At 37.8% G+C, this 144,179-nt stretch overlaps 1 protein-coding gene and 2 pseudogenes across 1 annotated transcript; 2 read left to right on the top strand and 1 right to left on the bottom strand.

The window, feature by feature from the left end:
- Nucleotides 1-20,788: 20,788 nt before the first annotated feature.
- LOC138378712 (nucleoplasmin-3 pseudogene) lies at nt 20,789-21,291 on the top strand (annotated as a pseudogene).
- Nucleotides 21,292-41,254: 19,963 nt separating this feature from the next.
- On the bottom strand, nt 41,255-103,401 carry TAB3 (TGF-beta activated kinase 1 (MAP3K7) binding protein 3). Its single transcript, XM_069463591.1, has 11 exons — nt 103,265-103,401; nt 84,467-84,569; nt 80,544-80,628; nt 80,168-80,297; nt 70,824-71,015; nt 65,568-67,017; nt 64,135-64,295; nt 57,664-57,757; nt 54,606-54,689; nt 46,151-46,252; nt 41,255-42,930 (listed from the first exon to the last, which is right to left on the bottom strand). The coding sequence occupies exons 5-11, from the start codon at nt 70,923-70,925 to the stop codon at nt 42,782-42,784; spliced, it is 2,142 nt and encodes a 713-aa protein (XP_069319692.1). The 5' UTR covers nt 70,926-71,015; nt 80,168-80,297; nt 80,544-80,628; nt 84,467-84,569; nt 103,265-103,401; the 3' UTR covers nt 41,255-42,781.
- On the top strand, nt 74,593-75,116 carry LOC138378535 (eukaryotic translation initiation factor 1 pseudogene; annotated as a pseudogene).
- Nucleotides 103,402-144,179: the final 40,778 nt, after the last annotated feature.

Raw genomic sequence — 144,179 nt, 5'->3', positions numbered from 1 at the left:
TTTTTTTCTTTCTTTAAATTTTTGTTTTTGAGTCAAAGTCTCGCTCTGTTGCCCAGGCTAGAGTGCCATGGCGTCAGCCTAGCTCACAGCAACCTCAAACTCCTGGGCTCAAGTGATCCTCCTGCCTCAGCCTCCTGAGGAGCTGGGACTATAGGCATGTGCCACCATGCCCAGCTAACTTTTTCTATTTTTAGTAGAGATGAGGGTCTCGCTCTCACTCAGGCTGGTTTTGAACTCCTGACCTCAAGCAATCCTCCCACCTCAGACTCCCAGAGTGCTAGGATTACAGGCATGAGCCACCATGCCTGGCCCGAAAATGACTCTTTAAAGGAAAATTCTAGCCACCCTATCTTCTAATAATTCAGTTTATGATTATAAATTATTATGTATTTTTAGTAATTTAATTCTATATTTTTATTATATATCAAAATACTATCTTGGACATTCATCTCCAATATCATTTGTATTGTTATATGATGTCTCACTTTCAAATTATATAACCAAAAGTTATATTATGAACTGACATTTTTGTTGACTCTGATATTTGGTCCCTGGATTTACATAAGAGGTTTCTATTTTGAAATCTAGGATATGACTTCTTTTCTTTAAAACCTTTTTCTTTCCACATTATCTACCAAAATGTAAAAGTAACTTTATTATTGGCTTATGTAGTTTAATAGTACTAAATGAATACTGTCCAGCTTAGCTAAATTTTAGTTCAGATAATTTTATGTTATGCAAGTAAGGTTCCATATTTCTGCAAATTTTTTTTCTATTGTGCATACGTGGAAAGTCACAAAAATGGTCACAATACTTTGTAGCTCTCTCAACCAAGAAGTGAAGTCTATTTCCTCACCCCTTGAATCTGGGCGGACCAAGTGACTTGCTTTGATGAATAGAATGTAAGAAATGTTATATAAAATTCTCACTCTAGACCTAAAGACACCTTGCTGCTTTGGCTTTCTTGTGGTTCTTAGAACTCTTTTGCCACTATATCATCAAGGCTGGGCTAGCCTGCTGGATGACAAGAGACCAAATGGAGCAGAGATAAACTATCTTAGCTGAGGCCCCCCCAAAACCAACCAGTTCCCAGCCAATCTGGCAGCTAGCCACAGAAACATGAGTGAAGCCAGCAAAGACCAGCAGGGGAACATCCCTGTCAAGCCCAGCCCAAATTGCTGTGCCATAGAATTCGGAGATAAATGAATAGTGGTTGTTTTTTTTTTTTTTTTTTTTTTTTTTGAGACAGAGTCTCACTCTGTTGCCCGGGCTAGAGTGAGTGCCATGGCGTCAGTCTAGCTCACAGCAACCTCAAGCTCCTGGGCTTAAGCGATCCTACTGCCTCAGCCTCCCGAGTAGCTGGGACTACAGGCATGCGCCACCATGCCCGGCTAATTTTTTGTATATATATATTTTAGTTGTCCATATAATTTCTTTCTATTTTTAGTAGAGACGGGGTCTCACTCTTGCTCAGGCTGGTCTCGAACTCCTGACCTCGAGCGATCCACCCGCCTCGGCCTCCCAGAGTGCTAGGATTACAGGCGTGAGCCACCGCGCCCGGCCAATAGTGGTTGTTTTAAGCCAATAAATTCTGGGTAGTCTGTTACACAGCAATAGATAACTGATAAAATCTGCATCTAAGAGACTTAAGTAAACAACCAAGCATTTTTCTGCTTTTATATTTCCATTTCTGCATGTTTATTCTTTTATAATTTGCTGAGCCTTAAAGATCACATAAATGAATCTGAAAAAAGACATTTAGTTTTTTTAGTTTTTATTTTATTATTATTATTATTTTTTTTTTTGAGACAGAGTCTCACTGTGTTGCCCAGGCTAGAGTGCCGTGGTGTCAACCTAGCTCATAGCAACCTCAAACTCCTGGGCTCAAGCAATCCTCCTGTCTCAGCCTCCCGAGTAGCTGTGACTACAGGCATGCGCCACCATGCCCGGCTAATTTTTTCTGTATATTTTTAGTTGTCCAGATAATTTCTTTCTATTTTTAGTAGAGACGGGTTTGGCTCTTGCTCATGCTGGTCTTGAACTCCTGAGCTCAAACAATCCGCCTGCCTCATCCTCCCAGAGTGCTAGGATTACAGGCGTGAGCCACTGCACCAGGCTGACATTTAGTCTTGAGTTGACAAAATAGATGTGTGTTGGAGTTTGAGGGGATCAATAATAACTTTTTTTTAAAAAATTCATTTTTAATTGACATAATAATTGTATGTGTTTATAGGGTACAATATGATGTTTTGATATATTGTATACATTGTGAATGACTAAATCAAGCTAATTAACATATCTATCACCTCACCTACCTTTTTTGTGGTGAAAACATTTAAGATCCACTCCTTTAGCAATTCTAAAATATACAGTACTCTTCCCCCTCAATCTCACACTCAAGTTTAGAACCAATTAACTGACATGCCCAGAGAATAAACTGTCACTGATATTACTGATTAGTACTGGGCTGACTCCCAGGAATCTAGAAATGGCCTAGATTCTTTTTTCTTGTGGGGTGCATGTGCAGGTTGATTATATGAATATATTCCATAGTGGCGAAGTTTGGGATTTTTTTAATAACCCTTACCTGGTTAGTGTGGATAGTAGAGGTAACTTCTCATCCCACACCCCTGTCCCATTCTCCTGCCCCTCTGAGTCTCCAGTGATTATTATGCCACTGTCTATGTCCATGTATGCACATTATTTAACTCCTACTTGTAAGTGAGAACATGTGGTGTTTGACTTTCTATTTCTGAGTTATTCCATTTAAGATAATGGCCTCCAATTCCATTGTTGCTGCAAAAAACATGACTTCATTCTTTGTTATGGCTGAGTAGTATTTCATGGCATATATATATATCACATTTTCTTTAATAATCAGTTGATGGACACAAGTTGGGTTCCATATCTTTGGTGTTGTGAACTGTGCTGTAATAAACATACAAAGGCAGGTATCTTTTTGACATAATGATTTCTTTTCCTTTGGGTGGATACCCAGTAGTGGATTTTCTAGATTGAATGGCAGATCTATTTTTAGTTCTTAGGGGAATCTCCATACCCAAGAACTTTTTCCATAAAGGTTGTACTAACATCGTCACCAACAGTATACAAGAGTTATTTTTTCTCACATCCTTGCGAACATCTGTTGTTTTTTTTTTTTTACTTTTCAATAATGGCCATTCTCATTAGAATAAGATGGTATCTCATTGTGGTTTTAATTTGCATTTCTGATTAGTGATGTTGATCATTTTTTCACGTTTGGCCATTTGTATGTTATCTTTTGAAAAATGTCTGTTTGAGGCTGAATTTATTTGAAGATAATTCAAATTACCATAATTTTATTAAGAACATAATTAGGTGAAACTTGATACTTAACATATGATCTATCTTTACTTTTAATGTATCATTTAATTCAGATTGAGTATTTTAGCAATTAAATTTTTACTCACAGGAGAAGGTAGTAAAAAGACAAGAAAAGAAAAATGTCTGTTTCTGTCCTTTGTCCACTTTTTTTTTTTTTTTTGAGACAGTCTTGCTCTGACTCTGGCGCCTGGGCTAGAGTGCCGTGGCGTCAGCCTAGCTCACAGCAACCTCAAACTCCTGGGCTTAAGTGATCCTACTGCCTCAGCCTCCCGAGTAGCTGGGACTACAGGCATGTACCACCACAGCCGGCTAATTTTTTTTTCTATTTTTAGGAGAGACAAGGTCTTGCTCTTGCTGAGGCTGGTCTTGAACTCCTGACCTCAAGCAATCCTCCTGCCTTAGCCTCCCTGAGTGCTAGGATTACAGGCGTGAGCCACCATGCCCAGCCCTTTGTCCAATTTTTAATGTCTTTTTTTCCTTGTTTGAGTTCCTTATAGATTCTAGATATTAGTCCTTCATCAGATGCATAGTTTGCAAATATTTTCTCCCATTCTGTAGGTTGTCTGTTTATTTCTTTTGTTGTGCATAAGCTTTTTAGTTTAATTAAGTCCTATTTGTTTATTTTTGTTGCATTTGCTTTTGGGGTCTTAGTCATAAATTATTTGCCTAGTCCAGAAGAATTATCCCTAAGACTTCCAGAATTTTTATGGTGTCAGGTCTTTTTAATCCATCTTGAGTTAATTTTTGTATATGATGAGAGATAGGGATCCAGTTTCACTCTTCTGTATGTGGGTATTCAATTTTTCCAGTACTGTTTATTGAAAAGGGTGTCCTTTCCCCAGTGCATGTTTTTATCTGTTTTGTCAAAGATCAGTTGGTTATCTGTATCTGGCTTTATTTCTGGGCTCTCTATTCTGTTTCATTGGTCTATGTGCCTATTTTTAATGCCAGTACCATGCTGTTTTGATTACCATAGCCTTGTAGTATAATTTGAAGTCAGGTAATGTGATACCTCCAGCTTTATTCTTTTTGCTTAGGATTGCTTTGGCTATTCAGGGTCTTTTTTGGTTCCATATGAATTTTAGGACTGTTTATTCTAATACTGTGAAAAATGATGTTGGTGTTTTGATAGGAATTATACTGAATCTGTAGATTACATCGGGCAGTACAATCATTTTAATGATATTGATTCTTCCAATCCATGACCATGGGATGTTTTTCCATTTGTGTCATCTAGGATTTCTTTCATTGATGTTCTGTAGTTTTCCTTGTGGAGGTCTTTTACTTGTCTTCAAGCTCTGAAATTCATTCTTCTGCTTGGACTTGCCTATAGTTAAAACTTTCCACTGTATTTCATAATTCCCTAAATGGAATTTTCATTTCCAAAAGTTGTTTGGTTTCTTTTTTAAAGTAGCTATCTCTATAGAAATTTTTTCATTGATATCCTGGATTGTTTTTATTTCTCTTTATGGTTTTCAGCTTTCTCTTGGATATGATTGAGCTTCTTTTATAATCAATATTTTTAATTCTTTTTCTGATATTTCAAAGATTTTATTTTGGTTTGGATCCATTGCTGGAGAGTTAATGTGAGTGATCCTTTGGGGGTGTTATAAAAACTGTTTTTTCCTATTACCAGAATTTTTTTTTCTCTGATTCTTTCTCATCTGGATAGGCTATTCTTATTTTTTAGTTTATTTTCAATTGGATGGGGGTCCCCCACACACACACCCCGAGGATGTGATTATAAGGTGTAGTGTTTAATTGCCTGGCTTTCGTTCTATTAATAGATACTTTCAATGGCAAAGACTTTATGTGAGTTCCTTGGTTATAGAAAAACTTCATATGGCGGCTTTCTCAGATGCTGGTTATAGTAGCAATGTACTGGGCGTGTGAACAGGTTCACTACCTCCTACAGGGCTGAAATGGCAGTGGTCTCATGAAGTTTATCCCCTTCCCCAGGGCTGTGTACTTTTTTCAGTACTTTTTCCACTGGGCTGAGCAATTCAGCCTTCAGGCCAGTAGGTGGCACCCATGCGTAAGAATTGACTGCAGCAGATGAGCATATGCGATATTGTGACGACGGCAAGCGTAAGCCCCAGCCCTGACGGGGTGGCAGGGGACGCTCCCAGTGAAATGTACTGAGGTCTTCGCTGTGGCAGGGAGGGAGCTACCCCAGCTCCACTACCAGGCCAGCAGGAATGTGATTTGTCTCCGTGTCATGCTCCTGTCTCAGTGCTCAGAATATTCAGCTCATACAGATACCGCTGACCATCTCCAGGAACTCTGCTGTTCTATGTAGAGAAGGGGCAGGGCCCCACACCTCATGCCAACCTGAGTCCGGAGGGCACACCTCCAATGGGAAAGCATTTGCCCCATAGTGCCCTAGAAAGGCAGTCCACTGGTGTATGTATCTGCACGGAGCTCCTGCAGGAGAAGCCTCCGCTGGGTCCACAACAGTAAGTGAGGGGGAGATAATATCCCTCTCCAGCTGCCCCTCTGGGTCTAGCCGCCCTATGTGGCTGCTGCAATCCAACTGAGTGCTGGGGAATGTCTAAAGTGATCCGGTGACAAGGATCGACAGTCCCTGGGCAGTACGAAGTTCCACGATGGATACGTACCCAGTGCCTGCCACAACAGCTCAGGTCCAGAGGGAAACAAGGACCCTACACGAGCTGGTAGCCCAGCGCAATGCCCTTGAAGTCTTCAAATCGCAGCCCACTCCAGCACTTGGGCTTGTGAGGGCAAAGAAGCTCTCCTTAAGTCTGAATACCAACAGTCTGACCCAAGGGCTAGAAAAGCCAAAAACACTCCGACCTACCTTTTCTACGGAATACTAAGTCCCTCAGGGTTTGGTTCCTGACAGCTTTTTTGTGTGTCGTTGCTTCTTCTCATGAGCTCTCCGATAGGCTCCAGCAATCTCCCCTTAACACTCCACTCAAGCTGTGGTTATTGACCTGTAATTTTGGTTCTTCCTTCTGAGGAGAATTGGTCTCTGAGGTCTCTAGTCAGCCATCTTGAGAGGAAAAAAGAGAAATGGCCTAGATTCTGATCTTGATGCTGGCTGCATTGAATGACTTCAGGAAACTCTCTTAGAGAACCAGACCCTGTGAAACTTAGAGCATGAAGGAGTGGAACAGAGTAGATACCCTCTGTAGGCCGGAAGGACAGGGAGGAGAACTTGTGGCAAAATGGACAAGTGCCTTCTCCTAGATTTACCAACAGATAAGTCACCTACCTCAGTAAAAAAGCAGAGAAAGCCTAGGAATACTGCTTCAATGGACTGTTTTTCAAATGTAAAGCTATTCATACATCAGGAGCAATAAATAAATGTTCCTGCCCAACAATGTCATGAACTGAAAATGATACAGGTAACCTAACCATCACTCAGAAGTTAGATTTAAAATGAGAAATATGGCCAGGCGTGGTGGCTCACGCCTGTAATCCTAGCACTCTGGGGGGGCCGAGGCAGGTGGATGGTTTGAGCTCAGGAGTTTGAGACCAGCCTGAGCAAGAGCCAGACCCCGTATCTACTAAAAATAAAAAGAAATTATCTGGACAACTAAAAATATACAGAAAAAATTAGCTGGGCATGGTGGCGCATGCCTGTAGTCCCAGCTACTCAGGGGGAGGCTGAGGCAGGAGGATCACTTGAGCCCAGGAGTTTGAGGTTGCTGTGAGCTAGGCTGATGCCACAGCACTCTAGCCTGGGAAACAGAGTGAGACTCTGTCTCAAAAAAAAAAAAAAGAAAAAAAGAAAGAAATATGCCATCTTGAGAAAAGGGGGAAAACATTTTTGTACAGATAATGACAATAATAATAATGATAGCTAATGGGTTTTGAGCACTTACTATGTAGCAGGCTGTGTTTTAATGAGAATATTTTATTCAATCCTCACATAACCCTATGATATAGGAATATTTATTGTCCTCTTGTTATAGACATGGGGATAATGAGGCACCAACGGCTGAAGGAACTTGCCCCACAATACACAAGATGGTGTGAAATTTGTATTTTTTCTGGATCATTTCCATCTAAAAGTAATAAGCATATTTTGAAAGATTTATATAATTTACATGGAGTTTTGCTTATTAATTTAGAGATTAGTTCTTCCATCTAAGACTTTTGATCCAATGCCCAGTGCTTAAATTGAGAGAGTTTCTAGACAAAAGCTTTACATTTAATTGTCACTATGGTTCATCCAATCAAGGTTACATCCTGTTTTGCCTATAGCCTCCTCCTCTTTAACCCATTGTGGATAGATAATTAGAAAGAACAAAAGCTTAAAAGTTTGAGGCTACCATTACAGTTTGGAAATTTTGCCAGAAGCAGACTCACCCTAGGATGCAATCTGAAATTCCCTTTCATTCTGTGATGATTTATTCTTATTCCACAAATATTGACCTAGTATGGTATCTATGAATACTATGTATATATACACATAAATATATATACATATATATATATACACACACACATAAATACTGTTTTGCTGGTGATTCATAGATACTATGAATCTACTGTTTATTGTTTCATAACAAATTACCTAATACTTATATCTTAAATCTAAAGTTATGCATTATATCTCATGATTTTGTGGCTCAGGAATTTGGGCAAAGCTCAACTGAGTGATTCTTTTGCTCCATGTGGCATTGACTCACAGCCAGAGAGAATGGGCAGATGGTAAAACTGTTAATGAATCCATAGGTTCAGGAGGGTGAAAAAGGCATGTTTTTTTTTTTCTAAAACTTTGTTTAGAAACCCCTTACCCATTAGCAGACACCCTCTCCAGCCATAGGCAACCACTAATTTAGTTTCTGTTTCTATAGATTTACTTATTCTGGAATTTTCATATAAATGGAATGATACAATATGAGGCCTATGTGTGTGACTTCTTTCACTTAGCATAATGTTTTAAAGGTTCCTCCATGTTATAGTACATGTGAATACTTCATTCTTTTTATGGTTGAATTATATTCCATTGCATAGATTTATCACATTTGTTTAGCTGTTGTTGACAAACATCTGAGTTGCTTCTACTTTGTGACCATTATGAATAATGCTGCTATGAACATTCATATATGAGCTTTTATGGAAACATGTTTTCATTTCTCTTGGATATATAAGTAGGACTAGAATTTCTGAGACATACTGTAACTTTGTTTTACGTTTTGAGGAGGAGCCAAACTGTTCTCTGAAGTACCTTACCATTTATATTCCCACCAAAAATGTATGAGACTTCCAATTTTTCTACATCCTCACCAACTCTTAGCTATCTTTCTGATTATAGCCATCCTAGTGGGTGTGAAATGGTATCTTATTGTGGTTCTGATTTACATTCCCCTAATGGCTAATGATGAGCCTCTTTTAACGTATTTATTAGCCATTTGTATATCTTTATGGAAATGTCTACTCAAATCCTTTTCCCATTTATTTGTCTGTTTATTATTATTATTATTATTTTTTTTTTTTTTGAGACAGAGTCTCACTCTGTTGCCCGGGCTAGAGTGAGTGCTGTGGCTTCAGCCTAGCTCACAGCAACCTCAAACTCCTGGGCTCAAGCGATCCTCCTGCCTCAGCCTCCCAAGTAGCTGGGACTACAGGCATGCACCACCATGCCCGGCTAATTTTTTGTATATATATATTTTAGTTGTCCATATAATTTCTTTCTATTTTTAGTAGAGACGGGGTCTCACTCTTGCTCAGGCTGGTCTCAAACTCCTGACCTCGAGCGATCCACCCGCCTCGGCCTCCCAGAGTGCTAGGATTACAGGCGTGAGCCACCGCGCCCGGCCTGTCTGTTTATTATTGAGTTATAAAAGTTCTCTATATATTCTGGATATCAGTAGCTCACTGATATGACTTACAAATATTTTCCTGATACTGTCTGTGAGTTGTCTCTTTACTTTTTTGATAGTATTGCTTGCAGCACAAAAGCTTAATTTTTATGTAGTCTAATTCATCTATTTTTTGTTACTTATACTTTTGGTGTCATTTCTAGAAGCCATGGTCTAGAAGCCAATGATCTAATCTAAAGTCATGAAGATTTACTCCTATGTTTTCTAAGAGTTTTATAGTTGTAGCTCTTACATTAATTTAGTTGTATTTTTGTGAATGTTGTATGTTTTTTTTAAAAAAAAGAAGAATTCCCACTTCATTTTCATGTGAATGTCCTGTTGTCCCACCACCTTTTGTTAAAAACTATTCCTCCCCCATTGAATCATCTTGGCAACCTTGTTGAAAATCAATTGACCATAAATGTAAGGATTTACTTCTGGGCTCTTAATTCTTTTTCTGATAGACATGTCTATTCTTATGCAAGTTACCACGCTGTTTTGACTACTATAGCTTTGAAGTTATGAAATTGGGAAACATGAGTCTTCCAAATTTGTTCTTCTTCAAGATTGTGTTGACTTCTGATCCCTTGCATTTCCTTATGAAATTGAGAATCTGCTTGTCAATTTCTCCAAATAAATCTGCTGGAATTGGGAGTGACAACATTGAATCTGTAGATCAGTTTTGAAAGTATTGCCATCTTAACAATGTTAAGTCTTTTGATGTATCCACATGGGATGACTTCTATGTATTTAGATCTTCTCCAGTTTCTTTCAACCATTTTTAAAAAATTTTCAGTGTGTAAGTCTCACACTTTTGTTAATTTCATTCCCAAGAGTTTTGGTCTTTTTGCTGCTATTGTAAATTTTCTTAATTTCCAGATTGTACATTTCTAGTGTATAGAAATGTAATTGATTTTGTATGTTAATCCTGTATCCTGCAACCTTGCTGAACTCATTTATTCTAATTTTTTAGTGGATTTCTTCGGATTTTTTTTATATTTTGGATTTCTACAATGACTTGAAGGATTTTTCTATATATAAGATCCCATCTTCTGCAAATGAAGATAGTTTTCCTTTCCAATATGGATATGTTTTATATCTTTATCTTCTTTTCTCATATTTTTAAGAAACAAGGTCTCACCATATTGCCCAGGCTGGAGTGCAGTGGCTATTCACAGGTGTAATTATAGTGCACTTACAGTTTTGAACTCCTGGGCTCAAGTGATCCTCCCACCTCAGCCTCCCAAGTAGCTAGGACTACAGGCATGCACCACTTTACTTCTTTTTGCCTAACTGCCACGACTAGAACCTCCAGTACAATGTTGAATAGAAATGGTGAGAGTAACCATCCTTGTCTTATTCCTGACCTTTTACCATTAAGTACAATTGCTATGGGTTTTTTTTTTTCATAAATGCCCTTTCTCATGTTTAGGAAGTTCCCTTATATTCCTATTTTTTGGGTATTTTTTATCTCAAAAGAGTGTTGGATGCTGTCAAATGCTTTTTCTGCATCTATTGAGAAGATCATGTGGTTCTTGTTCTTTGTTTTATTAATATGATATATGACATTAATTTCCTCCCCCCAGATGTTAAATTAGTCTTGTATCCCTAGAATAAATAATACTTGGTCGTGGTGTCTAGTCATTTTTATATATTGGTGGATTCTTTTTTTTTTTTTTTTTTTTTTTTTAGACAGAGTCTCGCTCTGTTGCCTGGGCTAGAGTGCCGTGGTGTCAGCCTAGCTCACAGCAACCTCAAGCTCCTGGGCTCAAGCAATCCTTCTGCCTCAGCCTCCCCCCGAGTAGCTGGGACTACAGTTATGTGCCACCATGCCCGGCTAATTTTTTTTCTATATATATGTTTAGTTGTCCAGCTAATTTCTTTCTATGTTTTTGGTAGGGATGGGGTCTCGCTCTTGCTCAGGCTGATCTCTGAACTCCTGAGCTCAAACAATCCACCCACCTTGGCCTCCCAGAGTGCTAGGATTATAGGCATGAGCCACCGTGCCTGGCCTATTGGTGGATTCTATTTGCTGGTATTTTGTTGAGGGTTTTTACATCAAAATCCATAAGGAATTATTGTGATTATTAATTTTTTTGTGTCAACTTGTCTGGCTAGGGGATGCTCAAATAGCTGTTAAGATATGTTTGGATGTGTCTATGACAGTGTTTCTGGAGATTAGTATTTGAATTGGTAAACTGAGTAAAGAAGATCCACCCTTGCCAATATGGGTGGGCATAATCAGATCCATCAAGGGCCTGAATAGAACAAAAAAGTGGAGGAAGGTGAATTCACTCTGTGGTAAGTTTTAAAGTTACTTAATTTCTTGTTTCAGGTTGATTAAGATTTTCTATTTCTTTGAGTCAGTTTCAGTAGTTTCTCTAGAAATCTGTCCATTTCATCTAGGCTATCTAATTTGTTGGCATAGTTCATAATATTCCCTTCTAGTCACTTTTCTGTAATGTCAGTAGTGATGTCCTCTCATTTCTGAGTTAAGTAATTTGTTTCTATTCCCTGGTAAGTCTAGCTAAAAGTATTTCAATTTTGCTGATATTTTTACATAACTAACTTTTCATTTTTTCCCTCTTTTTCTATTCTATTTCACTTAATTGTGCTCTAATCTTATTTCCTTCTGCTTGCTTTGGGTTTATTTTTCTCTTTTGGCAGTGTCTTAAGATGGAAGATTAGGTTATCAACTTGAGATCTTTTGTCTTTTATAACTGTGAACTAAAACAAAATATTAAGCCCCGCCCCCACCCCACTGGCTGACTGAATGGACCCCCTCTTGGCCAAGGGGATATCCTAAAACCGATTTGCTGGCCATGAAAAGGGAGGTCAGACACGCCTCATCATGCTCCTGCTTCCTTCTTGTAGATATCATTTGTAACTCATTAACAGGCCTAAAACTATGCAAGACAAACCTGCACATCCTCAATTTACATAACAAATCACTGAGTCTGAGAATATATCCAGTGGCTTGTCTCTGATTAACAGATTTTCTTATCTTAACTTAAAGCATACCAAGCCTTTAGACAAAGCTTCATTTCTTTACTCAATTATAAGTCAAAGAGTGTTTAAACCCATCTATAACCTGTAAGACCCCACTTTGAGGTGCCCCACCTTTTTGAGCCAAACCAATGTATGCCTTCCATGTATTGATTTATGACTTTACCTATAACCCCTGTCTCCCTGAAATGTATAAAACCAAACTGTAACCCAACCACAGTAAGCCCACTTGCTCAAGGCTTCTTGAGCATGGCTCCAGGCCAGGGTCCTCAAATTTGGCTCAGAATAAACCTCTTTAAATTATTTTACAGAGTTTGGCTTCCTTTCCATTGACATAATATAGGTATTTATATTATAAATTTCCCTCTAAGGCCTGCTTTAGCTGCATCCCATAAGTTTTGGTATCTTTTGTTTCTTAACGTGTTGAGTTTAAGGCATCTGTGGAATATTTAGGTGGAGCAGTCTAAGTAAGAAGTTCCAAATGAACCTAAAATTTGAGAGAAAGTTCAAGACTAGAAATAAATGAAGATAGGAGCCGTTAATCATCTAGTGGTAGTATCTAGGAGGAATGGGTAAGTTTGTCCAAGGAGATGACATGTAGTGAAAAGAACTCAGAATCAAGAATGAAATGTTATGTCAACAATATTAATATGGTGGGTAGGAAAAGAGGAATTCAAAAAGGAAGGTGGAAAATCATCAAGGATAGAAAGAAACCTGGAAGGTCCTGAGATCTCAGAGACCAAGTCAAGAGAGAACAGCAAGAAGTAGTTAACATCACAAAGTAAAGTGAGATAAGGCCTAAAACCATGACATTCTCAAATTAAAAACCACTTTCGGCAGGTAGTTTAGCAGAGTGCAGTCTATGGTAGAGGAATCAGCAGTAGTCAAGACAGTAGAAAGCCAGGATAAAGCAGTAAATGTGTCTGTGAAAGTGACTGAGGATATAAAGAAGAGGAATTAGTATCTGGGGGCTTAAAGTACATTTTTTAAATTAAAAAAAATTTTTTTAGGAAGCTAGCTCACAGGTATAGAGATTTTTTTATTAATTTTTAAAAGCTTAGCTCACCTTATATACAATGCAATCACTTTCTGATCTCATTTTTTAGCAATACTTTAGATAATGTACATTTTTTAAAAAATGAAACTCATTTGTGCACATAGTTCAGATAATATGGAAGGACTACTGTTGAAAAGCAACTATCTTCTACACAGAGGTAAACAATGACAGACTCTCTCCCTTGACCAAACTCTAGTCAGGTTCCTCTAAATTCTCAACTAGGCCCTGATTTCTGGGATTCCATGTTCATTTCTGCTTAATCTAGTTTTAGCAAGAATCCTATTGGGTCAATTTAATGTAAATCCCCCACCCTTGATATCTGACAAAATTCCTCATCCCCCACCCCTGGCCTTATCACCTTGGCCTGACTGCAGCAATAATCCTGTCAAGTAGATTTAGCCAGAATGTTCCTTACCCCTGATGTTTCCTCTTAGGAATTTTCCATTCATTGACCCCCCCACCCCCCGACCCTGCTCCTTGGCTATAAATTCCCACTCTTCCTTATTATATTCAGAGTCAAGCCCAATCTTTGTCTCTTTCCCTTACTGCAAAAACTCCATTGCAGTGGCCCCTACATATATTGCAATGGTCTTGAATAAAGTCTGCTTTGCCATCTTTAACAAATGTCATTAATAATTTTTTTAACACTGATAGCTGTTTCTGTGTCCAGTGTTGTCTCCAAAATGTTCATACAAATGCTCAATTTATCAACATTAGATAATACTGTTGGAGCTCAGAAAATGATTCCCCAAAGACTGACGTTTTGACATGCTGAGAGGCCTTAGAAGCTTCCTCAGAATTGAGGTACCTCTAATCTTGTCTTGTTCCCCACCCCCAAGTGCTAGGGGGCATACTCTCTGGAATTCTTATCTGACCAAGAAAACTTTTCAAAAGAAATAATTGCCTTCCATCCATTCCCTGAAATCTCATTATCTATCTCTGAAAAGAAGACTGAGGAATACAGCCACACCTGGGTGGACTTTTCCACAAGTTAATGTCTGCTTCTTGGGCTCATTCAAATTTCAAAGAGAATCATTTACAGGTTAATTTCTATCTCCTAGGTCCATCCATTTTCCCTGGATGGGGAAATTTACTGCCTATTCAAAAGAATTGTCTACATTCCCATTTCTCCACTGTCCTATGAAAAAGGGTATATAAACATCTATACTTCCTTGGTTATTGGGTACTCATTATGTGATTCCCATGTGCTATGCACATTAAAAGAAAATCTTGTATGCCTCTTCTCCTGTTAATCTGCCTTTTGTCAGTTGATTTTCAGCAAACCTTCAGAGGGTGAAGGGGAACTTTCCTTTTACCCTATAATACCTAAAGACTGTCTGCTTTCATAGATAAGGATCTGATTCATTCACACTTATACCCATCTCCTCTTTCCTCCCAATATAGTCATATCACTATTTTAGTTCCCTTCCTGGTTGTCACTGAAACTTCGAATGATATACTTAAAGCCCTATTTCTTATCTCATCAAATGTGGCTGGTGTTCTTTGTCTCCACTTCATAAGGTTGGAATATCAATGCAAATACCATCTATTTATTTCTCTGGTCACCACTCCCAACTGCTTGTTTCCGTCGTGTGTACTTTCACATTGACAAGGTTAATAACATTTATCCTCTAACCACAATTCAGTCATTCTGGCCTTGTCTTCAGGTTGATTTTTAAAAGCTAAAAATCAATAGTGTTCATATTGCTATCACTTGGCTAAGAACCAAGTTGAGTATTAATGTGTTATTTTCTGGAGTTTCTAAGATAGGACACTTACCTTCCGGAGCCTTCTGTCTACCTGTTGCAATCTGAACTGATTGCTTTTACGCAGCTGTTATCCAGGGGCTGCTTCTCACTTCTCTCCTAAAATGCGCCATCTGTTTCCTGGTAACCATTTCTCCTCCTCCTCCCTGTTTACCCCCTTATTTTGCCAGGGTATATCCTCTAGAAATTTCTCCAAAAGAATATGAAAAAATATACTGCTGAGTCCTTGCTTTGTCTAAAAATGTCTTTATTCTGTCTTCACATGACTGAAAGGTCCTTAAAGCATATAATTTTAGTTTGAAAATCACTCTTAATCAAAATTCAGGAAGAAAATACATCAGGTGTTTATATGTATTTATTTATTTTTTTAGAAACAGGGTCTCACTCTGTCACCCAGGCTGAAGTGCAGTGGTGTGATCACAGCTCACTGCAGGCTTGAACTCCTGGGCTGAAGCCATCCTCCAAAGTAGCTGGGACGTAGATGCATGCCACCACATCTGTTAGAGAAAGCCCAGCCACTTGTCCTCGAGGCTGCATCATAAAAATGAGAACAAGTGTTTTGAGGAGGAAGGAAAGAGAAGATTTTATTACTTTTCCAGCAAAGGAGGAGGATGGAGACTCCTATCTGAAATGCCATCATCCTAATAATAAGCAGAAAAACAGCTTTTATAGGATGGGTTCTCAGCTTCAGGCAATTACTGTTCAACTATAGTTGATATTCTGATTGTCCCATCTGTGCTGAAGACACTGTTGTGACCTTTACCGGGACGACCCTTTACCAGTTCTGGGCTGGGCCATCTCTTGTTGCATAAATAACACAAGACTTACCCTGCCCCTCCCAACCACTTGCCTGAGGCAGGGATGCAGGCTTTAGTTCTCAAAAAGGAGTGCAGGATGTGTTAAAGAGACAGAAAATATTTTTGCCATTTTTTTTTTCAGGCCATTCCCTCTGTTACACACTCAACTAACTTTTTAAATTTTTTTGTAGAGATGGTGTTTCACTATGTTACCCAAGCTGGTCTTGAACTCCTGGCCTCAAGTGATCCTCTCACCTTGGCCTCTCAAAGTACTGGGATTATAAGCGTGACCCTACCACACCCAGCTAGCATCAGGTATTAATGTTGACTCCTGATTCCAGGCTGATTGTTATTCCTTTTTAGGTGATGTGTTTGTTTTTCCTGGAAGCTCTTAGATCTTAAGAAAGTTCACTGTAAGGTGTGTGGATCCTTTGCTATTTATCTTGAATACCATTTAGTAAGTAAGGCCTAGTATGTTCCTTGAACTCTAGGAATTTTCTTGTGTCTCTTATTTGATAAGTTCCTCCCTCTGTTTTCTCTCTGGAAATCAATATTTGGAGATTGAACCTTCTGAGTTGAACCTCTATATCTCCATTTTCGTCCTATTTTTTATGTCCTTGTCTTTTGCCATATATTTGGGAGATTTCCTCAATTTCCAACTTTTCTATAGATGTTTATTATTTTAGTAGTTGTATTTTCAAATTCCAAGAGCTTTTTTCTGATGTCAAGGGTGCCCTTTTATTTTAATTTTAAATACCAGATAATTTCTTTCTATTTTTAGTAGAGACAGAGTCTCGCTCTTGCTCAGGCTGGTCTCGAACTCCTGAGCTCCAGCGATCCGCCCGCCTCTGCCTCCCAGAGTGCTAGGATTATAGGTGTGAGCCACCTCGCCCGGCCAAGGGTGCCCTAACAAAGGGAGGAAAGCCCCCTGAACTTGCCAAGTGGGTTCTTGGCTTCACAAGGGAATGAATTCGAGAGTGGGCCAACTAGTGACAGAAAATTTGAGAGAGAGATAATAGATCCTACTGCATGGAGTAGGGGTCCTCTCCCAAGCAGGAGGGGGACACCTTATGGGGCAATGATAATGTTTTTAAATGTTCAAAAGCCCTGTCAGGAAATAGCCATATGTGACCAGCATTGTCTTGTGTTCAGGCCATAAAGGTTAATCATAAACTGCTGTCACAGAAAGATTAAGCACAAACTGTTTATAAGGCATCCGGCTTAGTAGTTCATCCATTCTGGGTTGGTCCCAGGCTGGTGACTTGCTGGCAACTTCCTTATTGAGGGTGGCTAGGGTCTGGTGTCAGCCAAGATGGCTATACTCAGGCTCTTTTGACCTTCCTTTTCTGCCTTATCCCTACTTTATTTCTATATTCCAACTATTTATTACAGTATTCTGTTCTAGCTTAATGAATACAATTTCTCCTCATATTTCTCTTATAGAAATAGACTTCTTAATGTCTGATCCCTGAATTATCTTTATTTTCTGGGGTTTATTTTTGTTTCTCTTGGTCATTCACTTAAGTTGCAAGTTTTACTCAAATGTCTGTCTGATCCTTGATTGTTGGTTATTTTAAAAGACTGACTGAGAAACAGGGCTTATCATCTAGTAGAGTATGTTGGCAGAAAGCTGGCAATATCCTCAATTCATTCCGTTTCTTTAGAGAAATTGCCTCAGTTTTGTTTTGCTGGATGATTAAACACATGATTGCAAGCAGTTTTTTGAGCTGGAATTCAGAAGCAGAGTGCAGGCATTTGATGGTTTTCCATTCTACTTTTTTCTCCTGTCTTCCATAGCACCTACCGACTCTAAACCTAAGACTGCCTCAGTACCTTATAGTAATGGTCGCTTCTTCCTCAGTTGTAAGATAGTCCCACAAATTCTAGGTTCCAGGTTCCTCCCATCTGCTATCATCAGTCCACTCTTACTGCCTACCAAAAATTTGTAATGATCTTTTGTCCTTCAATGGCCCCATTCTGTTCTAGTCAAAGTTGTAGGTTTGTACCTTTTAAATTCCTTTTTCGTTTTACTGGGATCTCCATGGAAAGAAGGAAGATAAACATGCATGTTCATTTTACAACTTTGAACCTAAATTCTAGATTTTTTTGGGGGGGGAGGAGATGGGAGAACTTGTATGTAGATATAATTTCAAACTTCTAAAAATATTTTGCTTCATTTGTTTTATCTTCACATACATACATATGTATACATATTTTTCAGAAAAATTTGAAAGTACATTAAATACATCATACCTGTACCCTTAAATGCTTCAAGTATATATTTCCTAAGAATCAGATATTCTCTTACATAAGACATTATAACTTTCAAGATTAGGAAAATTATTTAGTATGATACTATTACTTAACCCATGGTCCATATTCAAATTTTGTCAACTTTGAAGGCCGGGCGTAGTGGCTCACGCCTGTAATCCTAGCACTCTGGGAGGCCAAGGTGGGAGGATCTCTTGAGGTCAGGAGTTCGAGACCAGCCTGAGCAAGAGCGAGATCCCATCCTTACTAAAAAGTAGAAAAAAAAATTAAAGAAAAAGAAACAAACTTTGTCAGGTTTCACAATGTTTTTATAGCAAATTTTCATGGCCTAGGAGCAAATTCAGAATTTCACGTATTATATTTAGTTGTCATGCCTTTTCAATATAGAACAGTTTGTTTTTCTTCATCTTCCATAACATTTATATTTTGAGGTCATTGTAGAATGCCCATTAATTTGGGGTTTTCCTAATATTGTGACTCAGTTCAGTTGTACATTTTTTGTAGGAATATCACAAGTGATCTTATTTCCTTCTTAGAGCACCCTATCAGTTGCCACAGGATATCAGTTGGTCACATTACTGGGGTTAACTTTGTTCACTTGTTAAAGTTGGTGTTTGCTGGGTTTCTCCATTATGAAGCTACCGTAGAGGAGAACATTTTTTTCTTTCCCTTTTTTTAGGTTCTTAGTTGAGACACTCTCCTGTGTCAGATTAACAAAAGAACAAGCAGAAGTTTATTAACATGTGCTATACCCAGCACACGGGAGAGGCCTCAGTTAAAAAGTGTATCTCTCAAAGCAGTAGATTAGGGGCCTTCTAGTATTTTAATAAAGAGCCATAAATTGTATAGTGATGAGACAAAGAAGAGAGCAGTTCCAGTCTTTTAAAAGGCAGGAAAATGGGTGAAGATAGTAAAATCTGATCCCAGATTCCTCTGGTGCCTGCTGGTGCCTTCTCCGGGCTGATAAGCAAGTGCTATCTCCAGGAGGAAGAATTTATGTCCGGCCATCAAGCAAATAGAGGTTGAGGCAGAGTGTTCCCTTGTGTCTTTAACTTAACAATCCTCAATATTTTGGGGAGAAATATTTTGGTCTCCTTCACTATTTTTTTCCTTTGTTAAGTAATAAGCTATTTGTGAGGAGATCAGGAGATTTAAAGATAGGGAAGCCTTGAGCATTTTGAGGAAAAAATGAACCAGTGGAGAAAGAGTTAGAGAAGATAATGGAAAGTGTGAGATCCTGGGGGTGGAAAAGAAATGGTGCCATTGTGAGAGTGAATCACAATTTATCATCCAAAACAATAGTGAGCCCAAGAATGGGCATGTCATTAACTTAGTCATCAAAGATGGTAGATTTGATTCATAGATTCACATTACTTTCAGTGCCTTTAAAATCTAGTTCTCCTTCCCAAACTGGTCATGAAGATGTCACTGATGTCAATGAAGATGTCACTGAAGTTTTCCTCAGTGAGGGACAAGGGGAAGGGGAGATAACTTTCATTCTATGCTTTTGTATAATTGTCTCTTGGTTATATTACCTATTATAAGCTATAAATTGAAAAAGTATTCCTGATTATTCTGAAAAGTCCTTGATAGTTTCTTTTCTTTACAATTTCAGTTAGGCCAAGGAAAATCAATGTTAATATGATTCATAATTATCAAATCTTATGTCTATAGCATTATCAATCCTTTTGTTACTGAAAGTTCAGTACTTGTCCCCAAGGCCGAATCAGTAAGAACGAAGAATGAGGACAAGTGGTTTGAGGAAAAGGAAAGAGAAGTTTATTAATTTGACAGCAAATGAGGAGGACAGCAGACCAGCATCTTGAAAGGCCATGATCCTGCCTTCAAGCAGAAATACAGGGCTTTTTAAAGGGGCATTTTCAGAGGTTGGGCTCTGGTCTATGTTACCAGTGCCACATGTCGTGGCTTTGGGCTATTGTTTAACTGTAGTTGGTGGTTTTGGTCGACCTTATCTCTTTTTTTTTTTTTTTTTTTTTTTTTTTTTTTTTTTTTTTTTTTTGTTGAGACAGAGTCTCACTTTGTTGCCCAGGCTAGAGTGAGTGCCGTGGCGTCAGCTTAGCTCACAGCAACCTCAGACTCCTCGGCTTAAGCGATCCTACTGCCTCAGCCTCCCAAGTAGCTGGGACTACAGGCATGCGCCACTATGCCCGGCTAATTTTTTTTTTTATATAGATTTTTAGTTGTCCATATAATGTCTTTCTATTTTTTAGTAGAGACGGGGTCTCGCTCAGGCTGGTCTCGAACTCCTGACCTTGAGCAATCCACCCGCCTCAGCCTCCCAGAGTGCTAGGATTACAGGCGTGAGCCACCGCGCCCGGCCAACCTTATCTCTTGGTGAAGATGATCTTGTGACCTTTGGACAATTCTGTTGAGCCATCTCCTGTGGTTTAAGATACTAGAAGACAAAGAACATTTTTTTACCACTTTGATTACTGGACTTGGGCAGGAATGCAGGTTTTTAATTCCTAGAAAAGGTGGAGGGTTTTAAAGAGAAAACACATAATACATTTTGCCCTTTTTCAGACTTTTACTTCTGTTACACTTTGAGTACCATTATTTTTTTGCCTTTTAAACTTCTCATCTTTAATTTTTTTAACTAAACTTTTTATTTTGAGACTATAGATTCACATGCAGTTGTAAGAAATAATACAGACTGGAGGCGGCCCTTGCAGTATGTCCGCTGGCATTGCCACTGCCTTAGCGTTTCTGAGTCAGGAGAGCCGAGTCCGGACCGAGGGTGTCGGGGGTCTGCGGATACCGGCCCCAGTCACTATGGACAGTTTTTTCTTCAGCTGTGAGCTCTCCAGGCACACCCGCTCCTTCACCTTCAAAGTGCAGAGCACATGCTGGCATTGACCATGCTGTGTCTCACCCAGGAGGCCAAAGACGAGTGTAATGTGGTAGAAGTTGTGGCCCGGAACCATGACCAGCAGCAGATTGAAGTTCCTGTGGCTAACCTCAAGTTGTCCCACCAGCCCATGCTTAGTTTGGATGACTTCCAGCTCCTACCACCTGTAACCTTCCACCTGAAGTCAGGCTCTGGCCCTGTGCGGATCACTGGGCACCTCCAGATTGTTACTATATGCATTGATGTTTCTGAGGAAGAGGAGAGTGAGGAAGAGGAAGCTGAGTGGTACCCCATCCTTCCTGCCAAAAAGCAGGGAGACAGGCCCTAGTCCTCCTTGGTCAGCCAGCTGCCTGTGTGCACCATGTTCCTGGACAAGTTTCAAGAATTGTAAATGTTTCCTCTTCATTGAAGGGGAGAGTTTGGGGTGGGGCTTTTGTTCGAGGGCCTTGGGCCTTGGGAAAGGGGCCTATTCTTCATAGGGCCCTGGTGTTCTGGTCTTGCACCATGCCTGGGCTTCCCTTTTCTCTAGGAGTGGGAGGAACTCTGAACTTGTATCCTGAACAACCCTTCCTCTCTACTGCCTATGAGGATGGGAGGTTAGTGTCTGGGGCTCAGAACTACACATTTTTAACACTTTTTACATTTTGGATAAAGGTTGAAATAAAGTGTTGTGGTTTTTTTTTTTTTTTAAAAAAAAAAAGAAAGATAGAAAGAAAGAAAGAATACAGAGATCCTGTATATCCTTTACCTAGTTTCTTTCCAATAAAACCATCTTGCAGAACTAGAGTACAATGTCAGAACTGTATCATATTGATACAGTCAAGATAGAACATTGCTATCACCACAAGGATCCTTCATGTTGCCTTTTGGTAACCATACTCCCCTCCTACCCTTACTTCTCTTTCACATCTGTAAGTACACTTATTTAAAATGTATTAATGTAGGCCGAGCACGGTGGCTCATGCCTGTAATCCTAGCACTCTGGGAGGCTGAGGCGGGAGGATCGCTCGAGCTCAGGAGTTCTAGACCAGCCTGAGCAACAGCGAGACCCTGTCTCTACTAAAAATAGAAAAAAATGAACTGGACAGCTGAAATTATATATATAGAAAAACATTAGCCAGGCATGGAGGCACATGCCTGTAGTCCCAGCTACTCGGGAGGCTGAGGCGGAAGGATTGCTTGAGCCCAGGAGTTTGAGGTTGCTGTGAGCTAGGCTGATGCCACGGCACTCTAGCCCAGGAAACAGAGCGAGACTCTGTCTAAAAAAAGAATGTATTAATGTACATATATTTAATAAAAATCTTTTTAGATGTGTGCTCCTATAATATTTAAAAAGGAACATAAGAGATCCTTTTCATTCCCCCTCCCTTAATATTAGCAAACTGGTTAGTGAGTCTAATTTTGCCTAATAAAGTCACATAAATGGTAAACATCCATTATTTTTTCTAGCAAAGACCAGTGGGGCTTACTGCTTTATTTGTAATAAACTTTTAATTTTGGAATAATTACAGACTTACAGAAAGGCTGTAAAGATAGTATAGAGTTCCCATATACCCTTCACCCAACTTCCCTAACATTAACATCTTACATACCATGATACATCTCTCAAAACTAAGTGACTATTGGCTTGTTACCATTTATGAAACTCTAGATTTTATTTGGATTTCACACTTTTTTCACTAATGTTCTTTTTCTATTCCAGGACCAAATCCAGGATACCACAGTGTATTTAATTATGGCATTATTTTAATTATGGTCATGTGTTACATAATAACATTTCAGTCAATAGAATGCATGTAACAGTGGTCCCATAAAATAATAATACCTTATTTTTTTTATTTGATTATTTTTCTTTTTTTTTTTTTATCTCAGCTCATTATGGGGGTACAAAAGTTCAGGTTATATATATTGCCCATGTCCTGCCCATCCCCCCCAAGTCAGAACATTCAAACGTGACCATTCCCCAGACAATGAGCAATGCACTCATCATGTAGGTATACACCCATCCCCTCTCCCCACCCCCCACCTCAGTCCGATACCCAATTGGTGTTATTCCCAAATGTGCACTTAGATGATGATCAGGGAAACCAATTTGCTGGTGAGTACATGTGGGGCTTGTTTTTCCATTCTTGGGATACTTCACTTAATAGAATGGGTTCCAACTCTCTCCAGGAGAACCAAAGAGATGCCATATCACCGTTATTTCTTATAGCTGAGTAATACTCCATGGTATACATATACCACAGTTTACTAATCCATTCATGAATCGATGGGCATTTGGGTTGTTTCCACATCTTTGCAATTGTGAATTGTGGTGCTATAAACATTCGGGTACATGTGTCTTTGTCATAGAATGACTTTTGTTCCTTTGGATAGATGCCCCATAATGGGATTGCTGGATCAAATGGTAGGTCTACTTGAATCTGTTTAAGGTATCTCCATAATGCTTTCCACAGGGGTTGCACTAGTTTGCAGTCCCACCAGCAGTGTGCGAGTGTTCCTGACTCTCCGCATCCATGCCAACATGTGTTGTTTTGGGACTTTTTGATAAAGGCCATTCTCACTGGAGTTAAGTGATATCTCATTGTGGTTTTGATTTGCATTTCCCTGATTATTAGGGATGTTGAGCATTTTTTCATATGTTTGTTAGCCATTCTTATATCTTCTTTTGAGAAATTTCTATTCATGTCATTTGCCCACTTTTTGATAGGGTTGTTTGATTTTTTTCTTACTGATTTTCCTGAGTTCTAAATAGATTCTTGTTATCAGTCCTTTATCTGATGTGTAGTATGCAAAAATTTTTTTTCCCATTCTGTAGGTTGTCTGTTTATTCTTGTGACTGTTTCTTTGGCTGTGCAGAAGCTTTTTAATTTAATCAGGTCCCATTCATTTATTTTTGTTGTTGCTGTGATTGCCTTAGGGGTCTTCTTCATAAATTTTTTGCCTAGGCCAATGTCTGTAAGAGTCTTTCCTACATTCTCTTCTAGAATTCTAATCGTTTCACACCTAAGGTTTAAGTCTGTTATCTACCGTGATTTGATTTTTGTGAGAAGTGAAAGCTGTGGGTCCTGTTTCAGTCTTCTACATGTGGCTATCCAATTTTCCCAGCACCATTTATTGAATAAGGATTCTTGTCCCCATAGTATATTTTTATCTGCTTTGTCAAACATTGGATGGCTATATGAGGATGGTTTTATATTTGAATATTCTGTTCTGTTCCACTGGTCTGTGTCCCTGCACTCGTGCCAATACCAAGCAGTTTTAAGAACCACAGCCTTGTAGTATAGTTTGAAGTCTGGCAAATTAATACCTCCCATTTTGTTTTTATTGCTTAAAATTGCTTTTGCTACATGGGGTCTCCTCTAATTCCATACAAAGTGTATAATTATTTTTTCTATATCTGTGAAAAATGATGTTGGTAATTTAATAGGGATTGCATTGAATCTGTAGATCACTTTGGGTAGTATAGACATTTTAACAATGTTGATTCTTCCGATCCATGAGCATGGTATGGTTTTCTACCTACTTACATGCTCTGCAATTTCCTTCCTCAGTGTTTCATAGTTCTCCCTGTAGAGGTCCTTTACCTCTTTAGTTAAATATATTCCTAGGTATTTTATTTTCTTTGTTGCTATTTTGAAGGGTATTGAGTCCTTAATTTGGTTGTCCGTTTGACTGTTATTGGCATATATGAATGCCTGATTTGTGTGTATTGATTTTGTAACCTGAGACTTTACTGAATTCATTGATCAATTCCAGGAGTCTCTTGGTTGAATCCTTGGGGTTTTCCAGATATAACTTCATATCATCAGCAAAGAGTGAGAGTTTGATCTCTTCTTTCCCTATTTGGACTCCCTTGATTCTGCTCTCTTGCCTGATAGCTCTTGTAAGGACTTCCAATACTATGTTGAAAAGTAATGGGGACAGTGGGCAGCCTTGTCTGGTTCCAGTTCGAAGTGGGAATGCTTTCAATTTCTCCCCATTCAGTATGATGTTGGCTGTGGGTTTGTCATATATGGCTTGTATCATTTTTAGGTAGGTCCCGTCTATGCCTATTTTGTTAAGTGTTCTTATCATAAAAGGGTGTTGAATTTTGTCAAATGCTTTTTCTGCATCTATTGAGAGGATCATATGGTCTTTATTTTTGCCTTTATTTATGTGGTGAATTACATTTATAGATTTGCGTATATTAAACCATCCCTGCATCTCTGGGATGAAGCCCACTTGGTCGTGATGGATTATTTTTTTGATAAGCACTTGGATTCAATTTGCTAGGATTTTATTGAGAATTTTTGCATTTATATTCATAAGAGATATTGGTCTGTAGTTTTCTTTTTTTGTTGCATCCTTTCCTGGTTTTAGTATCAATGTTATGTTGGCTTGGTAAAACGTGCTGGAGAGAATTCCATCCTTCTCGATATTGGAGAATAGTTTATGTAGGATGGGCACCAGTTCTTCTTTGTAGGTGTGGTAAAATTCGGATGTGAACCCATCTGGTCCAGGGCTTTTCTTTTTGGGAAGGTTTTTTATTGCTGTTTCGATTTCAGTTCTTGATATTGGTCTATTCAAGAATTCTATTTCTTCCTGGTTGAGCCTGGGAAGGCTATGTGTTTCTAAAAATTTGTCCATTTCCTCTACATTTTCCAGTTTGTGTGTATAAAGATTTTTGTAGAATTCATAGATGATATCATGATAATACCTTATTTTTATTGTGCCTTTTCTGTCTTTAGAAATGTTTAGATACACACATACTTACCATTGTAACAATTGCTTAAAATGTTCAATTCAGTAACATCCTGTACAGGTTTGTAGCCTAGGAGCAATATAGCCTCTACTATGTAGCCTAGGTGTGTAGTAGGCTATACCACCTAGGTTTGTGTAAGTACACTATGATGTTTGTACAACCAAGAAATTGCCCAGTGACACATTCCTCAGAACATAGCCCCATTGTTAATCGATGCATGAGTGTATGAGAATTTATCCAGGGCTTCTTGGAGAACAAAAGTATAAAACAATTCTATTTCATATCTAAAATACTTGCATGTTAAGACGCTATCCAAATCTAGCCATCTAATAAATAATATTGGTTTAACTTCTCCATGAAAATCTGCCCTAGTATCAATAGAAAAATTAATCAATAAACTGAAGGGCTGTTAGATATTTCAAAACTGTTTAGGGAATTGTGCACATATTGTTTTATGGCTATTTACTTGAGAGACCATTAAAACTGGGATTTTTTTTTAAAAAGAAAAGTTGAAGGTTTACAAAAACATGTACCATTAATCTTCAGTTCATTTCTGCTTTCTGGGTGGTAGAATATAATCTGGTAAATATTTTAGAAGTTTTCTTTCAAATTTACTCATTATTCAGTTAATTCAACATTCTTTCACCAGATACTTATTGAATGCCTGCAATATGCCAAACATTATTGAAACTCATGGGACTCATCAGTGCAGAGTAGATATCCTGATTATAAGAGGTTCTCAGCGTCTTCTCACAAACTGCAGCAATTGTCTTTTAATCACTCTAGCTTTTATTGTTCCCTTTTGTCTCTGTGTAAAGATTCATATGATACTGAAATATTAGACATTCACTCTTCTCCAGTGAGACTATACTCATGACTAAATCCCTCTTTTCAAAAAAAGTGTTTTCCTTAGCTGCTCTGAGAAAGGTTTTGTAGTTCACCCTGGCATTATTTTTTTCTTTTTCTTTCTTTTTTTTTTTTTCTGTAGGAAAGCACCTCTAGAATTAGTATGACTTGGAAAGTGACTCCTATACTTGGAATTGTTGTTTTGTTGAATCCCACCATCAAATATTCTTAGGGCTACAGCAATGTTATTTAACTTTCCTATTTCCCCCAAAACAATAACACCACCACCACTGTATATAATTCCTTTGTATGAAATTCAGAATGGGCTAAACTGATCTAGGATAACAAATTTAAAACAATGGTTACCCTTTCTAGAGAACGAACCCAGACAGGTCACAAAAGAGCCTTCTGAGGTGCTTAAAATATTCCATATTTTGATCTGATTGGTCAGTACATGGATGTCTACATATATAAATTTTTCAGGCTATTTGTTTAAATTATTGATGATATGTAAAAGTATACAAATCTTAAAACAGGCCAAGCCAGGCATGGTGGCTCACCCCTGTAATCCTAGCACTCTGGGAGGTCAGGAGTTCGAAACCAGCCTGAGTGAGATCGAGACCCATCTCTACTAAAAATAGAAAAAATTAGCCGGGCGTGGTGGTGTGTGCCTGTAGTCCCAGCTACTCAGGAGGCTGAGGCAGGAGGATCGCTTGAGCTCAGGAGATTGAGGTTGCCATGAGAAAGGCTGATGCCACGGCACTCTAGCCTAGGCAGCAGAGCAAGACTCTGTCTCAAAAATAAAAAATAAAATAAAACATGAACCTCTTTTCTTTATAAATTACCCAGTCCCGGTGTTACTTTATAGCAATGCAAAATGGACTAAGATACATCTTAACTACATTTAATTAGTAAAAATCAATTTGAATGGGTCATTGTTGATAGTGTTGTGGGGAAAAAGATATTTTTATATGCTGCTTATAGAATATGGGTAACATTTACCAAGGAAATACTTCAAAAGAAGAGGAAAAGGCCTAGTGCACAAAGACATTTTCAGCTCTGCATTGTATGCCAGTCCAAACTAGAAAGTATCTGAAATACTGCTGTGGAGAAATTACTAGGCAAGTTGTTACATGTTTAGGCAATGGATTAATATTTCCATTAAAAGTGATGAATGTCAGGAACACATAAATATGCAAAAATAAATATATAAAGTAATATTAAGTAAAACAAATAGTGTACATATGTTGATACCAGCCTAATAAAATTTATAATATAAACAGTAGGGTTTGAAGGGATCCTGTTGCTATATAACAAATAATTTTTAAATGAAGTTTTCTCCCTTATTTAAATACTTTGGTTTGACTTTGTTTGATACCATCTAACTAAAAAGTTAAAACATAAAAATGCAAAAATACATAAAAGAGCAGAGAGAACTAAAATTCTCTCCTGGGGCTGTGTGTTATTATTTTAAAATGTTTTCACATTTACACATTGTGGTGGTTTATTTACTAATTGTGATACCCTTTGTTCCTTTTTTCTTTTATCAACTAAACTCATAGACTTGGAGCTGATATATTCTTAGAGATTATCTAGTCCAACCTTCTCATTTTCAGAATGAGGATATTGAGGCCCAGGGAGATTAAAGGACTGCTCAAAGTCACACAACTTGTCAGATACAAATTATTTTTTAGATTATATATAAGCATTACCTCTCTTCTCTTCTCTTCTCTTCTCTTCTCTTCTCTTCTCTTCTCTTTCTTTTCTTTTCTTTTTGAGACAGAGTCTCGCTCTGTTGCCCGGGCTAGAGTGCTGTGGCATCAGCCTGGCTCACAGCAACCTCAAACTCCTGGACTCAAGTGATCCTCCTGCCTCAGCCTCCCAAGTAGCTGGGACTACAGGCACACAACACCACGCCCGGCTAATTTTTTCTGTATTTAGTAGGGACAGGTCTTGATCTCACTCAGGCTGGTCTCGAACTCCTGACCTCAAGCGATCTTCTTGCCTCGATCTCCCAGAGTGATATCATTTTTAAAACTTTTTTATTTTAAAATAACTGTAGATTCATGGAAAGTAACAAAAATGGTACATAGAATCCCATGAACCCTTCACCCAGCTTCTTCCAAAGGTGACATCCTATATGACCTATAATACTGTGATATTGTGTTACATTAATAATGGTTTTAAGTTCATTAAAGGTTTGCAACAGCAAGCAAACTGGCCAAATAATTTTATCTCAGACTTAATTTCATCTGGCTCCATGTAGAAGACTGCATTAAAAAATGCTATTGTGTTCTTTTAGGATAAATAACCTTTAATCATGGAAGAGGCGGTAATTCATGTATGCAAGAGAACTATTGATTAGTTAGAATATGGTTTGTTTAAGGTTCATCTGCTTTAAATTTAATGTACTACATAATGGTTTAATCAACCTTGATTCTCTACAAATTCAAATGTCCTCAAAATTTTGAAAGCCTTCTATATTTGGTTGCCTATAATTAACGTGACAATCCTTAAGTCACTTCATAATATATTCAATTATGTAGAATGAATTGTGCTATTCTAAGAGATGATGTGACAGTTTAAAATGTAATAGTCTCACACGTTAATATTTCAATATAAACATTTTAACTGTTTGATATCTGCTTAATTGAAGTACATGTAAATATTTTGACAAAGCAGCTTATCCATGTGGATAGACTAAAAGAGCTAAGAGTTCCAGTATCTTTATTTTTTAAAACCAATTTATTGAGGTATGATTGTTATATAAAAATCTTGATGAGTTTGAGGATAAGTATACAACTATGAAATCATGAAGGTCATCAAGCAATCTATCACCTCCAAAAGTTTCCTCCTGTCTCCTCTTTTTTTAGTAGTAAGAACACTAATATAAGATCTTCCCTAATTTTAAGTATACAATACAGTATTGTTAGCTATAGGCACTATTCTGTATAGTAGATCCCCAGAACTTATTTATCTTGCATAACTGAAATTTTGTACCCTTTAACCATTACTTCTATATTTCCTTGTTCCTCTTGTCCCTGGAAACCAACATTCTACTCTCTGCTTCTATGAATTTGGCTATTTTAGATTTTACACATAAGTGAGATTGTACAATATTTGTCTTTCTGTGTCTGGCTTATTGTACTTAACATAATGCCTTCCAGGTCCACCTATGTTGTTGCCAAAGGCAGGATTTCCATTTTTTAAGGCTGAATAATATTCTGTTGTATGTACATACCACAATTTCTTTATCCATTCATCCATTGATGGGTATTTAGGTGTTCCCATATCTTGGCTATTGGGAATAATGCTGCAATGCACATGGAAGTGTAGGTATCTCTTTGAGATAGTGATTTCTGTTCATTTAGATACATATCCAGAACTGGAATTGCTAGATCATATGATAGTTTTATTTTTAATATTTTGAGGAAGCTCCATATTGTTTTCCATGATGGCTGTACCAATTTCCATTCCCACTGACCACATACGGAGGTACCCTTTTCTCACATTCTTGCCAACACTTACCTTTTGTTTTATTTATCATAACCATCCTAACAGATGTGAGGTGATATCTCACTGTGGTTTTGACTTGAATTTCCCTGATGATTAGTGATGTTGAGCATTTTTTTCATATATGTTGGCCATTTATTTGCATGTTGTCTTTGGAGAAATGTTTATGCAGGTCCTTTGCCCATTTTTTAATCAGGTGTTTTTTTTATGTTGAGTTGTTTGAGTTCCTTATATATTTTGCATATGAACCCCTTAACAGATGTACGGTTGAAATGCAACTCATTTTTGTATGTTGATTTTGTATCCTGAAACTTTACTGAATTTGTTTATTAATTCTAATAGTTTTTTGGAGGAGTCTGTAGGATTTCCTACAGACAAGATCATATCTGGAAACCAAGACAATTTTACTTCTTCCTTTTCAATTTGGATGCCTATTTCTTTCTTATGCTCAATTGCTCTGACTAAGACTTCCAATACTATTATGTTGAATAGAAGTGGTGAGAGTGGGTGTGCTTGTCTTATTCTTGATCTTAGATGGAAAGTGTTCAGCTTATCACCATTGAGTATAATGTTAGCTGTGGGCTTGCCTCACCTGGCCTTTATTGTGTTGAGGTGCATTACTTCTACACCTAATTTGTTGAGAGTTTTTATCATGAAAGATGTTGAACTTTGTCAAATGCTTTTTCTGCATCTGTTGAAATAATCATATAGTTTTTGTCCTTCATTCTGTCAATGTGGTGTATCACATTTATAGATTTGCATATGTTAAAGCCACCCTTGTATCCCAGAGATAAATTCTACTTGATCATGGTGAATAATCCTTTTAATGTGCTGGGGTTTTTTTGTTTTTTATTTTGAGACAGTTTCACTCTGCTGCTCAGGATGGAGTGCAGTGGCGTAGTCATAGCTCACTGTAGCCTCAAATTCCTAGGCTGAGGTCATCCTTTCTCCTGCCTCAGCCTCCCAAGTAGCTAGGTTTACAGGCACACACCACCATACCTGGCTAATTTTTATAATTTTTTGTAGAGATGGGGTCTCACTATATTGCCCAGACTGCTCTCGAACTCCTGGCCTTAAGCAATCCTCCTGCCTTGGCCTCTCAAAGTGCTAGGATTACAGGTTCAAGCCACTATAACCTGCCTTAATGTGCTGTTGAACATGGTTTACCAGTATTTTGTTGAGGATTTTTATACTTATGTTTATCAGGGATGTTGGCCTGTAATTTTCTTTTCTTGTAATGTCCTTATCTGGTTTTGGTATCAGGGCAATGCTGGCCTCATAAAATGACTTTGGAGGCCGGGCGAGGTGGCTCACGTCTGTAATCCTAGCACTCTGGGAGGCCGAGGTGGGCGGATCGTTTGAGCTCAGGAGTTTGAGACCAGCCTGAGCAAGAGTGAGACCCCATCTCTACTAAAAATAGAAAGAAATTATATGGACAGTTAAAAATATATATAGAAAAAATTAGCCGGGCATGGTGGCGCATGCCTGTAGTCCCAGCTACTGGGGAGGCTGAGACAGGAGGATCCTTTGAGCTCAGGAGTTTGAGGTTGCTGTGAGCTAGGCTGACGCCACAGCACTCACTCTAGCCTGGGCAACACAGTGAGACTCTGTCTCAAAAAAAAAAAAAAAAAAAAGACTTTGGAAATGATTTTCCCTCCTCAATTTTTTAGAAGAGTTTGAAAAGGATTGGTGTTAATTCTTTAAATGTTTGGTAGAATACAGCAGCAAAACCATCAGGTCCTGGGCTTTTCTTTGATAGGAGACTTTTTATTACTGATGCAATCTCCTTATTTTAATTGGACTGTTCAGATTTTCTGTTTTTATATCTTGATAGGTATGTTTATAGGAATTTATTTCTTCTCGATTATACAATTTGTTGGCATATAGTTGTTTATAATCTCTTATGATCCTTTCTGTTTCTGAGGTATCAGTTGTAATGTCTCCACTTTCATTTATAATTTTATTTGATTCTTAGTCTAGCTAAAGTCTTGTCGAGTTTATCTTTTCAAAAAACCAACTCTTAGTTTCATTGGTCTTTTCTATTATTTTTATAGTCTCTATAAATTATTTTATAATGTCTATATTGTCTGGCCATTCAGTCCTCCTAGGCCTCTGGGCCTGTGATGGCAGGGGCTGCCTGGAAGATGTCTGAAATGCCTTTGAGGCCTTTATTGCATTGTCTCAACTATTAGCACCTGGATCTCTTTTAGTCATGCTATCTTTCTAGCAAAAAGAACAAATCAGGAGGCATCACACTACCTGACTTCAAAATATACTACAAAACTATAGTAATCAAAACAGCATGGTACTGGCATAAAAATAGACACATAGACCAATGAAATGGAATAAATACAGAGGCCAGAAATAAATCCTCACCTTTACAATCGATTTTTTTTTAAAACAAAGGTGTCAAGAGCATACAATGGGAAAAGGATAGTCTCTTCAATAAATGGTGTCAGGAAAACTGGATATCTACATGCAATGAATGAAATTAGACCTGTATCTCACTCCATATACAAAACTCAAAATGGATTAAAGATAAAAACATAAGATCTGAAAATGTAAACTTACTAGAAGAAAATATAGGGGAAAAGCTCTGTAACATTGGTCTGGGCAATGACTTTTTGAATATGATCCCAAAAACACAGGTAACAAAAGCAAAATACAAAAATGGGATTATATCAAACTAAAAACCTTCTGTATAGCCAAGAAAATAATCAGCAGAGTAAAAAGACAACCTATGGAATTGGAGAAAATATTTGTAAACCATACATCTGATAAGGGGTTAATATTCAAATACATAAGGAACTTAACTCAATAGCAAGAAAACAAATAACCCTATCAAAAATGGGCCAAGGACCTGAATAGGCATTTCTCAAAAGAAGACATACAAATGGCCAACAGATATTAAGAAATAATGTTCAACATCACTAATCATAGAAATGCAGATTAAAACCACAATGAGATATTGCCTCACAACTGTTAGAATGGCTATTATCAAACCAATGAAAGACAATATGTGCTGGTGAGGATATGGAGAAAAGGAACCCTTGCATACTGTTTGTGGGAATGCAAATTAGTACAGGCATTATAGAAAACAGTATAGAGTTTCCTCAAAAAATTAAAAATAGAACTATGAATCCTAAGTATATATGCACCTAACACAGGAACTCTCAGATTCATAAAACAAATTCTACTAGATCTAAGGAAAGAAATAAACAGCAACATCATACTACCTGAGGACTGCAACAATCCACTGACAGAGCTAGACAGATCAAGGCGGAAGATCAACAAAGAAACCCTGGACTTAAATGGGACTCTAGAACAAATGGAACTAAGACATTTGCAGAAAATTCTACCCCAAAACTAAAAGAATATACATTCTTCTCATAAGCCCATGGGACACTTTCCAAGATAGATCATATGTTAGGCCACAAAACCAAGTCTCAACAAATTTGGAAAAATCAAAATCATACCATGAATGTTCTCAGAAGAAACAGGAGTAAAACTAGAAATCATTCCAAGAATAACTCTCAAAACTACACAAATACATGGAAATTAAATAACCCGCTGTTGAAAGATCCTTGGGTCAATGACAAAATCAAGATGGAAACCAAAGTTATTCAAATTGAATGACAAAGGTGACATAAACTTCAAAAAATTTCTGGGATACAGCAAAAGCATGGCTAAGAAGGAAGTTCATAGCACTAAATGCCTACATCAAAAAGATCACAAATTAACAACCTAATGTCACAACTCAAGGAACTAGAAAAAGAAAAAACCCAAAGCCAGCAACAGAAAAGAAATAACTAAGATCAGAGCAGATTTAAATGAAATGGAAACGAACAAACAAACAATACACAGCATTAATGAAATGAAAAGTTGATTCTTTGACAAGATAAACAAAATTGATATACCACTAGCTAGATTAACCAGAAATAGAAGAGGAAGGGTTCAAATAAGCTCAATCAGAAATGAAAAAGGAGATATGACAGCTGATACCACAGAAATACAAAATATCTGAGACTACTATGAAAACCTTTGTGCATATGAACTAGAAAATCTAGAGGAAATGGATAAATTTTTGGAAACATACAATCTCCTAAACTTGAATCAGGAAGAAATAGAAATCCTGAACAGACTAATGATGAGTAGTGAGATTGAAACAGTAATTAAAAAACTCCCAACAACAAAACAAAACCCAGGACCAGATGGATTCACAGCCAAATTCTACCAGATCTATAGAGAAGAACTGGCATCTATCTTACTGAAACTGTTCCATAAAATCGAGGAGGAAGGAATCCTCCCAAGCTCATTCTATGAAGCCAGTATCACTCTGATACTAAAGCCAGGAAAGGACACAACAACAACAAAAAAAAGAAAACTATGGACCAATACCCCTCATGAACATAGCTGCAAAAATCCTCAACAGAATACTAGCAAAGTGAATCCAACAGCACATCAAAAAGATAATTCACTGTGATCAAGTGGGTTTCATGCCAGGAATACAAAGATGGTTCAACATACACAAATCCATAAATGTGATTCACCACATAAACAGAATTAAACGAAAACCATATGATCATCTCAATAGATGCAGAAAAAGCATTTGATAAAATCCAGCACCACTTCATGAAAATCTTTTTAGTTTGAGATAATGTCTTTGCTAAAAAGCCTCTTGTTGAGGATTTGTCTGAACTAAATCTGACTTTATTTTTATGCCATTTTTGAATCAAGTTATTTAGAAGAGATTTTTAAATTTTCAGGTGGCTTGATTTGTTTTAGTGATCTTTAGTTTTAATGCCTTACAGTCAGAAAAATGTCTGCATAATTGTTTTTAGAAATTGAGGTTTTCTTAAAATTTTAGTGGGGGGTAAATGTTTGGTGGACATTTTAAAGAACCTTTAGTTTTTGTGAGGTATGAAGTTTTATTATATGGAGATTTAAGTTGATCAGGATATTGTTTGTCTATTTTGCATGTCAAAATCAGTTGTGTTCAAATTTTACACAAAGATTCAGGAGAATTCTGATGTCGCCTTTATTGTTTACCTTTGTAGGTAATATTTTTTTCAATCCTCTTGCTCCCATTTTTCTTATATCTTTATTTTTGCTTCTCTCCTAGCTGCTGTTTTTTTCTGATATTCCTTATTGCATCTCCTAGGTCTAGAATTCCCATTTATTATGTGTCAGCCCTTCATCTCATTATCACTTTCCTCTGAATTCTAGAATCTGTATTGATACTCAGTTTTCTGAAGTTCACTACCTGTATTTCAAAATTTAGTAAAACTTAGTTTCCATTTGGAAGCAACCTTTCCTGATCTAATTGTGCCTTTTTAAGAGATATATCATTGTAAATTGTTTGGAATTCAAATTAATTTTGAGGCCAGGCTCGGTGGCTCACACCTGTAATTCCAGCACTTTGGGAGGCCGAGACGGGAGGATTGCTTGAGGCCAGGAGTTCAAGACCCGCCTGAACAAGAACGAGACTGTTTCTACAAAAAATAGAAAAATTAGCTGAGTGTGATGGCACACACCTGTAGTTCCAGCTACTTGAGAGCCTGAGGCAGGAGGATCACTTGAGCCCAGGAGTTTGAGGCTGTAGTGAACTGTCATGATGCCACTGCACTCTAGCCTGGGTGATAGAGTGAGACCTTGTCCCCCAAATAAGTAAATAAATATTTATTTTCTGTTCTGATTCTGTAGAATGAAATTCTTTTTCCAGAGTGCTATATCTTCCCATATGTTTGATTTTTAAAGAATTTTTAAAAATACCACGTGGGTTCATATTGCTCAAATCTTTTAACTACTTACAAAAAGGAAAGCAAAAAGTTTTCTACTTTTCTTCTGTAGTTTTATTTTTCTTGGTTGGAAATTACTTGATTAAAAATAGTATTGGAAAGATTGGGAAGTTCAGTGCTTTGCTAAACATCTGTTTTCAGGCACTCAGTAACAGGTAAGCAGGTAACAGAGGGTGGTGTTTTAGGTGTTTATTGTCAGGCTGAATTCTGCTTTCTGGAATCCTCAACTGGGCCAAGCAAGCTTTTCCTCTATGCTCATTGTGGCAGCTTAAAGTTACTTGGTGTTTTATGCCCCTTTGCTTAGGTGGCCAAACCATTCTGTTAAGTGGTTTCCTTATTCAGTGAACTATGGTGCCAAGTGAGCCAGAAAGCAAATGCTGCAATCTACATGCTTCCTGTCCAGCACACAGATTCTTGTTTGCTCATTGCTCAGAGTTTGAAGGTCTTCATCAGCTCAGTTGGGGAAGCCTGTTGACTTGCTTTGCAGTTGACCTTCACTGGTGGCTGGAATTGTGGGCTGGCTGATATTGGTTGCTACTACCCTCTGTGGCTAATCCCCATCACTTCCTCTCATTTCTGACCCCAGCAGAACCCTTCCCTGTTCTCCAACCCTTAAAAATGTTTTTGTTCTTTACGTCAGTGGAATTTGGAAAGAGAAACTCAAGTTGTAATCTATTTTTTTTTTTTTTTTTTGAGACAGAGTCTCACTCTGTTGCCCGGACTAGAGTGAGTGCCGTGACGTCAGCCTAGCTCACAGCAACCTCAAACTCCTGGGCTCAGGCGATCCTACTGCCTCAGCCTCCCTAGTAGCTGGGACTACAGGCATGCGCCACCATGCCCAGCTAATTTTTTTGTATATATATATTTTAGTTGTCCATATAATTTCTTTCTATTTTTAGTAGAGACAGGGTCTCACTCTTGCTCAGGCTGGTCTTGAACTCCTGACCTCGAGCGATCCACCCACCTCAGCCTCCCAGAGTGCTAGGATTACAGGCGTGAGCCACCGTGCCCGGCCTCAAGTTGTAATCTTGAAATTAAGAGTCCCCCTGCCACGTGTGACCACTGGATGTCAAACAGAGTGTATAGGGAATGCAGGCTGTTTCAATATGCTAATCCAATAATGCTAATCCTCCCAACCCCAAATGCCTTTCAGATAAAGATCTTTCTTGAATCATGCGCACCCAAATCAGAATATTCTTAGTGATTTAAAGGAAAGCAGAATTGGGAGATGGAATTTAGAAATGGCTCTAAATGTTAGCAGTCTTGACCAAGGGAATGGAATTACCTGAAAACCGTCTCGGTCCCCCAGAGCAAATGCACAAATAAATCAGAAGAAAGCAAAGTAATGTATATCATAGTAATTAGCATTTTTGTCCCTAAACCACAATGCAAAACTCTAGGAAGCTAGGCTGCATTACTTGACTTTTCCTGCACTATTTACTTCTTATCACTGTCATGTCATGAAAAGGTGGTCAAAAGTACACCCACCACCAGTGTTCAAGAGGTAGGACAAGTGAGATTGTTTGACTGCTCTGAGAATCTGGAAAAGTTGTGAAATCTCACCGACATATTATATATCCTATTAGTATCTTTGAAATTTCCATCATAAAACATTACCTGGTCAATGTCCTAGAAAAAGGCTAACAGGGACAAAGTGAGGAAGTCTTTGGAGGAATGTAGGTGGGAGACAATGGGCACTCCACACACAACAGTCCCCCAGTCTTCAGTATGGAAAACTGAGCTGGTCAATAACTAAAGAGAAATCATTATACTGATAATGGGATTACAGATAAATAGTCCTCAGGGATATGTCTCTATGAAAATGAGCACCATAGTGAACCATTATTGTGGTAACCAAACAGATGTGAAGTAATTTTCTATTTCTAAATAAATCAAAAGGGAATAAATTCAAAAGGGACAACCCAGGGTATTTTAAAAGTTGTCTTTGACATTGTATGCATTATTTAACTGTTAGACGTGGTGTGGAGGGTAACTAAACAGTACATGAGGGAGTTTCCTTATAAAGATATTCCAGTTAATAAATGACTAGGTTTCTGACAAAATGAGAATGCATAGGTAGATAAAGATTTAAGAGACAGAAATCAATTTCAAGTATTCTGTTTAGACCCTAATTCAGATAAGCTCATAAAAAAAAATCCACAAGACTATCGGAGAAATTTAACAATGGATATTTGACATTAAACACATTAATTTTGTAAGGTGTGATGAATATACTGTGTTTAGGTTAAGTTTATTTACAAATGAAATGTCTGGGATTTGTTTCAAAATAATCCAAGGGGTGGTGAAGGCGATAAGACTACAGATAAGAACGCTTATACCCAGATGATTTTGGAAGTAAATGGGGATCGTCATAGAATTTTTCTGTACTTGTATGTTTGCAATTTTTCATATATTAAAAAATGTAGTAGAAACAACTTTGAATTTAAATGTGCTTAATCATACAGGTTATCTACTATAATTCATTTGTGGTAATTTCTGTGCAAAAGTTGGGAAGGTTTACTACAGACCCTAGCAAGATGAGTGTCAGAACCTGACTGTCTTTAAAATGACAAAAGATTTTTAAAAAGAAAATTATCCATCCTTTTGTAAATAACATATTGAAGTAGAATGAAAAGTTTAAGTTCCTAACATATTCCAACTTTTATATAAGACCTGCTTATATATACTTTTACCGAAGTTTCAAATCAGAGTAATGAGTACTTGATACCCCAAATCTAACATTACTACATGTTCTAATAAAGACAAATGTGATGAATGATTAGGTTTGTGAGACAGTGTATTTCAGTTCAGAAATATGAGTGTTGGAACTAGGACTAGTTTGATACCGTACATTATTTCCAACTACACAGAAAAGATGCAGAATGTAGTGTTTGCTTTTAGTTTATTAATTTATTTTGCAGGAACCTTTGACTTTCCGAATATGTACTGTTTGGAGGTACGATGCATGCATAGCCTTTTAAAATGCCTTTGTACAATTTCATCTCAAAATAACTTCATTCACAGCATACATGGAAATTTAAAAGAGACATGGTATTTACAAGATTTAATAAGTTCTTGCTGCTTTAATGAAGAAACTGATCAATTCTTATACAGTAGGGAAAGAAACATGGACACTGAGTGTCATTATAAATAAGATTTCAGAATTGTTCAGTCTCAAAGCAACTTTTCGTGGCTTTAGAAATTAAAATTGAGTCATTCTATTAATCTCCGAATGCCCAAGCCATGCAAAATCTATTTGTATTAAATATTTGGGGATGCAAATAATACAGGAAAAAAAATGTCTGGTGAATGTGAAAATGTCATCAGAATTAACTTTTACATAGGAAAATACTGTTAATTCTTTCAAAAAGATACAGTAGTGGTGCAACAGACAGTGCCCAATTTATTCTGATTTTTAAAGGTAACATTTCAATTGTCATTTTTCTTTCTCTACAGATATACAGAAACACTGTAACATGGACTCATTCAAGGTCTAATGATGGTATGATATTAAAGTAATTCAATTTTTAACTATAAAGGGACATCTTCACATTCCAGCATACATCATTGATATTTTTAAAGGACAATTCTTCTATGCCTTATATTCTTGCTTTTTATTTATACTGTCAGACATTACAGTTACCTTTTAAAAGACTATATAAAATTGAGTTGCCACAGAAAGTTGGGTATGAACCCTTGATAACTGTGACAAAGCAATGATAAAATTTAAAGAAACATTGATTTCTTTTAATAATTAAAAAGTACTAAAATTGAGACCAGCTCCTTAAAAATTAAACTGCTTATCACACTTCCCATTTCTTCCAGGGAAATAAACACAAATTAGCAACACTTTCCCCACCATCATTAATCTGCTCTAAAACTACATTTTTACAATGCATCTTTTGTTTGCTTAAAACCCCCTGCTGCCACTCTCTCCCAAACAAGGTCAATATCAATTCAAAACACTTTACACTGCTTAGAAAGTTTCTGGCTCCTCTATTACCGCTTTAAGCTTTTAAGAACTACTCCAAAATTTAAGGGGGGCAATGTACTTTAACAGAATGGCAAACGTGCTTCTAAAAACCCAGTTTACAAAACAGTGACATAATGTAAAATGTATAGTCAGGTCTATATGTTACAGATACATCAAATTAGTCGTGTTTTAAGAAACAAAACCACCTACAAGAAACAAGAAGTGCACCAGCTGATCCAAAAAGCATAGCCACCTTAGCAGCCAGGCATGATCCAATTTATATCCTACCACTCGTGTGCCAATTGTCTGTGCATACCAATCTGACTAGGACATCCTTTTGCAAAGGCACCTTGAAAGTTGGGCGAATTCTTGTTCAAATTGGTCATAGGCAAGAGGCATGTGGGACACAGTTAAACATATCAAATTTATCAGTGTCAAATCATTTTGCCTATTTTTAAAACTGAATACAGCCTATGTTGGCATATGAAACTTATACACAATTAAAAATTAAGGTGTACCAACTTCCTTAAATTCAATCTCTGATGTATTCTCATACCCCACCCTCTACATCTATCAAATACTGTTTTTTCTTTTTTCCTGGCAGGTGAAAACAATGATTGACTAGATAGATATATTACCAAAGGACTGAAACCATGCATCTACTGTATGATAACAGCTTATTAACCTTGATGTATTTTCATGCAATAGTTTTAAAGTCATCTACATGGTTTTAATAAAGCATCAGACTTTTCAGACATGCTACTTTCATTCTCAACTGACAACTGCCAAGTTAATTGCTGCCGCTTCAGCATATCACTATGAATACTGGTAAACCTTTTAGCTAGAACACCAAGCAGTATATATATTATTCCCCTAAATTGTAACTTAAAACCAAGTGGGGTTGACCATCACTAAAGAGATATGAAACCATACAAAGGCAAAGGCATATTACAGAACAGTAGGACGGCTAGACTGTTATTGGAGACTAACAGAGATCAGTGTTACAAAAGCCTTTAAAGAATGCTGTTTTCAGGACCATGCTTTTAAGCCCATCTGCTTTCTCACTATTATTTTCACAGTTTTGCCACAGTTGTTACATGAGAGATGTTTTATCAGTGTAATTACATAACCACGCTTACTTTGGGAGACAAGTGGATGTATTTTGGGGAATTTTTCACATAGGAAAAAATGTTTTCAAAGCTGTAGGCAGAGTGTGAAATTACAACTTTGATGGAAAACTATGATGAGTTATTACGCCTTTGGTTTTATTATGCTATTAAGAGCAGCTTGTTTTTCCAGGTCTGCCAGAGATTACTGCTAAATTAGAATACAATGACAACATGATGGGTGTGTGTATATGTATACAGTGGGGCACCTGATAGGGGAGAGAGTGGGTACTTCTAAGATTATAACCTTAAGTAAAATCCTTTAGGATGGGAAAACCTACCAACTTTATTGCTGTTTACATTCATCAAAATGAAGGGAGATTCCAAAAATCCATTTCTGAGCTAAGAAGAAATTCAACAATGGCAGAGACCGTAATTAAATGTGCTATTACTAATTTTCCAGTGATGCACCCTAATGAGTCATGTGATTTTATATCTCTTTAGTTACCCACACCCTGAAATTCTGTTTCATAGATATAAGAAGTGCTTTATTATTACCTGAACTGCCTGCACAAACTCAATATGACCTCTGAATACAGTTATATTAAAAGTTCTTTGTTTCAAAGTCCTCTGTATTCATCTTTTTCTTAGTATTTCTTGACTATCCTTCTCTTGCTTCCCAAATAATGCAGTGTGCAACTTTATTGGCCAACTGTAATTTCCCTCACATTGGTTTAGTAACATATGTGCAAATCTTTATTGAACAGCTAATATTGATTATTTTTCAGCTAAATTAGAATTATGGCACAAAGTATTATCTGTGCTGTAAACATCATGAATCCATCACAAAATTGGAAGGAGGAAAAAGAAAAGGCCCTATGGACTGCAAACATTTCTTAAGAACCACAGCTGAGTTCAAGATTTCCAAATGGATTTTGGAATGGACTTGCATTTGGCATACATTCACTGTGCTACTGGCAAAGTGCAGTTTTATGCGAATGTCATTTATAAAATCAAACTTTGTAAGGACTTCTTTGTTATTTTTAAAACCAATGGCCTAATAAAAGCATGCAGTAACTTAAAAAATATATCTCTTACGTGGCATAAGTAGGTCTTAGTAACCAGTGTTGATATAGCTTGATGAATCACTGTACAAGCAAAAGGGATCTTATCACCTCTGATTGTACTTTCAAACAAAGGGCATGATATGCCTAATTCCTGACTGCTATAAATCACATTTTAAAACATATTGTATATGTATGTGTGTTGGAAGTTACCCCTGAAAAAAGCAGCAATTACAAAAACCCTCATTATTTTGCCTCCCCCCACCAAAAAGAATCATATTCTTGGTGCTTTTTCCTGTCCTTCTCTTTAGTAGGAAGCAACGGGAAGAAGCACGGGGAGCCGTGGTTTTCCAGAGAGCTGTGACCAGGTAAGTCTGCTCTGGGAATTCACAGTTTGTCTGCATAAACTGTAATATTTCATACCATGATTCAAAGTTCTAGTTTAAAAAATAAGGGCCACTCAGCAGTAACTTTAACAATTGGGATTCCACAGAAGAGCTCTTGACTTCTCTGTGTACATTCTTTCAGGAGTGAATCCTTTCCTAGTTTCAAGTATCCCTTTCTATCTCTCACTCTGCAATGAGTTAAGAAAGGAAAAAAAAGAAACCTCCCCATTTTTCCTTTTGTGAGCACAGCGGCCACAGTGCCATTTCCTCCTCCCCACTGTGCAATCAGAAATGAAAAGCCTGGGCAGATAAATAGATTCCCGAGGTTTCCTTTTCTTCTGGTGGTGCTCAACATTTCACTCTCAACCTGGTGCAGACTGTTCTGAATTCAAGTGTACCGTGGCATCTCACACTGCTCACAGCGATTTAGTGCCGGATGGTTGAGAAAGGTGCAGCTGTCACAATTCCATGGAGCCCCTTCATAGTCTTCATCTCGAGGTTGTGTCCGAGGACTCTGTTTGGCGCCAGTTAGATGCTCTGAGGGAAGTTAGGATTAAACGAGAGAGAGAGAGAGAGAGAGAGAGAGAGAGAGAGGAAAAAAAGGTCAAATTCTTTCCAAGTATAATCCAAACTGACATGAAAAACTACAAAAAGCAAGGGAAGTAATTTCCTATCCTATCTAATGTGTAGGCCAATTAGTAAACATACCTACTGGAAATGTGTAATTGAACAGAAAGTTTATGATATATAATCTACTTTGTTCTAAACAATTTATTTCTGCTATAAGAAGATGGATAAAAGTCCAGAATAGATTGCCTTCCTAGTTCACTACCCATAGACAGTGGATAGTTATTTTTTTCATGTGGCTGGAATAAAGCATGAGAAATGTTTCCTAGTGTGTTAAAATAGTCTCCTCCATAAGTTTTTCCTGACTTCAGCTCACCTTGACTTTTCCTCTCTATAGCACTATCCATACTATATTAAACATCTGACTAAATGTGTGCCTTCCTCCATGAGACCTTAAACTCTACAATATGGGTGTATTTTATACTAATGGTTCATAAATGGCAAGGACAGTTCATAACAAAGCTTTCCCCAGAATGGTGAAAAGAGAAAGATAATGACACTACAAGTTTTTCATAAATCTAAATTCATTCAATTTAAGAGACTGTCTTTATTCTCAGATTCTTTCCTACCTTTTTTGGCATTAAAACGTATTAGTTCATATATTAGTTTCAAAAAATGTCTATACCTAGCAGTATCAAATGCTAGCAATCTTACCTTGATCCCCAGGATTTTATAAAAAACTCAAAACTTAACTTGTACTCCTCTTAGGTCCTAATTCTCTTTGGCCTTGTGCTCAAAAAGACTCTTTGCTTCTACAGTTAATTTGTTAAGTCCTGCCTTTTAGGAACAGCCCCTACTGAGAGTGGGGTCACTACATAGAATCCTAAAGACCTCCAGATGGAATTCACCCCAGAATCTGGAGCAAGGTCAGGAGGCTGGAACAATGCACCTATAAAACATTGAAAATGAGATTAAGATTTAAGGTAAGCAACCTTTCTAAATAGGTAATAAAAGAAACTGAGATCTGGGAAAGCTTGTCAGTTACTATTTTGGGTTAAGCATATCTTCCACCAGAAATTAATTAGCTGGTTTATCAATTTGTCTTTCATGACAAACAGCTGGTGTGAACATTCCCCAAAAGGTAAAGAGAATTGAGTTTTAGACCCTGAACCTTACCCCCAGGGTGTTGTTAAGGCTCAGCCTCACTCAAGAAGGTGATCTTAGCCTTACAATATAACAGAATTAGTGGGTTTTTTAGCCTCTTCCTACGACTATAAACAGGAGATGGGCTTGTTTCTTTTGCTTCAACTTCTGCTTTTAACTGCTATCATCACCCACACCCTGTGTCTTTTGGCTCATGACTCCTCACTCCAAAACACGTAGGTTTAATACAGTTTTCTTTTTTTGTCTCATACGGAGGAATAAAAAGCACACTGTTAAAGCCTTGATTAGAGGAAAAATGTTTACTATGCCATTTCCAGAAAAGATCCTCTTTTGCCTTTACCTTTTAAAAGAACAACATGCCTGAAAACCTATCACTTAAAAAATCATATCTTATTGCTATTGGTTTTTAATAGGCTCTAAAAACTCAATTTTATCCTTTTCTAGGATAGGCAACTTTATTTCATGAAGCATTTACAGTGAGAGAATTTAAGATATTAAATTCTTAAGTTGTTACATTCCATTTTCTATGTTAATTCCAAATGTAGTCTTTGATTTTAGATTGTAGCAGTGCAAATACTTAATATGAAAAGGTTTTTCAAATGCCTTTTTTCTTAACCACATAAATAACTGAAAAACCACTTTTAACCTAACTAATATGGGATACCTCAGGACTCTCTTAACTATTTAGTACCATGACAATTTAATTTGTAATAAATCACTCAAGTAATTTGCCAAAATATATATTTAAAAAACATATAAATCAGAATTATTTTGGCCCCCCAAAAAGACATTGCTCATTTCATCAGAGAGAAGTATTATTAAAATAGAAGCATCTAAAACCCAAAAGGTATTTTAGACACCTGTTCTCATTTGATTTAAAGGTGTGCAACCTTTTCTTTTTTATGGCATATTTAAAAAGCTAAAATATTTCTGGCCTTGTGGAAAATAGAAACTCAAAAGAATATGCATATTTATACATAAATGAGTTAATAACTTTCTCCTTCAATATTATTTTTAAATGGATTAGTTATAATAGGCTAAATTTCCATTAATATGAAAAACCTCATAAATGTCAGTTTAATCAATATTGCTTATAGTATATAGTAATTATAAAGACAATTGCTAAAAAGGATGCAACTAAAATTTTTATAAATTCTAAATATTTCTACACAAGTTTCAAAGATAAATGAAAAATTTGTAGACAAGTGATTTTTCTAAAAAAAAAAAAAAAGAAATATGCCAACAGTAAATTTTTTTTTTTTGACTGAGAGCCACGCCCAAGAAGCCTTGAGCAAGTGGACTTGCTGTGGTCATTTTTTTTTTTAACTATATGAAGTATGAGGTACTTTCATGCTTCTTATTTGTTCTTAGAATGGGATTTTTCCACCTAGTTATACGATATTCTTCGCACATTAAGGGGAATTTATGAAATATCAAGTGCAATACTTGCACAAACTCAAACATATACAATATTTTTTGAAACCTCATTTCAACTGAATGGCAGGATAAAGTTCAAGAAGCATTAGAAAACTTCAGTGGGAAGTTACAAAATCCAGAGCTTTCAAGTTATTTAATGACTTATTTGGCCTTGCTTTCTATATACTATTACCTTAGAGTCGATCTATTAATAATATGGTGGCCATTGGCCATATGTAGCTACTGAGCATTTAAAATGTAGCCAGTCCAAATTGAGATGTGATGTAAGAGTAAAATATACAACAGATTTTGAAGATTTAGTAAAAAAAAAAAAAAAGTAAAACATCTCACTAATAATTTTATATTGATTTCATACTGAAATATTTTATATATACTAGAGTAAATAAGATATATTAAATTTCATGTTTTTTTTTTAGCGTAGTTACTAGAAAATTTTAAATTATATATGTGGCTCACATTATTTTATTTCTCTTGGACAGTGCACCCTTAGAAACTCAGTATAATTTTTTAAAGAAAAAATAAAGGTCTGGTTTTACTTATGATGTGTCTTTGGACATTCTGCACAAACTTTCAACACACAAGTACAAACCATCCACAGCTGCTGCCTGGGTGTCATGGACGTCTGCCTGTACTTTGGAAGTCACGCTAATCCTTCGGGCTTTTCTCTCAACTGTGCAGGGGTCTGAGGAGTCTACAAAAGAAGGAAAGCCAGTAAGAAGTGATCCAGTCATTCGTTAGCAAGAGTAAATAGGCTCACAAGGACGACTCATGCAACCCACACAGATGAGTGCATTTACCCTTCCTATTACTTCTAGTTACCTATAGTTCTCCTGTGAGGGCAAGTGCCATGTTTAATGCTGCTTTTTTACAACCTATACAGAGCAGTGGCTCTTATGACTTTCTCGACTCTCTCCAATTACTTGGAACAAACGCTCTATTTTACCCGTTTCCTACTTTTTAGTGAATTAGGGGTATAAACTCAGTGATACGGCAATTAAATGGCAACATGAAAGCAAAATTTAAGAGATTATACTTTTGCAACTCTCTGATTAAGCAACAGTTATTCAAAACTTATGGGCTGAAAATACACTCTCCATACAAGGCTAACTATTATAATAATGATGAAATAAAACTACAGAATTTTTAAATTAAAAAGCAAGAGTGGTACTTGAAAAATCTGAACCAACTTAAAATGATACTATGTGCGGACAAACATGTGTTCCCAAATTATTTTATGAATCCAATTACTTATGTGTGCAGAAGCCCGGCAGACACTTTGCAGCATGTACAAGAACTGTCTGATTTATTGCTAGAATATTATTTCTATGAATTTATAGGTTATTAGTAAACAAACCTTTATTAAGTAAAAATGTCAGACTTCACATTATTTTCCCTTAAGAACCAAAGATAGATCTTGAATTTTCTAATCAGTTCTGAGCCCACGATGCAGTCTCCTAGTACAACCCATCTTTAGAAATCACTGCTCCAGAATCCTAAGCATGGTGCTCAGGCACTTAAAACACTCCATTATCAGAGTAAATGAAAGTAGAGTAAACATCTTAGGCTCCAAAGAATAAGGTACAGTTCTTTCTTAGATCTGTAAAGTACAAAAGCATTACATACCTCATCTCACTAACTCTTACAATAACCCTGTAAAATATACAAGTAAGTATTTGGCTGGATCACCTCTCTGTGGTGCACAAATTGGGTCTGAACAAGGTGAGGTGGCCAAGATGGCCAGGACCAGTGTTCAGGTCATGGGACGCCAAGGTCTGCACTTGCCACTGTATGAGTTACCAATGAAGGGGTGGGGAGACTTTCTGAGCCACCTGAAGAGAACTCACACACACTGTATTGCTTAACTACAAAGTCCAATCCCAAAAGGTTTCTCTGTCTCTTTCTCTCCCTGTCTTCTGTTTCTCTCTCTCTCTATCTCTCTCTCTCTCACACACACACACACACACACACACACACGCATTCTTTCTCTAATTATCACACTTACTCAGATAAACTTCAATATTCCACTAGGGTTTCTGGAATATACCAATTCTAGCAGTTATTTGCATTTTCCTGTTTTTTTTTTTTGTTGTTGTTAATTTAAGTGAGTGGTACTGCAAGCCAATTTGCACTAAACTATATGTACTTTTAGAAAAGGCCAATTTACGTTAAAACAAAATGAGAATCTGCAAGTGCTTCATAGACAACAAATTTGAATTCATAGAGAAAACTCAGTAGCTTTTATAAATATGTGATGGAAAGGCTTAATAAAAAAAAATCACAGGCTGGGCGCGGTGGCTCATGCCTGTAATCCTAGCACTTTGGGAGGCCGAGGCGGGTGGATCATTTGAGCTCAGGAGTTCGAGACCAGCCTGAGCAAGAGCGAGACCCCATCTCTATTTATTTAAAAAAAAAAGAAAGAAAGAAAAAAATGTTAAAAACAAAATTACAGAATTTAATCAAGTTCTATTGTTTATAACAGTATTATTTTATACTTTCACCAACAATATATATGATTAAAGCTCAATTAAATTTCTAAAATAGAAATTCATTAATAGTGAGGATGTTGTTTTACATGGCTTTATGGTCTACTTTTTTTTTTTTTTTTTTGTTTTATTTTTTTTTTTATTTTTTTTATAGTTTTTTTTTCAATTTAATTTTACAGAATCAAAGAGTCTAACAGTATATCTTGTTAGATACAGTATGTCCTCATAATGTATACATTATTTCTTGTACAATGATATGAAATAATATGGGAAATATTCATGATAAATTATTAAGTGAACAGTGCAAGTTAAAAACAATAGTTTCATATTTTTTTTCCCCACCCCCCCTTTCCCGAGTCAGCACCTTCAAGTGTTACCACTCCCAAAACGGTGCGCAATGCACTCATTGTGTAGGCATACCCCCATCCCCTCCCCCACCCCCCACCTCAGTCTGATGTCCAATTGGTGTCGTTCCCAGATTTGTATTTAGGTGATGATCAGGGAAACCAATTTTCTGGTGAGTACATGTGATGCTTGTTTTTCCATTCTTGGGATACTTCACTTAATATAATGGGTTCCAACTCTCTCCAGGAGAACCATAGAGATGTCGTATCTTCATCATTCCTTATAGCTGAGTAATATTCCATGGTATACATATACCACAGTTTACTAATCCAATCATGTATTGATGGGCATTTGGGTTGTTTCCACATCTTTGCTATTGTGAATTGTGCTGCTATAAACATTTGGGTACATGTGCCTTTGTTACAGAATGACCTTTTTTCCTTTGGGTATATGCCTTTTTATTAAAATTGTGTACATGTAGAGTATAAACTGCCTGGGGTAGAAGTCATGTCTTCCCTTTGTAGCATCAAGTGTCTACCTACATAAACTATATGTTAATGCAAGTCTTGCACAATATCCAGCTGAGGAGGATACCAAATACATGGTGTTGGTCCCAAAGACAGAAGGCAGGATGACAGTAACATTAATATCACCACTGCCAGAAAACCACAACTCTGACTATACGGGCTCCTGGCAGCAGATCCGTCACATTTTCTCAGGACATTTTCCTTTTTCTTTTCTTTCTTTTTTTTTTTTTTTTGAGACAGTGTCTCACACTGTTGCCCGGGCTAGAGTGCTGTGGCATCAGTCTAGCTCACAGCAACCTCAAACTCCTAGACTCAAGCAATCCTCCTGCCTCAGCCACCCGAGTAGCTGGGACTACAGGCATGCACCATCATGCCCGGCTAATTTTTTCTATATATTTTTAGTTGTCCTGCTAATTTCTATTTTTTTAAAAATAGAGACGGGGTCTCGCTCCTGCTCAGGCTGGTCTCGAACTGCTGAGCTCAAATGATCCGCCCGCCTTGGCCTCCCAGAGTGCTAGGATTACAGGCGTGAGCCACTGCGCCCAGCCTATTTTCTTTTTTAATGGTCTTTCATATATATATTCCTTTGTGAAGTGTCTGCTCACATATTTTGCCCTTTTGTACCAAGCTGTCTTTTTATTACTGTGCTGTAGAAGTTCTTTATATATTCTGGATACTAGTCTTTCATCAGATATGTATTTTACAAATATTTTCTCCCAGTCTGTGGTTTCCTTCTCATTTTCTTAATAGTATCTCTTGATGAGTCAGAAGTGTTGAATTTTAGCCTTCGTTAGCCTGTTTTTCCTTTTATTGCTTCCTGTGTCCTGTCTAAAAACCTTTACACAGTTGCAAAGATATTCTGTTTTGTTCTGGAAGCTTTAACTTTTACATTTAGGTTTATGACCTATCTCAAATTTTTGTGTATGATGTGAAGCAGAGATCAAAATTTGTTTTTTCCCACATGGATATCCAGTTCTTCCAGCCTTTCCTTTCTCCATTGAATGCTATGGTGCTTCTGTCAAAAAGCAACTGATAGTGTGAGTGAGGGTCTACATCTGGGTTCTCTGTTCTGCTCCAATGATCTATTTCTTTATTCCTATGCCAGTACCACACTGTGATCACCGTAGCTTTACAGTAAGTCCTAAAGTTGGTTAGTCTAAGACTTCCAACTTTGCTCTTTTTAAAGATTGTTTCAAATATCTAGGTCTTTCTGCCTTTCCATAGGAATTTCAGAATCAGTTTTTTAATTAAAAAAAATCTAATGGGGTTATAACTGGTATTATACTATATCTACATGTCAATTGTGGAAGAAGAGGCATCTTAAATTTAACCAGTGATGTATATGTTGAAAACAAAACATTGCCAAAATAAATTAAAGACAACCTAAGTAAATGGAGCAATATATCATATTCATGATTGAATCGATATTTTTAAGATGGTATTGTAAATGGAATATCTTTACATGGTTTTTGATGGTATTGTAAATGTAATATCTCTTAAATTTCATTTTCCAATTGTTTACCTGATATATTTCTGGTAGGGTTTTTTTTTTTTTGTAAATAATCATGTAAATAATCATCTGTAGTGTATTTAGTTTTAATTCTTCCTTTCCAATCTTTATGCATTTTTTTTTCTTGTCTCACTGCATGGGCTAGGACCTCCAGGTACAATGTTGAATAAAAGTGATGAGAACAGACATCCTTGCTTTATTCCTGATCTTAATGCATTCAGGATTTCATTATGTAATGATTACAGTTGGAGGTTTTTCAAAGATGCCCTTTATGAGACTGAAGGAGTTCCCTTCTTAATTTGTTTTAAAGGTTTTTTAATAAAACTGCTACAATTTATCAAATGTTTTTCCTGTATCTAGTAAAATGATCATATGGTTTTTCTTGTTTACTTTGGTAATATGGTGAATTACATTGGTTGGCTTTTTAAATGTTATACCAACATTGCATTCCTGAGCTAAACTCAACTTGGTCATGATGAAATCTTTTTTATATATTGTGAATATTAAGGATTTTTTTTTTGCTTTTATTGTTCTTGAGGGATATTGATCTGTAATTTTGTTTTCTTTTGTGGGGAGTGGATACATAATATCTGTATCAGGTTTTGGAATATAAGCTAGTTCTACAAAAAGATGGGGTACAACACTGAAAGTGAACCCTAATGTAAACCATGCACTTTGGGTGATTATGAAATATCAATGTAGATTCATCAATTGTAACAAATGTACCACTCTGGTATGGGATGTTGGTAATGGGGGAGGCCATGCATGTGTGAGGGCAGAAGGTATATGGGAAATCTCTGTAATTTCCTCCCAATTTTTCTGTGAACCTAAAACTGATCTAAAAACTTAAAGTCTTTAGGAAAAAAACAAAACTATTGTAAAAAAAAAAAAAAAAAGGAGGGGGAAAGCATTCCTTCCTCTATTTTCTCAAAGAGTTTGTGTAAAATTGGTATTCTTTTTTTTATTATCATTTTTTGTAGAGATGAGGTCTTGCTTTGTTATCTATGCTGGTCTCCAACTCCTGGCCTCAAGCAATCCTCCTGCCTCAGCCCCCTAAAGCATTGGTATTACAGCCATAAGCCACTGCACCCAGCCAGTATTCTTTTTTTCTTAAATGTTTGGTAGAATTCATCTACCAGTGAAACCATCTGGATATAGAGCTTTCTTTGTGGAAAAAATTTTGGTAATGAATTCAATTTCTTTAAAAGATATACACAGCTATTAACATTTACTATTTCATCTTGTTTTTAGTTTTGGTAGGTTATATTTTTCAAGAAATTTGTCCATTTTATCTAAGGTGTCGAGCTTATCATTTTAATGGATAACCCATCTTTTACTTCTGACTGTGGCAATTTCTTTTCTTTTTTTTATTTCAGCTCATTATGGGTGTACAAAAGTTTAGGTTATGTATATTGCCCATGCTCCCCCCACCCCGAGTCAGAGCTTCAAGCGTGTCCATTCCCCAGACACTGCGCATCGCACTCATCATGTAGGTATACACCCATCCCCTCCCCCACCCCCCACATCTGCCCGACACCCAATTGGTGTTATTCCCAAATGTGCACTTAGATGATGATCAGGGAAACCAATTTGCTGGTGAATACATGTGGTGCTTATTTTTCCATTCTTGGGATACTTCACTTAATAGAATGGGTTCTAACTCTCTCCAGGAGAACATAAGAGATTCTATATCACCGTTATTTCTTATAGCTGAATAATAGTCCTCTGTATACATACATATACCACAATTTACTAATCCACTCATGTATTGATGGGCATTTGGGTTGTTTCCACATCTTTGTGATTGTGAATTGTGCTGCTATAAACATTCGGGTGCAGATGTCTTTTTCATAGAATATCTTTTGTTCTTTTGGGTAGATGCCCAATAATGGGATTGCTGGATCAAAGGGGAGGTCTACTTGTATCTGTTTAAGGTATCTCCATATTGCTTTCCACAGGGGTTGCACTAGTTTGCAGTCCCATCAGCAGTGTATGAGTGTTCCTGTCTCTCCACATCCACGCCAACAGGTAATTTCTATTCTTTCTCTTTTTTTTTCCAGATTAGTCTACCTTGGAGTTTATTGATTTTTGTTTATCTTTTCAAAGATCAAACTTTTGGCTTTAACTTTCTCTGTTATTTCTATCTCATTTGACTTATCTTTCCTTTCTTATTATTTTGTCCTTTATTCACTTTTTTTTTTTTTTTGAGACAGAGTCTCGTTCTGTTGCCCTGAGTAGAGTGCCATGGCGTCAGCCTAGCTCATAGCAACCTCAAACTCCTGGGCTCAAGCAATCCTTCTGCCTCAGCCTCCCGAGTAGCTGGGCCTACAGGCATGTGCCACCATGCCCGGATAATTTTTTCTGTATATATTTTTAGTTGTCCAGTTAATTTCTTTCTCTTTTTAGTAGAGATGAGGTCTTGCTCTTGCTCAGGCTGGTCTCGAACTCCTGACCTTGAGCAACTCCTGACCTTGAGCGATCCTCCCGCCTCGGCCTCCCACAGTGCAAGGATTACAAGTGTGAGCCACCGTGCCAGGCCTATTCACTAATTCTTAAGGTAGAATTTTAGGTCATTGATTTTAGATCTTCCTGTCTTATGTGAACATTTACAGCTACAAATTTCCTTGTAAGCACTGCTTTATTGCATAGTAAAGAATCTGGTCTTGCCCAAGAGAGAGATCTGGCTTTGTCCCCAGTTCCTGGGAGATAACTTCTAAAACCTCAGAATTTCCTGAGTAATAGCAATGTCTTTGTTATTTACAGTGGGCCCCTCAGACCACACCTGAGAGTTTATGCTAATGAGGTAGCTCATTGTGGACATACTGTCCACCATTTCTCATCAACTTGGTCTTCTATTTCCAGGGTAAGAACTTTCCAATGCACTCCCTTAAATAGGACAATTCCTCCATGATAGCCTTTGAATCAATTAACTGAAGTTCACCTACTGGATTACCAGTAGGTGATACTACTTCAGTAGACATCCAGGCAAAAGGAAGTTTAAAGACTCAGATATTATGAACCCAAAAGACTAAAGTGATCAATGATATATACACAACCCAGTGACTTTCAGCATGAAATTGCATATAATGTTGCCATAGTGCCACATTTGGTACTTGGCAGTCATCCACTAAGATTCTTCTTTGTACCATCTTTAGAAATCAGTAGACTATTTTAAATGGAGATCAGATGAAACATTCATGGCCAGTATTAAACAATAAAAAGAACAGATAGTGCACTGCAACCTATAAACAAAATTGTACTGAGCTTAAGTAATTAAGTCAGGTAACATTATTTAGATAATTCCCTACATTATTCTAAATAATGTAGGGAATTATACATTCCCTGATTAAGTCTGAGATTTTAAAATAAGGTATTCTTCACTATTCATGATCAATCTATCTTGAGTTGCTTAAAGCAAAAAGGACTAAAATATTAATAATAAATGCATACATTCTTGAGAATTATAAAACATAGGCTGTTAAGAAGAATGAGGCAGAAAAAGTTAAATTTAAATGTTGAGTCATTGAATGTAGATTAACTGAAAATAAGATAATGAAATGTCAATTAAATATTTGGTACATAAAAATAAGAAGAACAGATTTTATATTTTTAATACTAAATCATTTCTAGGTAACAATTATTCAAAAGTGATTCCTCCAGACTGTGGTTACGTAGGATCTGTTTTGCTCTTGTGAGAAAACAACCTAGTTCCTATCTAATTGTTATGATCGCCTTTTAAATACACAGGATTCTTTTGTTGCCTTAGAAATAATCTTAGATCTACCACAAATCTAACTTCCTATTCTAACAATAGACCTTTAAAATCCTCATTATAAGAATTATCTTTTAGGGTTATAGTTTTCACAGTGCTAAGTAAATTTATAATGTTAACTATTTAATATAGTGTTTCAACTTTTTTTCTTTTTTGCCCCTCCCCCCACCAGCATTTTTTAAAAAATAAATTTTATCTATCCCATTTAATTACCTGTAACAATTCTAAGTTATTAATTACAGTACTATTTAAAGTTTAGAGACATTTCATTATTGCCACAGTAACATCAATATGGTAACATTGTTCGTTTATGCTGAATAAGTTAATAAATATCTCTAATGGGAATTTCTTCAGATATATATTTGAACTCCCAAAGGATCTTGATATATCTATCATTGCCTACTCACCTTTTTTAGATGGCTTGGGTGGTACAACTGGGCCAGGTTCTATGTTGTCATAAAAATTATTCATGGCTTTTGGATCAAAGTTTCCTATAAAGGAAGTAAAATCACCAGGCATTTAGAATTCTTTCTCCTATTTGATATTTTTAAAAAGAAAGTATGTAAATAAAACATGTAAGAAGGGAAAATGTTTTCCAGGGTTTCAAAACTTATTATATAATCCTATCCTACTCCCACTGTAATTCTGTTTTATCACTGTGAGAAAAGACCCAAGAAGACCACCACACTACCATATGTCTCCAATGTATTACCTAAAGGGATATTTCTCTAACTGTAAGGCTAGTCTCTTTAGGCAGGATTAAGCATGTGGGACATTTGAGGAGGTAAATGAAGAAGAGAAATGAAAGGATGGCCGAACTGTTTTCTCTTTCTGCTTGTTTTGACTTTAGGGAATGAACTATGAGAAAGAAGACTTAGTGAAAGCTTGCTTTCAGGTATTTCATAATTTACCTTAAATTTATCCATTATAAATTCAACTATGGAAAGAAGCCAAATATATAAATTTCTAAAGATTAATCAAGTTATATTTTGTGCTGTCTATGCAACCTCGATAAATGCGAAATAGCATCAGCAGTTCATGGATTCCTATTTTCAAGAAAAGGAGAATATTTAATGTTAAATTAAATGTTGCCTACAGTTTTATCAATGATAAAAGATGATATGGTACCAACTTCAGAACAGACAGAACAATTCCTGAGAATTTTGTCTTACCACAAAATTTTCACCTCTTAAAATGTTCACTCCCTGATCTAGTGTCTGTATTTCAGCCAGATCTCCTGCTGTGACTCCTCCAAGGTTAGTTTTGATCCAGTGGCAGTTTGGAGTCTTACCTTCACATCTGTGAACCTATCACTGTGCTCTGTTTGTTCTAAACAATTCCAGTTAAACTTTGTAACTGTACCCATAGTTATTTACAGAAGATGGTGTATAGTACTGACAGTTTAAATATATTGAATCTCTTGATTTCCAGACTTTTTTCCCCAATAAGTTTTCCTTACCAAAATCAACATTAAAGTTGCTTTTCATCAAATAATGTGCTGATTTGCATCTAGTCTAAAAAAGGTTTAGATTTCTTCACTAGCTTAAAAGTTTAGACTGGAAACTCAGTATAAAGTTTTATAAAGTGTGGAAGAGTAGAATTTAGTATAAAATGGATACATTTGTATGTCTTATGAAGAGATTTAGAAATGCCTAAGTGCCAAAAAGAGCTCATTGTAAGTAAGGTCATTGCCAAATGCTGACCAAAATCACAGCTCTTTGCTTGTAAAACCTTAATCATGGTTTCCCTTGCAGGCCCTATTACAAATGTTTTATCCATTTGAATATGCTGTTTTAAGACAATTTTCTGAAAACAATTGCTATGATAGCTAATAAAAGCCACAATGCTATTTGATATACTAATTAGATCTTTTTATGCTTTAAGAAGTCATTATATTTCTTTAATACTTAAGTTACCACTGATGATCTAATTTCTCAATTCCATAGGCTTACTATAAATATCCTAACCAAATGTTTGAGTTAGTGTTCCTTGTTTTGCTTCAAAGACCACACAAGTAAAAAACATTGATGCAATCTTCTAAAATATAGTAGTAATAGTTTGTAGAACCCCACATTATGTATAGTAATTCTTTCATTGCTTGAAGCTAGTCAGCTAGAAAGTAACTAGGCTTATGAAAATAACTTTAAGGGTACCTGACCAGATTGCTCAATTTTAACATTCAAATTTGCTTCTATTGTTCAGATAATGCCATTATCTTTTGGGTTTATCTGCCCCCACTGTTTAATGTTGCCTAAAAATGGCAATGGGATATTTTATTATATATTCTTAAAATATTGTAGAAGCTCTCTTAGCTGCCATATTAAGAAAAGTATGGGGGGTAGGAAGGCTGATTAAAACACAAAATTGTTAAGAAAAATTACATGTGTCAACTTTAATGTTAACAAACAACATATTTGAATATACTAATACCTTAAAGTTAGACAAAAGCCTTTTCTTTATGTGTCCAATCACTAAAATTCCATATTGTCTTTCTTATATAAATCATACCCATGATGACCTAAAGTAGGGGTTGGCAAACTTTTTATTTTAGACTTTGCTGTTGAAGCACAAAAGCAGCCATAGACAATATGGAAACAAATGGGCGTGGCTATTGTTCCACTAAAAGTTTGATTTACAAAAACAGGCAGCAGGCCCTCCTTTGCTAAACCCTGATCTATAATTTTCTGTTTTGGTTTCTTTAGAATGGAGCAAGAAAGATACTAAGAACACTTATAAAGCAATTGTAGTACCAAATCCTTCTAAATTTTTATGATTTTCCCATTAACCTTTTTCAGTTCTTTTCACCCATATCTAATTCACAGTCCCTGACTTTTTAGTGATTTGCCTTTGGTTTTTTATAGAAAGAGCAGCTCTCTCCTGCATGTCAGTTTATGAAACATTAAATTGCAGAAATAAAGGAAGACCATCCTAATCTGGTGAGTTGAGTAAATGAAAGTCAGTTAAGAGAGCTTCTACTGTAGTATATATCTGTAAAAATCCAAAAAACTAAAACTATGATTATAGTTGAATGTTATCATGTAACAGATAAAAAATGGCATATGGTATTTATTTTAAAACTGATAAATTTGATATTCTGATTTGGGATCCCCATTTTTTACAGGTATTTTAGGTGACTATCACATAATATGAACTCTAAGTTTTAGAATTAAAACCCATCAATTTATAAAATATTCACAGTAAATGACAAAAAGAATAAATACAAGGTAACAACACAGAACAGTCTAAATTATAAGAACTTAATGATGAAACTGCCAAAGTAAAACTATTTTTTGATCCCCCAAATATGATCCATGACCATGGGGACAAGGGAGTATTTTTACCAAGATTATAATCTTATGATGGAAAAAAACTGTCTCTTAAATCTATAAAACCAAAATTATTGCTATTTAAATAGCTTAAAATACCACTTATTACTTATGGTTTACCAAATAATCAAGTCTATACCTCTAGATTGAAGAAGGTCAACTTCTTTCAGTGTACAGTCAACATTTATCTGGAGTTGTCTGTTCATGCTTCTCAATCTTGTCATTTCCTCAGGCTAGTAAGAAAGGACCCAAAATAGCAATTGTGGGAAAGTCATTATCAAGCCCAACATTTAAGAACTGCGTTTCATGTTAATCGTTTTGATTGGGTATTACCAGGAATATGGCCTTAGTCCATAAGGGGCATGTTTAAGAAGTCCTATGTGAATGTTTTTAAAGGAATAGTCGGGTAAAATGGGGACATCATCAAAATGGTCAGGTATAAACAAAATCTTAATATAAAGTGGCAGGTTACAATATTGAACTGTGTTCTATCATACAAGATACTATCATTTTAATCACAGAACACTGAGAGTATTTTATTTCTATGTTTTCATGGTAAAGGAAACTAAGAATCAACCTTTAAACAAGCAATGTCCACGATCTTAGTCTTATGCAGCCTAGTAAAAATTACAACAGTACTAATTTTAATTAGTGCTACTAAGGATCAGGGACTATGTTTACCAGAATTCTCTCATTCCTTCCTCTAAATAATCCTTTAAGTTAGGTACTAATATCATGCCCAACTTATAAATGAGGAAACTTAGGCATAGAGAGGTTATATAACTTTCCCACCAAAGTTATAAAGCTCGTAATTGGTAGAGCCAGGATTTATATAAAAGGGTTTTATATAAATTCATATAGAAAACTTTTTGTCTTTTCTCTAGTTCAAAGGAAGCAATTAATCTAGTACATTAAAATTTCAGAAATAAATGGACTCCTTTCTTCCTCCAACTTTGTTTTATTCTGCCTCGACCTTTCTAGACCAGCCCACTCCTTAGGCCTTTCAGGGGCACATATGAGGCATTGAAATGTAAAGAGTCCTATCTTCAGTTACATAAAGCTTTCTGGAAGCCTTTACTTCCCATGCTATCATTAATTTCTTTACTATTTACGTATATGTACAGTAAAAAATAAAGTCAAGGCTTAGAATTTAGAGGTTGAAGCACTGAAGCTTTCAGTACACCCTAGGTATTAACTCAATCACTAGGGTGATTTTTAGCTATATAAAGTGAAAAATGAAATATCTGCTACAATAGGAACACAGAACAAAATCCTACGGTTAAAAACATGTATTTTGCTAAAAGCTAAATATGTTAATAAAACAGTGAAGAAAAATGAGCAGAAAGGATATCTTAATTCACAAAAATGCAAGATCTTATGCTGTTAGGAGGTACTGTCAGGATAACTGAGAATATTCAAATAGATTTAAGGCTGCAAACTTGTTAAATTTTATAATTGTTTGTGTCTCAAAGTGAAGCTCAAATACTTAAATAGTTATAATGTTCATGTTAGGAAAGATGTTTATTCTAGTTTGCATTTTTATTGTGAAATAAAATCCTTTTCCAATGGAAAAAATAACTTTGAATGCCCATTAAATAAGCAGGTATCAAAAGTTTAAGTATTTTTTGAAATAAAAAAGTCAAAAAGTTTAAGTGATATAAAAGGCAGAATATAATAAGAGCTATGATTCCTTAGAATGCTACAGGAACAAAAAACTCATTTAGAAACTTTGTTAGGATTTGCTTTTATTTTCTAATTCCTATGGGCAAAAACTATGTAACATTAACGTGTAAAATGTTTACTCCTTGCTTACCAGGCAATATTAAAATATCTTAAAACACAGATTTGAGCATTTACATTAAAGGTAATGTACTTAAGGGCTCCAAGGAGTTATGCTATCTATGTGAAAGAACCCGTTCTTTTCTTTGTAGGAAAGTGAAGTACCTGAAGAGGTTGATCCTTCTTATATATTTTGCGTGGAGGAAGGGTGAGAGATGCTTCAGCCATGCTGGCCCTGACTAGTGAAGCTTTAAGTATGAAAATATTATAATTTATAGTTAAGAGGCTACTGCACATTTGCTTATAACAAAAATTAAAATATACTCCCATCAACAGGCTCATTTGCAAAGACAGGAGAACCACTGAACTAAGGTTTATCAGGAAAATTCCTATGTTCTTTTTTATAGCTTCTGATTAAATTGAGGGGAAAAAGCTGTTTCTGAAAAGTTACTGCCATTTGTCAAAAGTACACTGTTTTCATAGAGGAGAGATTTCAAGATTGGCTGTGTATAATCTAGAATTGTTTCTAAGATAACAGGATGTTTGTCTAATACTTCAAAATGAAAAATTCTAAGCTTTTTTCAAAAAGTGGCAAAAATACCTTAAGTCAACTGTTTTGGCACTTTAAAAAGTTTTGTCTCACAGAAACATCAAAGATCACTGATATTCTTTGAGGGCTTGGTACCAATTATGCACCTGGGAGTCAAAACTGTAAAGTAGTCCAAAATCCCAATTAGTCAGAACAGGAGGAATGGGGGGGTGGGTGGGGGAATAACTTGAGGAAGGGAGCCATGGGCAGCTCTCTGCTTATTAAAATCTAATTTATCATTCAAGGTAAAACTTAAATTTCCCCCTCCTCCATGAAAGTGTCTCATCTGTCAACTCCATAGGCAAAAAGCTAACATTTCTATCTCAGAACTCTCAAAGTACTTAATACTGATACCATTTAGCTGGTCAACACTTTCACTTTACTGTCTTACATTATCTTTTCTCTTTCATACACGAATACATGTAAGAATCACAGACAGATACGTATCTCTTTTCACACATAGAGCTCTTTAAGAGATGACATTTCCTGTAGCATTTAATACAATGCTTTGCAAACCACACATTGAAGGAAATGATGCCATCATTCATCTTGCACTTCTGTTCTTAGAATAAGGTTATTTCCCTGCTACTCCAAGTTTCTGCAACTACATATATAGCTGGTCAAAAATGTGCATTTCAGTATCATTGGGCAGGCACCCTTCTACAAGTTTTTATATATTGCTTAATAAGAAATTAATTTGCTTGAAAACTTGAAGGTAGCAATATGTGCTTAGTAGCAAAAAAGTCAATTTTCTATTGGGTATTCCTACACACAAGTAGAACGACGATCAGGATGGTTGTTTACTGAGCACCTACTCTACACCAGGGACATGACATACACTGTCAAAAACTATGGGCAAAAATTATGTAACATTAATGCGCAAAATGCTTACTCCTTGCCTACCAGGCAATATTAAACCAGCTTAAAACACATATTTGAGCATTTATATTAAAATAATGTAATGTTGTCTTTATCTTGACAACATTACAATCTACCTGCTATAATTCTTTTTTAGATAGGAAAAATCAAGCGTAGAGAAGTTAGCTATAGTTAGTGAATGCCAGAGCTGTTCTGACTCCCAGGCATGTGTGGGTACTCTTTCCCCTATGTCATGGTTCCTCAAATCAGCCTTGATGAACAAAAAGGGAATTCTGACTAAATGATTTTATTTCTTAATTTCCTACATAAGTATACCTTTACGTCATGTATGTTCCTAAAGTTAAAAGGAAATCAAAGTTTTGCAAAATGCTTCAGATGTTTGTATGTAGCAAATTTGCCAGTATTTCACAACCAACATTTATAATACTTACTATTTGTTGGGCATTGTGTAAATTGCTTCACATATATTATCTTATATAATCCTAATAAAAATCCCATAAGATGGATACTCTACCACACACATTTTAGAGATAAGAAAACAAGCATAGAGAAAGCTACTTATCCGAGGATGCATGAATGACACAAGAAGCAGAAGTAGGATTCAAATCTGCACCTAACTTGAAAGTCCATTCACTGTCTTAACCACCATGTATACCTGGTTCCTCTGCTGTCCACTCCCAATTGTCCTCCATTTTACTCTAGGCCTGGCAGCGGAAACACATGGGAATCACACTCAAATGTCTGTTCTCTCAGATATCATCTGCATGAACTACCAATTTCGGAAGCTGGGGAATGGCTACATGGGGGTTCATTATACTATTCTGCCTATTTTATATATCTTTGAAATTTTCTATAATAAAAAGTAAAAAATAAACTATAGCCCAGGGAAGCTGTTTCACCAACTTCTTTCTTCTTCCTTTCTAAAGACTCATCAATAAAAGCTGTGATCTAAAATCTGGAGCTTTCTTTTAAAACACTAGCCCATGCTATATCAGACAGTTCTCTACTTCCAATAACAACAACAACAACAAAAATCAAGAAGGCTTTATTGGTTGGGCGTGGTGGCTCACGCCTGTAATCCCAGCACTCTGGGAGGCCGAGGCACGTGGATCGCTCGAGGTCAAGAGTTCGAGACTAGCCTGAGCAAGAGCGAGACCCCCGTCTCTACTAAAAATAGAAAGAAATTATCTGGACAACTAAAACTATATATAGAAAAAATTAGCCGGGCATTGTGGCGCATGCCTGTAGTCCCAGCTACTCAGGAGGCTGAGGCAGGAGGATCGCTTAAGCCCAGGAGTTTGAGGTTGCTGTGAGCTAGGCTGATGCCACGGCACTCGCTCTAGCCCAGGCAACAGAGCGAGACTCTGCCTCAAAAAAAAAAGAAAAAAGAAAAAAAGGCTTTATTTAGCAGGTATTATCACAAGGTAAGTAGTTGCTAAATAAAACTTACATGGTTATTTTAAAGAAAATGTCATTTAAAAAAAATGACTTCTATGCTAAGAAACTTTGTTTATACTCTACAGGTACCTAAAGGATTCCAAAGTGCCCAATCACCATGGGGATTCCCATATGGTTTACAACCTTCAATATCTTCCCCAATCAGAGGATTCAATTAAGATTTCAAATGGAGAAAATGAGGCAGATACTTGATTTATATTTATATCACCTTTTAAAGATAACTTTGTAATCTTTAAGTGTTTTAAGTAATTAAAATTATTCCTTGTTCTAATACTGACTAAACTGAGAAATACAGACAATATTAGAAAAATTTCATTAAGTTATTGATATTTCTGTTTCTCAAGAATCTCTTTCTCAAAAACTTCCACTGGTTCCCTGGTAACAGCAGAATAAAGTTTGAATACCTCGATCTAGCATTCAAGGTCTAAGCCCTACTCTACCTATGCACATTAACCTCTATTAACTCATCAGAAATCTCATGCTTAAGCCAGGGAACTGTATTTACTGTCTCCTGAAAGTCAGTCTTTGTCTTGACTTCAAGCCTTTGTTACCCCAGGTTCTTTTCCCTTCTAAAATATGCCTTACCCTTTCCTCTTTGCCTATTGTTTAGGGCAGTGATTCCTCACTCTTTTTTCCCTTTAATCTAATAATCTTACGAAAATCAGATGAAAGCTACAGACCTGCTTCCCATATAAACACACATATGAAACTCTGCATATAATTTCAGGAAATTCACAGATCCAGGAATCCTAAGTAAAAACTTCTCTAGGAGGAAGTAGCTGCAGATATGATGATTGTAAGAGGTTAGACATATAATGCCCACTTCTCTAAACCTGTAAACTCTGAGAGAGATTACCCTGAGTTTAGAGAGGGTAGGAAAATGTGGAAAGGCTCCATGGAAAAAGTAGAGGTTAAGTTGAGCCTTGAAGAACAGACAGGATTTATACATGCAGAGCTTTAGAAGGGCATTCCAGCAGAAGGATAATGCAAGAGTGGAGAAGCACGTTGAATCTATACAGAAACTAGTTGATATATGAGTTCTCTCCTTACCTGTGAGCAGACACAGCACTTACCACCCTGTGTTATAATTATCTGTTGATATATCTATTTTTCTTACTGGTAGGTATGCACTAAGCATCTAACAGAGTGACACATTCATAAACTGTATGCAAAAAAAGCTTCTTGAATGAATAAATGTTGAAAGGTAAAATAATAGATTGGATCATAGAAAGCTTGTGAAGTCACAAGATTTTAGGAAATGTGTTTCAAAATTTTCAGAGTTGTTTCAGATCATTAGAACTCATGTACATTAACCAACATGTTAAAAATGTATTACCCAACACTTTTCATTAGAGCAGTTCCCTCTAGGACTGCTATCAGTCAATACTGTTATTTCAGTTTCTACAATTACTTACACTTAATGAAACTGCTCTGCCTTAAGATATTCTAGAGTCAACACTCTCCCAAAATTCATACTGATCTTGTTCTAACTCATTTGAATTAATGTACTTATTTCAAATGTTTAAAAAATGTATATCATATGCTTAAAAGAATGAATACACAGAGAATAACAATCTATAAAACTTTTGGTCAGGGTGCACTTTTCATTTCTATTTTAACAGAAAGCAATTTATAATAAATGAGATGCTATACCTTGATTATAGCAGTCAGTATTTGAAAATACTGATGAGCCTATGGAATTTGCACACATGAATAAAGCATCAAATTATTCTGATGAGAACTACTGAAGGCAAAAGTCCTTCATCCATTGTTTTGTTTTTTATAAAAAAAAAAAAAAAAAAAAACCCTCCAAATTCTGCCAGGAACAGAACCCAAAAGAAAAACAAATGGTCTGGACAGCCAATGTCCCCACCTCCTATCAACACATCCTAACAGATCACTTACCGTCGGGATAGCAGTGGTGCAGCTAACTCTTCTGAGCCGTCTCTGCATCAGGTCATGCTCCATACCATTAACTTCAGCCTTCAACCGCTCTAGCTCCTCTTTCTCAAGTTTCAATTGCTTTGCTAACCTCTCCATCCTTGCTCGCTGATGTAACAGCAAGGCTATGGCATTACAGATAAAGTCATTGCAGAGAATAACACTGAGTAAGTGACTGGAAAATTTCTATATGCATTGCTAATGTATAGAAGACTCATCCAACTTGGGTTGGCATTTACTCTCACGCCTTTCTAATGCTATTATGCCTCCATATCTGCTTTAATTTAGCTCTTTTCAATTGCTACCAAAGTGACATCACATGTATATCCCACTGTCCTGTCATCCGTAGTTTCTCTAAGATTCTCTTTATACTGTGTATGTTTTAAACAGGCTCAGTACCAGACATACTGAATTACAATTATAATTATGCCCCTTCTTATATATTAAAATAATTCAAAATTCTCAGGTATCTTGAAACAATCTGAATAGACTCTTAAAAAAACTCTATTCTCCTTTATGTTTAATTTAGGTCTATTATCAGCTAATCCAACAATGTTCTTCATTACTAATTCCAATTCTTATATATTACTTATAAATAATATAAATTTTGGGCTATCCTCTTTAGAAAAGATTCAATTCTTTTATTTGATAAACTTTACCCTCTATGAATCTTTTTCCTACTCTGTAGTTTGTATTTTTGATAATACCCACTTCACTTGTATTTTTCTTCCAATGAATGTTTTTTTTCTCAAAAAAGTCTTGTTAGGTCACTATCATCATGTCTGTACTTTCATACTTTACACTTGATCTTAGCCAAATGGCTGAGAAGCAATACTTTTATATTTTAAAACAAAGTCTGTAGGTAATTCTGAAGCCTTATTCTTTTTTTTTTTATTTTTTTTTATTTTTTTTTTTTTTTTGAGACAGAGTCTCACTCTGTTGCCCAGGCTAGAGTGAGTGCCGTGGCGTCAGCCTAGCTCACAGCAACCTCAAACTCCTAGGCTCAAGCGATCCTCCTGTCTCAGCCTCCCGAGTAGCTGGGACTACAGGCATGCACCACCATGCCCGGCTAATTTTTTCTATATATATATTTTTTTTAGCTGTCCATATAATTTCTTTCTATTTTTAGTAGAGATGGGGTCTCGCTCTTGCTCAGGCTTGTCTCGAACTCCTGAGCTCAAATGATCCGCCCACCTCGGCCTCCCAGAGTGCTAGGATTACAGGCGTGAGCCACCGCGCCCGGCCTGAAGCCTTATTCTTAATAGAAGTGCCACTGTTCAACATTTAATAAATGCTAAAACATTTAATTAAAACTAAACAGTTGATGTATTTTATTTTGAATAAGAGATTTCCACCTCACCACACAGATTAAATTTCATAAAAGGGTTAAAATTTACCTTGTGTATAGGCATAGTCATCTGATCCAGAACTAGAACTCCTCTGATATTTATGGCTTCCCTTTTCTCCTCCAGAGCCTGGTATCACTGAAATGGGCTGAATAGGTTCTGGTGCCGCAGAGCGCTCTTCTTGGTCCACTAAATTTAAAAGATTTTCAGTCGTTGCTCGGCCTACAGTAATTTTAAAAACTGTAGCTGGGTTTGGTATCACCCGAGGAGATGGCGACAGAGCGCAGGAAGGTCCAGTTGGCTGTGTATATGTAATATACACAGGATTAACACTAAATGGAGGTTTGGGTTGACTAGATATCCCTCTTGAAGGAGAACTTGAAGGTGGTGTGGTGGCTGTGTACAGTGAGTGCTGATTCCGTGGAGACGGTTGATTACTGATGGGTGAAGGACTCCTAGTAATTGCTGTCCCAGGTCTTTGAGAAGGTTCAACTGTAATTTCTATCTTCTTCATGGAACCTTTGGGTAAGCTTGATGCTGTGTACGGGAGATAAGCTACTGAATGGCTTCCCTGTTTCTGATAGCTAGGAGGTCCTTGTTGATATGGATGGGGTGGAGTAGTTGAAGGACTAGGTGGCATAAAGATGTGGCCCAGCTGGGAAGGTTGCACTTGATGCTGTGGAGAGCTGAAGGGTGAAGGACATTGAGAAGGAGGTGGTGAATGGTATGCAGATTGAGGGATCTGCTGTTGTTTGGGAGAATACTGAGAAGGCTGATAGTTCTGTTGGTGTGGATAAACAGGTAAAGGACGTTGGCTGTAATGAGGCACTGGGCCCTGTGGTGAGGACTGCCATGGTGTATTCTGAGGAGTCTGTCTTCCTGATGAACTCTGAGATGTCTGTCTAATATAAATAGAACCAGGAGACCCATAGAGATTGCTTGGAATTTGTGGAAGAATTTGTAAAGCTCTTGGTACAGTCTGTCCAGAAGGGAGGTTCTGGGATACCGTAACAGTAATTGGATTTGTACTATACCGAGGTATGTGCATGTATGAAGGAGGTGGCGGTGGTGGTGGTGAAGGCCCTTGCATAGCGGATGGATTCATTCCTGTTTGCATGGAAGATGGCTGTTGAGGTGGCTGTGAAGGAGGAGTAGCTGCACTTCTGTTCTGTTCATTCATAAAAAATGGATTATAGTTGGGAGTAGCAGCCACAACAGCTGGAGCTGAGTGTGGTTCCTGAACTAAACATATCAGCTGTTTACCTGCTGTATGCTGTGGATCAATATGTCCATCACTTGAGCTGTGGACCAGTGTTCGACCACCATTAAGTTGAGCTCCATCTCCTGGGTGGTAGCTACTAGGAGAATGGATACCCAGGTTAATATGCAAAAGGCGATTTCTATTCATCCTATTGTCATCTGGACTATGGTATTCCATATATAAGTATTTGCTACTCTCCTGGGAAAGGACTCGGCAGCAGGCTTCAAGATTGTTGTTATTCTAGGGGAGAAAAATGGTAAAAGTAATATTGGCAAAATTAACAAATCCTAATAGAAGTCAGGCTTTGAGAGTTACATAAATACTACTGTCACAGAATTAGAGGGTAGTATTTTAACCAAAAAAAGCTTCATGGTCATCTATCCTGACAAAATCCCAAACGATTTGTATCATTTTACAAACATTTAGCTTACATTACTAGTACTACCACTACTGCTACTGCTACAGAAATGTAAAGTACCTACTAATGAACATTGTGACTCAACCCCAAGTTTTCTGACTCCAAATCCAGGACTCATTTTATACTTGTTGCATCTCAACAAATTAAAATGTTGGGCAAATCTTGGATTCACCACAATTGCTGCAATATATAAGTATAAGTAATATCCATCATTAATATTTAAACTGATAAACATGAAAATAACCATGCTTTAGTTTTCAAAAGGCACTGAAACCACAAAAGGAGAAAAAAATTACAATAAAATTCCTAAGGAGTTAAAACAAAAAAAATTCCAAAGCAGCCTTTACTTTTCTTTTACCCAAATTTATCCCTATATAACTTCAACTGTCTGCACCATTATAAAAGATTTAAGCAAAACAAAGAAATCAGGTAAAAAACAAGTCCATATTTTGAACTATGACTCCATGACTTTGCTAGAGTTATAACTTAACAAAAAAAAACCTGGTCTAGCCTGCCTTAATGATATTCATTCATTTGCCCCGTCTCAAAAGTTTTACTAGCTGAAAGGTGGCTTGGTATACTTTCAAAAATCACTGAAGGACTTGAATTTTTTGAGTTATACAAACGCACAAAGACACTAATAACAAACTGACACTTTAGAAATTACAATGGACAGTAATTGATCTAACAAAAGGTTCTCTCTTTTTAAAATTTTAAGATATTATAAAGCAGTTTTCTCTTAAAATACAGAATTCTGAACTATTTTATTAGTGTAAAACACATATTATTCACTGCTTTTGAAACAATCCATAAAAGTTTCTCAATTATTGTAACTTTCTCTGTAGTTCATAAATATACCTACAGAAATGCACATACATACATATTACTATCCATTTATTTTAGGGAAAAGTACATTTTATATAAGAATGAAAGGAAACACTTCACTTCTAAGAACCAAATAGAGTTAAACCTAAAACAGGACATACAGTGTTGTAATTTTAGAGTTTGGAGAACTCTTATTAGAGTTCATCTACTCCAACTCAATTCACATTTAGAGATGAGGAAAGAGATGCCTGGGAAGTTACATGGCTTGACAACAGGTACTTAACTAGTTAACTAGAGAGCCAGTTCTAGATTCTTTGTCTCCTGAGTCCCAGTGCTCTTTCCACATAGTAATTTCAAGAAAGAGGATGTTTGGCCAAAAAGACATTACTAAACTGGAGCTTTAGGAAGTAAAAAAACATTCACTCAAGCAAACCTTTGCAAAATGAATTCTCAGAAATTTAAGTAACTGGCTTCATCAAAACTCTATAGATAATTTTTATCCTTTTTGATACTAAAATTCAAATACTTTTAAAAATACTTTGTATCATAGACAGTATTAGTTGAAGCTTAAGAAGAAAATAATTAGAACTCGAAGATTTGAATTTTTCTTATCCTGCTTGAAAATCATGCTGAGCAAGGAAGAGAAGCTAGCTACTAAATGCAAATTTGGAACCAAAGGATTCAGATTGATTGCCAACTAGAATGTGTCACTGACAGATATCTGAAGGGAAAAAAAAACATGAAAAGTGAAAGTATGTCCTTCAAGTTTTTTATAAACTTATGGATCAGGGGAGAACAAAAACTAGAGAGTTTTATTTGGAAACTAGAATAGTCATCCTATAATGCACAAGGCAGACTCCCACACCAAAAAGAATAGTCATGGACACTTTACCATTTGATATTTTTATTAATTATCCTGAAATCTCATGTTGTTTACATTGAATTAGGTAGCTTATTTAGTATTATCACAAAAAAGATCCAAATTCAAAATTATTTAAAGTTGGATTTGTCAGCATGTCTATAGTGACAAGTTGAGTAAATTTTCTCATGAAGAAAAATTTAAAAGCACAAATACACGAAACTAAAGTATCATCTTTATAGAAGTATTGTAAAAAGAATACCACTAGAATAGATTCAAATGTCATATTTGACCTGTTAAATGTCTTAAAAAAGAAAAAAAAATTATCGAATAGTAAATATAAAGAATAAAGAAATTAAAACTTAGTTGGATAAAGAGATCAGAATTTTTAAGATGACATATAATGAACACCCTTGAAAGGACTAAGGCAAAAAGCATCATACTCCTAAAAAGTGATCTTAAATTGAGGGATGACAGCCCAGAGAGGCTTTAAGCCTTATCCATTAAATGCAAATTATTGAGTCTCATATTTTTAATGTGATCAAAGAAACTTTCCAGAGCCAGTAGGTGGTAAGTCTCCATACCAATATACTCTATTAAATCCCAAAGGAAGAATAAAGTGAAAGACTTAAGACAATGTAAGTATCAACAGATGTTTATATTCCTTCACTTAAGTGGCCATAAAAAATGTAGGTAATAAAGGGCTAAGTAAAATAAAACAAGGTCAGAGCTAAGTGGGGCCCTAGGATAGGTAAGGAAGGTGACTGGGTTGTGCTTTAAACTAAAAGCCTCACTTCTGCTTGGTTTCACTCTAGTGGGAAGCACCTTTCTCTACCAGAGACCAAAATGGGGCCAAAGTAAAGAGCCAGAAATTCAGACTGGGAACGTGCATTAGAGAAAACAAAGGCAAGCTGTAACCCAAATACCATAAGCCCAAAGGTCTAGGCCTAGTAAAGGGTTTGCAGACAAAATCAGCACCTCTGTTACCACCATTATTCTGTCAGTCTCTATTTGTAATTAACCTCACCTGACATAGGTTTAGGTTATACACTGAACTGCTCACACTGCAGTAAGGTAGAATTTGAACATGAGTACTGACTGTGCGTGCAGAACACCAGTGGGCAGGGTAGAAGTACCGTTTCCAAAAGTCAATCAAGTAGAAAAGTACCATAACTCAAAACACAACAGGTATGAAGCAACCACTTGTCCAAAAAAAGAAAAAAAAAAAAAACACAACAGGGGGAACAACAGGCCTGTTGCCTCTTGAGTAGGAAGACACATTCTATCTCGGAGATGAAAGATTTATTTCAATGTAAGACAACAAGACAAAAAGAGAAAGTGACTGAACTAAAGAAAGTGGGCTTACACTTAAAATTGGATATTAGTAAAAATTTACCAACTAGAAAAATAGTAAGAGAGGGAGTGGATTATCTACAGACTTTTAAACATAGGTTCAAAATGTATAGACTAAGAAGTCAAAATGATAAATTTGAGATTCAAAATTCAACTATAAGGATTTAGGGACTGATGACACAATCCCAAAAAATTCAAAAAGTGAAATGTAAGGAGAATTTTTTCTTTTTGCTACATGCCTTTACTCTGTACTTAAAATCTGTGGCTCTCAATGGGGACAGATTTTTGCCTCTCATGGGACATTTGGCAATGTCTAGAGACATTTTTGGTTGTCACAACTGCAGGGATGCTATTGCTATCTAGTGGATACAGGCCAGGGGTGCTGCTAAACATCCTATAATGCACAAGGCAGACTCCCACACCAAAGAATTATCCAATCCCAAATGTGGACAGTGCCCAGGTTGAGAAATCTTGCTCTAAATGTTCCCCCTTACTGCCCACACAAAAATGTAACTGAGTTTTAGTTACAACACAAAGCCAGCTCTAATAAAAACTATAACTTAATATCACTATCACTGGCAGGTAACTTACCTGTAACATGCACTGAGACACCACACCCTCTGGAATTTCAGGGAAACGTTGTCGAAGATCATGGAGAACCTGAATATCAAGCTGTGGATTGCTTTGCGCCATGCCAGAGCAAATGGCGGTCAAGTTTCTCTTAGGAAATGGATGTTAACCAGCCTTCCAAAAGTAACAATCTTCTAACATCACAGTCATTTTCTATTAAAAGAAATTAAAGTATGGTTAAGTCTAATTACATATTTTACTTTATTCCTACTGATCCTGTACGTGTCAGTATTGGTGGCATCTCTTCTAAGGAGGTTCCCACTGACATCCTCCCACTTAGTCCTGCTGCCATGCCTCTCCCCTGCCTACACTAGCTAGATGACCCTCCACTATGCTGCCACAGCAGGCTGTGCTTACCCTCCACAGGAACACTAAACACACTATACTGAAACCATCTGTATAGTGGAAGGTCCCCCTCATATGAAAAACTCTAGCTCCACCTGCAACGTGTCATTATCAGAGACAGTGGGGAAGTACTTTAGAAGTGGTGGAAGCACGTCATAAGGACCTGGGAGTCAACTTGAAGAGGCTCTTACAGTAAAATCCAACTGGTAAATGTGCAGGGAACACGCTGGAGCTGGGGAAAATCATCATTTTGCAGCCATCATAGTATAGACTGCTTTAAGTAAGTATCATCAATGGATGCTAAACCTAGGGGGAACTTTGGATGAAGAGTAGGATATATGCATGGTCTGACAAATGTCTCCCCAAAGCTTAATAGTTGCAAGAGGAAAAATTTAACTATATAATCCATTATGTATAGTTATCATTATATATAGTTATGTATAACTATATATATCATTATATATATAGTTATGTATACCTATATATAGTTATACATAGGTATACATAACTATATATAATGGATAAACTGATTCTCTTTAGTGGGTGATCAAAATGAACATCACCCATGAGGGCGAAAGGGACTACATACGCCTCCAGATATGATTCCCTCAGAAGCACACATCACTTTACAGTATTACAGTCAGGAATGCATAAACTGAAACTAATCATGAGGAAATAAACAAACCCCAAAGGAGAAATGTTCTATTAAAAAAGGGGAGGGAGGAGGGAATGTTATCTTTAAAAATGTCAATGTCATTAAAGACAAAGGCTAGAAAAATGTTCCAGGTCAAAGGAGATAGAGCCATGACAACTAAATCTTATACCTGATCCTAGATTGGATCCTATACTAAAGGGGGAAAATGTTATAATGGATCAATTGACAAAAATGAAATACAGATGATAGAAGTAATCTATTAATGTTAAATGTATTGAATCTACTAAGTTTACTGAATTGATTAACTGTGCTGTGGTATATACAAGAATATTCGTATTTTTAGGAATTACATGATGAAGCATTTTGGGGTAAAGGGCATGCAACTTATTCTCAAACAGGTCAGGAAAAAAATCTATATTATATATATGTTTGTGCGCACACAAACATGCATGTGCATGCATATATATGTGTGCATAGAGGGAGCAAACTATAAAACAAACAGGGAAAAATGTTAACAATAGGTGAATCTGAGTAATGGGTATATAGTGTTCTTTGTCCTATTTTTATTCTTGCAATTTCTGTAAGTTTGAAATTATTTCCAAACAAAAAGTAAAAATAAAACAAACAAAAACCAACTAACTAGGCCGGGCGCAGTGGCTCATGCCTGTAATCCTACCATTCTGGGAGGCCAAGGAGGGCTGATTGTTTGAGCTCAGGAGTTCGAGACCAGCCTGAGCAAGAGCGAGACCCCGTCTCTACTAAAAATAGAAAGAAATTATATGGACAGCTAAAAAAAAAATATATATATATATACATATAGAAAAATTAGCCGGGCATGGTGGCGCATGCCTGTATTCCCAGCTACTCAGGAGGCTGAGGCAAAGGGATCGCTTGAGCCCAGGAGTTTGAGGTTGCTGTGAGTTAGATAGATGCCACAGCACTCTAGCCCAGGCAACAGAGTGAGACTGTCCAAAAAAAAAAAACCAACTAACCAAACAAAAGCCTGTAGCTCTATTCAAGGTCTATGCCTCATTTACCACTGCATTGCCAGAGCCTAACCCAGTGTCTGCTCAATTATCTGTTAAATGACGGATCAATTTTACTGTGCTGAACCGATCTACCTAATAAGACAGTTTTGGGTAAAACACTATTCATATTCAAAGAAAAACACACAGATAAACCTTTCAGATGAATCTTGTTCTCCCAACCTACTGCTACCAAGCCCCTGCCCCTAGCAAATATTGGGGGAGCAGAGATCACCTATGTAAGGGCAATTTGTGAATACTTAGGAAAGAAAAATAGATTTAAGCTACTAAATCAATGGGTACATTTTTCTAGTTTGTCTCTTTGAAAATATCCCAAATTTCAAATGCTAAGATATTCTGGCAGATTAACAACCTAGGCTTTCATTTATTAATAAAATGTAAATTATTTCAAAGCCCTTAGTGGTAATTTAACTTTTTTCTGAAACAGGATTTGAATTATCCATCTTTTTGATCAAAACGAACATTACCTGCCATTTTCCCAGTAAAGCAATCTATAATTTGCACTGGCCAAAGGAGCCCTAGCTAGATGAGTAACCTTACCAAGCCACTGAAGCTCTTAGGCAGCATTGTCCAATAAAAATATAATACGCGGCTGGGCGAGGTGGCTCACGCCTGTAATCCTAGCACTCTGGGAGACCGAGGTGGGTGGATTGCTTGACGTCAGGAGTTCGAGACCAGCCTGAGCAAGAGCGAGACCCCGTCTCTACTAAAAACAGAAAGAAATTATCTGGCCAACTAAAATATATATATAGAAAAAATTAGCCGGGCATGGTGGCACATGCCTGTAGTCCCAGCTACTCGGGAGGCTGAGGCAGGAGGATCGCTTGAGCCCAGGAGTTTGAGGTTGCTGTGAGCTAGGCTGACGCCACGGCATTCTAGCCCAGGCAACAGAGTGAGACTCTGTCTCAAAAAAAAAAAAAAATATAAATATATATATATATATATATATATAATGCAAGTCATATGTATAATTTTACATGTTCTGGCCACATTAAAAAGGAAAAAGAAACAGATAAAATTAATTTTAACATATTTAACCCAATACATCAAAAATATTGTTTTAACATGTAATCAAAATAAAAATCATTGATAAGATATTTTACATATTTTTTTCAATTGAAATCCACTGTGTATTTTATACTTATAGCACATCTCAATTCAGACTGGCCCCATCTCCAGTGCTCAGTAGCCACCCACAGTTAGCAGCTACTTTAGTGGACAATGCAGCTCTAAGACCTTAGGATCTTTATTTAAATAACAGGCTAAGACCTACAACTCTTAGATTCCTTAATTCACTAACTCCTTTGAGACTATAAAATCGACTAGGCACAGGGCCTAGCACAGGATTCTGTAGATACTCATTAAGGAGAAATGGGGGGGGGGAGGAATTCATTGAATTTAATGGTAGAGATGACCTTAACTAATCAAATCTTGTATTTACAGAAATGATAGCAGCTTTCCTACCAGAAAATGATCCTTCAATATTTGAGGTGCTAACCACATTCAGAACACTTCCTGGCTACTTAATCAAATCTTCAATCAAGAGCTTCTGAGGGCCCCAGTCACTGAGCCGCCACCGAGGACTCAGCAGCCTCCCCCTTGAGCCCCCTCGCTTCCCGACGCTCCCCGACGCTCCGTTCCCCCCCCCCCCCCCCCCCCCCGCCCTCCGCAGGCCGTTTCCACTGAGGAAAAGGAATAGTATCATCGTATCGTATGTCCGCTATCCAGAACCTCCACTCTTTCGACCCCTTTGCTGATGCAAGTAAGGGTGATGACCTGCTTCCTGCTGGCACTGCATATAAGAATTCAACAGAGAAATGGCAGGAAGACCCTACCACTGTCCAAGGGATCGCTGATGATTATGATAAAAAGAAATTAGTGAAGGCGTTTAAGAAGAAATTTGCCTGCAATGGTACTGTAATTGAGCATCCAGAATATGGAGAAGTAGTTCAGCTACAGGGTGACCAGCGCAAGAACATATGCCAGTTCCTTGTAGAGATTGGACTGGCTAAGGACAATCAACTGAAGGTTCATGGGTTTTAAGTGCTTGTGGCTCACTGAAGCTTAAGTGAGGATTTCCTTGCAATGGGTAGAATTTCCCCTCTGTCCCTTGTCACAAGTTTAAAAACCTCACAGCTTGTATAATGTAACCATTTGGGGTCTGCTTTTAACTTGGACCAGTGTAACTCCTTCATGCAATAAACTGAAAAGAGCCAAAAAAAAAAAAAAAAAAAAAAAAAGAGCTTCTGAAGCACCCAAAAGCTTAACTCCAGCTTTCCTAGTGGCTCCAAAAAATGGTTTTATTCATTTCCCAATCCTAATTACAAGTCTTTAAAATACAAGGGCAACACAGTTACCTTTTTATGAGGCAGAATAAAAGGCAACAAGGGTCAACAAGAGCAGACAGGTTTCAGGTGTCAAAAGCATGGGCTCATATACCTGAGAGCTCTTTTGAGCTCCCAGCTCTTGGCTAGCTTTGTTAGTCTTCAGAGACCTCAGGTGCTATCGAGTCCAAAGCTACTATTAATTTTATCACTATTATTAGCTACCACTTACTGAATAACTATGCCCTCAAAAGTAGTTATGATTATCTCCATTTTACAGATAAGAAAATGAACTCAAAGAATGAGCATAGGGCAGAATCATGACTCAAATCCAAGCCTGCCTTTTCCAAAGTCTGTTCTTTCCACTATGTCACTGGTAGGTATCGGAGACATTCCCAATGATGAATGCCTTTCTTTGACTGGCTAAGAAAAAAGACAGCAAACCCTCATCGAGTTTACCATCCAAATAGGGAGCTAAAGGTGTGTGGGGAAGTGGAGGACTGAGGGGGGAGGAAAGAATTCTTGTACAAATAAGTTAGCTGTTTTAGGACACACAAGAAGCAGAGCTAGAGGGAAGAAGTTTCCTCTTTTTTTTAATGGTTATAAATACTTGCCTTTGAAGAAACATATTAAAGCATCTTTCAAATAGAAGCCAACAGCTTACACAGCCACAAAATGGCTACCATCTGAAAAGATGATTAATAGACCAACTTTTCACAACAAATATGAATCTAAACTGATAAAAACACAATTCTCCCTAAGGGATTATGGTATGTAATTTTAATAGTGGTTAGTACTCTGTACTTTACAAACATTCACTCACATGAGCACTAATTGACATGGAAAATTATTTAGTATTTCATAGTAATAATGTTAAAATACTTCTTTTAAAAAAGCAATTTCCCTTTTGCTCACTGGGAGGTTAAGCCAACAAATATAGTTTACAAACAGAAAATATTCCAGCCAATAAGTCAGTTTCTTTTAAAAACACTTAAAAGTTTTACAGTAGGTCGGGCGCGGTGGCTCACGCCTGTAATCCTAGCACTTTGGGAGGCCAAGCCGGGAGGATTGCTCGAGGTCAGGAGTTCAGAGACCAGCCTGAGCAAGAGCGAGACCCCGTTTCTACTAAAAAATAGAAAGAAATGATCTGTACAGCTAAAAATATATATAGAAAAAAAAATTAGCCAGGCATGGTGGCACATGCCTATAGTCCCAGCTACTCAGGAGGCTGAGGCAGAAGGATTGCTTGAGCCCAGGAGTTTGAGGTTGCTGTGAGCTAGGCTGATGCCACGGCACTCTAGCCCGGGAAACAGAGCAAGACTCTGTCTCAAAAAAAGAAAAAAAAGTTTTACAGTAAACTACTATACTATATTTTTGTATTTAATCTTACAGAAAACTAACATGAAAACATTGTCATATAGTGTCTTATTATAGATGTGGCTATGATGCAGATCAAAACATACAATCTATTCTTGTCCATGTATATCAACGTATTCAACTATTATGCAAAATATACACTGACTTTGTTTCTTGACAATTATTATTATGTGCTTTTTAAATATAATATTAAAATGCTAAATGATGATGATTTGACACTTTAAAACCAGAGGACTCAAGCAGTATCTAAGCTGTACAGGCTAGGCTCAGATGTGGCCAAACTCCTGGAACACCCTGGAAACACCCCCACTAGAGCCCAGATGGCCACAGCTGTGGATTGTGGAGTTGTGTAGGCAGTAACCCTAGATTAAGAAAGAATAAATACGGAAGGTATAAACCCTACTATCACATAGGCCAGGGGCCACATGTACCAGGAGATTCGGCAGGCTGATGCCTTTATTGCCTGTCAGCTTTGTGAGTACTCCTCTTTTAAAGGTAAGACAGCGACTAAAGGGCCCAGATGCTATGCTTAGCAGTGGAATCACTGAGGCTTCCTTCGGTGGTGCAGCTACCTCCCTAATTCAGGAGTGCTGGCACCCCAAGGCACAGTGGGTTCTGTTCCTGAAAAAGCAGCTGCTAGGATTTCTCCCAACAGAATTCTTCCTCCCAATCAGACAGAAAGTTCCTCTAGAGCTCTGCTCTGATGCCACAATTCCCCACACTCTAGAAAATGACACTGACACCTAGTGCTTTGTTTCTATAGTCTTTTCTAAGCTCAGCAAATTATACAGAGTGGTGCCTTTATGGCCCAGAGTGTTTTACCTCTGCCAGGATTTTAGCTTACTTCCTAAAATAATTATATCAGAGGTTGCAAACCACTGGTCTGTGGGCCGAATCCAGCCCACAGATCTGCCTGGTGTGGCCTCAGCAGTGTGTTAAAAAAAAAAAAAGCTGTGCTACATTTAAAATAGGGAGAATTCACATAAAAATTTAGATATCTATCTTTTCTGTGAAAAATCAGATGATCTAACAACTAAAAGCAACAACTGGCTGAAGCTAAAGTATCATTTAGAAAGGACAGTTTGCCTAGTTCCTCTACACTCTCTAGGGGGTCCCAGACACTTAGGCATGGCCTAGCTTCACTCATTTAAATGCCTGCTGGGTTTGTGACACCTGAAATGTGTTCTATAGAGAGGTGTAAAGATACTACTGTAAGTATCAGTCTACTCTAGTGTGTCTCAGTGGCATACCACTGATTCAGTAATTTGAGGCACAATAATTCTTCGTCATGCAAGACTATCCCAGGCAAGAAAGGTACTTAGCATCCTGGCCCCTGCCATAAAATCCCAGTGGCACCCCCAAGCAGCCCCTAGAAAGGCAATACTATCTCAGGCTGACAGCCACTGCTAGCATGTTAAGATTGGTGAGGTGAGCATTTCCTAGGTTTGAAGAAAAGTTAGCCTTGTCTTAAGAGAACTTTTAAGATTAAAAAATGAAAGAACCACTCATTTTTCTGATTGGTCTGACCCAGTAATAACTGCTAAACAAAAAGTATGTATACCAGCATAAAGCTTTGGTACTTTCATCTATTTTCTTGCTGCTTTGGAAGTTTTGATTTTAGATATTTATTGAGCCATATCTATGTCCCAGGTACTGTACAAAGTGCTTTACCTCATTTAATTCCCAAAATAATCCATGAGAGGTAACATTATCATCCACATTTTACAAATGAGGAAACTAGAGGTTTAGAGAGGGTAAATAATTTGCCTGCAGTCGCACAGTTAACAAGTAGCAAAGCTGGGATACAGACTTGAAGTCCTATGCTCTTAACCATTACTCTCCTGTACTGCTGGCTACTGGGTAAGACTCTGATGATGTCATAATGCCTAACAGTTTAAAGCAAACTGTGCTTTTAAAACAGAAAAGTTTTTGTACTAGAATGTAAATTCTTCAAGTTAAACAGCAACAAGAAGTGGCTGATACTATTAGTAGAACATAACAAATAATCTTTTACTGGCAGAGGTAAGAGTCCCAGTTTCAGGAGTTTTTGTGCATATATATAAAAGTGCTACTAAATAATAAGGGAGAGAGGAATATGATAGTTATTATTTTCCTAAATGAGCTTTCCAAATAATTTCTAAAACAATCATTTTATAGGATTTTTATTAAAGTGGAAACCACTTTGAAATAGTCACATATTCACTCCATCTATCTCATATTGTTATATTCTCAAAAGAGATATACTGAGACCAATATTTATATTAAAATATCATCAAAAACATTTTCAAGTATAGCCCCTAGAAACAAACAGAAGTATATTCATATTTAATTTAAACTTAACATTTTGCCAAAAGAATCTGTTTGTCAGCTGCCACCTATACACAGAAATATTTATAGGTATGCATAAATATATAGAGACTATATACACAAAATTTTCGATAAGAGGGCACAGAATCAACAACATTCCAACAGCGATGAGCACACCTAGCACTCAGATCTTGATTTCTAGTATCATTCTCCCTTTAATAAAAGGAACTAGGGCCCTGTGAAGAAATAGCTGATTCTAGAAGTGGGAAGGGAACATGTAGAATGAACCTGGAGCATCTTATGGTGCCAGAAAGTAAGGAAATAAACAAAAAAATCCCACGATGATGGGGACACATCTAAACAACACATGTGAGGAGCCAACCGAAAAAGCTCCTAATGGCCAAAGCTGGAAAAATTTGAACACCAAAATAAATAAAATAGTACTGGATTATGACCTAAAGCATAAAATAAATATCCATAAGCCCATGCTGATATAAAGAAATGACTGACTGAATGAATGAATAAATAAGCGGGAGGGAGACAAATCTCCTATGAAGAAGAATCCCAAATAATCTATGTAGATAATTCATCCTCAAGGAGATGGGGCATAACCTCCTACTTCTTTTTTTATTGTTTTTGTTTTTGAGACAGAGTCTCACTCCGTTGCCCGGGCTAGAGTGCCGTGGCGTCAGCCTAACTCACAGCAACCTCAAACTCTTGGGCTCAAGCGATCCTTCTGCCTCAGCCTCCCGGGTAGCTGGGACTACAGGCATGCGCCACCACACCCGGCTAATATTTTCTATATATTTTTAGTTGTCCAGCTAATTTCTTTCTATTTTTAGTAGAGATGGGGTCTCACTCTTGCTCAGGCTGGTCTCGAACTCCTGACCTCAAGAGATCCTCCCACCTCAGCCTCCCAGAGTGCTAGGATTATAGGCGTGAGCCACTGTGCCCGGCCCCATCCTACTTCTTAAATGTGGCCTGTACATAGTGACTTCTTTCCAAGCATCACAATATAGAAAGGGGTGTAAAAAAAGATTACAGTGGAGAAACCTGACAAACACCTTCTCAGCCAGATGATCAAGCTCAACATCAACAGTGGTAAGTCATGCTGACAATATGTACTCTTGATATGATGTGATGGGAATGTCACTTTATCTTTGTGTTCTTCCTCCCCAAAATCCATAACCCCAGCCTAACCATGAGAAAAACATCTGACAAATCCCAATTGGGCGATAGTCTATAAAATACCTAATCAGCATTCCTCAAAACTGTCAAAGCCATCAACAACAAGGCAAGTCTGGGAAACTGTCACCACCAACAGGAGCTTAAGGAGACATAATAACCAAATGTGATGTGGTTTCCTGGCCTGGATGGAATCCTGAAACAGAAAACAATATGTTTGGTAAAAACTAAGGAAATCTGAATAAACTGTGGACTTCAGTTAATAACATTTCAATATTGGTTCATTAATTGTAACAAATGTATCATGCTAACATAATCTGTTAATAATAGGGGAAACTGGTACAGGGTACGCTGGGGCTCTCTGTACTATCTTCCTAATTTTCCTGTAAAACTAAAACTGTTCTAAAAAATAAAGTCTATTTAAAATTAGAAAAAAAAATACCTCAAGATGGTTTATGAACCCTGGCACAGGAGTTTTATTCACATCTCCAGCTCTGAAAGCACCTTCTTTTCAGTAGTCTAGAAATCTGAGAAAATGAAAAGATGGTTATCCTTTTGCTAATTTTCCAACTCAATGGAAAGTGACAAAAACTAGTAGACTTCTGCTGCCTTAAAGTAACAGCAGATAGGATGCTAGACCACACTTTCAGGGCAGGTGGCTCTTTCTCAAGCTGAATCTTCTTTTAGGTCAAAAATATCTTCTACAGTAATTAAATTCTACATTATCCCACAGAAGAGAGCAGCAGTTCAAAAAGACAAAAAGATAGTCTGCTTATTTTCTTAAGGCTTTTGTAGTATACGTGGTTGTGATTTACCATTCTGAGCCCTCCATTCTATTTAGAGAAGAAAGGATTAAGCCCAGGCCTATGAAGCATGTATGTAATTTCTAATTGAATAGCTGAAATAGAATATAACTTTTTAAAAAAATGCTATTATATAACCCATTTCTGTTCTGTGAAGAGCAATTTATACATAGAATAGTAACTTATTCACTTATTTTGAAGGATGAACACTCTCTCCCCCCATCATTTAGAGATTATCTGCATTCTCAGTAAACCTAGTAATTCAATGTTAACGTTATCATTTTATGGCAAATACTGGCTTATAACAGAGCTATCATATATGAAAGTTTCTAATTAATCTTCTGAGTAAACTTTATTTTACAACCACAGTAGAGTTAAAATAACATACCCTGTTTATATCATAAATTTTTAGCACTTTGCTATACTTATTTTTAAATTTCTCAGTTACTTTATCTTGATTATCCATTAAGTATGAGCAAGAAGCACCGTGCACCTACATGAATGCTATTTCTACCGGGTGTAATAGCTTTTTCCACTCTCTAACAACGCAAAATTCACCCCACATTCATGTTAGCTTTCTACCATCTACCATGAACTTCAATCATCACAGCTTTCTCCACTTGTTAAATGTATGTGAAAGTCACTATGTGTTGATTACTACTTTCAGCACTTGAAATAATATATTTATTAATTTTATTCTCCTCTAGGTTTTATCACCATAATCTTGAGACCAAGAACCAAATATGCTCTTTTAGCTATAGCCTTATATACACTATTCAATATAAATGACCAAATACAGGACTTTAAAATAACTGGAAATATAATTGCTCTGGTTGTTTCAAAGTCTTTTGGGGTCAATTCCTAAATGACATCATTTAAAAAGAAAGACAGGACAACCTATCAGTGACATATATCAGAGGCAGATCATCTCTACATTTTATTACTTGGATTACTTAGAACAGAATTTTTCAAATGGTGGGTTGTGATCTATTAGTGAATTGTATTAAATATAATAAATTTATTGGGTGATGACCACTATTTAAGGGAAAAAAAAGAAACATAACAGAAAATATCAAAGTAATTCACACACAGTAATGGTAAATACTAATTCAAAAAACTTGTTTCAGCCAGGGATGGTGGCTCATGCCTGTAATCCTAACACTCTAGGAGGCCGAGGTGGGAGGATCCCTTGAGGTCAGGAGTTTGAGACTAGCCTGAGCAAGAATGAGACCCCCATCCCTACAAAAAATAGAAAAAATTAGCCGGGAATGGTGGCACATACTTGTAGTCCCAGCTACTCAGGGGGCTGAAGCAGGAGGATCACTTGAGCCCAGGAGTTTGAGATTGCTGTGAGCCATGACGATGCCACTGCACTCTACCTGGGGTGACAGAGTAAGACTCTGTCTCAAAAACAAACAAAAAAACTACACACAAAAAAAAACATTTGTTTCAGGTATGCACATATGTACTAGATCATGATTAAAATGTATTTCTTACTGTGGGTTTCTTTGAGAAATATTAACTTAGAAAATGGTGAGGTATTTAGGTTATGTAAGAAAAGTATTTACTACCTTTCCTTTGTACTTTTTTTCTGAATAGATGGAAGCTTTCTAAGTGATTAATAAACAAAGTGGAGTTATTTGAGAAACCTTTGGATATGAAAGCTGAAATAGCTTTTTTTTTTTTCTTTTTTTCTTTTTTTTGAGACAGAGTCTTACTCCTCACTATGTTGAGGGGCTAGAGTGCCGTGGCATCAGCCTAGCTCACAGCAACCTCAAACTCCTGAGCTCAAGCGATCCTCCTGTCTCAGCCTCCCAAGTAGCTGGGAATACCAGGCGTGCACCACCACGCCCGGCTAAATTTTCTGTTTTTAGTAGAGACGGGGTCTTGCTCTTGCTCTTGTTCAGGCTGGTCTCGAACTCCTGACCTCAAGCAATCCTCCCATCTTGGCCTCCCAGAGTGCTAGGATTACAGGTGTGAGCCACCATGCCCAGCCTGAAATAGCTTCACATTAGGAATTTTTGTGTAACTTTATTTCTTTCAAGTGTAGTCTAGATGTGTTCATGTAGCTCCTTCACATATATACAGCAGGCTCCTGCCTTCTACTATATCTAAAAGATAAAAAAATAAATAATCAGTCTCATTAATCCAGAAATTCAAGATCACATTATGGGAATTTCCTAGTGGAAAAGTTTGAAAGATTAACACAAATGGCATTTACAATCATTTATTTAACAATTTCTAACCTGATAATATTCCTGAATTCATTGTTCGTTTATTTAATAAAATCTGAACTTAGAGATACAGAAAGCCCATGCCCTCAAAGTGAGAGAAACACACTGGTAGTTATAATAGAGTGGAATTAAGTCCTATAGTAAGAAGTAGTCAAAAAATAAAATAATTAAGGTAGGACAAAGAGAAGGAGAGATGATGAAAGCTTCATGAAAGAGATGACATTTAAGCTGGATTTCAAAAAGTAGGTTTTTTGTTTAAAATAAAAACAACAGAATTATAAAGCTGGAAGGAACCCTACATATCATCTAACCCAGTGATTCTCAACCAGAGTCAATTCTGCCCTGCAAGGAACATTTGGCGATATCTGGAGACATTTTTGGTTATCATACTAAGGAGAGGTGCTATTGACATCTTGTGGGCAGAGGCTAGAGATACTGCTAAACATCTTACAGGGCACAAGACAGCCCTTGACAACAAAGAATTATCCAGGCCAAGATGCCAATAGTTCAGAAGCTGAGAAACCCTGAACTCAACCCCAATGCAAACCCTTGTTTTATAAAAGAATTGAAGGCTAAAAGGGTTTAGAAACTTGCTAAAAAGACAAGATTATTAAACAGGCCTCATAACATCTTGTCCAGTGTTTAATTCACAACACCACACTCACATATGTTATTATACTAAGAGACAGATGTTAAAAAAAGTGGTAACATTTTCATAAGATGGAAAAATAAACTATCAGGAAATCAAAACTGATACTGTTATACAGGGTTTTTTTGATACAGACCTACCAATGGCTCAAAGCAAGAATTATGGCTACAATACCATTAAAAAAATTATACCCTTATTTGTTCATAATATTAGATTTACCAACTGTACAACTGTTACTGAACATGGATTTCAGAACAAGAAAAATTACAAAAACTAGGAAGTTGGAAGATTTGCACATCCACACATATCTAGTTATTCCTTGAGGCAGGTCTTTCAATCTCCACCAGCTCTAACCCTAGGGATCTGGCACCTGGGTGGCAGTAGCCCCTTTTATTCAAAATCAACTGCTATATCACCCTTCCATTCGCTGGTGAGGTTTCCAATAGCAAAAGGATTGTCCAAAGAACTTGTAACTCCCACTGCTGAACAGCTAATAGTAGTAGCTCCTTAGAGTCCTGATTTAGGGCCTAAACCTAAACACATGAAATCACCTAGACATCTTTTATTTTTTCATCTTTGCTCTTAAATGCACAAAAGACATGAGATTATAAATGGGGGGAGGTGTAAAGATTTTAACAGCAATATAGATTCGTTTTCAAGAAAGAAATACACTCCTTACCTCCAATTTTTCAGCTGGTGAAACTTCAACTAAGATACCTTGTCCAGTTTGACACACTACAATTCACGGTGAAACACTTGAACAAAAGACTGAAGACACTGTCCTAAAAAATGAAAGGCCAAAAAGGTTAAGATTCAAACTGTGAAATGTTTAAAGACGACAGTGTGAGCAAGTCATACAGTGTACGAATAAAAGGTCATGAAAAAGCATGCAGCCATTTTACTACATGAAATTTCAGTAAATGAAGTTTATGTTTAATTAATACTAAGAGAAAGTTCTCCTGACTGCCTGAGCCACCCTACTCTCCCCTCAGTCATCTCTACTGCCTAAGGCAGAGCTCACAACATTAGACGGGAGGAATAAAGCTTTCCTGAGATTTTGGCTTCAGAGAAAGCAAGCAAGAGGAGCTTTAGTTGCATCCCTGGCAAATGATCAGGAGTCCCTGCAGCTTCCCAAGATATACTAGTCATTAAAATTTAATGAATTTGATTACTAAACTGTGCTGAGGCCCTTTTAGGGCCATAGGTCTTTAAAATTTAAAGGACTCCATGGTGAGTTTGATTTAATCTCTGGTAAAGGAAAGGAACTTTTAAAATTCCTATACAACCATTGAGCACCACACCCCCACTGCAATCCTGCAGCAGTGAAGGGGTATGTCTTTTCTTCTGTTTTTTTCTTGCTACCTTACCTTGTCCCTATAGAATTAGACCTACTCACTCAAGACTGGGAGACCCTCCCCATAACCCAACCCATGAAATCACTAATCCACCTTTCAGGAATAACTTTAACTTCCTCAAAAAGTAAGAAAGTCACTTCATCATAAGCCTCAGTAAAATAATAAAAGAGTTTTTGTTAAAGAAGAAAGTAGAGTTTTTGGTTCCCCAATTGGGGACTTTTTTTTTTTTTTTTGAGACAGGGTCTTGCTCTGTCACCCAAGCTGGAGTACAGTGGCCCAAGCACAGCTCATTACAACCATGAACTCCTGGGCTCAAGTGATCCTCCTACCTCAGCCTCCTGAGTAGCTGGGAGTACAGGCACATAGTGCCATGCTTGGCTAATTTTTAACATTTTTTTGTAGAGACAGGGTCTCACTATGTTGCTCAGGCTGGTCTCGAACTCCTGGCCTCCAGCAATCCTCCTGCATCAGCCTCCCAAAGTGCTTGCATTACAGGTGTGAGCCTACCACGCCCACCTGGCTCCCAACTGGGTATTTTAACATCTCAAAAAGTGACTATATATATATCCGGTTAACCAAACAGCCCTAGTGAAGGAGAAAAAATTTCTTCCATATAGAAAAATTTCAGCGAATAATGGCAGAAGTGACCAAATTAGAAAATTCACAATTTTGCAACCCTTAATTACATAACTAATTCATGCACTGGTAATTAATGGATGATAAAAGCATTAGGTGAAAAGTCAGGATTCATGAAAGGATCAAGCTGTTACCACCTGAACCCTCTGATCAACTGTCACAACACTTAAACTGAAATGACCAGACATTGTGTGCCTCCGGATGTGATGTAATATGAAGTGACAGCAAGTACTTTTGCCTACTCCTCCAAAAAATTCCATTCTGAATCTAATTAAGCATATAGATCTAATTTCCAGCCCATATGAAATACAGAGGATAAAGGAACAAGTTAGATAATACCCCATCAGAATGGGACATTCTGAGCATGACAAAAAGCAAAGGGTACTGTTATAGATTACAAGAGAATTGAGAGACTTAAGAGTAGATTCTGTTTCAAACAAACTATCAAAAAAAGAATTTTTTTTAGACAACTAGGGAAACCTGAACACGGACTAAGTACAGTTGACCCTTGAACAGCACAGGTTTGAGCCGCAGAGGTTCCAACACACAGATTTTTTTCAATAAAAGTCACACAGAGTGTGCCTGCCTCTCCTGGCCCCCCTTCCACCTCCTCTGCCATCCCTGACACAGCAAGACCAACCCCTCCTCATCTTCCTCCTCAACCTACTCAATGTGAATGTGGTAAGGATGAATCCACTTAATGATGATGATCTACTTCCACTTAATGAACAGTAAATATATTTTCTCTTATGATTTTCTTAATGTTCTTTTCTCTAGCTTACTTTATCATAAGAATACAACGCATAACACATATAACATACATAATATATGTTAATTAACTGTCCATATTATCAGTAAAGCTTTTGGTCAACAGGCTATTAGCAGTTAAGTTTTGGGGGAGTCAAAAGTTATATGTGGATTTCAACCATGTTGCGGGGGTGGGAGGGTCAGCACCCCTAACTCCTGCATTGCTCAAGAGTCAACTGTATTGTATATGCTAATAAGGAATTATCATTAGGTATGTTGTATGTGATAATGGAATTACAGTTACGTAAGAAAATGTGTTTTAGAGACATATTAATTAGGGGTAAAATTATGTCTTGGATATGCTTTCTCAGCAAAAAAGAGGGGTAGGGAAAAGATGAAACAAGTACAGTAAAACGTTGATAACTATAGCAGCACATGTTCACTGAACTTTTCATTCATGTACATTTGGAAATGTTTACAAATAAAGTTAAAAATAATCAATTAGGAATCACTAAGAGGAGTCCTTTAAGGAGAAAAAATATAATCAAAATAATACTTGAAAGATGGTGATTTTAATTATTTTGTGCAGACCATAGAAAAAAGCAGCTAGAGATATAAAACTACTAAGGGGTTTCTTAAGGCAGTCCAGAGGTAAAATCTTTAAAAAGCCAAAACCATCATTTTAAAATATTTATTGAAAACTGCAATAAGTGATAAAGCATAAAAGTGTGAAGTCTACACCCTGTCCTAAAGCTTCCTCTTGAACCAGTAGGAAAAAAACACACCCTATATCCTGATAACAAAGAAGTTCAGAGAGAGGAGAGATGGATTTCGGTAAAGCAATTTTACTGAAGAAAAATAATCAAAGTAGACAACAGAAATGATGCTGGATTAAGAGAGAAAGAAGGGGAAAATGCATGTCCTAAAGAAATTTTTAGAATTTTGGTTTTAAATCATGACAGATTTGTGAGTAGAACAGGGGAGAAACCTAATGAATGAACTTTCAAGAAAAGAATTCCTTAGATAGAGATTAAAAAAAAATAGTTCTGAAGAGAAAATGGAGCAATACTAAATTTGAGAAGGCATCCTCATACCCTAAAACATGCACTAATACCACCTAACTGAATATACTACAAATAAACAAGGGCATTTGACATTCATAGACCTAAGGTACGATAATTGTTCAAGGCTATCATTACAAACAAGTAGCAAGAATGTTACTGAATGCTGAAACAACGATGTTGAAAACAAGATATAAGGAGCATTCAGAAGCAGAATCGCCACCAGATGTATAAGAGCACTGACTCTATTGCTAGGAAAGAGCTATGAGGCAGATAAACTCTTTGCCTTCCATAAGATTCAGAAGGATGAGGCAAACAAGATTTTGGCTAGGATTTCATCAAGAATGATTGGAAAGGCAAGAAACGAAGGTTCACAGAAGATATCCAGTAAGGGAGTTAATAGGGAAGTTTGAGTTTAACCATCAGAGTGACAAGAAAGATGGCAAATGATTGTTAAAAAAGAGGCATCTTTTTTAGAATTGGGAAAATGGAGGCATGCCTAAAGAAAGGGAAAAGGACTGTACACATAGGGATGAGAAAGGACTAGTGACAGAGCAAGCTTTCCAACAGGGCAGAGAGGCTGGCAAATTCCAGAGCTGGTGGGCCCATGCTCTAAAAACGGAGTGGGGTAGGGGGGGGTGAAGATGGGATATGAAGGCATAATCTCACAATTGTCTCAATCTTCAGGACAGAAGTCATGAGATCATGAAATTATATGACTTAAAGAAGAAAGCACAACATGATAAAATTGGGAAGTCAGTGAGCATCTATAGGCAAGAGTTAACTGGCCACAACAGCTGAAACAAAATGTTGTAATAGTAATAGACAAAGAACATATACCACTCATCATGTGTGAGACTACAGACAAGTTACTTAATCTCTCTTAGGCCCTGTTTCATAATCCTTTGCTTAGTATCACACCTAACTATCACATACTTACCCTACAAGGCTGCTGTGGGAATTAATTTACATACAAGGAAAAAATTTGTAATTGGTAAAGCACTATGTTCATCCATTAGGGTATATGATAGCTCTCATAAGACGGCAAACCTAGGAATCTTGGCAGAACTGCCTCCTTTTTTTGTATTTCACAATGGCAGATATATTAATATACCCACAGAATATATATTATATTATATATTATACCAACAGAAGTTGTGATGGTAAAAGTGTAACTAGGAAAGTATTCTTTTCCATGAAAAAGAAAAAAATATATAGTTGATATTATGCATCCCAATTTCAATAGCAATAAAGAAGGATTTCATATTTTGAGAGTCATTCAAGGCATGATTTTTAGCTGAAATGTAAACACAATCAACTTGTCCATTAAGGTCAAGAAATTGCCCAAGGTTGGAAAGACTGACAATATTACTGAGTATTCAGGAAGTAATTTACTTATATTTTCACACACACAGAGAAAATGAAACCTTTCAATTACAAAAAGTACATAATTATACGAGTGAGTACAGCTATATAAAACAGAGCTTAATAGAACGAGGGGCTGAGTCTGAAGTCTTGGATAAACATGAACAGTCATTGTCATTTGTAAGTAAATTCTGCCCATAAAGAGCCAACAAGAGACCTTCCTATCTCAGTTATGGCACATTAAGGTAACTTGAACCAACCCTCCCACTGAAGACAAGTAATAGAGTTGAACAAAATATGAGAAATGACTTTCTTAAAAGGGTCAAAGAGCTTACAGGATAATGCTTTCAGATCCATTAAAGGACTGGAATTCAGAGGAGTGTGCCCAGAAATTGAGAAGAGGAAGCTAGAGGTTAAACTGTATCCAACAGCCTGACAGGTCAGAGGGACAAAAGGGAAAATCCTCTTCCCCCACCTTCAGGTTAGGACCCTGAAAGGCTGCACCTTAGAAATAAGGGTGAATGGGAAATTAATCAGTCCATACACTGAATGCAATGTGGCATTGAGTCATCTGTTTGGCCCAGGAAAATCTCCAAAACTGACATTTGATTAACTAATCCTGGATTCCCTCAAGCAGAGGCATGCGTGCACACACACACACACACACACACACTCTTTATGAAAGATATAATCCTTGGTCTCAAATGGTTTCTCAAATAAGTTTTCAAATACAATGCCCAGCATACAATTAAAGACAACCAGGCACATGAGAAGACAAGAGACTATTACCAAAAGCCAAAGAAACAACAAACACCAAAAACAGACTCACAGGGATTCCAAGTATTGGCCTTATCGACAGAGATTTTAAATTATGCTTACTATGTTCAAAGAGATGAAAGACAAACTTAAAAATCTTGGCAATGACCTAGAAACCATAAAAAGGGAAACAGCAGATTTTTTTAAGAAGCAGAGTAATTCTGTTACTGAAAAATGCAAAAACTGAAATTAAGAAATCAATCAACAGGTTTAAAAGCCAATAGACACAGCTGAGACAGTGAATCAGACAATAGATGGGGGGTAGGGGGGGGAAGCTCAGAATGAAGAGAGAGTAAGAAACACGGAAGATACAGTGAGAAGGTCCAATATTCAACAGTTAAGTGTCATCCCAGAAGGAAGAGAGACAGAATAGGGCAGAGGCAATATTTGCATAAATGTTCCAAATTTTTGGAAAATGTTCCAAAAATGATGAAAGATGTCAAACCACAGATTTAAAAATATCAATGAATTCCTAGCTGAAAATCAACAAAAAAAGGAAAATTGAAAAGCATCCTGAGTGGGAAATGATTATTTCAAAGAAGCAACTGTTCGACTGGTAGCTTAATTCTCAATGACAAAAATGGAAGCTGAAAGACTGTGTATCTCCATGGAAGAGAAAGAAAGTAACTGCCAACTTGTGGAGAAAATATCCTTCAAGAATAAAACTGAAATACAGGCTCAGACAAGTAAAAGAGCTCATATCATATCTTAGTGAGTAAACCCTCACTAAGAACACATAAAGCAAAAGAAAAGATCTGTGACCCAAGATGGAAGGTCACAGATGCAAAAAGGAATGAAGAACCATCAAAGCCTAAATAAGCATGTGAAAAATCTAAACTAACATTGCCTGTATAAAATAATGTCTTGTGGGGGTTGCAATATATACAGAAAATTACATCATAGGACGACAACAACAGCATGTAAGTCAGGAGGTAGATAAATGCAACTAAGGTGTTTTAATGTTCTTGCTTCAACCAGGAAGAAAGTAAAAGTATCAATTAACATTAGACTTTGATAAGTGAAGGCCACATGCTGCAAATGCTAGCGTAATTACAAAAAGAATAAAAATGAATATGTGATATCTGAACTAATAAAGGAAAAAGTTGATAGAAAAATAATCAAAGAGATAAAGATAATAGGAGAAAAAGAAATACAGAGCTGATGGAACAAAAATGTGATGCTATACTTAATCCAAAAATATCAGTAGTTATATTAAATATAAATGAATTAAGTATTTCAAAAAGAAATCAATTATCAGAATGTATTAACAAAAAAAAATTCTACAAATATATGCTGCTTTCAAGAGACCCAACTAAAACATAAAAATGCAGAAAGGCTAAAAGTAAGAAGATAGGCCAGGTGCAGTGGCTCACCCCTGTAATCCTAGCACTTTGGGAGGTCAAGGCAGGAGGATTGCTTGAGCCCAGGAGTTCGAGACCATCCTGGGCAACATAGTGAGACCCTGCTCCTTTAAAAAAAAAGGTAAAAGGATAGAAAAATATTTAGCATGCGAACATTAGCCAAAACAAAGATGGTATAGCTATATTAATTTCAGACAAAACAGACAAAGAAAAAGCACCACCAAAGAGTCATTTCCTAATGATAAATGCTTAATTCACTAGAACAATAGAACATGCATTTGATAACATGGCCTCAAATTATACATAAAACAAAAAAGCTGACAAAACTACTAGGAGAAATAGACACACATCAGTATCATGGTGGCACATTTTATTAATAAGTATCTTTCTCAGTAGTTGAAAGAATAAGCAGACAAAGAAAATCAGTAGGAGATACAATTAACAGAGTTGATCTCAATGGGTATTTATAGAATGCTAAATCCAACAGCTACAGAATGAATGTTTTTCAAGTGCTTACATATTTACAAAAACTGTCCACATGCTGAGCCATAAAGTCACAGGACATTTTAAAAGACTGAAATCACTCAAAGAAAGTTCTCTAAGGAAAATGTGATAAAGCCAGAAACTAATTAAAAAAAATACATAGGCCAGGTGCGGTGGCTCACTCCTGTAATCCCAACACTCTGGGAGGCTGAGGCCGGAGGATTGATTGAGCTTGGGAGTTTGAGACTGGCCTGAGCTAGAGTGAAACCCTGTCTCTACTAAAAATAGAAAAATTAGCCAGGCCTTGTGGCACATGCCCATAGTACCAACTACTCGGGAGGCTGAGGTAAGAGGATCACTTGAGCCCAGGAGTTTGATGTTGCAGTGAGCTATGATGACACCGCTGCACTCTACCCCGGTGACAGAGCAAGACTCTGCCAAAGAAAGAAAGAAAATAAAAGAAAAGAAAAGAAAAGAAAAGAAAATTAAATTTCCATGTCACTGGAAATTAAGAAATACACTTAAAAAAAAACCCATGGATCAAAGAAGAAATCACAGTGGAAATTAGAAAATATTGCATAATTAATAATGAAAATATTACATATAAAAAATTATGGGATACAGGTAAAGCAATACTTGAAAGTGAAATGTATAGTTATAAATCCATATGTTAGGAAGGAAATAAAGTATAAATTAATACCTAACTACCCATCTCAAGAAGTTAGAAAAAGAGCAAAATAATCCCTAAAGAAATTTTAGAAAATAATAAATATAAAAGCAGATATTAACAAAATAGAAAAACCCGAAGAAAGCTATTATTTTAAAAACTTGATCTGTAACTAAGGCTAGGCCTAAGTGGCTTCACTGCTCAATTCTATCATGCATTTAAAGAAGAAATAAAATCAACCTTAACCTAAACTCTTCCAGAGAATAAAAAAAGCAGGTATATTCCTTAACTCATTTTACAAGGCTCCTAAAACCTGACAAGGACAGTACAAGAACACAAAATTAGAGGCCAATCTCACTCATGAACAAAGATTCCAAAATAAAATAAAAGGAAAATGTGATACTGACCAAGCTGGGTTTATTCCTGAACTGCAAAGCTGATTTAGCACGAGGAAATCAATCAATATCATTTGCTTTGAGGAATAAAATCATATGGTTATATTAACAGTAGGAAAAACATTTGATAAAATACAATATCCATTCATGACACAAGCTCCTAGCAAACTAAGAATAGAATGAAACTTCCTTAATCTGATAATATCTAGAAAAAAATTAAAGCAAACATATTGTAGAGAAATGTTAAAAGTTTTCCCTTTGAGAAAAGGAACAAAACAATGGTGCCCACTATTACCACTTCTATTCAATATTATAATCAAAGTTCTAGTCAGCAAAGAAGTGTAACATTTTGAAAGGAACAAAATTTTCTTTATTTGCAGATAAGACTGAATACATAGTAAAAGATTCTAAAGATACAAGACCGAAAGTAATAAAAGTTTAATACAACTGCTAGATACAAGGTCAATATAAAAACAAAGTCTACAGACATTTACAGTATCAAAAAATATCAAATATCTACAAATAAAATTCTCAAAAGCTGTGAACGACTTTCTGGAGAAAATCATAAAACATTATTGAGAGAATTAAAGAGGACCTAAATAAATGGAGTAGCATATGTTCATGAACTAGAAAACAATAAAGATGTCAATTCTCCTCCAATTACTCTAAAGATTCCATGAAATTCCAATCAAAATAAGTTATTTTGTGTGTGGAAAATGACAAGATGATACTAAAATCAAATAAATGTGCAAAGGGCCAAGAATAGTCAAGATGCTTCCCAAGGACAATGAGGTAGAACAACTTGTTCTACTGAAAATCAAGATTTACGACAAAGCTATAATAAACAAGATAATGTGGTATCAGTACAAGGAGAGACAAACAGACCAATGGAACAGAACAGAGAGCACAAAAACAGAACCACAGACACATAGACATTTGATTCCTGACAATAGTAGGGAAAAGACAGTGTGCTGAAACAATTAGCTATATATATGAAAAAAATAATACCGTCCCTTACCTCACGATACAAAAAATCAATTTCAGTTAGATGCTAGATCTATCGGTGAAAGTCAAAACAATTAGGCTTCCAGAAGATGAAGGTGAATATCTTCAAAACCATGGGATAGGAAAAGATATTTTAAACTGAATTTGATGCCTAGTTTAAACATAAAGGAAGATACTGACTACAATAAAAACAAGAACTTTGATATATCAAAAGACACTTTAAAAATGAAAAAGAAAAAGCACGCCATACAGTGGGAGATGATATTTGCAACCAGCAAGAGTTCATTTCCAGCATATAATAAAGAACTCCTACAAATCAACAAGTCAAAAAAGGCAAGGAATACAACACATTTTTTGAAGGAATTCCACCCAAAATACTTACAAAAGCATAAACCTCAGTTACCTGGAAGATTTAGTTACTGAGACTCTACCTGAGATTTACAACGTAAAAGGTTTTACCTATATATTAACATTTAAAAAGAATTTTAAATGCTCATATTTCAATAAATCAGTTCTTCCATTCCTTCTCTAGTATGAACTCTAAAGGAAATAACTATCATTGATAAGTCCTATTTAAGATCTTTGCCTACTTGAGGTAACAAAGACATTCTCGACATTCTCCAAAAACTGAGATCTATCTACATATCTATCTACAATAGAATACATTGACACAATGGAATAGTATACAGCAATGAGAACAAATAGTCTACAACTACATACAATATAGATACATCTCACAGTCACACAGTTGCATAAAAGAACTAAGACACAAAAGTGTACAGTACGATTCCATTTACATAAAGCACAAAAGTAGGCAAAAACAAATCTGTGGTGTTAAAAGTCAGGAAAATGGTTGAGGGGTAAGGTGGTAAGAGATCACAAGGGAACACAAAGGGGGACTTCTAAATTGCTGGTGATGTTCAATTTCTTGATCTGGGTGCTGGTACACAAGTGTGCTAAGTTGATGAAAATGCAGTTGTTCACTACCAATAATGTGTGCTTTCTGCATATTAAATGTCAGTAAAAGGTTTTTTGGTTTTTTCTAAGTGTGAAGGAGTCTATTTTTCAAAATTGTTTAGGAAATATGAGAGCAAAAAAGTTTGAAGTTCATTGCTTCAAGTCAAAGCACAAAAATCAAATAACAAAAAATTTAAAAGCAATATACTAGTTACCATAATTATTAATGGAGGTGTCAAATCAACTAGCAACTCTCAAACTTATAGTAACATTGGTTTGAAACTATTTGAATCCAATAGGATAAACTGACACATCTAAATTTAGTGAGGAGTGTTGGTTCTTAAAGATTTCAGGCAAGCAACTTGATCTTGTAGGTTTTTGGTAAACAACACAGTTTCTAAATCTTAGTAATTAACAAAGAGATTCACACATCTAGTCAAACCCCCAATTTTACGAATGAAGAAACCAAGGTCCTTTGAAGTTGGGTGATTTGTCCAAGGTCATAAGAAGCTCTGAGTAAGTATAAACAATCCAAGTTATTTAATTAAGTTCACCCCCTCCCAATTTTCTGTAACTTCTCGGGGATTTCCACCTTCCAAGAGAGTTTGTTTACTGGCAGTGTCCCTCAATACACACTATATTCAACAGAAACATTTTCACCCAAACAACTCAAAATTAATTCTTTGCCATCCATGACTAATAGCCAAAAGCTATTTCTGTGGCATAAAAGATAAGACTTTCTAAAAGTAAAGTTCATGATGTGCAGCCTAACAGATAACTTTCTGTTTATACTAAATAATGACTTTTACACCAAACTTAAGAATGTGTGATAATTTAAAATAACAATGGCACCTATTTACATATAGTTTCCCTGAAAGACTTTAAAATCAATTGTGACCACAAATTGAAACCAAAGATTTTCTAAAAGTGCATATAAACAAATGAATGTGCTAAATTACTGAAATTATACTAACTTAATATTAATTTCTTATTAAATCAATCATAACTGTGACAAGTACCAAAAAAATTAAATTCTCCAATTTATTCCAATTAGCTTCTATATCCAAGAATAAGAAGTATGCTTAACATTTTTAAAAGGAAGAGTGACTTGTCATTTTGAAGTCAAATCCATCAAAAGTGAACAGTACATAAAACACTGTTTTAGTCCCTTGAAAACATAGTTTTAAATTACAGAAATGCTTTAGCTTCCACTCTATCACCATAGTGTTCTTTCCACTATCACAAGACTCTCTCCTTTTATTTCAAACTATAAAGTTCAGTGCCAAGATGAAGCCATGGACTTTCCATCCCTAGAGGAAACACCTGGCCTTTGAGGACCTGCAGAAAATTTAAAAGTAAATCAGAAAATGGTTTTATAGCCACAGAAACTTATTCACTAAAGAACTGTAGGTCTCAATGATACAAACACACATAATTAAAAATGACTTAACAATTACATGCAACGTGGTATCCTGGAACAAAAAAAGAATATTAGTGGAAAACCAGTAAAATGGAATAAAATCTACAGTTCAGCTAATAATAATGTACCAATGTTAATGTCTTTGTTTGGCCAAATGTACCGGGGTTATGTATACTTGGATGAAGGCTATATTAGAACGCTGTACTATCTTTGCAATTTATTTTAAGTCAAAAGTTATTCCAAAATAAAAAGTTTAAAAAGAAATGACTTGCTTCTGCTGGGTCTTATAAAAAAAATAAAAATAAAAAAATAAAAAGAAATGACTTAGCAACAATGTACAAAAGTTGAGAAATTTGTACCTCAATTCTGACCGGTCAAATGCTCACAATCAATATCTATTTTCAAATGATATATCTCCATCCACACAAGGCCTAAATGAGGGATGGAATGGGTTCACAGAAGGGTCTCTTTAAACGCCACCTATTTCTCCAACATTACAAAATAAAATAAACTCCAAAAAAGTCTCAAAAAAATACTTTAGGCAAGAATGAAAATGAAAAGTCTGAAATGATTCCTCAAGTGGACAGGGAGGAGAAGAATCTTGTTTAGTACAAAAGATGTGGGCAGTGGACAGCCAAGTAGAAAAGGGTATTCTAGAGGTCCTAAAACAGTAAAGCTTAATAATAAAAAATACATATTATTTCTTATGCACTCACCTAAGAGCCAGGTGCTGTTTTAAGTGCTTTACCCATATTAACACATTTAATCTTCCCATGTACCCTGTTAGGGAGGCACTACTTTTATTTTCATTTTACAGATGAGAAGTTCTTTAAGTAACGGAACAGAGATTTGAAGGCAAGCACTCTGGGTGAACAGTCCATGCTCTTCACCACTATACCATACAGCCTTTTGAGGAGCCAAGCCAGGAGAAAGTTCCTGCCTTCTAGAGACCAGTCCCCACTACTCACCCTCTCCTTAGCCTCCGCCGGAGAAGAAAGCCCTATTCCCAAGGCTTGGGAGTCCTTGCTAGGACTGCGAAGGAAGATAACCCTGACGCCCTATCTGCAAGTTTGCATTCATAATCTTTCGGTACCTGATGCACCCAGTGCATGTTCCTGCTGAAACACTGTTATACATATAAGTTAGTTTTTATAGTACTATCAGTATTCAAATTCAGATATGCTGGGCTGGCCTGGGAATCTGAATACCACATATGACACTCTCTTGTGGGAGAATGGTGCTGATTAAAAAAAAAAAAAGTCTTATAAATGGACCTTTTAGAAATTGGGGCTCCCTTTACATAGACTTTATCCTTACAGATGCCATGATAATTAAATTGTAATAAAGACATTGCAGTTACACAAGCAATAAAGTTGTGCTCATATATCTGTGAACTAAAATCTTAAGCCCCCCTCCCAGCTGACTGAATGGACTGCCTCTTGGCCAAGAGGACCCCAGAAATACCCTAAAACTCAGATGCTGGCCATGAGAAGCAAGGTTGGACATGTCTGGTCAGGCCTGGTCATGCCTCCCTCCCTTCTTGGAGATATCCTTTGGAACCCATTAACAAGCCTAAAGCTATACAAGGCAAAGCTTAAACCACACCTACAGGTCATTGATATACTTAACAGATCACTTGAGTCTGAGTATACATCCAGTATATGTTCAGTGGTTTGTCTCTGATCAACAGACTTCCTTATCTTATCTTAGAACATTCCAACCCTTTAGACAAAGCTTCATTTCTTTAACCAGTTACAAATCAAAGAATCTTTAAACCAACCACGACCTCGAAGCCCCACTTCGAGATGTCCTGCCTTTTTGGGCAAAACACAATGTACTGATTTATGATTTTACATGTAATTTCTGTCTCCCTGATATGTATAAAACCAAACTGTAAGCCAATCACAGTGAGACTACTTGCTCAAGGCTTCTTGGGCATGGCTCTCCGGGCCAAGGTTGCACATATTCAGCTCAGAATAAACCTCCTTAAATTATTTTACAGAGTTTGGATTCTTTTCCATTGACATATTAAAGTGGCATAGCTCTTTATACCCAACAAGATAGGAATGGTGTTACCGGAAAAAAAAAAAATTAGCTTAATGTTCTATGGATTTCCTGCACTATGACCAATTGTGGATGTATCCAGCAGTTAATATACTGTTCTCCCTGTCTCCCTCAATAAGCTCTGCATTAAAAAATTACTACCAAGTAAACAAATATATCTTTCATGCCCCCACCCCTAGAACACAAGGGGTACCATCTCAGAAGATAGCTAAAATATTAACAGTAGTAGAAGCAATGACGATGACAATGTAATAATAACTCTTTTTGAGCATTTACCATTGCTAGGCAAATTTTAAATATGATACAGCCTCTAGCTCATTTAATACTCACATGAGATAGATACCACATTATACCCATTTCAAAAATGAGGAAACAGGTCAGAGATTAAGCAATTTGCTTAATCTGACACAAAGCTAGCGTCAGAAAATCTGATTATCTGAGCATTTTACCCCTAGAGATCATGTTTTTAACCACTGCTCTCTGTAATTAAATAATCTGGTAATCTCTTAAAATGAACAGGGCATGCTTACTCAAATTCATTTTTCAAACAAAAGAGTGGTTTGGAGACCAAAAAAAGGATCTATCTTAACTTTTATTAGGAATATTTCCTTCAACCAAGCTAAGGCTAAACACATTTATGGAGAACAAATTTAAAATATATTTAGCTGTGCTTTTATCATTTTGAAATCCCTCACTTAATTGTTTGAATACCACAAACAGTGGTAACAAGATGTAACCTCAACAAACTAATAAATATTTTAAAATCTTCAGGTGGCTAGGTGTGGAGGCTCATGCCTATAATCCCAGCACAGTGGGAGGCTGAGGTGGGAGGACAGCTTGAGCCCAGGAGTTCGAGACCAGCCAGGGCAACATAGTGAGATCCCATCTCTAAAAAAATAAAATAAAATCTTCAGGTAAAACAAACACACTGTCCATGTTTATCACTAAGTAAATGAGGGCAAAATAACTGAAAGAGGTCAAATACTTTTGAAAAGTTTCAAATCAGCAGCAAGAAATGGTAGAAACAAGATTTTCCTTTTATGACAAACCAAGACTCTGTTCTTTCAACAATGCTGTAAGATCTGCTTTAATGACAAACATTAAAAAAAGCCATGTGATTCACACAAGAAATCTAATTTTGGATAGCTAAAGGTGTACTACCTACCATCTCACTGAGTAATTAACAAAAAGCAGGCAACTCCCAACAATTTCTGGAGTACAAGCTGATTTTTTAAATCATCTATTTGAACCTCACAACTTGCCTTCCCTGGTAACAATGATCAATGTGCTAGGTTTCCAAGCCAGCTCACAAAAGCCTATAGGTCCATAAGGTTGCAGAAGTAAAATGAAACACAGAACCTGCTGAGCAATGTTTCTATGAGAAAACCCATTTAGCATTCCAACTTAGAATAACAGCAACTACCCCTGCCCCATTCAGCTCTGGAAGTAGAAAAAGGAAATCTTCCCTTCCCAACTGGGAACCTGAGCTTCCCTAGGACCACAGGCCTTGGCTTCTATACGATCAAGGCAGAGCAGGAATAAAGGCAGGAACCAGAGAAAAAAGGCAGAGCTGGGTGGGAAGGTCAGGGATGAAGAAGGCAAGATCTCCTTGGGAGAGATGGATGGACGGTGGGACAGCAGCTGAAAGCAAGTGTGAGAGGCAGGGGCAGGAGGGGTGCTGAAGAAGATGAGAGAACAGTGCCTATTCTTGCAGTACATGGGCTTTTATAAACTTCCCTCCTTGATGCCTAAGGAGAGGGAAGGAAAAGACAAAGAGAAACTGTAGAAGGGTCTTGACGCTGCCTCCCTCATTCTGGCTATTCTCATTCTCCTTTTCAAGGTAGAATGGGGTGGGTTAAAGGGTTTTCTTTGCAGCCCTATTGATCTCCTAAAGCACAGGAATTCAGGAAAGCAGAGTGAACTGGAAGAGTTTTGGTGCCCTCCTTGCCAGTGTCCACCCTGTCAGAGACTTCAGTATCTGGAAGGCTCCAGATAATGGCAGAACAGCATCAGAGAGGAAAGAAAGGAAGGAGAGAAATTTGAGGCAGGGTGGGAAGCAGGATATTGGAGAGTTGGACAAATAAATTAATAGAACTGTCAATGAATTCAACTATAATAAATGTTATTTTGGATTGATTCAGTTTAGCAGTTCTAAATATTTCATCAGGTCCATTTTACTTTTAGACAAATATCTGTGGCCATGGTAATAATTTAAGGTTTATTATGCAGAAGGTATGAAAATAAACTTCTAAATACATGAGACATTTCCTGGTGTTTTTATCTTTATATGGTGGAAATATAAATCATTTCAGAAAGGCTTTTTTTTTACTGGGTAAATACTCAGTTACATTATCATTTGTCAATTGTTTTCACCCTAGTAGCCCCAATACCATGAGTAATTACCTTCACAAGTAAGGAAGTATATTTAAATCTCTCTTGGGAGTATTAATTACAATAAAAAATTTGCTCGTTCAGACCAAAGATTGCCCATCAAGACTCCAAGGTATTATTTAAAATACAGTCCCACAGTCCACATAACACATAGGCATGCTGTTGTATACTGAGGAACACAAGACTTCTTTTTCCGTTTCCAAGAAAATATGACTACTTAACTGAAGGCCCAGAAACAATTTCCTTCTTAAAAGATGGAACAGCAAATCCCAAATTTCATAGTAACTTTTCTAGAACGTCCAGCTAGAGACAATTAATTAGACAGGTAAACCTGACCAAATCACCTGATAGGGGATGAGTGCCAGACATTTAGCATCTTTTTTTTTCCTGATTTCTGCAGCTGTTCTTCCAGTTGAACTCTATCCAGATGTGGAGTCTCTCTCTTGAGCAGGGATAAGGACCGGGATGGCAGACTCAGCAGTGCATCAGAGATGCAACAGCAGAGACCAGTGGGAAACAAAAATGACCATGGCAAGATGTTTCTGCTGTTTCACTAACATCTCAGATACTGCCTGGGAATCTGTGAAAGGCTTTTAGTCCCTAGCCTCACAGGAGATTATGCTGGATCCCATAATAGCTGCTGTATTTTATGCAAACCATGAACTGGGTCCAAAACCTTCATATCAAATTAAAGAGAAGAAAACAGGGTCAGCTGTCAAATACTCCACTTGCTGGAGAAGTGTATGTGTATACTTCCAAGCTCTGATAAAGCAAATTCAAACCCCTATAAATAGTTGCCATTTTATTTTAATAATGTAATTTGAAGTATTATTCAGGACCAGAATAAACAAAATATTTGATCTTTGAAGTATCTTGGGCATGCTGAAACAGGAGGCAAAGTTACTGAAAACATCTGAATATAAGACAGGTCACTATTGGCTATTAGGAATCTTTACAAATCAGTAGACTTCTGCTCAATTGTTACCTCTGGCTAGAAAATGGATGCATCTGAAAAGAAAAAAAATGAGATTATCTTGAGCCAAGGACACTGAAAGCTTTCAAGATAACCAACAGAACTGAAAGGTTTCTTTGTAACAAAAATGTTCATTTTCATAAAATGTTTATCAGTCAGCACATAAACTTATGCAGAGTATGGTAAAAAGAATACATGCTCTAGAATCAAACAAGCATGAGTCTGAGTTCTAGTGCTGCAATTTACCAGCTATATCACCTCCTCAGGGAAGTTACTGAAGAATACTGGAGGTTATGTGATCATTAGCACAGGGTAGCTATGAGGATTAAATGCAAATGTACATTGCCCACCATGCCCAGTGCCCAAATATAATCAACATTAGCTCTGTCTCCTCCAACCCAAAGTGTACACAGTATGGTTCTATAATTAAAGAGAAGACTGCATCAAATAAACATATGAAAGAAAGTTCAGGGTGACTGAACATAGATGTTCTGTAGATGTAAAGGTGAAAATCACATATTTAATAATAACCTTCACTGAAGTCTAACTTTCCCTTGATTAAGCTAGCTGTAAGCAAATGGGGAGGGGGTCCCTAAAGTTGTAAAAATTCACATCACATACTGATTTAAAGTTATATATATGTATATGCTTGCATTCTTCCAGTGTTCACAAAAGGACACCATCACAAAACTTAACATGGTAATGGTGCATTTATAATTTAACACTGCAAAATTAAACTTTCATCTCAAAAACCCTTTCTTGATCAGTATCTTTCTTTCTTCTTACATATGTTCTCATGTACTATTGCAAATCATTCCTAAAGCAAAGAAAAAAATAATTCCTCTTATCCTTCAAAAAGGAAAAAAAATGTGCAAATGAAGCTCAGCTTGTCAAATCGGTTTTTTCCCCATTCATTCTTGTTCCCTTACAAACCAGAAGTAAATATATTATATGCCAAAATTACAGTCTGATCCACAAACGTCACTGAAGAACATATCGAACTGACAAGCCCTGTCTGGACCAAAGCTGGCAAGTTTTCTTAAATAATTTAAATAAGTTACGTTTCAGTAAAGACAGAAATGCTTTATATTTTCAACACATCAACAGTACGAACTTTTGGTTTTATATGCAGCTTACTTTATACCGCACCTTGCCCCTACACCTCAAATCCTGTTTTTATGCATCTTATGAGCTGGCACACGGTAGGAAACTATAAAACTCCAACTGGGAATAACTCTCATTTGTTGCTGGACCTCAAAACGAACATAGACAATGTTTTCTCCTCACTCAACACCTACCAACATCATTTTCAAACCTCTTCTACAACAATTCTTACTATATTACTACTAACCTTCTCCACATTTCTCAACACCCTCAACAGCCCCAACCTTGGCGCTGCTAGTCCTCATCCCCAAACACCTTGCTGGGGCTTAAAGCTCGTCGACAGAGGCTTACTCTTCGCAATGCCCAGAGTCCGGGGAGGAAGGGCATCATCCCCTCCGTTCGCGGGGGGGCGCAGGCCAACCAAGACGCCACCCCACCCCGGCCACTCCCTCTCCCCTCGGCCTCCCAGGGCGTCCGGGGCGGGCGCGGACGCGCCAGGCCCTGCGCAGACCTCCAACAGCCCTACAGTTCTCGGTCCCCAGGCCGAGCCGAACCGCCGGAGCACCCGCAGTCGCTCACACGCCCACAGTCCCAGGAGCAGCGTCACTGGGACGGTCCCGCGGGCGCCCCCGACGCCCCGGCCCGGGCAGGTGCCGGTCCTCCTCGCGGACACTCACCCGGCGGCCACTGCTCTCCGTCCGCCGCCGCCACCTTGTCCCCACGCCCGTCGCCTGCTCCCGCGGGGGGTCCGGGCCGGCGCCGCTTCCCCGCCCGACCCCCCTCGGGTGCGCGCAGCGCAGGGGCCGGGATCCGGTGTGAGCCGCCGCCGCCGCCCCCTTCCCTCCCTCCTCCCTCAGTGCGTCCCTCCCACTGAGCCCGCCTCGTATTTCCTGGATCCGGTCTCCGTGAGAGCTTGGCAAGCAAACTCTGGCTTCAGGGCTTCCGTCCGGCGCCGGCGCTCGCCAGGCACAAAGATGGCGCCGCCGGGGACTGCCTAGGGCAATCTCGCGAGGCTTCCCCTATAGGAACAGGAGGGCGGGGGCTCACAGGAAAGGTGATAAAGTAGGGTAGCCTGAGCAAACGCTCCCTGTATCGGAAATGGGCAGTACCAGTTACGAGAAATGTTGCTGCGCCTGCGCGCGCAGGGGATAACGCATGCCCAGAACAGCTCCTCAAGTAGGACCCAGTTCTCCAGGTTTTACCTGTTTCCTCTAGAGAAGCAGGGCGGAGGAGTCGGGAATGAAACCCGGTGAAGGGCTTGGCAGGACCGGGTGTCAAAGTGATAGGCGTCCCTTAAGGCTTGGTCATCCTGCAGGAGCCCGAACGGCCAACACACTTTTGCGTCCCCGGGAGTACTCCAACTCTTTGCTTGTCCCTATCTGTGCTGTCACCGAGTTTTGTTTGCAAGGCCTCAGCTGCCCCTTCTTAATCCTGTTGTGGGTTCAAATTATCGATCAAGAGCTTGCTGTATGTTTGCAGCTGGGCTCACAGCTGGCAGCCACAATCCTCGTTTCTCACGTTACCATCTAACTTTCGCTTTCATTTTGGTGCTACATAAGCCTTCCAAATCTCGTACTAATAAATTCCCTTTCCTGTTTTATTTTTCTTCGTTCATTCATTTATTCATTCAAACGTGTGTAGTTCAATTTCCTATGTGCCAGATACTGAGGAAACAGATGGATGAGAAAAAACAATGATGACAGTTTAGCACAGTAAGTTCTATGATAGAAATGAATAAAGAGAGGAGTAACAAATACGGGGAGGAGGATGTCATGAAATACTTCAAAGAAGAAATTCTTGAAAGGCGTCTCGCAGACATAGGATGTAGTCCAGTGAATCAGGATGATGTCTGGAAACAAACCATTCCCATTATTTCAACCAAGAGAATTAATATAAAGAATTGATTACTAAACCATTGAAAAGGCCAGAAGAGAACTCTTAATATATCACAGGGGTAGTGACTGCAGGAAGCAGTTACTATGACTAAAGCTAAGAAGAGGAAGGGCAGGGGTTGGGATTATTCGGACAAACAATTATTAAGATAAGCTATTTAGACATTTAGAGGGGGGTCTTTGTGGAAGTAAAACTCAGACCTCTGAGAAGGGAGTAGCATCCACTGATGCCACTGATGCTGGTGTCTCTGAGAGGGGCTCAAAGTGCTTCAACTACAAGTGTAGGGAAACTGCAAACTGGTTCCCAACTGCTGCTATGGGAAGAAAGTGCCCCTGTCCCTGTGGGAGTTTCCAATCTCCCTCCAGCCTGGGGATAAGAATGAGACACATGGACTAGAGCTAAACTTGACCCACATCTTGAAGCAGAGCAGATCCAGTGTCAAGAGCCACTCATTTTGGAAGCTGGATGTGGTCTGAAAGGGGTCCATTCACTACTGTCACACACCCCACATAGTGGGCACCATTGTGCTAAAGCATTTGTAGAAAGCCTGCTTCAGGTTCAGGGTCTTGTACCAAGCAGAGCAGCCCCAGCCAATTTGCAAACCCATGAGTGGGAAATAAATGCGTATTGTAGTATGGCACTGAGACTTTTGTTTATTACATAGCAAAAGTAGACTAATACAGGAGCTCTGCTCCACAAAGTGAGCCATGGTTTGTTTCCCTCCATCCTCTTGCTCCACCATCCCTAGAGTGTTGTCCTAGTCTGTGTAGTCCAGAATGGCTCAGCACCACATCTCATTCCAGTTATCAGGAAGGAGAAGGCTACCCATTTCCTTTAAGGCCATGACCCAGAAGTTGTTAGCATTACTTATGTTAACAATCCATCAGCCGGAACTTAATCACATTGTTACATAAACCTTCAAGAGAGACTGGGAAATGCAGCCTTATTCTAAGCAGTCCTATACCTAGCTAAAAATTCTCTGACACTGGAAAAAAGTTTGGGAGGACAACCAGCAGCTTCATAAAATAATCAAAATTTAGAACTTGATTTGAAGTTATATCTGTTATAGTATGGAGTGCGAGAAATGACCACCTAGAGACCGAATTGAGCCAAGTTATGAGTCTTTATTAGCTGGCCAGCGACCACCCCCTGCCCTGTTAGGGTACAGGTACAGAGAATGGCCCTGAGCTGAAAAAACAGGAAGGTTTTATACTATCCTGAGTTAGAGCTACGTGACTTTAGGCATGGTGGTAGAAACAGCATTACATCATCTTTTCTACAGTTGTGGGGGTCTGGGACCAGCCTCGGACCAGACCCCGCACCCCATTTCGGTTACAATTTTTTTTTTTTTTGAGACAGAGTGTCGCTTTGTTGTCCGGGCTAGAGTGAGTGCCGTGGCATCAGTCTAGCTCACAGCAACCTCAAACTCCTGGGCTTAAGCCATCCTACTGCCTTAGCCTCCCGGGTAGCTGGGACTACAGGCACGTGCTACCATGCCCGGCTAATTTTTTCTATATATATTTTAGTTGGCCAGATAATTTCTTTCTATTTTTAGTAGAGACAGGGGTCTCGCTCTTTCTCAGGCTGGTCTCGAACTCCTGACCTTGAGCGATCCACCCGCCTCGGCCTCCCAGAGTGCTAGGATTACAGGCGTGAGCCACCGCGCCCGGCCTCGGTTACAATCTTTAAGCGAGCAGGTTTACAGAAGCAGATAGCACCAATTAAGGAACATTCTTTCAGGCATTAAGCAAGTACAATAAATTTCACAACAGGCAGCTGGAAAGTTTAAACAATTAGTTACAAGTTAATTGCTTTGTTTTATCTCTGCAGGGTACATCTTTCCAATTACAGACATAAGTCAAGCTGAACATACTTCACCTAGTGAGCAAATATAGGTTTAAATTATAGACTTAGGTCAAGCGGACACTGGTCATCTAGTGAGCAAGCATAAGTTTTCTAGTAGGCCTTTACAATATCTTGTCTTCTCTTTCAGGTGGGTCCTGCCACCGGTGAGAAGCTGGGAGCCAAGGAAGCAGGTATAACCCTTCTCTTTCTGTCCCTTAGGCTTCTACTTCTCCTACCCATCTTGCTAACTGCAGCTTCTTCTCCTCCAGGGGTGAAGAGGGCAGGAGTGAAAATTGGCAAGTTATTGCTTTACTGATCACATTGTCATAAGATGTTTTTGTCCTCTCTGGACATGGCAGGTGCCTAAAATTGGCTCTTTGGCTCATGATTTCTTTTGTGGATTCTTCTTGGAAGAGTCAGTAGTGTATCCCAGGACACAAATAATGCTCTTTCCTCTGTCTGGCCTCTATCTCATCAGCCCCTGGTCTCTCTTACTTTTCAATGCTGCTGTAAGTCCTCTCTTGCTTGTCAATGCCTTCTATGCGACTGGCATTCAAATGCTGACTCTCATGGGGTGAGCATGATTCTTCAGGACACTCTTCTTTGCACAATTCTTAGATATGGACTCAATCTTTTCTAACTTCTTCTCAGCCCCTGCCTCTTGTGGAACACCCACAGCTTCTTACTGCCAAGATCCCCTTACCCTCTTGGCAGGGCCTTTGACAGGGTACAAACAAATGGCTCAAGCTGTTTTGCTTTCTGTGACATTCACCTGATCCATGGGAAACTCACACATCTTTGCCATGCTGAACAACAGACATGCTGCCCTGTCATTGCTGCTCCAGCCAGATTCTTGCCTTCAGAATTCTGATAAGAGGCAGGCAGCAGTGTCTATAGTAGTAACAAAGGCCTACAAACTCCAAGGATACCTAGCAGGCTTTCTCTAAAAGTCTCTCTCCAGGTTGAACATACAGATAGCTACAGTTCAGTAACCAAGCATCTGGAGGGTGATACATCTTGAAAACATCCCTAACTCAGCTCTCAGAGACCCTCTCATTCAGCTTCCCCTTTCCCAATGAGAGAGAAAATCTGCAACACTCCCTCAAAGATGATAACAAATAAACATCTCCTGTATAGTCTCCTTTTATTTAGGCTGGAGGAAGTGTTTGAGTGATAGTCATAGAACTGGTTTTGTCACCTTTTGGTAAGTCCTGTAGGGAAGGGCCTAGAAGCTCTCTTCAGAATGTGATAGCACTTAGTATGTATTCTCTTCACCTGTATCAGACACATCTTATGTATCATTTCAGGTATTTTTGGCCTATTGTATTGCCTGTTGTATCAATAACCTATTGTCATATAACAAACCATTCCAAAACATAATAGTCTAAAATAATAATCATTTTATTTGCTCATTATGCAGTGGCTCAGCAATTTGGGGTAGGCTCAGCTGGGCAGTTCTTCTTCTGATCTCACATGAAGTCACTCATGGTGACAAGAATAGAGGCTATTCATGGGACCAACAACATCCAATGTCATCCCCAACTCCAAAGGGTATGGTCTAAAAGCTAAAAAGTTAGCTTTTAAGCTTTTTGACCATTCCATGAGCTTTTGGACCATTACATGAGGCTGTCTGCTTCTGAGTGATTATAGCAATAGTAGAGAGCATGTGTAATGGCTACTGTGGTGCTCCACTGAGATCCCTGCTTCAGGACAATGCACCTATCCCTAAGTTGTTGGGACTGTTGGTTCCTGACAGCTTACATCTATGTCCTTCACTTGGAATTGCCTTTCCTTGCAGAGAACTGCCTCACGAAGTTTACACATTGGTAGCCCACAGCCAATGACTGGCTGATATGGAGAAGCAAAGATTAGGCACACTTGCCTTAATATGGAACAACTATGAAGGGCCATTCTAGCTTCAGAGCTCCATGTGAGATATGCTAAAGCCTTGGCTGCAACCACATCACAGGTCAGCCTCTCCCTCTGTCCAAGCCTATCTTCCTCATTTCCTTACAGGCGTATTTCCCAAGAGAATTTCTAAACCTTCCGCACTGAGTTGTTCATCTCAAAATCTGTTTCCAGAGAACCAAATCTAAGACTTACATATAGTGGACCTATGTATAGTGAATTAAGTTGTTTTACTGTCTAGCATCTACTAACCCTTTTGCTAGCATTGTCCCAGATAGCCTTCGGTGACGATTAGAGAAGACTGCTCCTCCCTTTAAGTGTATGTGCTTCTCCTGCAGTTACTTCAATTCCAGCTCCAAAGGTGATCATATTACTCAGTCCTGGCCAATCAGAGCCTCACACTTCTCAGGCCACAGTAATTGGCTCAGGGATGGGCACATGGCATGGTCAGAGACAATCGGATGCCATAGACTTTTGCTACCCCATCTCACTTTTTCCTGAGAAGACATAAGATCTGGAGTTCCAACAGCCATCTCATGACTACAGTGGGAACTCTGTCTAAAGAATGGTACCAAGCCAAAAGAAGTGAACTGAGAGATAAAGTGAGAGAGAAAGGAACGAGGTTTAGGGGACATCATATGAACCCCTGCATCATGTGGTACCTAAAACCAGCCCTATCTCCTATGCTATTAAGTTACATGAACTAGCACATGTTTCTTTTGCATAAGATAGTTTGGGATACATTCTCTGTCACTTGCAAACAAAAGGTTCTAAACTTGATATATCATGAATGAATGCACTTAAGAAATGCACGGTTTGAGCACTCAATACCATGACTGAGTAGAGGGAAGGCAAAGTGACCAAAAATATTTATATTCTGTGTTAATAAAATAAATCCAGTTTTTGCCTAGTGCTTAGTGCTCAACATATAAGTACTCACGTCATAAGTGTTCAGTAACATGTGTTAAATTAATTGTAATTCTACAAAAGGAAACAAATCTGAAGAACCTAAGGTGACACAGTGAATTTGGACAGAAGCAGTATTTAAACCCTTTTCCACCAAAAGTAAGTGATTTATATATCAATGTTACTTATAATATATTGTGGCTGACAGTATTCTTTGCTCTTGAGAAGACTATACACAACCCCTCAATACACATAAAAAAAATGGTTTCCTTCAGCAGCTTTCTTTTCCAGATGGTCTTGAGGCCTTTCTGAACCACAGAGTTTCCTTTTAATAGTAAACAGGTAATAGTAAAAAGAGACATTTGACAGATGAAAATTGAGGTTAAGATAATTGGTCAAGGTAATAGGTAACTGGTTCAACCAAGATGGGAATTCGGCCCTTCCCTTCCCAAATGCAACGGTCTCTCTGCCAGGAACACCAGAAACAATCAGTGTCATTTACTCATAGCCTTAGGAATTCATATATTGTTCAACATGCATTTCTTGAGCCACATTCTGAGGATACAGAGATGAATAGGACAAGTCCTGAGCTTCAAGATATTTATAGTTTATTGGAGAAAATGTCACGTAAACAAATAAGCATAACGGAATGTAGCTATACCACATGCCTTTGGCATTCTAAAAGCTATGGGTCTGTAGAAAGTGTTTGGGAAATTAGGGATTGGGAAAGAAGATATGGGAAGGAGAGAGTTGTCTGCAGAATTTGTCCGAAAGGAGGTCATGTGTAACTCATAATAAAAATGAGTAAATATATGTCCAGTTGTTGTAAATAAGACAATAAACATTAAAAATGAAAGTTTATCATTATTTCAATTTTACCAGGGAGAGATTATGCAAAGATTTTTTTTTTCCAAGAGACTAACTTAACTTGGGATATGTAAAGAATTTTTTTTAAATATCCCCTTTCTGTACTTAAAAAAATCATTTGTTCACTCCTAACTCTCATGCTGTCAATCAGGGAGTGATGACATCACAAGAACTCTTTCTAAACTTCTCATTCTACAATCTTCTGACACATTCTCATGAGCTCAGAGATGTGGGAGGGAACAATTGGGAGATGGTAAATCATGGTGCAGGAGTACTAATTCTCTTTATATTTCTTGAACAGGGATAGTATTGGGGTTGCTGATAAATTGCATGCATAGATCTTTCAAACTAGGATGGGTCAAAAACTAGTTTGAAACCCATCATATGGTTCATATGTGTAATGTCCAAAAGATGGAATGAGGAATAATAGTGGAAAATACTTCATTTAGCATATTAGTTAGAAAATTGTAAATGAAGCCTATTAATTTGTAGTCAAAAGTAGGTTGATAATTATTTAAAATATTACATTAAATTGTCTGTGATTCTACCATTGTAAAGCAATTACTTTCATTTGTATTTATTCATGCATTCAACAAATATGTAGGGAGGCTCTGTGATGCTATGCCTTATGCTAGAAGCTGGAGTCACAGCAGTGAACAAAGGGCTGTGGTCCTCGCTTCCCATTTAGAGGGGATGAATACACAAGCAAGTACAATAAAGTGTGATAAGGGAAGGTACAGGGAGCATCTAGTAGAGATACCTAATTTGGACTGGGGGGCTCAGGAAAGGCTTCACAGAGAAAATGGCATGTAAGTTGAAGGAAGTGATAGAACCATTCACTTCTTTTTTTTTTTTTTTTTTTTTTTTTTGAGACAGAGTCTCACTCTGTTGCCCTGGCTAGAGTGCCGTGGCGTCAGCCTAGCTCACAGCAACCTCAAACTCCTGGGCTCAAGCGATCCTCCTTCCTCAGCCTCCCGAGTAGCTGGGACTACAGGCATGTGCCACCATGCCCGGCTAATTTTTCTATATATATTTTTAGCTGTCCATATAATTTCTTTCTATTTTTAGTAGAGACGGGGTCTTGCTCTTGCTCAGGCTGGTCTCAAACTCCTGAGCTCAAACAATCTGCCCTCCCCGGCCTCCCAGAGTGCTATGATTACAGGCGTGAGCCACCGTGCCCGGCCTAGAACCATTCACTTCTACAAATGCAATAATATTTGTATCAGTTAGGGTAGGCTAATAGAGCCTCAAAAAGATTTCCAAAATTCAGTGACTTAAAGAACATGTTTATTTCTCTCTGCTATAATAGCCTAGGTCAGTTATTCTAGGTTGGCAGGTGGCTCTCCTCCACATGGTGATCTAGGGACCTGGGTTCTTCCTGCTTTGTGCCTCTGTAACTTCTATGGCCTTGTTGCCTACAAGATTGAGGCTGTGTTACCACAACCAGATTTCAACTAGTAAAAGACAAAAAAATGTGGAAGAGGCATCTGGCCAGGGAGTGTCACACATCGCTTCTACTCATATCTCATTGACTAGAATTTAATCATATGACTACACCTAATTTCATATGCCTAGGAAGCAGGTTAGAATGGATTTTGGTGAACAGTCAGCAGAGTCCATCACTATAGTGTGTGTAAAATCTTTTTGTAGGTTGCTACTTTACTTATCATTATATCAAGTATTTTCCATGTTTCTTTATAGTCTTCATTAATGTGGTAGATTTTATTATTGTTGAACAAGTTTGCTGCCCCTCTCCTCTGGGTCCCACGTGGGCCTCCTTGGAGGAGGACTATCTGCCCCATTGATACTAGGCTTGGTCACATGACTTGTTTTGGCCAGTGGAATTTGAGCAGAAATGACATATCCCACATCTGAGAATAAGCTTTAAGAGCTATTATATTATTTTGTCCTTACTTTTTTTCCACTTCCTTGAGACCAACATGAGGGTTTGTCCTTCCAACTGGGCCCCGGGATGATGCAGAGCTATAGCTAACCTGCGAAGGATAGATTATGTGAATGAGAAATAAATCTGTGATAAATCAGTGAGATTTGGGGATCATCTGTTACTGCAGCATAATCTAGCAAAAGCTTACTTAAGCAATAGTTATAATATCTGCATTGTTCCAATGTGTTATGCACTCTGATTTTTTGGTCCATTCTCTAATATTGGACATTTAGGTGGTTTCCAATTTTCTACTATTATATATAATGCTGAAATGGACATCTTTATGCAAATATTTTTGTTCATTTGTTTCTTTTAAATTATTTCCCTAGAATACATTTTTTTTCAGGTTAGAAAACTGAGTCAACCTAGATGATCATCATTATTGCTCTAGTTCCTATGAGGGGCATATTGTCTGTATATTAAGTCAGGATACAGCAATAAACACAGAAACCACTCTAATACTTTCAACAGAGGAAAAATAAAACAGGAAATTGACTTCACAAGTGACGGAGAAACTGAGAAGTCGGTGGTGAAATAACCCTAAAATTGGCAACAGCAGAAAGATGCTGCCACCCCTTAGGAACAATCTGAAGGGAAGTAGAACCCAGGCTGTGTCTGTCTGGTCAGAATTGTCCAGTAGTAGCTGGGATTGTAGAGGGAGGTTTGGTCTGGCAAAAGCTAAATCCACACAAGAGATGCTATAAAAATCAGAAAAAGAGAGAGGAAAATACTGTGGACTCTCCCCTCTTGCTCTCCAATCTTCTGCCAGTGCCCTTGCTATAGTTTGAATGTTTGTATCCCCTCCAAAATTCATGTTAAAACTTAAACCCCAATGTGATAGTATTAAGAGATGAGGCCTTTAGAAGATGATTAAGTCATGAGGACAGAGCCCTCATGAATGGGATTAGCAACTTTAGAGAAGGACTAGAGGGATCTAGCTAGCTTTTGCCCTTCCATATCTTCTGCCATGTGAAGCCACAGTATTGGTCCCTTTTGCCCTTCCACCATGTGAGGATGCAGCAGGAAGGCCCTCATTAGATACCAAATGCCCGCTCTTTGATCTCGGATTTTCCAGCCTCCAAAATTGTAAGAAATAAATTTCTATTCTTTACAAATAACCCAGTCTAAGATATTTTGCTATAGCAGCACAAGCAGATTAAGACAACTATTCATTGGCCAAACCTACCCAGGAGCCAGAGAACAAAGGGGCCTGGGAAATGTAGTTCCCTATGAGACAGAACAAAATGGGAGAAAGGCAGCCGGGGGGCTTGAGAGCAAACTGGGCAGTAAGGCATGAGTAAATTACTTTTATCAGTCTTTCCAGCATTATGTGTTATCATCGTTATAAATGTTGCTCTTTTGGCATGGGATGCAATATGGTTTAGTAGTTAAGAGTATGGACTCAAGTCTAAACACTCCTGGGTTTCAAATCTTGCTCTAAGCACTTCCTAGTTATGAGACCTTGGGTGAGTTGCTTAACTTCTTAGTCTCTACATAAAATTTTGAGAAGATTATATGATAGCATAGGTCCTAATACAAAATAGGTTTCCAATAAACAGTAGCTAATATAATTGTTAAGTGCAACATGAAATCTCTAGTTTAATTTTCACTTCTTTGATGTCTACATAGAATAAACATTTTCCAAGTGATTTTCCTTTGCCATATGTATTTCCTCAAGAGTCAATTGTCTGTTCAGTCCCTTAACTATGGGGTTTAGATATCTTTCTTATAAATTTAAATGATTTTTTAATAAGATATAGTTATTAATCCTTTGTCTATCACATTTTACATTTCCTGTTGCTCAAAGCTAATGAAATTGTCATTCTCATACAAAGTTAAAAAATACCCCATTTTCTTCTGGGTTTCTAGAATTAGACTATGATATATAATTACTTATTTCATTTTGTTTCATTTTTTAGAGATAAAGTTTCATTCTGTTGCCCAGGCTGGAGTGCAGTGGTACGATCATAGCTCACTGCAGCCTCAAACTCCTGGGCTCAAGCGATCCTCCCACCTCAGCCTCCTGAGTAGCTGGGACTACAGGCATGCCCCACCATACACAGATAATTGTTTTTAATTTTTTTTTTGTAGAGATGGAAGTCTCACTATGTTGCCCAGGCTGTTCTTGAACCCCTGGCCTCAAATGATCCTCTCACCTTGCCCTCCCAGAGCACTGGGATTACAGGCATGAGTCACTGCACCTGGCCCTGATATATAATTACTTATTAATGAAGATGTAAGTTTGACCATATATAACGGATAAATAAAATCTCTCCTATAAAAGTCTAGTCTAGTATGGTGTTCTATTGTGTCAGAAAACCAGGCTCCTTCTATCTTGTTCATCCATCCATAGGATGTAGCCATGGTCTCCTGATCCCAGATGGCTCTCTACCACCTCCATATTCCAGCTAGCAGCAAGGGAGAATGGGAAAGATGTGACTTCCCTTTAAGGGCACACATAACCTGACAGTTGCACACATCACACCCTGTCACATACCATTGGCCAGAATTTAGTCCCCCACATCTAATTATAAAGGAGACTGGGAAATAAAGTTTTTATTTTAGGTGGCTATATACTTAGCTCAAAATTCTGTTATTATAGAAGAAGTGGCAAACTGATATTGGGGGAGAACTATTGGGCTCTGTCATTCTGCTATTCTGGTCACACAAGCGTCTGTGTGTGTATTTCTTCCCATATATAGAATATACTCACCAGTCACTGAGGGAGAGAATTCCAAAGTACAATCCTGTTATCATATACAGCTCAAAGTCCAGGATCTTTGAATGATGTATGATCCGCTATATCAGGTTCAGATGTGTCTCCTTGTGATCCTGCGATGCATAAAAAATAAGACAAGTTATGTGCCCCATCTACAACAGTAGGAGCAAGGTAACAAGAACAGAAACACTGATACTGAAAAGGGAGGAGTGGAACCTCTCAGCAGTCATCACTTCATGGTAATAACTAAGTCCTAGTGGCTTGAAAATGCAAAAGTTCCTTGTCCTAGCATTAGATTGAATTTCTTAGCTAGCTCATTTGACAGCCCTTAGCTTTACTCTCTTAAGAGAGCTCCTTGTCCATTGTCCTTTATGGCCCTCTTCTTTACTCTCTGAAAGGTTCATTTCCCTTGATTATTATGGCCACATCTGCAGTGGGCCTTTTGGGGGGATTGCTCAACTTTTACAGGCTGTTTCCTGATGAGCAGTTTGGGGGTCCTAACACTACTTGAGGGATCTAATCCTCATAGGCATTATTAGTAAGCCAGTCTTTTGGTTTCTTTGGCTTTTGTATTCTCCCTAACAATGGGCTTCTAGTCTATTTGCTACATGTCAATTACATATAGAAGTAACCGTAGCCTAAGGTCTCTTCTAGGCAAATTCTTTAGTCATGTCACTGTTTTCTGTACTGACTCATCTTCCTCTCATTCAATTTAATAGTTGCTTCCTTAGGCTCTTCTTAATAGGTTTGGGTGGGGGTGGGCATAGTGGCTCATGCCTGTAGTCCCATCTCTTTGGAAGCCAGGAGTTCAAGACCAGCCTGAGCAACTTAGCGAGAAACCTCGTCTCTACAAAAAAATTAAAAAATTAGCCCGGTGTGGTGGTGTGGGTCTATAGTCCCAGCTACACTGGTGGCTGAGGCAGGAGGATCACTTGAGCCCAGGAGTTTGAGGTGGCAATGCGCTATGATCACACCACTGCACTCCAGCCTAGGCAACAGAGTGAGACGCTGTCTCAAAAAAAAAAAAAATAGGTTTGGGTGGGAAGTTGACATCCTTAATATGATCTTTACCTCTGCTCTTTCTCTCATTTGCTGGTCAAGAAGGAAGGTTGCCTGAAGAGCCACAGTATTATCTCTTGCCAAGTCTTCCTTTTTTGCAGCCACTTTAAACTGCTTCACTGTGAAGTTGGAGAAAGCAGGTGGCTTTTTCAATTGGTGGGACTCTGAAATTGCTGACCACAGGAAAAGAAAGTACTCTTGATAGAGCTATGTTCTCTTCCATTTTTTTTTTTTTTTTTGAGACAGAGTCTCACTCTGTTGCCCGGACTAGAGTGTCGTGGCATCAGCCTAGCTCACAGCAACCTCAAACTCCTGGGCTCGAGCAATCCTCCTGACTCAGCCTCCGGAGTAGCTGGGACTACAGGCATGTGCCACCATGCCCGGATAATTTTTTCTATATATATATTTTAGCTGTCCATATAATTTCTTTCTATTTTTAGTAGAGATGGGGTCTCGCTCTTGCTCAGGCTGGTCTCGAACTCCTGAACTCAAACAATCCACCCACCTCAGCCTCCCAGAGTGCTAGGATTACAGGTGTGAGCCACTGTGCCCGGCCCTCTTCCATTTTTGATTGCTGTCTGGCTAGCTCTCTCTGGGGTCCATCCCTCTATAGAACATGGCTAAAAGTGTTAAGATGCAGCATACACTCCTCTAACATTTTAAATCTTTCTTATTATTTATCCCAATGCTATTGCTTCCAATACCTGTGAGCGGTCTTCCAAGATCTTACTGACCTTTGTTAATGCTGTGCAAAGCTAAAATTTCTATTTCTTTGGAAGAAAGAGAAAATGGATATTGGGGAAGAACTAACACTCTCTGTCACAAATGCCTATTGATTCAGACAGGTTCTTAATTCCAGTTTATAAAGTGAGTCAGCAACTTGTAGAAGGCATGTGGCCAGTGAAATAGAAAACAGACACTCTCAGATTGCCATATAGTGCAGTATTAAAACTTGCTAAGAAAAGGAAATGCAGGCTGGGCAAGGTGGCTTATGCCTGTAATCCTAGCACTCTGGGGGCCCAAGGCAGGAGGATTGCTTGAGGTCAGGAATTTGAGACCAGCCTGAGCAAGAGTGAGACCCCATCTCTACAAAACATAGAAAAATTAGCCAGGCTTGGTGGTGTGGGCCTGTAGTCCCAGGTACTCTGGTGGTTAAAGCAGGAGGATCCCTTGAGTCCAGGAGTTCCAGGTTGCAGTGAGATATGATGACACCACTGATCACTCTACCTAGGGCAACAGAGCCAGACTCTGTCTCAAAAAAAAAAAAAAAAGAAAAGAAAAAAGAAAGAAAGTTGTAAACTTTGGATATGGTTGGTATAGATATCTAGAGATTATCTCATAACTAGCAATAAAACTATCTGCACTTGAAGCTCTGACTCAGGTGGGCAATATACATAACCTAAACATTTGTACCCCCATAATATGTTTAAATAAAAAAAATTAAAACAAAACAAAAACTGTCTGAACCTTGTCTAAAACTAAATTAAGAATAACTTAATTTTGAAATTCTAGCAAAACTACTATCAGCTGATTTTAAAAGCTATAAAGATGAGAAAACCTACGCACCATTTTAGTTTTTCAATATGGCTGTCAGATTGCTGAAGTTACTTCTAAAATTCTTTTATTCTCTTATTTATATATTTATTTATTTATTTTTGAGACAGAGTCTCATTATGTCGCCCTGGGTAGAGTGCAGTGGCATCATAATAGCTCACTCCCACCTCAAACTCCTGGGCTCAAGTGATCCTCCTGCCTCAGCCTCCCGAGTAGCTGGGAGTACAGGCACATACCACAATGCCAGGCTAATTTTCTTTCTATTTTTAGTAGAGACGGGGTCTCACTCTAGCTGAGGCTGATCTCGAACTCCTGAGTTCAAGCTATCCTCCCGCCTCAGCCTCCCAGGGTGCTGGAATTATAGGCATGAGCCACGGCGCCTGGCCTTATTCTCTTTTAGATATATTAAATGTGGATTTGGAGCTTGCAACAAATTCTAAATACCTCATGTTGTCCCTTTCTTTCTTACATTATAAAATAATCCTTTAAAGAGAATGAAAAATTAATGATTGTCACAAAGAGATTTTCCTTTCTTTTCTCAGACTGTTTACATTCATTATTATATCTCATTTTTTGATGTTTATTTCATCTGATAAATGTACTCCAGATTCCTTCATCTCTACCACCAGAGATATCTTCATTAGTTTGCATTGTCAAAATATAAATTAAATATCAATTTTATCTACAATTGTAAGCAATGTCCATTCTAAGAAGTTCTGGAACAAAGCCAACAGACTTCGAGAAGTTTATATTATTGCAATTATTTACATCAGTATGAAATATAAGGGACTTTTGTCTATGTTGTTCACTGCTATATACCTGGTGCCTAGAATAGTACTTGGTGGACACTTAAATATTTATTGATTTAATGAATTAATGAATTTTTCCTTTTAATAATCCTAAAATACAGTGGAAAATATTTAACTAAAGCAGTCAAAAGAGAGTTGGGCCTTTTCAAGTCTAACAAGGAGAAGGGTGGTGGGATTATATAATTCAGAGTATTGACATTCATGAAAGCATTCCTACGAGGTGAAAAGGCATTTAACCTCAGTTAAATGTCTCTAATTATTCATACCAGGAGAGAGAAGGAGGGACACAAATTGTGAGAACACAGTCACATGATAGAGTGTCTCAGACATGTGTCTCTGCTGAGAGATGATGGCAATATTAATATTGAAATAAGAATTTTCAAGTGTTTATACAGATAGTCTCCTGGTCTTACAACAAATTTGAGATGTGGTTTCTATTATTATTTCCAATTTACAAATGTGGAAATTGAGCATCAGAGAGGTGAGTAACCTAATCAAAGTTGCACAGCTAATGATTGGTAGAGCCAAGACCTGAAGGTCTTTTTCAATAAAGGTCATGTTGGATAAAGAAGTCATGCTTTTGCTCCACTGGCATTCAGCTACTCTACTCTCTCCCCACATCCCTTTCTGCAGCATATCTCCCTTTCATCTTGTTAAGAATATTGTATGAATGTTGTAATGTCATTATGTGTTCTGAGTTAATAAAGGGTTCTTTTCTAGCATCCAAGGTGATGTATGACAGGTTGCTAACTATTCCGGAAGGAAATAATGGTGATTGGGACCAAAGTCCAGAATTCTTCACTAGCAACCTGCCATGTCACAGATTTCTGAGGGAGCTATTTAGCAAGAACACCCCATTGTGAACTGAATGTGCACCCCCCAAATTCATATGGTGAAGCCCTAACCCCCAATGTGTTAGTATTTGGAGATGGGGCCCTTGGGAGGCAATTAGGGTTAGATGAGGTTATGAGAGAGGAGCTCTCATGATGGGATTAGATGTCTTATAAGAAGAAGCAGCAGAAGAGAGAGAGAGCAAGAGAGAGAGTTGTCTCCACATGCATACACTGAGGAAAGGCCGAGTGAAGACATACCAGATGTTGGCCATCTGCCACCCAAGAAGATAGTCCTCACCATTAACAAAATCAGCTGGCACCCTGACTTGGACTTCCCAGCCTCCAGAACTATGAGAAAATAAATTTCTGTCGTTTATGTCACTCAGTCTATGGTATTTTGTTATGACAACCCAAGCTAAGATACACTCTATAGTGCTTTGTCCCCCCAAAACTCTAAGTGGATGTCTCAGCTCAGGTGAGACAGACTGGATCACTAGTGGGCAGTGAGCACTGTTTTTGCCTGGACTAGAAACTTGCCTACGTTGCCTTTCCCATGCGTCTTTCCTCCTGAGCTGAAACCTGGCTTCTCCTCAAGTGTCTAAGGGGATGAAAGTGGGGGTGGGGGTGTTTTTCCTAGCTGAGGGGGGGAATTGAGGCAAAGAAGGGATATGGCCCATTTGTCATTACCAATCACAGAAAGAAGTCAAGAGTAAGAATCTGACCAAGAATCTCTAAAAAGAAAATGCAGAGGAAGAGGAATCCCAATGGCTTGTACACGGAGCCATTTAACTTCCTAGCTCATCCTGAAAGCTGAGCTCATTGATTTGAGACCTTTCTTTTTTTCTGTTAATAATATAGGTATTCAGTGCTGTCGCATTTCTTCTGGGCACTGCTGTAGGTGTATCCTACAAATTTTAACTTGTCATATTTTCATTTTTATTCAGTTAAAAAAAGTTTCTGATTTCTCCTTTCATATCTTCTTTGATCCATGTGTTAGAGTTGTGTTATTTAGGAATTTTCCAGAGATCTTTCTGTTATTGTTTTCTAATTTAATTCCATCGTGGTTATAGAATACACTTTGCAGAATCTGAATACTTTTAAATTTATTGAGACGTGCTTTATGGCCCAGAATATGGTATATGTTGCTAAATATTCCATGTGTACTTGAGAAGAATGTGTATTCTGCTCCTGGTGGATAGACTGTTTATAAATGTTAATTAAGTCATATTAGTTGATAGTGCTGTTCAAGTTTCCTATATACTTGATGATTTGCTGTCTACTTGTTCTATTGATTATTGAGAAAGGGATGTTTAAATTTCCATTTGCAATTGTGGAATCATCTATTTCATCTTTCAGTTCTCTCAGTTTTTGCTTCGTGTATTTTGAAGCTCTATTGTTAAGTTTATAAACATTTATGATTGTTAATATACTTTTCATGAATTGATTCCTTTATCATTATGAAATGACCCTCTGTATACCTAATATTATTATTTACTCTGAAATCTACTTTGATGTTGATATAGCCACTCTAGCTTTATTTTGACTAGTGTTAGCATGTTATGTATTTTTCCATGCTTTTATTTTTAATCTATTTGCATCTTTAAATTCAAAGTGAGGCCAGGCGCGGTGGCTCACGCCTGTAATCCTAGCACTCTGGGAGTCTGAGGCAGGAGGATCACTTGAGGTCAGGAGTTCAAGAGCAGCCCAAGCAAGAGTGAGACCCCGTCTCTACTAAAAATAAAAAAGAAATTAACCAGACAACTAAAAATAGAAAAAATTAGCCGGGCATGGTGGAGCATGCCTGTAGTCCCAGCTATTTGGGAGGCTGAGGCAGGAGGATTGCTTGAGCCCAGGAGTTTGAGGTTGCTGTGAGCTGGGCTGACACCACGGCACTCTAGCCCGGGCAACAGAGCAAGACTCTGTCTCAAAAAAAAAGTGGGTTTCTTATATGCAGGATATTTATGTCTTGCTTTTTCATCCAATCTGATGATCTCAAAAATTATTACAAGTTATATCTAGTTTGTATTTCATACTTTTAAAAGTTCTTTTGTATGTGTATGTATATATTATATATGTATAAGTGTATGCACATATATATTATAAATAAAGGTATGCATATATATTAAAGAGTATAATAAAAAATCTTCTCACTCATGGGGTAAACAATAAACAAAGCATGGAGAGCACAGCTTTAGGGGGAATATGAACAAGTGACCAGTATTTATTTCAGGTGAACAGAAATAAGGAATGAAGGGTAAGACAGAGTCTAGACATCACACAACTCTAATTGCGTGACATACCCTTGATCACATGTGTGAATGGTTTCCCTACAATTGTGTTAAGCTATGGCTTATGCTAAAGGATCCGTTTGGAGGAAAGAATAACAGAACCATGTGTGAAAGAGACAGTGAGGGTCTGTTCCCAAGAGAACACAAGGCCAAGCAAGCTGTCCCAACACACATCATTGTCCATGAGTCCAGAAAGATTGCCTACTGGAGGGAAATATGTATAATGGGCAAAGTACTGAAGGGAAAAGGACAAGCTAGAAAAGATCCAGAAACTGCATAGAAGTCCCTTTCCTTTTGTGGCTGAATACTAAGCCATGCATGCTTGGAGTTTAAATACATAGTGTGTTCAAAACTTCTGAAGGCAAAAGATTAAAGTACCACTCTGAAATGGAGATATTTTATTAAAACTAATGCTTACAAAACATGCTATTCAAATAATTCACTTGGATAACAAGTACATTCTGCTGAAGAATATTGGTAATGATCATTTTAAAGACTAAATGTGTATGTGAACTGTCTAAAGATTACCTCACTCAACATCAAGCTTCTTGAATTTATTTTGAGAACTTCCAAAAGCAATCTAAAGCCTACTATTTTCCAAGTTGTGGATTGAAACTATGAATTTCCCTCAACCCTTGTAGGGGAGCACTTTTGAATTCATTTCCTTGACATGAGATTGCTTTTCCCAAAGCAATTTTGGAGGAACATTAAGTGCTATAGAACTAGAATTGGAGAAATAGGCCTCACAAAATGTTTTTAATCAGAGCTATGTGGGAGCCCATTTAATCGCTGTGTAATAGAAGACTTTCAAGGAGCAATACTTTGTTTAAGAGACTTATTGACTAAGAAGTTAATTTAAAGTGGGTTCTCTTTCTCCCTCTCTTTTTTGGCTTTCCATTTTGGAAATGTTTGTGGCCAAGATTGACCTCAATATTTCTATTTGGTGACTATTCTGCAGCCCACCGCTACCACCCACCCATAGCATCTTTATCCTTTGAACTATAAATGGAAATTCACATGTTTTGGGTTTTGTCCTTGCAAGTTATAGTTGTCTCTGACAATTCCCTTTTCATTTGAGAAAAGCCAGAGTGGTGCTGTGTATTTTCAGTCATATTCTCTCTGGTATCAAATGTCACAGCTGGGTTGCATGAAGGTTTATTTGTATAATAATAGCATTTCCTTTAGATCTCAAGGGGCCTCTATCTCTAAAATCACTTGTCTACAGGAACTTAAGGGTGAATAACTTGACCTTTTTAAAAGTAAACTTTCCAACTGGGTATCTCCCTCTGGATCTAGGTTCAGATGGTTGTGCGTGCACTTGAGCAGTGTGTGTGACTTGAGCTTTTAGGCTAATGTGGATTCTGACTTTTCAAAGTGTTATAGTGTGTCTTTGATTTCCCAAACAGAGAGAGCTTTTGTTAATTGTGATGATGAGTAAACTATAAGTATTATGGCAGGATAATGTATTGAGATCATAATGTATGTTCTTCCTTCCTGCTTTTTCCTCCTTCATTCCAGAAAGTTAGTCAATCCTTTCTGTGCATCTTCCCAGAAGAGGGTTTATATTAATATTTTATTTGTAGGCACAAATAGAGTAACCAACTATTCCAGTTTACCCAGGACCTAGGGGTGGGGTGGGGGACAGTTCCTGGCACATGAGACTTTCAGTACTAAAACCGTGAAAGTCCCAGGCAAGCCAGGACAAGTTGGGCACCCTAGGCAGAAGTCATGTAGAAAATACCTCTTATCTTGGATTTTTTCCTAAACCCTGAATTAATTGAAGAGAGGTGCCCCTAAGGGCAATAGGAGAGAGGGACCCTACGTTTACGTAAATGTTCAACTGAAATATAACATACATATAAAAATGCACAAATCATAAGTGTACAGCTCTACAAATTTTCACCAAGTAAGCACACACATTTAAGTAGTATCTGGATCAAGAAAGAATATTTTCAGAATCCCCAAAGCTCCCTTGTGTATCCTCTCAGTCACTACCCCCTCAAATAACAATTCTCCTTACTTAAAACACTTTTGATTAGTTTTGCCTGTTTTAAAATGTATTTTATTGGAACCATACAGTTTGTACTCTTGTTTCTAGTTTCTTTCATTCAGCATCATTTTGGGAGATTCATCCATGTCACTGTGTGTCGTTTAGTTTGTTCATTCTTGTTGCTGAATAATATGCCATTATGTGATTATATCACTGTCTTAGTTCTTTTCTGCTGCTATAACAGAATACTACAGACTGGGTAATTTATAAAGAAAGTAAGTCCTTTATAAGTTTCAGCGGCTGGAAGGCTGAGATCAAGGGGCCACTTCTGGTGAGGCCTTTCTTGCTGTGTCATAACGTTGGCAGAAGGTCAAGCAAGCATGCGAGACGGAGAGAGGAAATTGGGGTGAACTTAATTTTATAACAAACCCAATCTCGTGATAACTAACCCACTCCCATGATAAAGGCATTAATTTATTCACGAAGGGTCTGCCCTCATGACCTAATCACCTCTTGAAGGTCCCACACCTATTACAATGGTGATTAAATTTCAATATGAGTTTTGGAGGGGACATTCAAACCATAGCAACCACAATTTACTGATCCAGTAAATCTTGATGAACATTTGGATTGTTTCCATTTGGGGACTACTATGAACAGTGCAACTAGGAATATATTTGATGGTAAAGAAAGAAAAAGGGTAAGTATTTGGCAGAATCTTAGGGAGACAACAACATGCAAAGATGGCCAGTGTGAGATGGACATAGGGAGGCTAAACCTCCACCATAAGGGTTCTCATCTCTGTGAATTCTTTGACCCATGAAGAACACCAAAGCAGGGAATTGCCATACATCTGGAAAACTCAGTCTTTGACAACAGACCAATAAGCTACGATAAATGGAATGTTAGAGGCCGGGCGCGGTGGCTCACGCCTGTAATCCTAGCACTCTGGGAGGCCGAGGTGGGCGGATCGTTTGAGCTCAGGAGTTCGAGACCAGCCTGAGCAAGAGCGAGACCCCATCTCTACTAAAAATAGAAAGAAATTATATGGACAGCTAAAAATATATATAGAAAAAATTAGCCGGGCATGGTGGCGCATGCCTGTAGTCCCAGCTACTCGGGAGGCTGAGACAGGAGGATCGCTTGAGCTCAGGAGTTTGAGGTTGCTGTGAGCTAGGCTGACGCCACGGCACTCACTCTAGCCTGGGCAACAGAGTGAGACTCTGTCTCAAAAAAAAAAAAAAAAAAAGGAATGTTAGAGGCTACACACAGTTAGCCAACCTGTGAGACTAAGGGCACAGTTTTTCAGACTGCCAAGTCTGCCCAAAACTTCTGACGCCAACTTCAGGGATTTCCCCAAACCACCCTTGAGTTCAATAATTCATCAAAAGACTCACAGAACTCACTGAAACCTATTATACTCACAGTTAGATTTGTTATAAGAAAAATATACATTAAAATCAGCCAAAGATGCATAGGGCAGTGTGGGAGGGCTCCAAAGGGTTCCAAATATGAAGTTCCCATTGTCCTCAGGACACATTACAGGAAATCAGTGTATAACAGTATGCACAGGGTATTGCCAACAATATTTTGTGTGAATTGTCAACCGAAGATACTCATTCAAGCTTTAGTATCCAGAGTTTTTATTAGGGCTTCATTTTGTAGACATGCTTGGATTGTAGTTGAATTTAATCTCCACTCCCATCCATCGCATGGTTGTTCTTTCTGGTGTGTCCAGCTGCCACCAAAAGACTATCTAGTGTGGCTTGCCCTACCCTGAGTCATCTCCATAGCATAAACTATGGGGTATGGTTGACCATGAATAACAAAGATAATCTCATTACTCCAGAAATTCCAAGAATTTAAAGGTTACTTCCAGGACCCAGGACAAAGGCCAGACTACTCTTTGGGCAAGGCTAAATTCCTTACTACATAGGGCCCTTTCTCTCTTTTCTATAAGACTCCTGGATTCTGATGTAACAATGAGAGGGGAGCTGTTCCAGTGATTGAGATCATCTGTCCAGTGGGGATGGAGACTCAAAACAGAATTTAAGGCAATTTATAGAAATCAAAGCAATGCCATATTTCTTGTATATGTGATGTAGCAGATTAGTATTTTGCAATGTAAATCAACGTGCTTTTCATTACTGGTAATTACTTTTTACCCCCACAGCCCTTCCCTTATTGAAATGAGCAGAAAGAGAGAAAAGAGAATCATTTACTTTTGTGCTACAATAGGCTTTTGAAGCCCTTTTCAGAGCTGATATTTATGAGAGAAAAGGGGTTTGGGTTGCAAGACCCTGAGTGGTTTGGGTATCAAAAGCCAAGGCCCTGAAGGCTTCCGTTAGACACAGAAAGATCTGGAAGAAGACTAGATCAATCACAGCTGCCTAAAGCTATATAAAGTTTTCTCAGGACTAGCAGAGAGGAAACTCAAGAGGGGAAAAAGAAACCTATAAACAGGTTCCTGAGAAGGGGCTTTGTTCTCTGTGTGCACTCTCTCCACTCCCACCTAGGCAAAGAGAATGAAAGGGCAGAGATACAGCCAAAAGTTGCTTGTAGCAGACACTCTCAGTGCCCTACCCCGTGGCCCTTCATCATTTCAGTGTATTTTCTATGACTTCCACTGGCCAGTACTTGCATCTCTGCATCTGACAGCCTTCTTATTTCCCCTAGGACTACTCTGCTTGGTGTAGCAGGCCAGAAGTACCAGGGAATCAACTCTCCGAAAGCAGCCAGCAGCCACAAACTCTTATTATAATTATCCCCCATTATAAATTATCTCATTATAAATACCCCAGGCCCTTCACCCCTTGGGTGAGATAATTCTGAGATGTGTGTTTTACACTTTTCCTCCAGAGTTGTCCCATGAAGTTAAGCTCCACGTGCCCACCATAGTAGTTGGCTTGATAATACACCTTATCTGCCTGGTTTTCCCTGAGTCACTCTCCCCACCCCCACTCCCACACACAGGTGATTTCTGTACCTCCCGAAGGAACTATTTGTACTTGAACCCTTATCTCAGAGTCTGCTTCTGGAAGTGCTCAAACTAAGGCACAACTCTTTCCAATTCTTCTAAAGAAACAAAGGTTCCTTTTTAATAGGCTCAAGAAGAATAAGGGAAAAGGGAGAAGATGGTTCCCCCATAACAATTAGATTTCTCTGTGGTTCCCTGCAATAGATTCTCTGATTAATAACATTTGCTAATAGTCAGGGCAGAGAATGTCCTCATGTGCTTTGTAATTTTTTGCTGTGAGCTTATCTTCAGTAGGAATTAACTTCCATGTGAGTCTCCGTGTGCCCTGGATTGAGGATGTTTTGCAATTAGATGCCTTAACATTTGCCTCTGCTCTGGTCTTGCAAATTTCAGAGATTCAAGATCAGTTTTTAGTAAGTTGCTCAGCATGGGATATCCATACCCCAAAGTGTTACAAACTTTTACCCACCCCCAGGCAGAGATCACGCTCAAGATTCCAATTTTTGCAGGTAGCTCTATTTCCAGCAATGGCCCAGAGTGGGCACTCTGATCCTGTGCATTCTACTTTTATTCTTTGACAAACTACAGGGAAGCCCCTTCCTAGTGCCTTCCTTTATTTAGCGCGCTTAGGTCCAGTTTCCTAATTTGACTTGTTCCTTTAGTCTGGATTCCAGTGCTATTCTTGTGTCAATAGCTTAGCCCATGAGATACGCATCCAGGCCCAATACTCCAAAAGCTGTCTGGATTCGATTCCTTCTCACTGATTTGACCCCTGGGGATTTGCTTTTCAGGCTATGATTTAAAAGTATTTTTTTTTCATATCTTGTCTAGCATTTCTATGAGTTAGAGGGTAGAAGAAACTTTAGCATCTTGCCAGGCAACAATAATTACGATGAACTGAAGCAATGTAAACACTCAGCATGTCACCCTGCCCACAATGAAAACAATTTTTTGCATTATACAGAATCCATTCTGTATAAGAAAAGGATCTTGGCTTTACTTTTATGCATCCCAAAGGCTTTCCAAAGCAAAAGAGCCCTCAAAGAATAATTCAAGCTTCTATTTGTAGCACTTAGGCTTTGTTTCAAGATTTCAAAAATCTCGGGAACAATTCTTGAGGCAGATCTTATGGTCAATCTACCTGAGCTGTTGCTTTAGCCAGAAGTCTTTGTAAGAGAAAAGCTCTTTCCCAAAACATGGCCCAAGATGGAGGCCTAGTCTTGACATGAGGAGAGAGATTATAACATTTATCTCCCAATTCCAGAGACATTAACTTCAGGGGGTCACAGCTCTTTTCCTGTTCCAATATATATTGGCATGCCCATCTTGAAAGATATTCAATAGGGAAAGACCAAGGACTTTGAAGTTAAGCATGATAGTGCCAAAGAGTGATTATTAAAAGTTAAAAACATGACTCTCATACAATTATAGAATGGACACGTAAAAGATTTTATTCAGTTCATAAATGAGGGAATCAGTAAGATAGTAAGCCTGGTTCAAAGAGCATTTTGAGTACTGGCATATTTATAGTTCATCAAAAAGGAACTTTGAAATAAGTTTACTAAGTTCAAGCCAAAGCTGGTTAATGTCCAAGGGGCAGTGAAACTGTAACTTTGAGGTTATATTTTCTACTGGACATAAAAATTAACAAATAACTGCAGAGTCTGAACCTTTAGTTAATAGTAAATGGCAAAGTTGCCCACAGATACATCCCCCTAGATAACTAAATAATGTTTGGGTGATCCTGTCAACATCCCAGGGTGGCAATGGAAGGACACAACCCAAATTTCCCCCTTATTTCTCAAGTTTTAAATTTTTTTTATTATTTTAATAGTAGCTAGGACACTTAGCTATACAATATACTAGCTTTCGAGAAATTCCATAAATTCTCTGGGACTCAAGTTTCTTCATTTGTAAAATTAGGGTAATACTATCTACCTTGCCTGGTTATTTTTTTTTTCTTATTCCCCAACTAATGGAGACTAAGTAGAGATAACCCCTGGGTAGACAGATGATGGGGTTGGGTAACTTTTATACTCATGACTGGGAGTACAAACCTGAGGGTACTAGGGCATGGGTCAGGAAAAGGATCAGAGCCTGGGACACCATATCTGGGGGATGGGAAGCCTAGAAAGAAAACCAAGTGAAAAGGAGCAGCAAACCGAATGAGGAGTCAAAAGGAGAAGAAACCTAGAGATGAAGCCAGTAACATGTGTCAGCCAAAGTCACCAACAAGTTTGGAGATCAAAAAATAAATAAGTAGGAGAAAGGAGATGAGAATGAATCTGAACCTGAGTCATGGAAGGTGGCAGATTTTGTATTATTCAGTTCTGCCAATTGTGTGGGATGGCCTATCCTTGGAGATTAAGGTTACCCATGGACAATGAATAGTGTAAAGATTAAAGATAATTTACATCGGGCACATTGTTTAGTCTCTAAAAATAGCAGATGCTTAATAAATGGTAGTGATTATACTTTTTATTGACTTTTCTCTCAGTGGAGGTTGTAGATGGGCAATTTCCTTTAAAAAGGAAGTGTGAGGCCATGTGCAGTGGCTCATGCCTGTAATCCCAGCACTTTGGGAGGCTGAAGTGGGCAAATTGCTCGAGCCCAGGAGTTTGAGACCAGCTTGGGCAACATAGAGAGATCCCATCACTACAAAAAAAAAAAAAAATTAGCCCTGTGTAGTGGTGCATGCCTGTAGCTCTACCTAGTAGGGAGGCTGAGGCAGGAGGATCACTTGAGCCATAAGGTTCAAGGCAACAGTGAGCTATGATTGTGCCATTGCACTCCAGTCTGGGTGACAGAACGAGACTCTTTCTCTTAAAAACAAAGTATGAGAATAAAAGTCTCCATGACTTATATGTTTGGTATAGAAGGTATTCATATTACTGATGAAAATGAGGTGGACATCCGTTGTTATTGCCTGCTGTGGCAAACAAGGAGATGTGCCACTTGTGTCTTCCTTTGGGAAAGAACTTGTGCATCAGCTGCAAGGAGTACAGTTAGCTGACAGCCTCCAACTGCAGTGTCTTTAGGATCTGCCTCAGCACATGATTGTGAGGCCCTGCTCTTCCGTGACAAGCATAATGTGGCTACAATGACGGGGCTATTTCTGCTGAACATAGGTGGCAATCTTTGTTCAGAGCTCCCCACTGGGTTGGCTGAGACTGTCAGATCTGCATTGCAGTCTGAGGCTCTCTGCCTGATTCTCCTTCCTCTCCCAGTTTTTTCATAGGTGTCAGATCTGCACCACTGTTTGAAGGCTTTCTCTGTGGATTCTGCTTCCTACCTCTTCATTTTTCCGAAGTATTAAACCCCTCAGTAAACTTTTTGTACTCTCTTTGCACTCTCTTTGTACTCTCATCATTTGCTCCCAGAGACCTGAACGGACTCAGTTGGTAATGGAAGTGGTCAGAGAAAGCAGGAGAAAAGATGTGGAGTGGTGACTGAGTCACTCGCCACCTGACCAGCAACAAGGGCTCCATCCTGGGTAGTATGATGGTCCCTGGCCTAATGTTGCAGTCTAATTGCTAAAACTTCCACTGGTGGTGATTTGGGAGAAGGTTCTGATGGATGGGAGTGCTCTGGCTGGTGCAAGGAATTGAAAAGTCCATGATGGTGGGAGGTAGGGGTGGAGGTGTGTGGTCCCAATGCATATAAACAATGGAATTGCCTGGTTGCTATTAAGTTTCAATGACACCCTACAGAGAGATAATGAAACACTGAGGGCAGTTAATATACAATTGAAAAACAGGCCTGAAGGACAGGAGTTTGGTAGGTAGTCCCACAGAATATCACATTGATCCATTACCTTAATGACATTATACTGATTGGGAAGGATGAGAAAAAGGTGGCCAGGAGGAACCTTATACTTCAGTAAAATTTTTAAGGGTCCGGTGGTTGGGGCATGCTGGGACATTCTCTGTCAAGTAAAACTGACTGTTGAATCTTTTAGCCCTCCCACAAAGAAGGAATCACAACACCTGGTAACCTCTTTGGGTTCTGGAGGCAATACCTTCCTTACCTAGGAATAGCATTCTAGGCATGTACTGGGTGACACGAAAGGCTGCCAACTTTTCATGGGTCTAGATCAGGAAAGGGCTCTCTCTGTAGCACCTCAAGCTGCAGTGCAATCAAATCTGATCCAGTAGACTGGATAGTGTTGGGTGTGTCAGTGGTGGAAAAAGATGTATGCGGAGTTTATGCCAAGTCCCAGTAGGAGAATTATAGCAGACCTCTGTCATTCTGGAGTAGACTACTAGGCATTGATAGAGTTGGAATGGTTGACCATGGGCACCAAGTAACTATATGTCACCAAGTAACCATGTGTCAAGAATTGACTATCATGAGCTAGGTTCTGTCAGATCCAAATGTTATAATGTTGGGTGGGCCCAACAGCCATCTACCACAATCTGGAAATGGCATATCCAAAATCAAGCCCAACCAGGCCCAAAGGGCATGAGTAAGCTCTCTGAACAAGTAAGTCAGACCCCATATTAGCCATCATGGTTGCACCAGCACCCCTTCCTCAGCTCACACCTATGGCCATATGTGGGTCTATACAACTGACCACCTGAAGGAGGAGGACGATGTCTGAGTATAGTTTACATATGGGGCAGCTCAATATATAGATGCAAGCTGAAAATGAACAGTGGTTGATTCATAGCCCTACTCAGGGGTGGCATTTAAAGACAGTGGTGAAGGGAAATTATCTTAATAGACGGAACTCCAAGCAGTGCAGCTGCCCTGTACTTTATGTAGCGGAAACGAGGCACAATGGGAGAATATATATGGAGTCATGGGCAGTGGAGAATAGCCTGGTCAGCTGGTAAGAACCTAGAAAGGAAAAATTTGAAATATTTGGAGGTAAGGAAATCTGGGATAGAGGCATGTGGATGGACCTATGGGAATGGGCACAGAGATTGAATATTTTTGTATCATAGATTGATGTCCATCAAAGAACAGATACCATGGAAGAGGCACTGAACAACCAAGTAGATAAAATAGCTGAACACATAAAACTAGCCATTTTTGGGTTGTCCAATTATATGAGCCAATAGGAAAAATCTTTTGTTGCTTGAGCTAATTTGAGTTGAGTTTCTATTACTTAGAATCAAGAGTCCTGATTAGCTCTTATATGAGCCATGAATTGATAGTTTCCCTTAAAAGAAAGGAGTTGGCATGAAAACACCATCATACATTCATTGATTACAGGAGTTTTTCACATTGCTGATTAAAAGTAGATTCATATGCTTAACCACTAACCTAGTGGAGGGTTGATTTTGATATTTAATCTGTATAATAACCCAACTTGGCATGGAAGAAGCCAAAGGAGAGCTAAGATTTTCCATAGAAAACTGTTCTGGGCCCCCAAATGAATACATTTTCTATTCCATAAAGCACCCCTCAATGACTTCTTACCTCCAATAATTTCAAAGCAGAGTTTATTAGTGACCTATGATATGACATAGAAATAATTATAATAGTGCATCCATGAGATACTTTAAGTAATACAGCTTTCTGGTGAACTCACAGAGTGGCTTCTCTGAAAAATTAAATAAGTAAAATTATTAGATATGCATATTTTAATTTCCTGACATATAGAATTCTTAGATATGCATATGCAAATTTCAATTAATGTTTGGGAGTTTGTGGCAGAGATTACTAATAGTGTTGCCACAATATTTGTTCTCCAATTCTTCCTTAGTTATATAACCCACTATTTTTATTAATACCTGGGTACAGAGCTTCTCAGATAAAGTCTACATTTCCCAGTCTCCCTAGTAACTAGATTGGATAAGATGACTAATAACCACCATATTCGCTCTGGGCTTCTACTTCAAATCATATAGCCCTGGATTTTTAAGGACACGGAGGTGGATGACTTTTTCTTTTAGTTTTAAGTGGCTGGGCCATTAAGCAACATCTCCGGATATGATCCTCAGGACTGTGATGTGGATGCAATAAGTGGGTAGGACTTTGGGTGTCAAAAGGCAGTTTTGTCATTGTGCAAACGTCATAGAGTGTGCTTACACAAACCTAGATGGTATAGCCTGCTAAACACCTAGGCTATATGGTGTAGCCTATGGCTCCTAGGCTACAAACCCATACAGCATATTATTGTACTGAATACTGTAGGCAATGGTAACACAATGGTAAGTATTCATGCATCTAAACATATCTAAACATAAAAAAGGTACGGTAAAAATGTGGTATGACAGATAAAAAATGGCACACTTGTATAGGGCACTTACAGTGAATGGAGCTTGCAGGACTGGAAGTTGTTTTCTTCAATAATAAATTAACCCTAGCTTACTGTAACTTGATAAACTTTTTATTTTTTAAAATTTTTTGACTTTTTTGTAATAACACTTAGCTTAAAATACAAACACATTGTACAGCTGTACAAAAATATTTTCTTTCTTTACATCCTTATTCTATCAATTTTTGAAATTTTTTTTTACTTTTTAAGCTTTTTTGTTAAAAACTAAGACACAAACACATCAGCCTAGGCCTACACAGGGCCAGGATCATCAATGTCACTGTCTTCCACCTCCACATCTTGTCCCACTGAAAGGTCTTCAGGGGCAATGACACACATGGAGCTCTCATCTCCTATGATAACAATGCCTTCTTCTGGAACACCTCCTGAAGGACCTGCCTGAGACTGTTTTAAAATTAACTTTTTGTTATGTATAAGTATAAAGAGTATACTATAAAATAATGATAAAAGTATAGTAAATACAGGACCCAGTAACATAATCATTTATTACCATTATTGTGTTATGTGCTACGCGTAATTGTATGTACTATACTTTTATAGGACTCAGTGCAGTAGACTTGTTTACACTAGCATCACCACAAACATGAGTCATGTGATGTGCTACAATGTTACGATGTCACTAGGTGATAGGAATTTTTTAGCTCCATTATAATCTTATGGGACCACCCCAGTATCATTGATAGAAATGTTGCGTGACTGCACATTGATATCTATTCTCTCCTTCCTCTTTACATATAAAGCCTACAAATTATAGTGAGGCACAAGGATGCCTGAAATAAAGACATTTCTCAGCCTCATTTGCAGTTAGGTGAACTTTTGACTAAATTCTGGTCAATGGACTACAAGTTTAAGTGTCATTATAAAGGGAAGAGTAAATACCTTCAATTCTTCTCCTGACTGGGAAATGGATGACTGAAGACTGAAGCCAAGCAGCCATCTTGAACCATGATGTGGTAGCCATGTTTTCAGGATAGTCAAACAACAAGGTAGGCAGAGCGTTGGTCCCTGATAGGAGCCTCCCTACCAGCTCAAAATTGTTTAAGACTCCACTTATATGAAAGAAAAATGAACTTCAATTGTATTTAAGCTATTAAACTGTGTTATTTGGGGTTTCTGTCACTCATAGCCAATCCTAATCATGATACAGGGTTATTAGCCCAAAATAATGGTGGCATTTTTAAGTACTTGATGATAATTAGATAACAGAACTACCTATCAATATTGCTACCAGTTCATGTCAATAAAGAAACATATTGATCTTTTTATTCTACAATTAAAGTGAGAGGGTATGGTTCTAAGTTATCTAAAACAGGTTTGCAAATAGTCAAGATACAAGGGAAAGGGGTTAGAACATAGCCCGATATTATACCACTTAAAATCATTGATGGGTTGGTCACAGTCATGTGTGCCTGTAGTCCCAGCTACTTGGGAAGCTGAGACGGGAAGATCAATTAAGGCCAGGAGTTTGAGGCCAGCCTGGGCACCACAGCGAGAGCCCATTTCTTAAATGAATGAATGATTGACTGAATAAATAAATAAATAAGTAAAATCATTGATTTATCTATCAGGAAGCCATTAGGACAGATCCTAACTCTCACAATAGTGCTGAAGCTGGATGCCCAGTAAATGTGAATAATATGGGGTCCATATTGAGATCACAGAGTTGCTATTCATATCTGACAGTAAATGGTTAAGGAGCAGTCAATTAAATTAATCCTGCAATTGTCTTGTGTTTCTTAGCAGATTATCACCAAAAGCTATAAAACAGTATATTAATGGCTATTCATGCCCATGTAAAATATTGTCTGAACAATTTCATACGTAAAGTTTGCCATGTAGAAACAGATACTGAATTTAAACTGAGTGATCAGCAGACCAACATAGATATGTAGTTTAGGATGGATTAAGGGATTGCCCATGAAAATAATTTGACGCTACATTAAAACTTTATCAGAAATGCAATTTAAGGACGGGCACAGTTGCTCATGCCTGTGATCCCAGCACTTTGGGAAGCCATAGGACAGAGGATCGCTTGAGGCCAGGAGTTTGAGACCAGCCTGACCAAGCGGAAGACCCCATCTCTACAAAACATAGAAAAATTAGCCAGGTGTGGTGGTGCACACTTGTAGTCCCAGCTACCCAGGAGGCTGAGGCAGGAGGATCACTTGAGCCCAGGAATTTGAGATTGCTGTGAGCTTTGATGACGCCACTGCACTCTAGCCCAGGTGACAGAATGATACCTTGTCTCAAGAAAAAAAAAAAAAGAAAGAAAGAAATGCAATTTAAGAGGGTTTAATAAAATTATAAGCAGTTGCCTTGGATTATAAAAGCTGAATAAAGGAAGCTTCCCGGGTGTGAAGTGAATCTGAGCATGCTTCTTTAACCTCATTTACCAGATTCAAAATATGGATTTACAATGTCCTCTAAACAGCAGTCCCCAACTTTTTTGACACCAGGGACTGGTTTCGTGGAAGACAGTTTTTCCACGGCCTGGGACGTTGCCCACTGGGCTCCACCTCAGATCATGAGGCGTTGGATTCTCATGTGGAGCGTGCAACCTGGATCCTTCGCATTTGCAGTTTGCAATGGTGTTCGGGCTCCTATGAGGGTCTGATGACACCGCTGATCTGGTGGGGGCGGGGGGGGGGGGAGGGGGGCAGCGGTGCTTGGCAATGATTTGAGCAATGGGGAGCGGCTGTGGGTGCTGGTGAGACTTTGCTCCTTTGCACGCTGATCGCTTGCTGCTGTGTGTGCTGTGTGGCCCCAGGGTTGGGGACCGCTGTTCTAAACTATGTTCATTAGTGCTGACAGAAGCCTAACCTAGGGCAATCATGTAATATAACATGGACATATTTTACTTATGCATTTTTTTTTACTTAATACATTTTTACCATTATTATTACTTTAGTTAAGCATTTCTTACACGATAAGAAGTTTGTAATAACGGTTAACTTTAATAACCTGCTCCGAGGTGACCTCTTCTGTATGTCTTTTCACATGGCACCACATTAGCCTGGTTAAGGTTGTGTTTTGTTTTGTTGCATCCCAACCAGACTTGTCAAACCAGAAACTGGAAGGGCGAGGCCCACAGTTACCAAAACCTGGAACATGATTTTAATTGTCAACGGTCTGTTAGAAATGAAAGGGGAAGCTCCTCTCTCCGGGAACCAGGGCAATTTCAGCAACAGCAGGAAGTTGCCACTGGAATTTAAAAAAAACATTTGCTCTGCATTATTTTTCTCAACCTTTTAATATCCACTTCAGGACAAGTTAAGTCACCAGTTGAAGTGAAGGAAAAATGTGCACTTTTCTACAGAGTTTAAAATATGTATATAAAATGTATAGCACTGGCCTCAAGAGTATAGATAATATTTTCCCAAGATTTGTCACATTTCCTAACAAACATCAATATGCAAATTATAATTGTTGGCAGTTTGAGAAATTTTACATTTATGCAAATACAGCTCTCTTAGAACAACTGCTTATGGAGAACCAGGCTTGGCTGGCCCCTGTCAATTGAGTTGTTTAGGTTTTCAAACATTATTAAAACTGGTCAAGATTAAAATAGAAAAACCCCCACAATCTTGAAGACACTTAAAAGTGCAAAATGGAATATATTTTTCTGAAGGGCAACTTGATGGTATGTATCAAAGCTTTAAAAAGTACATTTATTTTATTCAAGCATTTTCACTTTATGGAATTTGTTGTACAAATACAATCACATAATTGAACAAAAACATCTGTAAAATAATCTTTATTGTAGTTTTCATTGTGGTAATGAAATATTGGAAACAATGTAATATATGATAATACACAAATGGTTAAAACATACAGTATAAATGCATAATAAAATATTATTATTACTTTTGAGACAGTCTTGCTCTGTCATCTGGGCTACAGTGCAGTGGCATGATCATAGCTCACTGCAACCTCAAACTCCAGGGCTCAAGCAATCCACCTGGCTCAGCCTCCTGAGTAGCTGGGGCTACAGGTACATGCCACCATGCCTGGCTAATTGTTTTTTTAAAATTTTTTGTAGAGACACAGTCTCACCATGTTGCCCAGGCTGGTCTTGAACTCCTGGCCTCAAGCAATCCTCCGGCCTTGGCCTCCCAAAGTGCTAGTATTACAGGCATGGGCCCCCTAGCACAGACCCATACTGAAATATTATAAGCCATTGAAATATTTTAAATATATTGTCATTAATATAAAAGATATTCATGATATTATTGAGTAAAAATATTATGTAACACTTTGTTGTGAATCTCATGAACTCAAGCAAGCGAGTTTAAAACATGAACTTAAATATTTGCATAAATATATGCATAAAAATATCTGGAAACTTATGGTAGGAAATATTAACTGATTATTGCTAGGTGCTAGAAATATTTTATTGTAAAATATTGCAAACATGCAAAGTTATGAAAAAGAAAATGACAAATACTTGTGCACCTAACACTTGACTTTATCAAATGTTAACATTTTGCCATATTTGTTTTAGATATGTTTTAAGTAATGAAACATTTTAGAGACAGACAAAGCCCTCTGTATCGACCCTTCTCCAACCTATTCCTTTCTTTCCCTTCTAAAGTTCACCACTCTCTTGAACTTGCCAAAATGTTATATATTTAATATATATAAAACAATATCACTCCATACATGTATATACATAAATAATGCATGTATGACATATGATATTTATATAATATTTGATATTTATTACATTTTTTAACTGTATGGAAATGTTATTAAGTACAGGTCTTGCAACTTCCTTTTTTCTATTAATATTGTGATTTTAAGATTTATATGCATATATATATATGTATATAGCTTTGGGTCACTTAAGCAATTAAATTGCATTCTACTTTTTTGATGTACCACAGATTATTTATTGATTCAAATATTGATGCCAATGTAATGTGAATGAGACTGATGTGTCACTTCTGATATGAGGCAGTTGAGAGCTGGGGTGTGTGTCTTATCCATACACTCTGTTTCCTAATCTCCTGGCCAGATGCAGTGGTTCCAGTAGAAGACCACAAAGATCACTGAGAAAATAAAAAGAGGGTGCATCTTTGGAACGCCGTATAGAAGACTTTTCTCAAATACGCAACAGCTCTGTGACACGAACAAGAAATACACCTTTTATTTTGTTAAGCCATTGAGATTTGAGAGTTATCTGTTACAGCATCTAGTTTTACTTACCTTGAGCAAGAGAGTAGGTAACTAAGATTTTCTTTCAATTTTTGATGTTTTGCAGTTTCACCACAATGTATCTGATTGTGGATTTATCTTTATTGTGCTTGGTGTTCAGGGCGCTTTTTTTTTTTTTTTAAATGAAGACTCAATTCTTTATTACCTGAAAAATTTCAAATATTGTTTCTTCAAGTATTGCTCATTTTGCTATTTCCTCTTTTTTTTTATTTCTGTAACCCTATCAGACATGTTATATAATTTCTGGATGTGTTCTCCATGTCTCTTATCCTCTCTCTGATATCTTTTTTTTATTACATAACATAAAATTTGCCCTTCTACCTACTTTTAAGTGTACGATTCAGTGGCATTGAGTACATTCACAATGTTGTGCAGCTATCACCACTATCCATTTCCAGAACTTTTTCATCATCCCAAGCAGAAGCTCTATACCCATTAAACAATGACTCATTCCCCTAGCTTGCTTAGGGTGGGAATAGCCTTTACTCTAGGGCTAAATTGTCTTACAAAAAGTGATCCTCTGAGTTTCTCACTGAAGGCCTGGATGTTCAGTATGAAATTTCTCCTCTGGTTGGTCACAAATCAAGCATCTCACAGTCCTGTGTGATCTCTGGGAATTGTTCAGATTATAGCTCCAATTTCTCTTTTTGCCCAACATCAAGTATTTTCACCCTATGCATGTGCAGCTTAGTATTCAACAACTGACTAGTGGGAACCTCAATGTTTAATTCTGGAGATATTTCTCTGCACATCTACTTCCTCCCTGGTACTCTACCCTACAAATTCTGACCATCTAAGTCTTCCTGAACACTGAGATCTATCTCTTCAATTCAGCAGCACCTCCTTGCTTTGCTTGGGATTCCTCATCATGCTCTGGAAATTGCCTCTAGGCAGAAAACTGGGGTGATTGCATAACTCACCTCATTTGTTTTCCTCATGTCGTTATGGCCCTGCCCTGCCTGTTGTCCATTGTCCAGAAATTGTTGTCTCAAATATTTTGACCAGTTTTGTAGTTATTTATGATGGGAGGGTATGTTAAGCCCCAGTTATTCCACCATGGCTGAAAGTAGAAATTTCAGTTTTTGAGTTGTAAAGTCACATTTCCTCCAGAAGAACTTGGATGTAAAGAAAAACACTTTTTCACTAACTCAGTTGTGGTGTCTACCAGGACAAAATCATGAAATTGGAGGTCAACTGTGGCTCTCCTGAGTTATTGAGAAAGATAAGCTTGGAGAAATTAAATTTGGAAGTGATAATAGCTTTCCTTGGAGACCCTGGAACAGTTCCAGGAGCCATTAGGGAAGAGAAAGTATCTAATATAATAGTTGCCATTGATATTCTGCCCCATATCATTTTGGCTTGCCTGAGTCACTTGAAGCTATGGACACTCCCAGCAAGCTAGAAGCTTCTCACTGCAAAGTATCTGTGTATCTCTGCTCTTGTGCCAAGGCCTTTCTCTGGCACTGCAAAAGCTTGCTCAGCTTCATATAGGCACAACCTGTGCAGGGCAGTTTTTGGTCCTGGGAGCAACTCTCAACCAAGGGAAGAGAGAATTTGGTAGATAAATTCCTCAGTGTCCTCAGCCTCTACTGGGACAATTTTGAGGGGTGTTCCGTACATATCTCAGATGATTCTCAGCAGGATTGAGCCCTAATTGCCTACAGTGATAACCTTATTATGAACACATCCTTTGTAGGCTTTTTTTCCTTCCTTTTCTTACTTTCCCCAATTCCTCACAGGTGCTTCCTGGGACCACCTTCCAAATAAACTACCTGCATCAAACTACCTGTCTTAGGGCCTGCTTTTAGGAAAACCCAAGCTAAGACATCTAATTTGCTTTTTTATGGTTTATATAAATAGACTCTTACAATGTTGGACCCCCTCCAAAGACTATGTTTCTTGACTAAAATTACAAAAGTAAATGCCAGAAGTAAATTTATGGGTATAAAAACATGTTTTTTCTTACCCATTCAATGGGTCTCTTCTTCTATCTAGAACCTAAATGAGTGAGCCATCTCTATGGTTGATTGAATTGGGCCTACACTCAGGTAGGATGGCAATAAAGGGAAGGTAGGGTTTGAGTTCAGTTGCACATTTCAGAAACCTATTCAAAATGGCTTAATCAGAAAGGAGCATTTATTGGTTCACAGAGTTCCAGGATGCACTCAGGTCTCAGGAATATTCAAAACCAGGGATGTGATTGCCAGTATTTCTTTTTTTTTCTCCTTGAATCTCATCTTTGCTTTCTCACTGCAGATCAACTCTCTTCTCTTCTTTTTTCTCATCTTAATGGCTAGTATTACTAAGCTTCTACAATATTCTAGTATTTTATTTCATGGTCCAGCAAACTTATGAGTTAGGTATTTTAATTATCACAATATTTCATCAGTGTGATTGATCATTGGCAAATTGCTTAAATTCTGTGGGCCTTTGTTTTCCCATTTATAAAATGGAAATAATGAGAGTACCTTCCTTATGGCATTGTTGTGGTGATTAAATCAGATAATATAAGTACAGGGTCTATCACTGTGTCTTGCCCACTGTAAGTGATCAATAATATTAGCTATTTTATTATTATTACAGGGTAATAATCAGAGTTAAACAGGCAACAAGCCCTTCTTCCCTTCCATATACTCTCTTCATGGTACCACTTTTCTCTTTAAGATTGCATCTAATTTTTAAAAAGCAGACTACAGAAGGGTAAAATTGTTTAAAGTAGAAGAAGGAAGAATAAAATATCAAGCATTGTGGTCCAACTGCCCTAGGGATGGCTGGATGCATGATCAAGAATGAAAAAGGATTATGAAAATGTCCCCCGACTTGTAGAATTCTCTGATACTTCCTGGGACCTTATTTCTGATTTCAAGTTGAATGTCACACATTTTCCTCTTCATTTTAATTCTACACCATTGACTGCTTGGGCTGACTATGACCTGAATATGTTAATAGTGTGGTCAATGTTTTTTGAGGGAGTCATCTTATAATTAATTGCATGTGACATAAGGAGTAAGAAAAATGAAGCCTAAAACTAGTTTTGATGCCTAGAAGAAAAATCAACTGCTATTATAGCTAATGCAAATTTCTGCAAAAGGGAATCATGCCCTAGAGAGATAAGGTATTTTGTTAAAGAATATCATGTCCAAACAACTTTATAAATTTAGATTTTAGGATCATCAATTGTAGACTGCTTTGTTTTTCCTTTTTTCCCCTGAAAGTTTGAAGAAATATGAAGTTTGAACTAAGCAGGCATTATCCATTATGAAGACATTAGTTGAAATGCCACCTTATATTTTTAAAGAACTTCAGAATTTTCAAAGTGCATTTTTTTCAATTAACTCCCTTTACAAACTCCTATGTGAAGTAGAACATGAGATTTATACATAAACAGCAAAGAATGTACAATGATGTAAAAGTCATTTCTGCCCCAGAGTAGGTGATGACTCCATTAGGGTGGGGAAGGGTTCAGATTTGGAGAGGAAAAGCAGAGAGTTAGAGGTCAGTGAATGTCCTTCAGAGTACTGGGACCTGGCCTTCATTCTCTGGGGTGGGTTTGGAGTGGGAGGGGGTGATGCAAGTCTTGGATGGGTATTGAGGAACCTGAGGGTGGAAGGAATTGTGCCACACATCTCAAATGTAGCCAGGAGACTGCAAGCTGCTAAGAGAAGCCTCTCATTTAGCAAGGCACCACAACAGTGGACACGGGCCAAAAGAGGTCCTCAAGCAGATGTACCTGATGTCAGCCTTGCAGGGGCCCATGCACATTGGCCTGGTGTGGGGGAAGCAACAGCTGAGCGTTCCTCAACCTCTGAGAGTCTGAGAGAGAGAGTGAGCCAGTAAACCTGCAGGTGCCTGGCTAAGGATGGAGAAGAATCAGAGGTGTGTCCTGGTGACCACAAGCCATGATGTCATGATGGGTTTTTGGACTTCAGCAATCAATGCCCCCAGAACTCAATGACAAAGACCAGATAAGCAAGTTAAATTCCACTAAATTCCAGTAAAAGACAGGACCTCTGTGTCTAGAAACCTTCTCTATACTGAAGCCTGATCTGTAGTAAGCCATCCAGAAAGAAACTAGCTTATTCCTGGGGTAGAAGGGGTGGGGAATACTAAGTTAGTTAAAAGAGTCTGAGTTTCAAGCTGGAAATGGCTGAATTACCTTGAATTAGAAAGATTAAGTTTGATACTGCTGATTACCTCCGGGGCTCAATAGCTAAATTAAATATAGTTAAAGAAAAAGGAGGATAGTTACACTTTTTAAAGTTATTTGAAAGTTTAATTATTTTAATTAGAATATATTTAAAGCACATGACTTAAAAGATTTCTATGGTGATTACTCTAAACAATGAAAAATTTTCTCATAATTAATTTTTGAGTTCTAATTTCCAATGAAATCTTTGGGTTTTTTATTATTATTGTTATTTTTTATTTCAGCATATTATGGGGGTACAAAATTTAGGCTACGTATATTGTCCTTGCCCCCCCCAGTCAGAGCTTTAAGCGTATCCATCCCCTAGATGATGCGCATCATCGCACTCATTATGTATGTATGCACCCATCCCCTCCCCCACCCACATCTGCCCGACACCCGATCAATGTTATTCCTAAATGTGCTCAATGAAATCTTTGAATATCAGTTTTGATGTTACATCTTTACACACTCACATTTTGGGATTGTGAATTTAATACCTACTACCTTTGTGCAGATAAGTTGTACATTTCTCTATCTCATAGACAAAGGTCTTTTGCTGTTGGAAGAATTTCAGGCAAGGTAAACTATGAGATAATAAGAGAGAGAGAGGAAGAGAGATGGGAGAGAGAGAAAGAGAGTTAGTTTCTGGGGTCTCTAAATTAGCTCCATCCCTGGTAGTCTCGATATCTGAACATATATATATATATATATATATTTTTTTTTTTTTTCTTTTAGCTCATTTGTTCTGGTTCCTGTCATTTGCCACTGAGATTCCTGACTAATAAAAAAAAAAAATCTAACAAAAACACGCAAGTCTTATATGGCGAAAATCACAACATTTTACGTTGTATTCTAGAAGAAGACCTGAATAATGGAGAGATGTAACAAGTGGATATCTAAGAAGACACTATTCTATTTGAGAGGGAACCCTTATTTTGTGTACCATTGGCAGAAGCATTGTGGAAAATAAAGAAGGGTGACTACAGTTAACAATATCGTACATTTAAAAATAGCTAGAAGAGAAGATTTTGTATGTTCTCATGACAAAGAAATGATAAATGTTTCAGATGATGGATATGCTAAATACCCTGATATGATCATTACACAATGTATACATGTACCAAAACATCATATTGTACTCCATAAATATGTACAAATATTATGTGTCAATAATAAGTAAAAATACATTTACAAAAATAAAGAAAATGTTACAGCAAGTTTTACAGCGGGTGGTTCTGAGCACAAACCAAGTGGCACACGGAGAATCAGAGAATCAAAGTTTATTCACCGGTGTGCTCAGAGGGGTCTCATCACCAAATTCTGAGCCCCGTCTACCCAATTTTTCCCACTTTTATTAAGTTGGAGTGGTCCGAGAGGTGGGGTCTCAGGTGGCTAATGCCCACCAGGTAATAGGGTAGTTGATGGGCCAGGTAATAGGTTAGTATTATGCTGATGCAGGTCTTCCGGGAGGGGAGGGGGTCTCAGGTGGCTGCTGTGCCAAGTAATAGATGGGGGTTTTCCTTATCAAAAATAAGGGAGGGAAATCCTCTCCCTCCCTGCCATCAAAGAAGGGAGTGAGCAAGCCCACAACAAGGGTTCAGCCAATGAGTGCAACACTTCTTGAATCTTGAAGGAGTGATGTCAAGATATAAGGAAGTTTAGACATTATGCACAGCTATGGTGGTCATAAGAATCCAGCACCAGTGGTGTGCGGTGCCAGGGCCAGCATCCACATGCTAACTATGGTGGATACACCCTTGAATAATCCTTTCCCTTTGAGTGTGGGTGGAATCTGTGACGTGCTCCTAGCCAATAGAATATGGCAAATGTGATGAGATTCCCTTGATGATGTGACATCATATAAAACTCTGTCTCAGCAGACTGGAGAAAGAGATTCTCCTGCTTCCTGGAAGAAGTAAGCTGCTACATGATGAGAGGGCCACATGGAAAAAAATTGTGGGCAACTTCGAGGAGGTGAGAGCAACCCCTGGCCAATAGCCAGCAAGAAAGAGGGGACCTCAGTGCCTCAAGCCACTGAGTTGTGCTAGCAATCATGTAAATTTGAACAAGGACCCAGAGACCCAGAGGAGACCACAGCCCTGTCTGGCATCTTGATTGAAGTCTTGTGAGACCATGGGCAAGGACCCACTTATGCCATGCCCAGTCTCCTGACCCACAGAAAGCCTGCAATAATAAATGCAGGTTGTTGTACACAAGCTGCTACACTTGTGGTAATTTGTTACACGTCAATAGAAAACTAACATGCTAACCATACTCTTCCTGTGCCAGATGATGTCCAGCTCTCTCAGC

The sequence above is a fragment of the Eulemur rufifrons genome, chromosome 30 (genome assembly GCF_041146395.1).
Source record: "Eulemur rufifrons isolate Redbay chromosome 30, OSU_ERuf_1, whole genome shotgun sequence".
In the NCBI taxonomy this organism is placed as follows: domain Eukaryota; kingdom Metazoa; phylum Chordata; class Mammalia; order Primates; family Lemuridae; genus Eulemur; species Eulemur rufifrons.
Note: the sequence above shows the minus strand (reverse complement) of the source record. Positions and strands in the feature narration are given on the sequence as shown.

What these genes read in the sequence shown, in the direction of transcription:
- TAB3 (XM_069463591.1), bottom strand. Translation starts at nt 70,925, where the DNA reads ATGGCGCAAAGCAATCCACAGCTTGATATTCAGGTTCTCCATGATCTT. An exon ending in GCACCACTGCTATCCCGACG is followed by an intron (nt 57,758 to 64,134) that starts GTAAGTGATCTG and finishes CTTTCTTACTAG; the next exon opens with CCTGAGGAAATGACAAGATT. An exon ending in CCAGGCAGCAGCTGTGGATG is followed by an intron (nt 42,931 to 46,150) that starts GTTTGTACTTGT and finishes AACTTCCCTCAG; the next exon opens with AGCATCTAACTGGCGCCAAA.